The 123,988-nt window shown below is 42.0% G+C and overlaps 1 protein-coding gene across 2 annotated transcripts; it reads left to right on the top strand.

The window, feature by feature from the left end:
* The first annotated feature begins 54,838 nt into the window (after nucleotides 1-54,838).
* On the top strand, nucleotides 54,839-121,497 carry PRICKLE1 (prickle planar cell polarity protein 1). 2 transcript variants are annotated; one of them, XM_050912879.1, is made up of 8 exons: nucleotides 54,839-54,939; nucleotides 112,606-112,785; nucleotides 115,040-115,153; nucleotides 115,994-116,131; nucleotides 116,622-116,825; nucleotides 117,386-117,572; nucleotides 117,712-118,575; nucleotides 120,006-121,497. In XM_050912879.1, exons 2-8 carry the CDS (start codon nucleotides 112,654-112,656, stop codon nucleotides 120,860-120,862), a joined length of 2,496 nt encoding a protein of 831 aa, XP_050768836.1. In that variant the 5' UTR covers nucleotides 54,839-54,939; nucleotides 112,606-112,653; the 3' UTR covers nucleotides 120,863-121,497. The 2 variants fall into 2 exon arrangements, with proteins under 2 accessions (XP_050768836.1, XP_050768843.1); XM_050912886.1 differs by lacking the exon at nucleotides 54,839-54,939 and adding an exon at nucleotides 107,133-107,191.
* Nucleotides 121,498-123,988: the final 2,491 nt, after the last annotated feature.

The raw sequence follows: 123,988 nt of genomic DNA on the forward strand, positions 1-123,988 counted from the left end.
CAACAAAAACATACATGAAGTTTTCTTGAGCTTTAATACACACTGTGCATTTGTGAGGACTGCAGAATCTGGTCATATCAGAAGTAGTAATAATGTCAGAGTTTGTACACATTCCTCAGGTAAGTTACATACCAGAACAATGTACAGGGGCCTGTCATCTGTACTAATACCTTATTAAAATACACATGGCTTGATCAAAGCTATATACTTAATTCATATTTCCTTTTTTTTAATTAAATGACAGATGTGCCCCATATAAACCATGAATGTGTGTGGAGACTGTTAAACTACTCATTATAAATGCAGACATTTCTGCAGTCAGTGAATCACTTGCAAATAAATTCTGATTTCATTCCAATGCATTCTGCGTACTCAAGGATCCACCAAATATTTTCTGTGACAAACTTTCAGCTGATGGGTGCTACTCAACATTCACTGAGCACAGCTACTAACCCACTGTGTAGTCCTCGCCTTGATTGGATGAGAAGGAAGACTTTGTCAACAAGAAAATAAGGAAGAATGATTAATTCACTTCCCATCTGAATTTTAAGGCATTCAGAATCATTCATACTAAAATTCATGAGACTTTGGAGATTTATTCATACCAGGAAATTCATTTCAACTCATTTCTATAGAGACTGACTTAGTGAATCATAGACCAGTGACCAGCTCAATTCTTTCATGAATTTTTTCATTCACCATTTGTTCCTGGATTTTTTTGCTTGTTTGTTTTCTGTATTTGACCAGATCTAAAATATATATTCATATGTATTTATATATATATGTATTTATATATATATATAAATACAGGAAATACCGTGGTGACCACCTCCTTGGAAATCTGGTAAGGGAGGGGATGGTTTTGTGACGAAGGCTGCAGTCTTTTCAGGTACTCTGCCCCCCTGAGCTTTCCTAAATGGAAAGCTGAACTTAGAGGAGAACAAATCAGACCAAACTTTAGCCATCCAAAATGTAGGCACCAGTTAGGCTGGTCAGCTAGATGGTCCTTTGCACCCAGTGCAGAGAGGGCCCTTCCACGGTGCAAGTCACCCCAGTAGTCCCAGAAGGGGTCAAATCACCATCTGGAGATATTTTTCTCCATCTATGGGGAGATGGGACTGTGGGGACAACTTAGTCCAATAGCTTAGTGAGAAACTTAAGTTTTATGTAGTTCAACATAAGTCAGATGAATCTCACCCTTTTGTCTGAACTTGGGAAAATAACCAAGTAAAATAAGGAAGTCATAAGACATTCAGTCTTTTTTTATTACACTCTACCAAGCTTTGTATAAATGCTGGCTAAGGCATTTCTGTATCTAGAATAATAACATGAACTGACATTGCTGGCTGCAATTTTTTCTCCCTTTCATTCTGAGGAGGCTGAACACGGAAAACAAGTCACTGGGAGGGAGGGAAGCGTGAAAAATGTGTCTCTGTCTGCAACTGGAACCTTTCGCTTATTAATTCTCAAAAGACTTAAGGCAGAATCTCGTGGAAGTTTAAAATCTGACAAAGCTTAAGAAAAAAAAGGCAAGTCCTAAAACTTTTAAGGTAATAAATCATAGATTTCAGATTGCCCATTTCTTAGAATGTCAGTTAAGATGAAAGGGCCTGAGAAGGAATAAAATACCTTATCTTCTTTAATTATTCTTCTTCCAAGTCATCATTCCCGTGTTTCTTTTTATTTTACCTACAGAAGATCCATTTCTTTCTGTGTAACTTACAGTTAATTTGCAGGGGGTCAAACCTTTCCATGGCTTTTTGCAAAAAATGTAGAATAATCTCTGCGATGGACTGTCATGAAATAACATCCTAATGTACCATACTGAAAAATTATCTTGACTTTATCTCCTATTAGACGGCAGAAAGATGCATCAGATCACACATCTATTACTCAAATCAGTCAGACTATTACATATCATTCTATTACATATGCCCCTGAAATTGTAGAAAAAGACCATTGAAGTTGCAAAGTACAGTATACAGATGCTAGAAAGTCCCAAAATTAAGGATGTATTAAGTGCAATGTTGCTGGGGCTTCATTACACATCGGTACCAAAGAGCAATTTAATGTTCCCATGCTGTGTGCAGAACTACCTAGATGCAGCCAACAGAAATGCCAGGCATAGCGATGTTTCCTCTGCAGCTTATGCAATTAAGTCAAGACTGCACATAGATATTTTTGTCCACGTGGGATCTAAAATTCGGAGTTTACTCTAGACAGTAGGTACCTACCTGCGCACGGCAGGGGAGGAAGTTTTGTCACCACCACTTATGATGGGAAAACAACTCAACAGGTGAAGCACTTGAGCAGGAGGAAATATGGACCTAATTAACCCTGAAACAGCATTTGAACTGAATGCTGACCAGGAGACTCTGCTGACCACTGAGAGGGTCAGCTGGGGGTGGAGATGCAAAGTCGTACCCTCGTCTTTGGACAGCCCGCTGCATTGCTGAGCATGGAAGTACCATGCCACTAAAAAGACAAGAAGTGAGAAGCGCTGAAGGGCCCAGGTGCTTTGGGCAGGCCTGGCAGACTGGCCTCTTCAGAGAGTAGGTGACATTTAGGGACCTCTCCACTCACCAATCTGGATCATAGTGTGAGAAACCAGACAGTGCACTCATGGACAGGCAGTTGGTCTGTCCAGCCTGCTGCCCTGCCTCCAGCAGTAGGGCAGTAGCCATCATTTGATGCCTGAGGAGGATTTAGAGAAGAGGGCAAGCCATACAGCCATGCTTCCCTGGTACCTGCCCCACCTTGCGGTGTAATTGGTGATGTCTTTGTGTCTGATAGCCCTTGATGGCTTTTCCTTCTGTGGACTCCCTCTCTAACGTCATGAACAAAGCCAATCTCCTGCAGTGACGGGGATATTTGTGCCCCCACAGGGACCTGCAGGTCCAGAGCAAGGGGCCAGCCAGCAGCAGTTGGGGACAGGCTTTCTGAAGGACTCCCCAGCAGCCAGGTGCCTCAGCTCCACTCCAGCCTGCCAGAGGTGCCGAAAATAGCTAGACTCAGTCTGGTCTCAGGAGTTTAATGTTCCCTTTATTGCTGAAGCAATAGCATAAAACATCTGAACAACAGTTCCAGAATGTAATCTAACACATTGTTTTGTTTGCATCTTTTTAAAATAAAATTACTAGGGTATAAAAGGCATTCTGTGAATTATGCTGGCTTTCATGTGTGCAGGAATAGGATGTCTGAAGCCATTCAGAATAAGAGTCTGCTGTGGCAGATACCGTGTTCACACAGTAAATATAGTGCTCTCATCTTATGATCTGAGAGAGGACATTTCCAGAGCAGGTAATCCTTAGCTTTCTTTTTTTAATTAAGCTCCTTAACTCTGTGCTATGGCGTGGATATTACAGATACAGCAGGGATGTTCCTTCAGCCTGCTTTAGACATCCCCGGGGGGGCTCAGGAGAGCCCCTCCTCAGCAGCCACCTTCACAGGTTGCCGGTGCCTGACTTGGTCCCCCTCATCACCCCTCCAGGAGCATAAAGCAGACAGCGCGGCTACCCCCGGGAAAGCTGGGTTTTTCAAAAGACTTCAGCGCCTATGAGCAGGGCTGGGTTTTTAAATCCACCCGGCATCTACCAGCTCCCACGAAAGCTGAGAGCATTTAAAGTTTCATCACTTCATTTAGCTGCCTACGTGGGAACTGGTGGGTGCTGAACTCTTTGGAAACGCCTGCCCTGTGAAACTAGCCTCCAAGCGTTTTACATCACAGCTGACGGTGTCAGTGTCGACTTCTACATGTTGACTAAGTAAGGTCCTGACATAATACACTATAATGACTCCCTGTGCAGCTCTTTAAGGCTTTTATGTAAAGACACACTTAGACGTCTTAATAGCTCAGAGTTGTTACTTTTACTACTCATAGCTGTCTTACACATATGGGTTTATATGTCGATTCATGTCGGTGTAACTGCTAGGCGAACATACTCACTTAAGCCTTGGAATTTTTCTTGGAAAATGCACCAAAGCTTCCCCCCCTCCCCGTAAAACAAATTACATCCATTTGATGGGGTGCTTTCTCTGGTATTCAAAAAGGCCCTTGCTACAAGAGTTAACCAATTATCTGCCAAAAAATCAGTTGTAAAGACATGCCTGTATGTGTACCCACTAAGCTAAGTGTTTTTCAGTCTAGTAAATTAAAAACAAGTCTGCATTTAAGTCTCAGGTTTTTAAATTAATCATTCTTTGTTTTCAACTTTGGAGAGGTTTCTTCATCTAACCGCTGAATTCCTGAAAAAAGGAGTTTATGTCTGGAGCTCTACTGTAACAAGAGAAGCAAGCCTTTAGATTGCATGTATACTTTAGACTACACATGTATTTTACAAACACGCTCCATGTGGCTACGTTTAACAATCTAAAGTATATCGCAATGAATGAACATTTAAAAGTAATCATGTAAAGGATAGGGGAGATCTCTGGATTAATCGCTACAGCTTTTGGGTGGTCCAGGATATGCTTGTAAAATTTTATGCCGAGCAAATTTAATATTATGTAGAAAAATCATCTTTGCAGTATATTTCACCTCTGCATTCCTATGTCTGCCTTTCTCCCTAGCAGAGCCAACACGGGCTCAGGCCCCAACAGGGGCTCAGGCCCTGGGAGTGGAAATGCTGTGCAGACCCTTCACGACTGTAGGACCGACTGTGCAGGTACGTATTTGTTGGTAGATGATGGACTTTTCCATTGGTACTTGCCAGACTGACAAACCAGACCAGCTCCTCTTCTTTCAGATGTATTCCTGATGCTGCCGAGACTTTGAGAAGGCCTGTATATTAATGTGTTGGGCTTTATTTTTGGCAAAGCAGACTGTCTGAACTCAACTCAGGATGAATGCTTTTCTCCCCTTAGCCTCTAGCAATATGTAAATAGGTGAAATAATCTCTTACATTTAAAAAATAATTAAAAAGTTAGAATACTATCTAGCTAAATCCACTTTTTCAGATCTGGCATTTATTGCTTTCTCTGTTTATAAAAACTAGGTCACAGTGTGCGTTCATTTTAAAGAAAAGAATTTAAATACACCTTTCAAGCACAAATTAATGCGTCCCAGTTATAATTTTCTGTTGTGTTCAAAAAAAGTTATTTAAAATAACAAATTTAGCACGGAAGTAATGAAAAAAATTCTATTAAAAGAGAAAGGCTATCATAATTTACTGACTAAAGCTTTAAATTTATCAGTTCCAGTAAGGTTAAAAACAGAGCGATAGGCCTAGTAGCATCACTCAAAGGATAGATTTATTGGTTATGATTGTAATTATTACGTCATTCGCAAACAGTACTGTGTTTTTGTGACAAACATGGAGCTATTAAAGCAATAATAACTAAAAAACTGTCCAGTGAACAAAGAATGAATGAGTGGGAAAAAATAATGCTTTTCTGTAGAAGGATATGTTAGTTGTCCTTGCTACAGATGTGTCTGAAAACTATTCAAGCAAGAGAATAATCCAAAAGGAAAACTTGTCTACCATTGCTATTAAATCTTCCAGGATCTTCTTCAGCTGCAGTGGCAAGAGAGGAAAAGAGCAGAAGAAGCCAAGGTCTTTGGTTCTCTCCAGCGAGCAGGCAGGGGTGCTTCCCAGATGTCAGGAGCTGCAGGTACAGTTCAGCACTCCCCTCAAGCCAGCGCAACACCACTGGGGCAGCAGAAAACACAGTTTCCTCCAGATTATTACTATTTTTCCAGTAATGAGTCAGATCAGAGAAAAACCCTTGGTAGAGAGCAATGAAGAGCTTTGTTTCCCTTACAAAGCCTGATACAGTTTTGGTTTCCCCCAGGGCCTAAGGAAGGGAAGCTGTGCTGATAGCTACCAGCAGAAGCACAATGCAAAGTGCTCGTCGCCTTCAGGAAAATACAAGCTTATTCCCTGTTCAGTTGAGCCCTCTTGGCTGGAAGCAAACAATATGGAGAGTGGCAGCGATAGAACAAAGTGTACGCACACCTCTCTGTTTACTGTGGTCTGTGGCTAGATACGCATCAGCTCTTAGTTAACATTGGAAGTAAGGAGTGACTGAAACAAATGATCAGCTCTGGCATGCCTGCTGGTGGCCCTGCCAGAGTTAGCCTTCACCAAGGTGTGGATCCAAGGCAAAACAGTCCTGTGAGGGCCAAGGCTGTAGGGAGGCTGGAAGGAAAATTGGCCAAGAAACCAAGAGGGAAATTTGCACTGCTGCTGCCCACATTATCCTGACTGCATGGATAAAAAGCCCTTACAAGTACTCTGCAATATATTAAAGCTTCTCTCTCTCTCTCTCTAGCTTCTATCATCTCATTTTTTTATCACACACACAAAAAATACTTCAACTCATTCTTAATGTTAAAACGCTCTTCATTGCTTTGGCTAAGGAAGGTAATGAAAGAGGATAGATGCTGAAAAAACCTGTTGCTAATGTTAGCACAGAAGTAAACAGGTTTTCACACTGGTAGTTCACTTTGAGAAAACTCTCTAGCATTACCATTTTTCAGCTCACATTCAACACGGAGCAGGACTAACGACTCATCCTCTAATCCACTGGCTGCACAGGATACCTCTGCGTGTACATCCGCAGACAACCATGGATTAATATAAGTACAAACAAAGGTGGTGTTCCTGGCCCCTATTGTTTAGAACTGGCAGCAGAAATAAAGCAATAAAACTGTTAATAAATATTTTGAAATACCTACTCAGTCATAGCTAAACCAGACCTAAACCCAATCTTTTCTGGAAAGAGGGAAGAAACAGACACTTCATTTCTATGCCTCAGCTACTCATGAGCACAGCCCTTGTTTGTAAACCTGGCAGGCTCAGGCTTATTGACCTTAAAGTTACAACAGCAGTATGTGCAGAAAGCTGTTTCCATTCCTCCTTAGGAATACCTAATTGTGTATCTTTTTTTTGGCTTGGTCCACAGTAGATACAAAGAGTGCTAACACAAAAATGCAAAATGCCTGGAACATCGATGGAGAGGTGAGAACCCAGAAGTCTTTTTCCCTCTGCCTGGAAGACTTTTTCAGGAAGGTAAATTCTCTGGGAACTGCCAGAATTTAGGACCTAATCCGGCTGTAATTGCAAATTAAAGCATTTTCATCAAGTATGGGGTGAACTGGATCAGCCTTAGCTTAAGATGACCTACGTATATTTACTTGTGGCTTTGCCTCTCCTGAGCAATGGAGTCATCCCTAATAATCGCTCCGCAGAAGACCCAAGCCCCACTGATCAAGGGACTGTACACACAATAAAAAGACTGTCTAAAGGAGTGTAGTCTATCTAATGTACAGACAATCAGAGAATCAGCTGAATGCCAGCTGTATTTACTTAGCTGTTTTTTCTATCCCAAATGTGCACAATATGTGTAATCTCTTTAAAAATCAGTTGCATATTAGTTGAAAATTGACTTAATAAATAAAATTGGTAAAATATATTTAAAATACATTCATTCACTGATTTCTTACACTGGTTATTTAAAATAATAGCATATGATTAAAAATTGTTTTGGCTAAACCAAAATATCAGTTGTCCCAACCATTAAAATGTCCTGGCTGTGCTCCTAGGTGATGACAGTACTATATTTAGTCACTGAGTACCACCAGCTGTCTTGCTAACAGAAGTCTGGCATTTTCCTTAATTGAGAGATGCAGTATGTGTGAAATGATACCACTCACACTCACTCATGATAATACTAGCATGACCTAGTTGAAAGCTTTTGATTTTTTTTGCTTCTTTGTTCAGAAGAATAACAGTTGGTTCAGTACAATGTTAAAAACTGAAACCTATCCAAGGGGTTTATAAGGAATTCTCTGCAGATTATGATCTAGAAACCTCATTTTTCTGAGTCCCCCAGCAGGGAAGGGCAGGTGAGGGGGACGAAATGGAAAATGTAGCCTTCAACATTTGACAACTACCTTCCCAGTCATCCATATCTTGCAAGTTTGGGTGATGTTTTCTTAATTTTTTTTGCCTAAGTCAACACGGGTCCAGAGGTAGCTCAGGGTGTTACATTCTGGTGGACATTACTGCTTTCTATCAGCCTTCTACTTTAAAAGCAATGGTATAACTAGAGTTAAACGATGACCTTTGTTGCTGAATAGTTAGTCTGCTCCAAAATTGTAGTTTTGGATACAACAAAATTATTTGTGAATTCTGGTTTGAATTGCTAGAGCATAAATTTCAGAGGAGCCAATGGTCCCTTTCCCCACTCTCACTCCAAGGCTGTATTGCCCAGTAGGTAGGACAAACATCAGGTTGGAAACATAAGTAAGTGCACCGCTTCCCATGAGAGATCCTTGGCACTGGGGTCTGGGTGATGGGTAATGTAGCTCATTTATTCTCTCGTTAACATGCTTCCACTTATATTCATAAATAAACATTCACTGAAGCAGCAACTAAAAATCTGAAGTTCCCCGTGTCAAATGACACAATCACCAACTTAGAGAGATGTATATTATTTTTTAGCCAATAAATATTTAAGTTTTCATTGTTAAGTGGTCCAGCCATAACAAAAGAGCCATGAGACCCCTGCCTCAGCACACACAGCAGCTTAACACTTGCAATATTTTCTGAGTGGTGCAGTCTGGGGTTAAAATTCCTGCTGTGGACCAGACAAAGAGGGAATTGGACCCGAGGTTTCCCACATATGATGTGAATGTCCAGCACTGGGATCTAGGGCACAGGAGGGAGGAACAGCTTTAATACCAGTTTCTCATGATTACCTCATTCCTCTTGTGAATCTGGCCCTTGTTTGGTTTTTTTTTACAATGGTGTCCCAAAGTGAAACCAAATGATTCAAGGTGAATTAAATGTTGCAAACAGTCCAGAACTGCTTTTTCTTGATTCATTGAAAATGTTGAAAAGCCTTGGCTGGGGAAGCAGTCAACCACAACACAGTCAAAAAAAATGGAAGAATGGTTGTTGAGCAAGAAATGTCCTCGTTCACTGTGCCTGCTCCTGCAGGGCCAGCTGGAGCTGACGTGTGCAGCCAACCATCCTTACTGAGAGTGCGATGGCTTGTGAATGGACAAAATAAATATTTAATAGTATTCACAGGCACTGTGGGCAGGTGAGGAGGCTGAACCTGAGCCTGCAATTCAGAGATGTGAATTCGGTTCCCAGCTGCGCCACAGGATTTCTGTGCAACCTCAGGTGAGTTGTTTACTCCCTAGATGTGCAGATGCAAATTCTTGTAGCTCTGTGAGAGCTTTCTCTGCTTCTGTGGACCGGTTACACCAGCTGGAGATCTGGGCCCTGACACCTCATGCCCCTTGGTGTAACAGGGTGGGTAATGCTTTCCTAGATCTTGAGGACCTTGGACTAATGATAAAGTCACTAATGTCTCATGGGTGCCTATTGTGATGGGCTCATAAAGACCTAAAAAACCAGAATGAGTAAAACAAATAACATGGGAACACCTTAAGCAGCAATTTATTGTATACTGCATAGCAATTTACTGTATCACACTGCCATCATGGACTTTTAAAGTCTTTAAACACAGGATGTTTTCCTGTTCTCACACACTTGATGTTTCCTCCAAATGGGGAACTCCTGGCGCGTACAGCAGATCAGTTGTTCACGTATTCATTGTTCTGTGAAGTCACATTTTTCAGGAGTGAAGCTGTGACTTTTTGCTTCAAAGGTGATTAAGGAGACAGCTGAACCCATACTACTTCACAAAATAATGTAGCTGGTCAGAATTTCTTGCCAGGTATTAACTGTGAAATGTACTTGAAAATTGAGATTTTAATTAAAAATCAGTGTTCTTACCTGACATCACTTGAGGGTCACTGAGCAGCACAAGAATGCAAATGAATTCTGGCCTGCTTCAGTAGTGGTTAACAAGCCAAAGGAGATTATAACATCTCCCAGAAGGCCTAAAGAGCTGAATAGGAAACGTACCATGTTTCCCAGCCTGCCAGTAAGTAAAAAGATCATCAGATCTGTTTTTCTGCTTTTCTGTTCCACACTTGTACCTGCCATGGGGAAAAATCTGGAAGGGATGAGCAGGCTCTCAATCACTGTTTAAGTACCTTGCTTTTCATAAAAGCATGAAGCAGAAGTGTTTTGTTTTCCATTGCATTTCACAGCTTCTGCACATTAAATGCCTTCAGATTCCTGCAGAGAGCTAAATCTGGTGTGCGGGCTGCAGCAGGTAAACAAGGTATATCTTAATGAACTGCCAAGTAATAACACGAGGGAACTTTTTAACACAGCTTTACTTTCATTACTCATACTAAACTCCATGACTGCTCCTATAGCCTCTAAGCCCTGAAAAAAACAGTGTTTGTCCTTATGATTCCTGATGTAACATGGCCAAGAGGCATGGAGGCACAAATCTGACCCTAATTTAGTGCAGCTGAGTCACATGCCTTTACAAAAAGACTGGGTTAATTATTTTTTTAATCATTTTTTATTTTTTTAAGGGAAAAGAGAAAATGTTGAAGATCTACATTTAATTACAGATGATGTTTGGTTTCAAGAATATGCCCAGCAGGGTGGCATTTAATAACAGCACCGTCTCTTCTGGCAGTAGCTTGTCAGACTAGGGGTGCCCAGTTCTACCTGCTGTTCAAACACAATCTGAGAAATAGGCCCTTCCCAGAATATTTTAGGATCTCAAAATAAAATGTGACAAGTTGGTGCAAACAAACAAAGAGGGCTTGAAAGGGAGAAGTAGGGAAAAGGAAGGTCATATGGCAGGACAGCTTGGCTTAGTGCGACTTGGGCACATGCTCTTTTAAGAAGAGAAGCAAGAGATCAGTGGGCACCTTCCATCAGCTAGCAGTTTGGCATGGACATTGTGGTAGTAAGGGGTCTTGAAAACTGACCTGAAGGAAAGGACAGAATCCCACAATCATGGAATGATTGGGGCTGGAAAGGACTTCTGGAGGTCATCTGGTCCAACACCCCCTGCTCAGGCAGGGCCACCTAGAACCAGTTGCCCAGGACCATGTCCAGATGGCTTTTGCATATCTCCAAGGATGGAGACTCCACAACCTCCCTGGGCAACCTGTGCCAGTGCTCAGACACCCTCACAGTGAAAAAGTGTTTTCTGATGTTCAGAGGGAACCTCCTGTGTTTCAGTTTGTGCCCATTGCCTCTGGTCCTGTCACTGGGCAACCAGGAATAAGCAGGATGTTCTCTAGGAAATGGTTTTCACTCATAGATTGCAAGACTCCAGATTTCTGTGTTCACAAAGCATGAGATGGATGACTTGATAAAATTCTTACCAGGTTACTCACAAAGCCCAGCATTTAAGAAACAACAGGTCAGCTCCAGACACTGCAACTTGAAGACCTTGTTTGAAAAACAAACATACAAAAATTGGAGATACTATATGCAATATCTTACTTTGCAATAAACCAGGGGCTGCATGTTCCATTTGAAATTTCTTTACTTCTTAGGATTTCTAGCAGGGTCGCTTGTAATGGCACACTATCACTTCATATGTTTCAACATAATTGTTCTTTCTAAATGAGCCATATATTCCTGCTCCAGAAATCTAAGCTTTCATTTTGAGCATATTAAAATCATTAGCATAATTAACAGTAAAGGAAAATGTCAGGTAGCCAGTATAAGTTCTCTGATGTTGCAAACACCGTGAAAACAACAGCTTTGATATGTGACCTGCGCTTATTTATCTCAATGCAATATTAACAATGGAATATTAATTACGAGCATAATGCTACTTCTTATGTCAACATTTTAATCTATTTCACAGGTCACTTTTGTGAAAATATCACCAGCTGATGGATGCAGTAGCAGACGTTACGGAAAGATGCAACAGGCAGCTTGTTGTCACTGATGCTGTAGATCTCAAGCATTTTTTGCCAAAGTATAAATTACTTACCAGAAGGAGAATATTCTCCAGGTTTTGCACTGAAGGAATCAGCTGCCTTCTGTTCCCAAAAATCACAACCAGGTTACATAGCTCTGTGTCTCTCAACCCACTGGTTCTCCTAAGACCATTTCCACAGGGCATCCACAGTACAAAATTGAGTGATACCAGATTGACCAGCTGACCAACAACTGACTTAGCACTGATTAGATTGTTCCAAGTAATGGAACATAGTTCATTCTTATCCAGCTAATGTCACCTGGCCCTGGCTTATTTGCTGACTCAGATGATCCGTTTCTTAATAGGCAATGTAAATGGTTGCTAGCAATGTATCAGTCAAGTAGACCTACACAGCAGAACATCTGTATTATGCTTTCAACACAGGAGCCAGATGACTAACACTATATACCAGTGGAGAAAAGTGGGGTTGTGTTTTTTTTCCCTTATATGAAGACCTAACTTAAAAGAATAAGCATCTGGTGGAATTTGCAAAAGAGCCTTGTGGAGCTGACGGGCTATTATGGGCACTCCTTAGGCAATGCAAAGCCCACAAGGGTATGTCTGCAGCATCTGAAGTTGCCTAAATGGCTTTAAAGACCTGAAAACCTTTGAAGACCTGAATTTCAACACTGGAAGGTACATTTCTGAAGGGTGTATTTTGTGAGATGATTGTCGTCCAATTCAAAGGGCCACAAACTGCAAAAGATGCAATTTGATGCTCCCAAGCCTTTGGAAGCAGGGAAGGAAGTGATCAGAGGGCTGCAGGGTGAAACAGCACCTAACCAGCTTCTAGGTGTCTTCCAGCTTCAGAAGCCCTACTGTGAAGAGCCTCTGAGTAGGAAATAGGGCAGGAGCAGGAAGACTGGAAGCGAAAGAAAAATTACTGTTTGGCATAGTCCTCCATCATGTCAGAAACTGGACAGCTGATTGCAATGAACGATGCCAGAAATTGCTCTGAGCCTGCATCTTTTCCAAACACAGTGACTGTGCAAAGAGACCAGCCATGTTTCTGTGAGGTGGGGACTTACAGGGACTCAGGTGATATATCTGAATGACCAAGGCTGGCATCTGTGGAAGGGAAGCCAAGGTTGGTCTAGCTTAGAGGCTTTGTGTCAATCTGAGGATGTTAACCCCTCTCTAACCAAAACCTGGTCATGTTGTAGCTTTTACAAGTGGATTTCTCCCCTTTTTCATGTTCTGTCATGAGGGGAAAAAAGGCCAGTTCCAAGCTAAGCATTTTTTCTGGCTTTGCTCTTTCTTGACTAAAATAAGCACAAATGAGTAAGGAGAGCATGATAAATCACATGACGGATTATTCTCAATAACTGAAGCAGAAGCCACAAAAATAAACAAATAAATAAATAAATCTGAAAATGCAGAAGGATCCATTTATAAAAGTGTAAGCCTCATTTGCACTGTTCATTCCTTACTTCCGTATGTAAATTGCAGTGGGATGTTTTCTGTATTTTCCATGCCTATTTATCTTATGATATTTTCACGGATCTAACCTCTTTTTTCCTCTCTGAGACATTTCTAGCACTGTGGCTGGAGAGCCCAGCTGGGATACAGCTGTGTACTGTCCAGCTTTGATGGGCTATAAACGTTTTCCCTCGTGCTAACGTTGTGACATTGCCTACTGCTTTGGTTTCTTGAATGCTGGTGGTTAAAAGGCAGATCTGAAATCCCCAAAACTGCTCTTTTTAGTCAAGCGGTGCTCTCCTTTTGTATCTGTAGTTTCTAATTAAACAGCACCATACTAGAGGACCTAAAGATCATTAAAGGTGCACTCGGGGTGTCCAAGAATAGAAACACAATGCAGGTGTTGTTCCCTCAGTGCCTTTTCAAAACGAACCGGTCAGTCCCCTCATTGATTAGCAATTGCGCTAAATGTCTTATAAAAGTCTGACCCTAACACTGCTAATACCTTCGGTCAGCCAAATAAATTCTTTCAAACTTTCACAGTGGAAAAAGCCTTCTGTTTTATGATTTTATAACCCTGTCATTAGCAATCTTTGAAACAGCATTCCACCCCCAGGTTGCGTTCTGTGGTTATGAACTTCATTTGATCACTGCCTCATCAATTTGACATTAACTGCTACAATTTACAACTGCTCTGGCTTTCTACCTATTATTGTCGTACCTCTGCAAGTGCAAAAAACTGCTGCCCAGGGGAAGTCTGAAAGAATGCAATGTCTTGTTAAAACCTGAAAGGGCAATGGGGGTGGGGACAAGAACGTCCTAGAAGAGAAAACCAAAGGTTTGATAATGAATAATGCTTCATTCTCTGCTGTGAACACGGGTGACCTGGCATGTAGACCACAGCAAAGTAGTGAATAATTCACTGAGAGAGTCATAGACCTCCTGGTAGACCACAGCATTGCTTTGTCTCACAAATATGTTCTCCCACAGAACGGGGCTCAACAGGATGTTTCAGTCTACAAATGTTTAAACAAAAGGCGGGTGTGATGGGGTATGCAAGGGGAGTACCGTGCATGGAGCAGGCCAGCCTGCATGACTATTTTTCCATTAGCAGTTGATTGATAATTCTATAGGCACTGCACATAAGGGCAATGGAGAGAAGAATGGCTTTGATGGAGCTGAGGCAAACAGCTCATGTCCGATTTCTGACCCAGACAAGAAACCAGTTCCACCCTCAGTCAGGGACATTTAAGCAGCATTAATTGTCTGAGCTGAAGCCACAGGAGCATGGACATTTTGAGCAGCAGCTGGAATCCAGGTTAATTTCCTGACCTTTGTGCTCACAAAAGGAAAAGCATCCAAAGGAGCTATTGGGGCTGGAATATGGTCCCAGTTTCCATGTGAGTTGCTTTCTTCGCTTTTGTGGGTTTCTCAGCCTGAGAGACAAATCTGAGGCCAGGTTGTTTCTGTTTTTAGTTTGCAAAAGGAAAAAGGCTCTCAAGTCACTGAGCACTATTCAGGCTCTACCTCCTTCCGTCTCTGAGCCCAGGACTGTGAATATGGGCCTGGGTCCTGAGGGCTGTGCTGGGGACAGGAGAAGAGCAGTGCAAAACCCCCTAAATCCTAGCTCTGATCTGGATTTCAGTTATGTTTGGGAATAAAGCTAGCAGGAACTTTTTGTTAACTTGGATATCAAACTGCTTATAGAAGCTTTTTGCTGTTTCTCTTTTGCTTTTCCATCTTTGTAGTCAGAAATATTTTGAGACTAATCTCATGGTAGATCTGAAGTTTACATTGTTCAGTCTGATGGGGCTTTTGAGTAAGTCACTTCTATATCCAGATCCTCTCATGTTACCTCACTCACACTAAAAAAGATCTTTTGATTTCATTGTGGTTATTTCCAGCATATAAGATGGTTAATGTCTAGCCTATGCTTTTCTTCTCTTATCCAGACGAGCTGAGGTATACTCAGGCTCTGTAAATTGCAGAAGAATCAAGCAACTATTCCTCAGTTCTTCCTCCTGATTATCCTCCCATGTTGCACAACCTTCTGTAGATCTGTTTTTCTAACATACCAGGCAGTGCCTTGTCCTCTCACATGGTGAAGGACATGTCTGATCTGTCAGCTCACGTGCCAGGAGGAGGATGCCCAGATGCTAAGACTTTAGTTTGGGACCATGTCCTTTGGGCATGGGCCAATGAGGCAGAGGACACGAGTTCTGCCCATGACTTGGCGACTGCTGTGTCTGGCTCAGGAGGTCACGAGGCAGAAGAAAGACTGCAGGTTGGCACTGTGCTTCACAAGTGAGCAGGATACCATCCTCAGTGCATGGGAAGGGGAGGCAGGGGCCAAATGCAGGACTCCCATGCTGTGCACAGAGCCTCCAAGGGAAGGAAATCACGTCTTGAGTGAGATGTTGTCTTTCAGTTCCCTTCCCTCTTGGCACTGTTTCCTCAGCACCACTGGTACTGAGTGATGCTCAGTATGACTCAGTTCCACTCAGCATCACACCACAGAGGAAAAGAGACACTGCTGTTGTGATTCTATGTCAAAAAGCTTTTAGGCTTTTCCATTTGCAGATCATGGACTGGTAAGAGTGGGACAATTAATTCTGAAAATGGCCTTTCCAGTCCATGCAGTTCTGCACATGCTTGCAGAAGTCTCTTTACTGAAATGCTCACAGTAACCTAGTTTTACAACTAACCAGAGAATTATTTTAACTGTTTTCCAAATGGATAATGTTCTTGATTTTCACTACCTACTGCAAATTTGTCTAAAAATCTCATTTTTAAAAATGAAGCCATTTTGATGTAAGTGACTGCAGAAAGGTGACTATTCCACCTTTTTTATGGTGCTTTTAGCTCTCAGATCAGACTGGTTCTTGTCCTACTTAGTAAAGCAATAAATGCTTTATAATATCTGATATTTTTATTCCAGATTCTTGGAATGATTTAGTCATAATTTTGACTAGTTAAAGGGGATTTTTGAAGCTACACCTAATATTTACAAGCTTCCACTGTAATCTTATTATTTTTCCATCCATCAAAGTCACATGGTCTCCTGCAAATTGGCTCATGGAACACCACTTTCTCAGTATCTTTTTTATTATTTCCATCTATTACATACTACCCTCAAGCTGAGAGGAAACTTTAAAGGCACACAACTAAAGAATCTTTGTTTATTATTTGAAAAAGCTTGGATGTATTTCCTTTGGCCAGATTTTACTGACTATGACTGGAGAGCTAATTGTCCCTGTTTTTTCTAGTAAATAACCTTTAAAATACAATTTTCTAACCCATAGTAGATAATAGCAGATAACACTGCTATTGGTATCAAATGAGCCCTCATATTTTCCCGGTCAATGGATGCCTGGCAACTTGTACGAGAATTTTATCTGAGAACAGACCTACTTATTGTTCAGCTTCCAACAGCAGGACTCACAGGCGGGATCCTGCCGCTCGCTGTCTCCTGTTTTCCTGCTTTCTGGAGGGGCCTGGTTTGGCTCCCAGCTCCCACTGAAATCCAAGGGAGCCAGGAGCACTCTCAGCCTCTCAGAAGTCACTCAGGGCCTTCACAGGGATGAGTCCATTATTTTCAAGGACTGCTTTGACAACCTGAGTGCACCACAGAGGTAAGAGAGCTGCAATCCCATTTCAGGCAGACATGCTCTGAGAGTCACTGCACAACACCTCCTGCAGATTTTAATAGGTGTCCCACCTCCTTCAAGAGAGACCATTACCAACGCAGTACAACTCCAGTGGTTACTACACTGATATTTAAATCTGCTTCTTTATCAAGGTGTTGCCCCTGCTGCGTGGGCATCACTCTCTATCACTGACCTGTTAATGAGACTTTATCTACTGACAGTACAGATCAGACTCTGTTCCCATGGTGCACACTGAGAAGTGCTTTCCTTCTCCGGTTAGCCCTCGGAAACAAGACTGACAGAATCTAACCCTTTGCCCTATAAAAATTGCATGTTGTTCTGAAAGTCAAAATGCAAATAATTCATGAATTTTGTAAACATCTCTAAGGGAAGAGAAAAATGATAGGCAGAATTGGAGTTTGCTATTTTTACCCATGTGCCTAGTTGATTACATGTCATTCTTCTCACACAGAACTAAATATCTTAAATGCAAATAGCCAGAGGTTGTTGTACGTTTTTTGCCCTTTCCGCAGCTGTTCATTACAGAGCTCAATAGCAGCTGACAGCAGGTGAATATGTGGATGATGGGCCATGGATATATTCTGTTAAATAGAATGAATAAACCATTAAATGATCTTATTTCTTGATATGCCTGAATGCAAGCTGCATCTACAAGCAAAGCAACATTAAATTCTGTATAGCAAATCCCTCTTGTATTTTGCAGCACATCAGTCATGCAAATTTTATGCTATAATCTTTTAAGCAATTATAACCTCTGTTTATTTTTAATGATATCGAGTATCCTTTTGCTTTTAGTTCCAGACAATTGAAATAAGGATGCATGAACCTGGAATATTAGACTCCTTACATCTGGTTCATTTTGTAAACTATATTTGGTGTTTTATATAACTTGTTTGACCTGGGTAGGAATGAGTGACAATGTGTCTTCCCTTTTTGAGAATCAGTATCTTTGAAATTCTCTAATACACTAATTTAGCTGTCTGTATGACATTACTATCATAGGAATTGAGAATGATTTGGAGAGTGCCATTTCAGAGTGAATGCATATTTCATGTATGTAACATATAGGCATGTATACAATATAGACATAAATTGCACATTTTAGGCAAAAGGAATTAAAAGATTAAAGAAATTATAAAATTAGTCCTAAAGCATCATCTCCAAAAAATAACCACGATAATTTGTCCACTTTCCGATTTAGAAATCTGATGCTGGATTTGGAAGTGTCTCTCTTCAATTTAGAAGTTTCTATTTTCTGTAGAAAGTATTACTTCAGATGTAGCTCTGCTCTCCATTTGCTCAAAAAGGGATTTATTTCCCAGTAGCTCCAGGAATGCAGGACCTCCAACTCTTTCCACGGCACACCGTCACACAGGCATGACCCTCTGCCAGCCCAAAGGCTGTTTGACCTGGTCCACGAGAGCGTGGGTTTTTGGAAGGTCAAGCGGATCAGGGCAGCCCTCTGTATGAGGAGGAATTAAGAGGGAGAAGTGTAGGACCAGGCTGGCTTGGCAACTCCACCTGAGGGATGGTATCACTGCACAGCTATTGCTCTACCTCCAAATGTGGGGCTGGGGAAAAAGGTGACCAAAAAGCATTAAAAAGTTAACCATCCCTGCCTTCAGGGGCTCTTGTGCCTCATTGCTTACTCTCCCCATCTTGCTTACACAGCAGAGTTTTTGTCTGGACTCCAAAACCTGGGGAGAAACCTCACCACCTTCACAGAGACCAGCATGGCATTACTCACTCTGGGAACTGCAGGAGAAGACATCCGCCTTGGATTAGTAACACCTGCCTCTTTGAGACTTGCATGAGTATTGTGAAAAACAGGATGAACTGCACAAGTGAGCAATTCCAATAGCACTAAAGGCCAGGTGGAGGAGAGGGCATTTGATATAAATATGAGATTTCACATTCCTTCCTTGTGTGCAAGCAGAAAGCAGTGTGAATATTTTGTCCTTCAATTCAGTAAAGCTCAGATACAGCAAGATTTACTAAAATAAAAAATATAGGGCTTATGAATCACAAGCTCTAGTAAATCTTATCCCACTGGCCCACATGAAAGTTAGACTCCAACTCTCCATAGCCCACTGCTATTATATTTTGTGTGGAATTAGGTTGAGTCGTACAGCTGGCCTAATACTGTTTCTTTGCAGCCAACTGTGGACTAAGAGCAGGAGAGAGATTTAGTTAAGTTTAATCCTTTGTTTTCTGCCAGCTTCTGGAAAGATGTGCGCTCTATATTTGGAGTTTTCTTTCTTTAGAAAATTCTTCTGTTACCAGCTTCCAGGGAGCCCTTTTTTCCAGTCATACTGCTGCAGTTTGGCCACGATTTTGACCTAATGTGCTTTACAAGACAGCTGTGCCATTTCTTTTTAACAACTGAAATCCATGAAAAAGTGCTCTACAGTTATCTGCAGAATTGTCACAGGTTTAAAGGAGTGGGGTTTGCCATTAGCAGAATTAAAGAAGCCTGGAAGCAGAAGCATTTAAAATATGGTAATAAGAAGACCTGAACATAAAGAGCAAAAGGAAAAAGTAACATGTAGGCTACAAAAACATAAACTAGATAAGATTTATATATTAAAATATATTTTAGTAATGTACAGAGAAGTTGCATTATAATGAAACGCAGATACAAAACCATCTAGCTATATACAATACTATAGATTTGTGCATGCAAGGACTATCATAAAAAATGAATACTGAACTAAACCCAGTTGAACAGACCAGAAAACAAAGAGCAGCCCTGTCAGCATACCAAGTTTCAGTAAGATTAATCTGTGTTGCAAGTGTTGTTCCCAATGTATCTCTCTGCACTCATCCATCATCTCCCTCCATGAAGCTAACATGAGTTTGTGGCCTTTTTGCTGCCTAAGGCAAACCGGTGTATGTGCGCTTGTGTGTAAATATAGATTATTTGTCCAGTCCCCAAGCCAACAGTCCTCATGCAGTTAATAGCCAGCAGGACATTTTGCTGTCCCCTCACTGGGAACTTCCAGGCCTTCTCCTGCTCTTGTATTTGCCCCAACTTCAGCTGTTAAAAAAATGGTCTTTTAGAGTCCCACACTAAAATCGGTGGGAAAAACTGGGGACTTCCAAAGGAAGGAAGTACTTTTGACACTTATTTTAAAACTATGGAAGAGTCTATGTTAACTACAGAGCCTAAAGGTCTAGCTCGAGCTAGACACCAATTTGTACATGGTTAACATTAAGTAAGGGAATTTGGTGGTTAGAAAGATGCATCCAAATCCCACTGCACACGTGAGTAGCTGCTACAGTCCACCAGAACCTGTCCATAGCCCAAGTACTCATTGCACCAGCACTTGAAAACCACCATAGGCTCACCAGCAATTTGTTCTCTCTCTCTGGCATACACTGGCTGTGCTTTGAAATTAACTTAAATTAACTTGCTCCCTTCTTTTTCATAAGAATGGTAACTCATAGTGATACTTTTCCAAGCCCTTATATGCAGCATTAGTCTCAGCTCCCCATTCCCCCTGTCTGTGGATAGAGCCCGGAGTATGCCCCACATCCACAGCAGAGACGAGGGAGAAGTGGGAATTCTCAGAGCCCTGTCCCTGTGTGGTGCCATCTTCTTCCTCCCTCCCCAGATTTCCTCTGGTGTCATCTCTGATGCCATTACTAGCACAGAGTGGGGCTAACATATCTCACAGGAATGTTGTGGGCGTTAAATAATAAATGCTCGTAAAATGCTTGGAAACCTTCAAGCTGAAAAATGTATAAAAACTTTCCTATAAATATTGTTCTTATTTTCTGTATCCAGATACTATGTCTCCAGAGGTCTCCGCAATTTTCAAGTAGGTCAAAATTCAGCTCTTAATAAGGTGAGTTGGGAACTCTGAAATCTTCCTCCAGACACAATTCTGTACTGCTTAAATTAAGAAACATGAGGCCTGCTTCCCTGCACCCAAACGCTGCTGCGCAACAGCTGAGGACAGCAATGAAGAGACCAGAAGGTGTGCTCTGCACACCCAGGCAAGGTGCATTTGCAAGCCAACTGTTGACCTCGAAGTGTCAACCCACCCCATGCTAACACATGCCTCGGTTTCATTGGGCTTCTATGGTTTTATCATTTGGCTCCCAAACAAAAGGCATCCATACAATATATCATTTGCATTAAACTCTTCTTTTTGGAGGAGCCATGATAAGCCAAGTGGATGCACACGTTTGATTCACGCCATCTAACCAGGTAGAACATGGGCTGTTAAAATTCTCCATACGTACCAACTGGAATGGCATCAACCCCTAAAAGAAATACATGGCATTATGCTTTTCATTTCCATTTTGTAGGAGCAGACACGGCTGAGAAGTAGGGTGTTTCCTGAGGTTAATGATAACCTGAGGTTAATGGTTTCTGGCTGAACTTTAGGCCCTCAGCTCCCCCTAACCTGTCATTAATCCCCAGGAAATGCCTGAAACCAAGCGTATTATTTAAATCTGGCAGCAATTAATTTATCTCTGGACCTTACAGATGCTCATATTAAATTAAAAAGAGGATGATTTATGGAGAGCGCCAATAATGTCCAGATCTAGGCAAAGATAGATGTTATCCTTAATATTTAAAATTCAGGTTTCCTTTTTTACTGAGTTATTGGCTATCAGCTGTATTAAAGGTTTTTATTTAATTATTCTAGCAAATAGGATCTTTTCCCTAATTATTCCTTTTAAAAAACACTTTATCTTGTATATCCTGCCAGCTGCATCAAGATTTTATCTTTTTTCCTCTTTAGGAGTGTTTCAGGAACATTGTTCACTGTTGCTTCTGAATCAGAAAATAGATGTATTTTTAGCAACTTAGTTTAAAAAGAAGCAATCAGAACAAACGCAGTGGCATGTGTAAGAAATAAGAATTATCTTCTCGCTCAGCAGTAGATCTACAAGTCTCAGACAAAATAACAGCTGTGATTTTATTTCCACATATTAAGAAGATAGGCCAAAAACACAGGATAAAGTTGTCAGTTTCCGGAGAGCCAGAAGGTTAAGCTGTACATTGGTTTCTATTCTCGGTTTATCTCGGGCTTTTAGGCTGAGGCTGCCAACAGCGTGCACACTCTCTATTAAGGCTTCTGAAGCCTTACCAGAGCTCTCAGTGATGTGGTTTGGCAATAGGTACCACTAAATCAGAGACACAGGCATCAGTGAAGTTGGCTCTGTAATTGCAAACAACAGCCATAAATCCACTGAAACTAATCCGTGTACCAACTGAAATAAAATCCTTAATCTCGCCTCCTTTCTGATGTTCAGCTTTCACTTTCAAGTCTTATCACAGCATAGTGCCATTAGCTCTACAGATAAAATGGAGTCTTCCAGACTCCTTAAAATCTGAACTTCTGCTGTAAAAACAGCTTAAGAAAAATATTCTGGACCTTCTGAGTTAAAGGTGAACCGCAACAGGACAAAAATCAGAGCTGTGGATTTTTTCCTTCTTTGCAGAGAATTCATCCAGTAATATTTTTCATTATAAGATGGTTACTGAAAAAACGCACTTTATGCTTTAATATTTCTGTAAACTGATTAAACCATTTGCCTACAGAAAAATTACTGCCTGCATTGCAATATGAGCTCTACTGATACGCAGTATTGCTCCACTCTTAGAGAATAACAGGAACAATCTCACATGTGTATATGTGGTCACACATCTGGCTTTGTGCAGCATTAGCACTCCCTTTCCTGAAATCAATATCTCCTGAATATTTTTTTCCTTAACAGCCTTTTCTCACATGCTGGTTCTGCTGCCCCTCAGCAGTTTCTGGTATAACCCACCCGTGGAGAAGACGACGGGGCAGGCACAGTGGTCGTGCTATTCTGGTAAGGCTCCTCCTCACCAAGGTGGGTCTCAGCCCCAGCGCTGCCTTCTCTGAAGGCGTTTCTACCACTGGTAACACCAGTCTGTACATGTGGGGAATACACGTACACTGCTGTACACGTGTCCATGAATACTGCTATGAAAATCTCATGTGAGAACTGGAAGACAGACTTCAGCCTCCTCCACTGACACATGGCTCCTTCATGCTTGAAGAAAATGATCTTTCTCAAGATTCAGTGCAGAAAGTGTCCAGAAATGCTTTTTTAACCCACTTTTTTTTACAAGCTTAGTTTCATACAGTAGAACTGCAGCAGCTCTTTTTTGTTACAATATTTTGTCTCGTTCATTTTGAAAACATCACTATATGTGTTCCAGCCACAGGTGTTGCCTTGTTTAATAACAACTACTTAAAATACATATTCTGCAAGAAAATGTTCTAATGGCTACAAATGAGATACAGAAATATGGCTATAAAATGCTAGCCAGGGAAGGTAAGGGCAGTGTCTGCCACAGCTGTACCTTCCTCTTTCCTGCACAGTCATGTACAGTGCCCATTTCTTCCAGGATGCAATCGAGCAGCTAATGAGCTTCATCGGTGCACTGGAACCTCTTGTTCCAGCTGATATAAGCGGTTTGGGTTTTTTTTCCCTGGGAGCAGTCAAAATGTTTTAACGATGACTGAATAACTGAAGTGCCCACAAATTTTAATGAGCTAAAGAAAACATATTTCTAGTGTTCCTTTAATCACTTAGGGCCCAATCTGTATCCTACATCATTTAGGAAGGACTTTGCTATGCACTTCACTAATCCTTGGTGTGAAAGATATAGAACGTGCTATCATGCATGTTTTGTGGAGATATCTTTATGGCAAGAGTCAAATTCAATGATGTTTACATGCTGTTTGGTAAATGAATACTATTTCAAGGAAAAAGAAGCCAGCTATCAAGATACGACCACATTTCTTATGGTTTCCTGATTTTCTGCCTTCTGCTATGCCTAAATCCTCTAAATATGAGCTACTGAATCAGCATTTTGTATGCTCAGATGTGATTAAAGCTGTTCAGAGGACAAGGATTCCATTTTGCTGTAAATTTCGAGGTTTCAGAATTTGTTTTCACTATTCAGAGGAATGAAAATAAACCCCTCAAACATTTCTGCAAATGGAAATTGTTATGAAATGTCTGTTTCTGGATAGAAAACCAGATCTTTTCAGCTCAAGTTCTTTCTGCTCTGGCTGTAAGTGACAAGGGAACCCCAGGCAAAAACTTTCTCAAGAAATGTTTGTCAAAACTGATATGTTGATACAACATTTTGGCTTTGATGAAGTGACATATTTCATTTCGCTGAAAATATTCTGACCAGCTCCAGATGTGATTGACTTATTTAAGCTAAGAAAATGATTCATTGTGGGAGTCTGAATAAGCCAATAAAATAATAGAGTAATGCAATGTTCTTCAAATCAACAGCATTGGATCTGAACTCTTGTCTTTATGTATGGGATAAATTCACAAAATATAAACAAATTCACATAGTAGAAAGGATGTTTATTTCCATTCAATATAATCTCCTGGATAATATTGGCCATTTCCTTTAGAATCCTGAAGTCACAGGAAAGTAAGGTCTAAATGCAACTTTCTCCTGTGCTGAAGAACTAATATACATAGAACACAGATGAGAAAATTTTGTGTAACATGTTCTTAAAGTTTTCCAATAGAAGAGAGTCTAAAACTTCCCCAGATAGCTGTTCCTGTACTATCAGGACATGCTGATCATTGAAACTGTTTTCCTACTACCTAACCTACATTCTCTTGATGAAACCGCAGCTAAATAGTTTAAGCCAAGCTTTACTTCAGAGGACAATTGATCATTGCCCTCAATTGTACCAGTTCCAGGTATATTTCAAATATAGTGAAATTTTTCAAGGTCCCCACTCATTATACCTTTTTCTTAACTAATTAAAGCATTTCTTGAAGTGTTTTCCAACTACCTGTGTTTTCTAAACCTGTCTTTTTGAAGAGAAGAGCAAATGAATTAATTTTATGGAATGATTTCTGAATCTTATTCATATTATCTGATTAGTCATTTCAATACTTACATAACCACATACTCTAGTATTGGGGTTGTATTTTCTACATCAGGTTCAGCTACTACACCACCTTTAGTAAGGGGCCTCAACCTCCATTTCAGTAAGAGGAAGGTAGTCAAATCGTCCACCAGTTCTCCACCTCAGACTGTCATAATGATGTCTGGCGTTCAGTGGAGCTCTGGCCACCAGCATATGTCATGCAAGCCTTGACACAGCCACCAGATGCACAAAATGTAGGGTGGCTAACTTCTTGTGAACTTCACACTTATCAGGGATTGGAAATCCCTGCCTGAACTAGAGCTTTGGGTATCGGCTGTGGAATTTCCCGAGCCATCTGACAAAGTGCAGGCGTCACATCAATAGCTCCTGCCAAGCCATAGCAGTGATCCAAACGCCATTTCCTTCTTAGTGTGTCAGGAAGATTGGTGTGTTATCAGCCCAAGCTAGAATTAAACCACAGAGATGGTTTCACTGTGAACAAAGAAGAGGGGACAAATAATCATTCGTTTCGTTTTCAAAACCAGAAAAGACCAAGACTTGCCACATTGATTTTATGTCAAAATCTATAAACAGAAAATGTGGCTGGGCCTTAACAAGGCTCTACTGCAGTCAACCAAAGAAGATAACTTTCATAATTAATTTGGGATGTTTGCCTAATTAATATAATTGCAGTATCCATTTGATCCAGAACTGATGCAATTTGGGTGGGGTTCGAGCACCAACAGGAAACAAAGCCCAATTCCTAGTCATTTCTTTTGGGAACAGACTGTCCAAGCCCACATAGATCAGAAAATCTGATTCTTACTGTTTTCTCTTTAAGAAGACTCCTGGGGCCAATGGAAACATATGAAGTTTCATATCAGGTCATTAAATTGTCATGCTTTGTCCTTTGATTTAATTAAAATCTTCTTAGTTATTCAGACTTCTGTGCTGCAAGCTGAAATGTAAATGAATAATAAGATGAATGGTTTAATATAACATCCACAATTCTATATTTCTTCTTACCTGAGAAGCTAAAATTTGATAATGTATTTCTAACTCCACACAATCATCACTTCTCAGCGTTCAGAATAACTGCTTGTTTTAGAAAACTAGAAAACATAATTTATAGTTTTTATACTACAAATATTCCCTAAAACCCCCCTTTTTCTATCCACCAAATGTTGTTTAAAATGCTATGAAGTTTAAGAGACTGAACAACATTATACAGATCATTTTGATGTTTTCATATTTTGCCTAAATAAGCACAAAAGCCGATTGATATTGTTCATAATTCAATATCCTCCTTTTTTATTCCTTTGGTGAATAGGAAAACACTTAGTCCCATGGCCATAATCTACTTTTTAATATACCACTAATGATTTATTATAGATGTCTCTCAGGAAGAAGAATAAGATTCTTCTGCATTCTTCCTCTGCTGACTTCAGCAATATAATCAGACATTTTATTTTATTTCCACTGATACCACTAAGTTCTAAAATCTAAGAAAAACATGTGTATTCCTTGATATCACTGGAAACTAACATTCAACACAGATGTTTCCATGCTGCACATTTGCATTCTCCATATGTATTCTGTTTTAAAAATCTCTGCTTAGTGTAGATGGCAACCTACTCAATTACTCTCAGAGTATTTTGCTTTTCTAGACATAACATCTGCAATTCAATTAAATGTTTCATCTATTTTCTTCCTATCATTCCAGGATATAAACCTTGATTCTGTTAATCCAGTGTTGATGCTTGTTTCATTGTGAAAAGGACATTTTGAAATTCTTTAAAAAAATTCAATACTTGAGAAGTTAAAAGAAAACAGAGTATTTTGACTTAGGAAAAGCTACTATGGGATCAGATCAGTGATTGCTTCATAATCACAGCTTTTCCCTGGCAGGCAATTAGAGAAGATCATATATGCTGGATTTCTCTGAGGGCACTGAAATGCTTAGTTTCTGTTCCAGTTTTGAGTAAGAAAAAAATTAACAGTTCTACAGCTTACAATTCTGTGAACAGTCTCTGTTTTTCATCTACTTTTTATATCATTTTGTAATAATTTCTGCAAGAACAAGTCATAGCTTTCAAACAGTGGATTTGCAGAAAGAGATCTCACATGAATTGCTGTGGAGTAGTCCAACACTAGACAACCTGCAAAAATAGCCAGTATTTCTACAGATAGGCTAAGAAATGGCTACTTATCCCACATAAATGCTTTTGCAGGCTATTCTGCATTGCACTGGCTTTTATAAGACCTTGTCATTATGGTATCTGAGCATATCCAGACATGAATTAAGTGACAGCATTAATATCCGTTGCATTTTCTTTCATTCTCTGTCATTCCTCCCTTATAAGGACAGCACTGCACACAATGGAGGACATTTCTCTTTCTAGGTCCATTCGCTTAACGTGGGTCCAAGTGCTTGTATGAGTCCAGTTACTCTGGAAAGTCAACCCACCATCTCCAAGGAGGTCTCACTGCTCCAGGCGATGGTACTCATCTGTTGGACCGGGAGGTGCTGGAGAAGTATGGCTGCCACTCACAGTCCTCCCTTGGGACATCCCTTGGGGGTGTCAGCCCCAGGCTGCTGAGTGCACTCAGCGCTCACAGGAGCGAGGCAGCCAGTGCAGGGAAGAGCGGGAGCACAGGCGGCAGCCCTGGGAGCTCTCTCCTGGTGGAGGTTTCCCAGCGCTTCTCTGATCACCAGCTCCATTCTGCTGCTTGCTGCCTTCCCTGGGGACCCTCTCCCTGTCCATTCTTTGAGGTATCTCAAAGGGTGGCTGTAAAACCTGGGCTCTGTCTTATATCAAGAAGATTAAATTTCGGAACTCACTATCTGTACAGCTGCCCAGACCCAGACTCCCTCTCCAAGCTAACCTTGAACGTCGAGTGGTGTAGATACGAGTTCTGCACCCCAAAATTGTGTCTGTCCTTTGTCTGGCGTATGTGTTCCCTTCCCAGTCTTATCTTTTTTCTTCTCCTCGTTTGCATTGTGCTTTTAGCTTGCTCGACCAATGCACTTTATGCTCAGTCTACAAAGGACAAATTATTCAACCAAACAGCACACAGAGGAGACAGCTTGTGACAATAGCATCAAGTGTTGATACCGAGGGATTATTATTTTATAATAGAAGCTAGAACAAATTATTTTTTTGTGAAAGAAAGCCTGCTTTCTCAAATGCATAAAGTTTATATAATAGTCAGAAATTGGCCAGTTCAGCAGATTTTATACACATAAATGTTATATGTAATATTTTATGTATAAATGTTCCAAGTTTACTCCAGTGTAAAGCTTTCCTTTAAAGATTAATTCTCACCCCATAATTCACTTTTATGATTTTCTTAGGGCTTTAAGTGTAAAAGCTCAATCTGGTTCTGTTTTATTCTTTAAAAGGCACAGAGCAAGTTAATTTTTACATTGAATCTGCCAAAGGCATGTTGTCAGATCTGAAGTTAAACATGTCACTTTTGCAAACACATGCACACACACACGTGCACATCCAGATACACAACAGCTTTTTAAGGCTTAATGACAATAGAAATAGTTTCACGCGAGTGGAAGAAGGGAGGCCCCGACTGGAGCCGATGACTGCAGCAGGCTGTGCTCATTCTTGGGCTCCTCTCCAACCCTCCCTCGGGCCCTCCTGTTTCACATCTAGTGTAAAGATGTTTCTCTCCTCCAGATAGTTTCTTACAAATCTGAAACTTGGGCTTTCTGCCAGACACTGGATCTTAGGCTGAGTCCTTTCCCTGACCGCGACCCTTTGCGTGTCCTGTCCCTTCCCTTTGGTCTCAGAGAGCTGCAACAGACAGCAACAGGCAGGTTCTTCGTTTGTTCTTCCTCTCCTGCCCCATACGCACAGAGGAGAGTGCTGACTCCTGCTCAGCCAAACCATGTGCACACATCCTCAGGTGTTTTAATACGACCCCAAAAGGGAGGAGCTGATGAGGCTAACTGAGGAAACTACACGTGTCTGGGCTGGAATGTTATCAGACCACAAGACAAATTTTGAGCCCTCCTTGGATCCATCAAAGCCAAGGACAAGGCTGCTTCTTTAGGAGATCAGTAAGAATGACTAGCAGGGGTGTCTGCTTCTTCGGTCTCCTTCTTTCTTCGATAGCTGCCCAACTTTCAGACATACCATGCAACCAACCCCTTTTTGCCCCCCAATATTCTGTTTTAGACAGAAATTACTCCCAGTATTTTCTAGGATCGAAACTATACCTGCTCCCAGAATTGCAGAACCAAAGCCATACATGGTTTGCATTACCAGAACTGACTCTGCTAGGATCTCAAGTCCTAATACATTTTCTCCCCATGCAGACTGCGCTGTACTTGGGAGCTGCAAGGATTCCTCTTGCATTCCACTTTATATTTTAAAATGTTTTCACTCATGTACGTGCTGCAAAAGGGAAATGCTTTTACCATCAGGATGCCATATGAAAGTGTTTAAATCCCCTGCTCATCCACACAGGGGTTACAGCACAAATAATGGCAGCAGCCACTCCACTGCCACTACCTCCACAGTCACTACCATCTTACTGCTATGACAATTTCATAGTAACGATGCTTAATAAAGTAACACTTCAGGATCAGCCAGTAATGTGGTCCCAAGGTTCATGGCACAGCACAAATACAGAGTAGCTTATAGGATTCCTGCTGCTCTTGAGCAGCTTACAGTTTGTGATGTGAATATTCCTCAGTTATTTTACCATTTTTCTTGACAACCACATTTATAGAGGTGGATCTAGTTGTGTAAAAGTTAGTTTTCTAGGAAAACAGATTTTTTCAGTCAAAGGAGATATGCCCTAATCACCAGAGGCAGTCATTCAGGCTGACTATCAGAAATGAGAAATAAGCATTGGTCTCATGGGATTGCAGAGGATTCCTCAAATCACTTAGATCCACGATTATCCACGCTGCTCATATGTTGGTTCACTTTTCAAGTGAAAAAATTGGTGCTCCCTAAGGCAAAAGCCAGGTGCAGTTCTGGGGATAGTTTACTCCAGGAACTGCTGCTTACTGTGAGAGGCTTGGTTCCCAGCAAGCCACGCAGTACATGCTCACACGTAGGCATACAACTGATACCCTCAGTAACATATAAAAACACCAGTCTGCAACATTGCCTTCACACTTCAGATACCTTACACTGAAAAATCATAAGTAAAAACATGTATTTATGTATACACACATGCACACACACATACACGTCTTATGGTCACAGAGATGCCTCTGGTGCCTCTATGCACTCAGCAGCTCTGCTATAAAGAAACTGCCCCAAAGGAGTGTGAGGGAAATCACTCTATCTATACTGTTTAGGCACTGTTTGGTACCACCCTGCACTATTCTTGCTGTCCTAGAAGAGAGATCTCTCCTTGGAGCATTTCAATTGCTCATTCAGTGATTGCTGCATATCTGCTAAAGGAGGTGCGTCATCATGTAAAGAAAAACATATAAAGGGCACAGCAAAGGAAGTGAGCTAAGGTTGCACAAGCATCTTAATTTTGGCATTTCCTAGCTTATGAGTGACTTCAATGTAGATTTTGTATTTTGTTTTATTGTGAGAATTCTCATCCTCATTGTAAAGATATTTCTCAGCTACAGCTCACAGAAAGTTTGATTTGAAGTGCTCCAAAATGGAAGCACACCTTCCTTACATCTTTAGTTGCTTCTGGATCCAAACCAGAATGACTGGACAGTTTAATGTATCACCATAACAACAGCTGAGCCCTTCAGTTTAAGTATTTTTTCTCTGCTCTCTTGTTCAAAGAACCAGTAGCTGAGTCATAGATTTCACACTCTTATTCTGAAACAGGCTTAATCAGACCAAGACAACCATTTTAGTCTGTTTGTCCTTGGTACACAATAGACCACAGGCCAAACATTTCCTTGGTCCCAAGGGGTAAGTCCATTGAAGAAAATACTTTAAATGCATTATTATTATTGTGTGATCAGCAGAAATGCGTGCTTCTGACAAAATGATGGTAGCTTCTGATTTAGTTACCATTTTTTAAAGATTTCATTTCCATTCCTAGCAAATCTTGAATCAACTTAAATAAATACATCTAAGCAACAGATTTCATATATCCATACTTTCAGAGGGATTTCTTTTTCTGGTGAGCACACCCACATAGATTTTCAAATGAGCTTTTAAATCTTGGTTCCTTTACAAACAATTCCTTTACTGGAATCAAATACTGGAAAATGTTTGATAACAAAACCTTTACCTAAAAAAGCTCATAGTATTTGAAGTAACAGTCAGACACGTTTCATCTCTGAAGGGTTTAAACCAAGCAGGATTCTTAGTTTTAGAAGTATTAAAATTGTACTTAATATCTTTGATAACCAAGACTTATTCATACAAAAAAAAAAAATTAATCATAAAACTCCATCATAAATTCCCTATAGAACCCTCTTTGCATTACTTACATTTTGGGGTTGCAGACAGCAGACACTAAGAAAGACACACGTGGAGACCAAGCTTCTACTTGCTCCCACAATTCAGGTACTGAACTATACAAATAATGTTGAAACACTGTGAAGAAAAAAATCTCAAAGATACATGATGCAATGTAATTTGGAAGAGGTTTCCAGCTTTGTCAGATACAAACATTAGGATTAATTTAATGAAGGAGGCAGTTCTGCCATAGTCTATGAATAGCTGTACGCGTCAGAAGGCTGGGATGCAAGACAAAACATTGGCCAATATCAAACAAAAGCAAATGTGTATCACACCCTTGTTTATCATGCCACTCCTTTTGAGTGGCTGCATAACATGAATAGTTTTTAGTTTTCATGTTAGTGACGACCCTGGTGATATAAAAAGCCAGCATAACATCCTAAGTGCTGGAATCTTAAAGCATTGCTTATGCCTTTGAAAGCTCATTTACATTACCCCAAATATCAGGTGTAGATATCAGTCAGTGAACTTCTTAAAGATGTTCTCCAGCATATTGTGAATGGATAAGATGTAGACCAGCTCAACACAAATCCTCCTTTGGTCTCTCTATGGATGAGAACAGAGCTGAACACCTGTAGAAAAGATTATGTACAGATGTCTTCAAAGATTCAAACAAAGAAGAGCATTAAGGAAAACAAGGTGCTGTGAATTCAGGAAACTATATTTGGATCACTACAGTCACCAGAGCACTGCAAAAGTCAGACTAATTTGTCATCTAGGAAGCCACAAAAGCTAGATCTGTCAAATAAATGTGAACCTCCACCAGCTCCTATCCTGTTTCATGGCTGGAAATAACATTTGATTAAGTAGCTGAGAAGATAAACTAATTAAAAAGTAATAAAATAGCTTGTAAGAATGTAGCAGTGTTCTATCCCAAAACTGACTACATAGATCTAGAAATTATTTACACACATAGGGATCATCCACTGCCGTCTTTCAGAGGTAAGACACAGACTTTTAAACAGCACATGGCAACATATGTATTCACAAGCATTTTCTCAGACGAATTTGCTCAAAATTCTTGATTTTGGAAGAGCAGCTGGATCTCTAGAATACATTATGCTGTTTTGACGCTGGACTTAAACCTGCTTTCAATTCCAGCATTACCTTGTGCCCACACTGCTCAGACATAGGTCCCTAGTTTCTGCCACTAACATTCCATCTCCACACTTTGATATGATTATGTACTGACTCATTGAGAAGAATGCTCACAAGTTATTATTCTGAAATATTTATTGATTTAGTGGCAATTCAATTAAAAATACTTCATCTCAAATGTGGTTGTCTTGTTAAACTAGTTGAAAATATAGGACAAGCTTGTCTGGCTGAGCCAGAGATTAAATCACCAGGAACATATTGAATTATGCTCTACAGATCTTTAGAAATGTTGGTGAGATTTCCATGGAGTTAATACATTTTTGTCTTTTCTAGAACTAAAAAAGATGAGCCAATGCAGAGGAAAAGTGATCCAATTTCAAAGAAGGATGCTCCAGATATTCTTCTGTGACAACCTAACTACCAATTCCTCCTCTGCATCTGATTCCCTATTCATAAAATAGTTTCCCTTATTGCGCAGGACGTTATGAGGCTGTCCACACTGAACACTGTGAGTGACTTCAGTAGTACAATAATGGAGTCATCCAAACTCCTAAAATAAACACAACAAAAAAGATGGAGTCAGTGAACTCCATTCTTCCTCAGGAAACCCTTTTGAGGATGTCATGTGAAGACTTTCCATGGGACACATCAGCAAATCTCTCAAATGTGACTGTAGGAGACCCATCATATGGTCTCAGTTTTTACTGGTTTATGCTAGTAACTTCAACAGGACCAGCCTGAAATGCCTGCACATGATTGTCCATTCTGTTTAGCTGTTAGCAAGCTCCCTGTGATCTCTGTCCATCACAGCTCACACTGTTCTCACCTGGGTGAGAGTCCTTATGAAGGATTGTTCCTAACTGGCAACGTGGGGGGAATCACCCTGTTTTGAGAAGCAAAACACTATGGCTTGAGCTGTGCCATGTTGTTTGCCCTCAGAGTGCCAAGGGCTGCTGCTCAATGCTCTCAGAGGCCATGGTCCACTTTATTCACTAGAATAGCCGTAAACCACAATCCCAGACCAAACACCTTCCATAGCTGCTGAAAGACAAATTCAGCACCTTGGGTTTTATTGGTGATGGTTTTGGTGTTGTTAGTATGCGGAGAAGCACGAGGCATAATAGGGAAATTTTTCCTACCATGCTCTATTCCCATAACCTTCTTCACATTTTCTTTAAATCCCAGGCATGCATTTCTCTTAATTAGGGAAAATGTATGCTTCATTAAAGGCCCAAAACTGAAATGCTGCTTACAGTAATGCTTTCTTGAGCCTTATTAACTTACGAACTCTTGGTGGGTTGCCCAGCACTCAGAGCAGCTTTTCTGTTATTTTCCAGGCTATATCAAAGTGTTTGTCTCAAGGGCCTGAGGGTTTTTTTGTAATCTGCAGCAAGCAAAAGCCTCAAGAATCATTTTCTAATGTTAGTCATGTGTGCTATAACTGCATTTCTCTCTTTATGCTAAGCTTAGCAGTTCCTCTACACATAACTCCAACGCTCGACACAAGTGATGTGCAGGTTATCTGACGTATTATTCCTTCTAGAAAGCTTGGGAAGTCAGAAGAGGGCCTCAGCCATGGAATCTATACCCAAATCTGCTTCTGTTACAATGACTCAGGGTATTACACAAAGACCACAGCAGACTACAGGTGAACTTCAAGGCACTGCAGCAAGTATGACACGAGCTTTTTCTTACAATAGCCCCTATCATTCCCACATACAGTAGAACCACATCCATGAAGAGTATGTATAAATCCAAAGTTTGCTCTGTAGCTGGCAGCATTCACACCTGAAGATGAATAATGAACAATATGGATTAGTCAGGTGCGCACGCTTGGAACAGTGACAGACCTTCCTTCTTTTCCTATAAAGCCAATTTGTACGACCAGCCCTTTTCCCCCTGAACTACAGGAAGCCACAGCTGCAGAGCAAACACATTGCTGACAGGATTTGGAAGGCTTAGAGCAGCATATCTGACAGACTACAACCTTTACTTCGGCACATATTGGACAGTATTTAGGTGATTAGTATCCATACATTACCTGAACCGTGCAGGGCAAAATTCACTTAATAACAGTCACTGGCCTGCGGAGAGATTCATAAGCTTCCCCTGATGCCTGAAGAAGCGGCTGCAGTGTCACTCAGTCAGGGATGCACGAGCACCAGAAAGCCCTTCTGCCCAGATGCGGATGAAGTAGGACCACCGCAGCACACTGCAGAGCAACACAGTTGTCTGTGCTCAGATTCAGCTCTTGCTCACACCCAGAGCTAGCAGCTGGCATATATTTTGCCACTGTATTTTACCTCACCAGTTTCTGGAAAACTTGAGAGCAGGTTAGCAGATTTTAATTCTTTCTACTATTTATCCTTGTCCTGGCTGGAAGCAAAGCTCTTTTTTGTTAACCTTTTCAGATGCATTGCATGGCTACTGATACAGTGAAGACTTCAAGCAGCAGCACATAATGATGCCAGCAGTTCTGAACATTTATTGCCTCAGCAGGAGACTGCAAATCAAACACAGCGAATCAGCAGCTCTCCTTTCAGCAAACAAGTGTCCTGCCTTCACTTCCCAAGGGATCAGAGCTTCTCGGCCTCTGGCCTCTGCTTCTTACAGAAGAAAACTACTTACATCTATAAGCCCCAGAGATCTGTTTGACTAGAAGTGGTCCTTAAAAGCAATCTGGGGTGGACCTAAGTCCACAATGTGATTGCTTTATGTTGCTATATGAGATAAAGGAGTCACAGTGACCTTCTAATGCAACTCTCAGATTAAGGGCAGATTTGTGCTAGCAATAAGCACTACGGACATGGATCTGCAAACACCAGCAAGGCTTGCTCTGTAACACATGCCACAAAACAGATACAGACATACACTTGAGAGGAGTTAGGAGAGAACAATTTTATCATTTGTTGCTTGTTTTTTTTCCTGTGGAGCAAGGGAGTGTGGGGATTAATCAGTATGTGTGCAGTGTGGATGATGAGAAGACATCGGCTCCCATGGAACAGGGAGAGATTACCTGTACCTGGGGCAGCTACATGCCACTGCCCTGTGCTGCCTCAGAGACCGGCACAAGAAAATCCAGAGGTGCCATCCGGTGGGCCTCCCTCATGTACCAGGGGATGTGCTGATGGCAGGAGGAGATGAGGTTAGCTGTTCCTGATTTTCCACCGGGCTGAGCCTCCTGCGCAATGCTCCACAGGCAACACAACACCGAATCAGCCCTCTCAGCACTGACGTTACCCAGATTGGGTGAACTTTGAGTCTCAGGCTGAGCTTTGCAGCTTACAGTCAGCTCTTTTAGTATGTGCTGGGTGATTTTATGCTATGTGTAGTGTATTGTAATCCACTATATATCCCCTTTTGCATTGCAGCTTCAAAGAAACACACTTCTTACTTAAAAGTAATTCATTCACTTGGGACTACAGGCAACCTTAAGTGACCCCAAAGGCAGAAGCAGGTAACAAAGACAAGACCTAATCCTGAAGCACATTAATGCTGAGTTTTGTTGGGAATTTTGTCTGAGCTGGGATGAGAGGATCTGGCCACAAAGAGTTTGGGGAAGCACAACTCTCTCAGAAAATGTAACCTATTGAACTCTTCCCAATTAGTAATCAGGCTCCTTTCATTCTTCTGAATTACAAACACCAGCAAGAGAGGGAGGGAGAAATCCACACGGATGCTTTACATCAATTAATTCCAACAGAACGTCAGAGTTTATGTATTATTAAATCTGCTATATAATTATAGCAAAACCTCTTGCAGTGGTTTGTCAGGTATCTTAAGTAATCACTTTTTTCCTACATCACTGCTTCATTTCTTTCACAATTTTATCTGTCTTTAAATAGTTCTTTTCTTTTTTTTAAATCTCACAGTTCTTTGGTACTGATTAGACACATTTCATCACTAACGTTGCTCTAACATCAGTAGTAATACAGGACCAGATTGTGGTCCCCTTACTCACAATAGCCAAAAGTTGTGTGAACCTCTGCTGACTTCAGTGTATCCCCTTGTGTGAGCATCTGTTCACCAATGGAAGATGTTCACGATCTGGCATGTGGTGTTTTGTTGGTCACTGGCACACTGGCACTTCTGATTTCAGAGAACTTTTGAAAAGATAGTGGCTTATTGCTTATTCTGTCATTGATTTAAGTCTTGACAGTCTTGTAAATAAGCACAGGTAAAAAAAATATTTCTATTAGCCCCATTTTATTGATGAGGAAAGGTGGGCAGAGGGATGATGTACCACTTCTAAGCCTTGCTTCACAGGTATTTTAGGAATAAGATGGAAAGTGACTGCAGCACTCAGTACTGTGGCGCACGGGCCATAAGGCAGATTGTCAGGAGACTACTGTCTGCAGCTCCTGGGTTCATGCCTTCTGAGGCCAGGATGAAATCCAGACCTAAGTTGTTCCTATCTATTATTTGTGTATTTATAGGGTGTCAGTCGCTGAAGTAGTGAAAGGCCAGACTAGCCCGAGGCCACAGACTCAGCATCCAAACGCAGTTCAGATCTCAGGAATTCCTCCGTCCCATTCCCATGCTCCGTCCCCTCCTCTGTGCGACATGAAAATAAAAAAAAAAACCCTCAGGCCACCATTATCTCTAGGACTTTTTGGTTTGATGTAGTAGATACAAGTACACCATCACTGCTGCCACTAAGTATTTACCCATTTTGTCCACATTTCTACAGGAATTTTATGACACAAAAGAGCAGTACTGCAATCATATAAATCAGGAGACTTATTTCAGGATTGCCATGATAAGCTAATTGTATTCCCCTTGCCTGGAGTGGACAAGAAGGAGTAAGAGAAACAGTGGTGACAGAAAATACCTGTTAACATTCAGCCACATCTCCAACTTGCTCAGCAAAGTGCTTGTTTGTTGTCTTAATTCATTCTCATGGTCTTTTTTGTCCTGTTCAAGACAATAAAAAAGGCAGCTTGGGAAAAAAGTGAGGCAGTGGAAGAAGGGAACAGATGGATTTTTTTTGGTAGTCTTTTGTTGCCTTAAGTGATTATCTTTTTCTAATAATAAAAATCAAGTTGTGAGCAGTGAAGGTGACCTTTTATACAAGTCTTGCAAACTACAGGGACTTGGGAACTCAAATCGAAATCTGCTGAGGAATCTAGAAAAGTTAACTCCTTTATTCTCCTCTTGCCTAATCCACAGTTAGAAATGAAGAGGGCTCACCTAATGAAACATATCTGACTGTATCTGAGTTATTTATCAATGTTCCCTTTACCGTTAACAGAAAGAAACAGGTACCGGAGCTAATGAAGGCTGGGTAAATCTTACTCTTATGTTTCTTTCTCTCCAGTAGTTATGTGGGGGGTTTGTTGGCTACCTTAAACATGGTTATCTATACTAAAGTCCTACGAGACAAATCCCAATCTGAGTCACCACAGTTTAATCAGCTTTATCCTTACCGTTTCTGGAGTATGAACAGTTTAACACAAGGCATGAAGTGCATAGCCCTTTATTTTATTTGCTTGAAATAAATATCGTAGTTTATCATTTCCCTGTTCTCTCTGAATGGCTCCACCCTAAGGGCCCAACTCAGTAGGTATCGCTCAGCCACAATTTCTCTTTAATGAGTAAGAAACGAGGGCCAAAGACCTGAAGAGCTCACAGAGCTTCTCTGCCCTCTTGTCTTTTAACTTCTCTCCATATGCTTCTCTCTCACCTAAGCTCTCATCACCATCTACAGCTTTTAGCAGCTGGTGGCCATGATAAAACAGGTCAGCTGCTGAAATTCTTCAGATAACTTTTGACAGTCAATTTGGATCAACAGTCTACAGGAGTAGTGCATTTCTGAAAGCCACGCTCAGTTTATACCCCAGTGCAAATGGCTAATGTTCAAATATGTCAAACAGCTCAGGATTAACTGTACTGGAAAGTATGAATTTAATTTCCTCTGTTTAAGAATTAGAAGAGAAGCTTGTTTTTAAACTTCACAGTTGCAGAATAGTCATTTCATTTTACTTTAGGGTAGTTTTCTGCAGGGTGGGGGGGGTGGTACCACGTACAGCATTAATTCAACAACATGCTTAAGCATACACACAGTTTTAAGCAAGTAAGTAGCCCTAATGAAGTAAAGAAATGAATATTGCACTGTACTTCAGTAGGCAAGACCTGAAAGTCTGAAAAATCATTTCTATTTTTTCCCCACAGAAAAAGCAATAGAAAAACATTTATTTTTTTAAAACCTATTCATGCAGTAACTAATGGCTTGACTTTGGACTGTGGTATTGTCTTGATAAACTTTCTTTCCAAGGTACTGCTTAGTTTACTCCAGACCAGGAAGAAAGCGAGCAAGCAAGAAAGATTGACACAGGGTTGTGTTTGAGGCCAGATTACCCAGAGGCAGAAAGTGGTGGGCAGCCTTCCTTGGGACCCCGTTCCAGTGACATAGTAAGTCTTTTCATTAGAGAAAAACTGCTTTCAAAGACATCATAGCAACTCCTGAAGGACGCTCTGACTTTCAAAATGGGACAGAGAGTTACTGTTTAACACTGAAATACTATTTATTAGATAAACATTACTTTTAAATAGCAAGAAAACACATGAAACCATTGCAAAAGTTAATGTATTTTCTTTGCTGCAGCTTTGTCTTTCATGTCACTTTTCTTGAAGAAAGAGTTTCATGTTGGAGCAAAGGTTCAAAAAGCACCAGTAATATAAACTGCAATTTACTTGCTCAGCAATGCTGTGTATTCTCCACACTGTTCCATCACTGATTTCAATGTTTACTCCTGAATAATTGCTTGCTTTTTCACAACTCAAGGGTCTTGTCATTGGTGCAGGAAGAAAGTAAAAACTTCTCTGTGTGTGACATCAGTCTGCTGCCACAGCAATGCGTGTCATCTTACATGCAACCTTTTGGGCTAAATTCTGCTCTTAATTATACTTGATTCATGCTGTTGGCTTGCATACTTCTGCAGAAATTTAAGAGAGAAGAGAGATCTATTGCAAGACTATTATGGGTACAGCTCTGCTCCCATGCTAACCTTACTTCACTGGTTTCAACCAAGTTGCTCCTGATTTATATTAGTTTACTAGAGATCAGGTTCAAGCATGAAAATTATCAGGAAGTAATAGACATTTATTCAAAATAAAAATATTTTTCCTCATTAATCAGGAAAGGCTATGGAAAAAGTAAAGAAGTGACTTTACCTTTGCTGATATGTGGGAACATTTGCTCAAGTACTAAGTCCCCCTTTAAAGAAAAATAACATGTGCTAAAGCTTTAAAAGGAGTCCAAACAGAGGATTAATTGAGGAGATTGATTTCAGTTCTCCCCACCCTAGTTTAATAGGCTTTTTCCCAACTGGGTTTTGGGGAGTTTGGTCTTTTAAACCACTTGTTCTTAACAGCAGTAAGGAAGAAATCTGGGAATTGATTTATCGTGAGGATTTTCCATTGTACTCAATGGACATTCTGTACTGCCTTTTTTTGCATACTTTCTAGCTAATATGGATCTGTTAGAGTTTATACTTTGCATCTACTAGTATCATATATCTTACTTAGACATTAAACACAAAAGACCTGGAGCCTGTATTAAAAAAAAAGAACACTTCATGCCGATATTTTACTGCAACATACAGCTCTTATTGTCAGGTTGCTTGGGACCGTAAACTTGCTGATACACTACTGTGCTTTAGAACTGCCGCATATTAGCTGAGGAGCATAGAGTTAGATCGAATCTGAGAACTAAAAATCTTCCATAACAAATGTAGCATTTGACCAAAGACCAAACCCTGGTTTGGTTTTGGGTCATAAAGGTGCAAGTCCCTCATCAATCAAGCTCTTTTTGAACTGATCTAATTCCAGGACATTAACTCTTAAGAGCCCCAGGAGCCAAAACAGAGAGGAAATTACTCCTTTTAACAGAGGATGCTCTTGTAACTGCAGCACCGTGACCCACCGACAAAGACAGCTGTGTCCCACGCTGCAGGAGCAGGAGCTCAGGGCAACTCTGCCCAGGGAGCTACATCTACTCTTGGTCATGTCACAGGTGGGGACAAGCAGTCGGAGGCAGCTATTTCTCCACGTTGCTCTAACCTCCTGCTATTTAAAGCTCTGGCACAGAGCAGTCTGATCTGGCTTTACTGCAGCTCTGCTAGCGGATTTGGTCCTGTGCTGCATAAGCTGGTGTAACTCGGACCAGAGTCAGACACGCCAGGCCAGATCCTTGGCTGCGTTTGCAGACCACACACCCAGCAGGCTTAGCCTTACATCAGCTAGTAACAGCTAGAGCTGGTCAAAAACCAAAAGGGGAATACTCCTGGTTTTTTAACAGCGTAATTTTTAATTGTGAAAATGTTCTTCCAGGTTTATTTAAGCCACAAGAGATCAGAACAGCAGGCAGGGGATCAGCTCCCCAGAAGAGTATCCCAGGCACACCCCTTTCTCTCTAGGAACAGATATGCCCACACTATGGCCAGAAACTGCTGGCTCTGTGATGCGAAGCACATGATCTGGCCCCTATACTACATTTTCTGTCAAAGCTGTACCTAGAATTTATGAAACTCTGGTGATTTTTTTTCCCTCTGTTCTGTTTTAGATCAGGCTGAGAATTCATCTGAGCATTCAGAGATTTTTAATATCGTCTTTTTCTGGCTAAACAGACATAACGTTTTATTATTTTCCCACATTGCAGGCTTTCCAAAATGTACTGCTTTTATAAGTATAAATGTAAGAAGAGGGAGAGAAAATGGGTAATTATATGTCCTATCCTTTCTTATCAAAGTTGTGTGTTGGAAAAGAGGGAGAAATTGAGAAAAAATTGAGAATAAAATTTATTGTAGACATTATTTCTCATCTCAGCTGAATGTCTTCCAACTAAGCTTCCTCTCCCAAACCTTGTGATTTCAAAGACTGTGTATGATACATCTTATATGCAAGGATTTTAAATTTTTTTTGCAATGCAAGAAAATAATGTTTCCAGTCTAACTCAAATACCAGGAAAAAAAGTGTGTTCAGTGATATCTCCCAGAACTACAGCTGCATTATGATTGTACAGAGAATTTAAAATGCCTGGCTTGCCTATAGAAACCGGCTGAGGAAAAAAAAAAGAAAAAACCCTATTCCTGCAGGAACCTGAAGGAAAGCACAATTAGTGGATGTTCTTACCCTCCAAAAGCTATAGCATGTGCTCCTTTCCCCAGGACATATATTAGTGATCTCAAAGGAGCATTTGCCTGTCACATTACACCCTGGAGCTTTGAATCAATATTTGCCTACTCCTGTCAACCTCAAGCACTTAAAAGCCATGACTCCTACCCCAGGCCAGTATGTGATGAGCTCCCAAATCCTTAGATGCTTTTTTCTGGCTCTTTCATTTTTTGTTAGAAAGTTTAGATCATATTTTTAGATCATATCTTCCCATGCCAGATATCCATACGGTATTTACAGTGCTGCCAGATCCAAAATATTGAGAGTATTGGGAAATACTTTTGGAAGCTCTTTACAAGACCTCCACTTGGGAGCCCCACCTGTGGTCAGCTCACAATGGCGTTGTTTGGGCGTTATGTGTCCCTCAGTTTCACATCAATTCAGTGACGTTCATCCCCACATCTACAACTTAACTTTGCGAGCAGCTCAGCCCAGAGAGCGAAAGCAAGCACATGCTCTCCAGCTATAGATCAGTTCAGCCCCGAGCCTCACATCTGTTTCTTGACCTAGCATCACCCCTGCTGCTTCTGCAGCATTGGAGGCTCCACGTCTGACGGGGTCAGTCCAGGGAGGGTTCAGCCCACTCCCCTCCTCCTTGTCCTGAAAAGGGATGGAGGCTCCGGCAGATGCCTTCTTCTGAGACAGCAAGATGAGAAGAGCAGGGATGGGGCAGCAAGGCCCACAGTCCTTCTGAACAGCTGGGTCTTTTCCTGATCCCCTCTTCTTCTTCCCTCCTGTGGGGTTAATATGGGGTTCTCCCTCTTCCACATTCCTACAGAAAATGTTGCCAGCTCATGCACGAGAGGGAAGGAGTCCTGTGGGCTGCTCCCAGCAGCCCTGCTGGATTCCCCGTGGCTGCTGGGGACGTGGCAGAGGGAGCTAGCCAGGACTGCAAAGCATGCAAGGGCTGCGACCTCTTGCCCCACTGGGACCTCGGTGTCTGTTGGACATGCTCTTACTACCAAGAAGTCTTAAAATGGGGCGACACTATTTCTTCCCACCTGTCCTGGGTAGTCCCAGTCAGGCTGGTCATATTCAATCACCCTAGCAGGAGACACATTGTGTCTAGAGCTGCTTTCCAGTGACTTCTTTTATCTCTTCAACTTGAAATTCCCTGGCACTTCCTTTCATAAAATATCCGCTTTGTCACTGCTTCCCATTACTTTTAGTGACTAAGCCGTACTTAAACATGCAGCTATCAGTTACACTCACAGTTCAATACGCAAGTAGTAAAATCGGCTAATCAGTCATTCACACGACAGGCAAGCTTCAAGTTTGGCCTCCGTTTCTGAGGCAGATTATTGTAGTTCTTTGTATAAACTGTGATTATCCTATTTAGTTATAACCAGCTACTGGAGTTACCCCAGCACCAGTGAGAAAATGAGGAAATCTAAATGAAAACAATGCATTTTTCACCCCTGCATTTAGGCCTAGAGCATGGATCAAATCCCTTGAATGAAAATTGTACAGGATGACATGAGTGTTATGAGTTAAGACAAACCCAGAGGTTCATATGAAAGACCGTGTACCTCATGGAAATTCAGTTTTGAGGTGAATGTGTGCTTTGGGTTTGAACTTAACATGGGGTAGACTTTTCACATTTTCCAGTGCACCCAGCTCCTCTACGTCTATTTTGTGGTAATCTATTGGCTTTCTGATACTATAGTATTGCATAGATAAGAAAGAGGAAGAATGGTTACTTGTTTATGAGTATAAACTCTACCTAGCCAATGTTATGAAGCACAATGAATACTTCCACACGACAGTATCTTTAAAACTAGGTCCAGCCTATTGAGTAAGGCTGAAGAGGGAATAGCTGGGGAAGAGTGTTGCTGCATCCCAAATTGCAATGGTCTGTCCTATACTATAGTATCTGGGAAATTATGAAGAACTTCGAAGCAGTGGAGGTCCCCATAAGATTCAGAGCAAAGAATATGGAAGTCCTACATGAAATCAGGATTAAACACTCAGGAGAGTTAGGAAACCTAGCAATCTAGAGACAGCTGCCTGAAAAATGGCAGGGAGAGAAAATGGAGAAACAGGTTGTCTATCAAATAGGAGTAACAGTTAAGAAGTTTGCTGCTGCTGAGTGGAGCAGCAATAGGACAAGATAGGATGATGGTGAGAAACTCAGTAGGCTCTGGTTACCCTTTTTATCTTGGAGGTTATTCTTTATATATTTTCTTCAAGCACTTGGTCCTAGGGACTGGATTAGCAGCCTTACATCTTTCATTATTACTGTACTTGTCAAAGAAATTGTACTTAAGTTATTTACATCTGTCGTGGTTCCCAGCCGAAACCAGGAAAACATCTTTTCATCTCTGGAAGTCCTGTTGAAGGACTTCTCTGTGACTTGGATCTTGCATGCAGGGCATGAAGACTCACATGCATCTCAGAGATTCGGGGGCAGTCACAGAGAGCAGAGAGCTTTCCACCACGCTGATGTATAACCGGGAATCAGTCAAAGGAATCGAGTGAAGTGCAATACCTCCAACAATATCCCACAATGGGATTGATTTTGATGACTGTTTCAAGATTTATCTCAACTGTTTCATCTCCCCCTCCTTGAATGTATTTACCGGCACACTGTCTTCTCGCCCTCCACCACACCTTCTGCAAGCCTGCTGCATCGAAGAAGGGTCATTTTGCACACTGATAGTAACTCAGCATCTCAAAGGTACCTGTGCACAAAGTCAATTTTTTCCATTTGAATTGGGGGGGTGGGGGGGTGGGGCGGTAAAGAAAGCAAAGCCAGCAAATTTCTAGCAGTGAAGAGAGTACCATAGTTTCTACTAGATTCTGTTTTCCAGGCAAAATTCTGCTTCTAGAGTAACACAGCCAATTCTCACTGACCTCAGCAGGAGTCACGGGTCAGTATCTGAGGGCAGAGTTTGTCTCCTTGATTTTTTTGTGAATCAAGGAGACAGAAACTGGTTTTTCCAGGATTGCCAGGTCCAAACTAATGCACCAAACATACCCACTACTTCATATACATTTTGGACATACTCACATATTACCTTGCACCTCGTATTTCACTTTTGTTTGTGAAACAAAAAAAAAGGAGCATGTTTCTCTTCCATTCCATTTCTGTGAACAGTAAATCAGACTTCAGAGAGCTCATAATTTTTGCTCATAGGACTCAGATTGATAAAAACCGTTCTGGACACAGTGCTGCGCCCCTCATTTTTGGATGCCCTCTTCCTGGAATGGAATCTGTTAAACAAGCCCCCTGGTCCCAGCGGGCACCTCCTGACAGTGACACACACAGCAGCAGAGGTGCTGAGCAAGCAGGTGGTACGGGGATGGTATGTCAGGGGAGGGAACTTAATAGCAAATGTCATAGAACGAGGTAAAAATGAGATCCCACCTCTCTTCTAATCAGCTCCCAGACACATGCCTAAGCAATTTAATGAACGACAACCTGAAACCTCATCTGGATTTAGACACTTAAGTTATCCCTTTGGCTCTCAGTGGCTCACTCCTCATTATTTTAAAGATGTCTTGCAGTGATTATCCATTATTTACTTAATACCTTCTTGTTTAAAGCACTTGGCTAAGTGACAGGCCTAGGACGAAGTAATTTCCCTGAGTAGAGTAACAGCAAGGGAATAAGGGAGAGCAAAACTCTTCACTGCTGCTGTCAAAGCTGCATCACCATCCAGGAAGGAGAGTGAGACTCGTGATGCTGAGGAGAGCGAACAAAGCTACAGTGCGACTGTGCTGCCCAGGGGCACGGGCAGCTCGCAGCCAAGGGTAAGGCTTTGATCCGCATCTCAGACTTCAGGATGCTCATACAGCAGGAGTTAAAGTCACTAGTAAAATAAGAAACAGTGCTGGGAAGGCAGATAATGCCACGTGTCCAGCTGTGTTTTCTTATACCTATATTTCCTCACTCCTCCTTGATCCCGCTCCCTCTTACACCCTCCCTGGTCAGATGAATGGTTACTTTCCTGCCCAGCACCCTGTGCTCTGTTTCTCCAGCACAGTTTTCAGGTCATTCCTCTGCAAGGTAGGAGATAGGAATTTTAGCCCTTAAGCTGTGGATGGAAGAGAAACAAGGTAGCCAAGCCTCAGGTTAGTGTTCTGGTGACCAGGCTGGCGTACGAAAGATGGGAATCACGCTCTCCGCCATCAGCTATGTGGATCTGGGCCTGAACTTCTTCCAGTTGGCATGCATCCCATTGATTTTCCAAGCCAAGATCACCTTTCGGAAGTACCAATGCAGATACAAATTTTCTAAAGACAGTGCTCTCCTCCCTGTGTTGGTATTGTCTGCAATGTCTTTGACCATGTCTTAGCTTCGAAACTATATCGATTAGAAAAGAAAATGCTTTCACTTCATGAATGCCATTTCTGCCCTCTTTTCCGCCTTTTAAAATCTGTTTTCATTTTGTGTGTGTGTTAGCTACATTTGATAAATCATGAGCTAGGGGTCAGTGAGATATTGCCATGGTTTGACATAGATTTGACAAGTACTGACTAATCCTGACAAATTTCCCACTGATTACATTTCAAGATACAGTTTTGCCACTGGATGAAAGAATAGGGACTTTGTAAGATATCTTCGTGGGTGAGCAAATTTCTCAGATTCGTACAATGAGAAGAATGAAAAGGATCCCAATTAACACACTCACAAGAAAACACTGTTTTCTAAGTATGAAGGAAATGTGCTGAAAGATTTTACAAAAGGTTGTGATTCTGTAATTTTTGTACCCAATTTTAAGTGCATTGGCTCAGGTGCTTTCCTTTGATGCGATTAAAAAATGTACAGAATAAAATCATATTGTATTATAGAGAATCTCAAAACAATCTGAAGAGTACAGTCAGTCCTGAGAAATTTTCTTCCCAATTAGCTTAAACTGGCCAAATAATGCAGTGTGAGTTTGCCAAATCCTGCTTCGCTGACTCCAGTGTTTTGACTTTCTGGAGTTTCCATTATATCAGGTTTAACTACATAAAATGCAAGCAAAGAAATATGAGGCATATTTAGCTGACAAATCAGGCGACTTGACATATTTTCACATGTCAACCTTGACAGACAGATAGGCAGTGCCTGAGAAAATGACACCTCCAAAGGAACAAGGATGCCTTTTTACATCCAGTACCTCAGCTTACTTAATTGTTGACACTTCACAGAGGCAATTAATATACAATGAACCTTACAGGATGGAGAATGAAAAAGTACGAGAATTTGGCAACAGTCCCCTCTAACTAGACCTAGAACGAGACTTAGTGCTAAAAGGAGCTGTCAGGGCTATAGCAAGTTGTGTTGTGACACTCCATGGAAGAGAAGAAACCTGAAAAATAGATCAGTGCTTAATTATCAACTGTTTGGGTTGCATCTTCAGTGAAGATATTTGATATCTGAATCTGGCAAGTACTGGGGGAAAAAAGAACAATCATTCAAATTCTGTAAACATTTCTGATTTTCAGAAATGCTGCCCACTCGTTATCCCCTTTTCCTTCTGTTGGATTTCTGGCTCTTTACCATTTCCAAAAAGCATCCTTTGATTTATTTACTCGCGGCTTTTATGTTTTCGTGAACTCCCATGTTACCAAGTTTTACAACTCAAATGTTTTCTGAAAACGCATTTCAAAGTCATTTCAAACTGCTAACGGAAGCAGAATCTTAAATTTGTCTATACACACACTAGCAGCATAGTGCCTTTGCCCAATAAGAAAATAGAAACAACGTCATGCAGCCTAATACATGGGAACACAAATAATTTGAATAATGAACATCAAATACTGAAAACATGATATGCATTTAAAACACAGAAAGCAAATTTATTGCATGCTTTCAATAACATAAATCTGAATATTTTTCACTTTGGTTTGGGTCTGTTTTTTTCACATTTATTTTCCAAAATTACTTTCAACAAATATTGAAGATTATTCATTCATTGATAGTTAATATAAAGACCCAGTAAAATGTATTTTGTCTAGCAGAGAGGAGAGAGAAAAGAAATACTTCTGATGACATTACCATTTCTGCCTCACTTTAGAGGTCTAGCTAAAATGCTATTTAAATCTGATTGAATTCTGCTCCCCCTTTTCATTTTTCAAAACAACGGCTATTTAGGCAATGGAATACATTTTTCCATGTGCGTGTATGTCACTTTGCCTTCATGGCTTCTGAACTGATTGTTACAATGCACGTCATTGAGGCAAAAAGACCTAAAAAACTGTGAGACAACTCATATCTACATCATAGTCCTAATCATAACTGAAAGCATATTCCCAGTACATGAATTTCAAATCTACCTAAATATTTGTACTCTGTGTATTACCATACTCATCCTATCAGCATCAAAAAAATGTCATGTGAGGTTGTTATTTGCAACTAACAGCTGCATTCAGTTATATAGCTTGAATAGTGATTACTTCTGGAGAACAGTTCATCCCTGGTGTTAAAAAATCCCCTAACTTTATCAATCCTTCTGAAATATTTTTTGAATTTGAAAAAGAAACATGATTTGCTACATTACTGACCTTCCAGTTTACTTCTTCAGGTGGAAGACCATTTCATTCCTTTCATTTTTCGTGTGATTGATAGTCAAAAACTGCTGAATATTTCAAGACAGCATTCACACATGTTGCAGACTGCTGTCAAGATCAGACTTCACTTTTACCTGACTCCAATTGACTGAGACATTATTTAATTATTAACAGTGGTTTTGATGAACACTAATGCTGATGTTTTTATTATTTCCTAGAGATACTTTTTCTAGGTATGTTATATGACTAAAGACAAAAGGAGATTTTCCATTGATTTAAATGTCCAGCAGGTCAGGCCCTGTATTCATGGAAATAATAAATCAATTAGTAAAGTCAAAACTCCATAAGATTTACAAACCCAAATTCTTACAGCAATGTAAATTTATCCATGTTCATTGTGAATCTAGATTCTGGGTGTCACTTAGTATGAAAAAACACAAATTAGGCTAAAGACAAATCTAGCACGGGAATTAAATGTTTAATTTGTTTTTAAGAATGTGCTTTATTTTTTGTAACTGGTGCATCGGTCACATAATAATGGAGGAGACTAAAATCTATAATCATAACAGCATCCTTGCATTACACAGAAGTAATGCATGGAGGAAAATAGAAAATATTTCAGGCAGCAAATGTCATCTGTGTCCCCATACGTGAATACGCTCTAGCAGATTACACTTTTGTACAATCATTACTCAGTGCCTCAATCAGGCTACTCACATTTTAATTTCAATTTGATTTAATTGCAAGAATTGTAATTTCAAAAGAAATTATCAGTACAGAATCCATAGTGTTTTATCTTAATTACAGCTTATTCTTCATGTCATCTATTCTTCTCTGAGGATGATGAATAATTGATTACATGATTTGCCACAATTATTTGATGAATAATCAATGGTATTCAATCAATTTGTTTAGCGATTGTACTTTGCAATTTACATTTAAGTAAAAGATTAAGATCTTCTGCACAGTTAAATAACAAACTATGTTTAAATAATGTTAAAACCGTAACACAGTGAAACAAAAGCTAATCAAGTTAGGGTTGTGATTTACACTTGTGCCATTATAGAGAAGGAAAAGGACAAATGGTATGGCGTATTATCCTTAACTTTTAACACTCTGGCTTCTCAAAGTGTAATTTTTAAGTAAACTGAATTTAATAAGAACAAAAGATTCATAAAATCATCGTGGATATTTATCCAAAATAATATTTATTGCCTTCTATCAAGTTTTTTTCTGTGTAGTACTTATAAATCTGGGTTGATCTTATGAAATGGCTAATCATCAAGTGTCTCAGTGGATGTGGGATCAGACATATGCTCTCAAAGCTGTTTCATCTCTCAAAGCAGGGACAACAGAAGTTTGTTCAATCTCGGTGTCTCCTGTTCAAACAGAAACACCTCCAGGCAATGAAATGGCCACACTCTTGGGGAAAATGCTGCGAAAAATCCATGGTAACCTCACAGGCATGCAGGTAGGAGTCCAATGCCTGGTGGGACTGGGAAACAGATATGCAAAGGACCACCGGGTTTCTGAGTATTCATCTGGAACCAGAGAAACGCAGGGAGTTTTGCCATTATTTCTTGACTACAACTAGATTCATCTGAGACCACTCAGAAGGCAGAGTACAATCATCCACGTCTGGAATAGCTACAGAAACGTTGGGATGTTTTCCCAGAGCTGCTCCAAACGTCACTGCAACTAGCAGGACCGACTCCAGCTCTGGCAGGAGGGAGCAAAAGGCACAGCAGCGGATCTCAGAAACAGGACCGGGATTACTTACATGTATTGTAAACTAAATGTCGTTCTTTCCATCTCAATCAAGTCGCCCATTTTATCCTAATCCATAGGAGATAACCAGGCTAGAAGAACCAATGGAGAAGTCTGCGATCAAAGGCAGGGCATGAAGCCTTCGTATAAGGATAACATTTTAGCCCAGGAAGAGAGGACAGAGAGAGTTAAATAGCTAGGGAAGATGCCTGGGAATGAAACCCATAAGGAACTTTTTTTAGCTGGCCATGCAAGGATTCAGCTGACTTTTAAACAGAGATTAGGAAGGACCATATAGCTGAAAAAGTTATGGAGCCGTACGATAAGGCCAAAAGAAACAAAACAGACAAAAATCAGCAGGAGAGCTCTTATACAAAAATGAAGGACTATTGCAAAAATAAATCAGAAAAGGAGACCCTGTAGCCTGGAACAATACTTGAACTGGAAAACCTGAGAAGCCATCCCCTCTCCCAAATGCAAGCATGCATTCCAGCTTTGTCCTGACTCCGTATCAGGATGCAATTCCCTCCCTCCATGCATGCTACACCCAGGTTTACATGGGAAAAGAAATCAAACCTGGATGCTGAGATGGAGTCATAGTACTCCTCAGTCTATCCCTGATTTGAATGACTGGTGACCAGGTTTCCAACTACCCTGCAACACCCAGCACTCGGAGTAGGTCTGATGTAGATTGTTGAGACTCCTGAGGATACAGAGGAGGAAAGCGGTACACCTGCTAAGGTAGTGGGGAAAGCAACCCTCTTAACCAATGACATTTTGAAAACTCGCTATTAAGACGTGGTTTTTTAAGCCACATCTATACAACTGATAAAGAACATATTGTTGGGTACATGCCAAAGAAAAGAGTTGGGTTTATAAGAATCAGCATTTGAAAATTCATGCCTAATTGCTTCCGCCAGTCCGCATGACTTGATTCCAGTTGAAGTGGCCCAGGAACACCCAATGTACACCTAGAACAAGGTGCTCTTGTTGATATTAACCATTGATGTGCTTCTATACAGCTTTTTGTCTGAAAAGCTCAAGTGCTGCACAAAGATTAACTAAGCCTTACAAGACCCATGTGGTGTGAGACAGTTTCATTCTCTGCATGGAAACAGGGAAACTGAGGCATTCCTACTGCTACTTAGAAGTACAAATAGGAAAAGAATGGCCGTTGTACCCATTGTGGGCTCCCTTCCTGAAGAAAGACTAAGAAATAAAAGGAGAAAGTATAAACCCAATGTACAGTGTTGTAGAAAGTGAGCAGCAGAAATTAAAGCATTGTTCCTCCCCCAAAATCCCCAAATGAAGCTGGCCTATGCTTCACACCACAGAGAAAATCTAAACCAAAACAAAACAGTACAATCTGACCTTGCAAAAAATCAAATACTTGCCCCTAATCTAACACAAATTTTGTTTTAAATAATACACAGTAAAACTACCAAGTAGACACCTGTGGGGTGTCCTAATGTGAGTATAAAGACCGCTATGCTTCACTCAAACTCTCCATCTCCAGGCATGGCCTTTTTCCATTCCCCAATACTTAAACTGCTTTAGTAATTAGACAGCATAGTCTGACCCATATCTGCTGTACTGGCTGAATCCAACAGCTCTAGATCATAGGATCAGGGTCGGAAGGGACCTCTGGGAGCCATCTGGTCCAGCCATCTCTTCCAAGCCGGGCTAGCCTCAAAGCTACATCAGTGCTAGATTATATTTTTGCTACCTAGCTAAGGAGCTGTTTTTGTTCACCTACCTGCAGTTGCAGTTGCAACTCTGTATGTAAGGTTTCAATATGAAAACGTGGGATACTTTAAAGATAATAAGAAATATTTAAAGTATTTACTGGAAAAGGTAGGATTGGAAAAGAAGGTCTGATGGATTGCTCTAGGCATTTCCTTCCAGGGTACCTGTGTGAACCTCTACGGATGCTTTTCCCCCTACTTCAAAATCACACAAAAACGTTTCATACTTCACATTTTTAAATTTTAAGCTCCTGCAACATACACCAAAAATTGCATTCCTCACATGAAATTCATGATAACTGTCAGCACTAATTTCTAGAGAAAAATCCTAAATATAGAACGTATTTTAGAATACATTTTTCATACAATAGGTAACAGTCCCATGGAAGTTGGGGTTTTTACTATGTTAAGGTAACAAAGCTGGGACTCAAGTCCCTTTTAAACTTGTTTATCAGTAGTTGATATGTTTTTTCTTGCATAAATATTTTTAAAATATTTAATGAAAGTTTAAGATATACAAATAGATATTGTAACTCTGGGCCTTTTTTATGTGCAAGTTTTCCTTACAGACTCTCTCAACCCACTCAGGTGACAGAGTAGACCCCGTCCTCAAATTATCCAGACTTCAAATGAATGAAAAGTGCATGCAACTAAAAACTGCGAACAGTATCCAAGGACAGAATGCAACAAAATCACAGGAGAGCCAAGTAGCTCCCATGGAAAGTGCAAAAAAATTGATGGAGAATATTACAGCCCCTTCCCCAGTACTTGCATTTGCAGCTTGTATTTTTTTTATCTTATTTCCTACTGTTTGCAGGGTTATGGGTGTATTTTCTCCCTGACACAAAGTCCCGTAGGTCCAAAGACAAAACTGGCTGTGCTGTTTCATCAGGACTGCAGTTGGTAACTTGGACATGCTTTATTTCTGTCCACGTTGTGAAAAATAGAGCAGGTTGTAACACTATTAAAGCAGTTGTGCTGGATTTGCATTGCAGACATGGCTGTAGAACGGGTAAATTACATTACTGTAGCAAACTTCCCAGGCTACCCATATGGTTAAGTAGAAACTAAGAGTTTATAGCTTAATTAGAGGCATTTGTAAGTGAGGATCAGATAAACAGATATACAACTTAAAAGAGTGCATTGGCCATAAATTCTTTCATTCCAGATTCAGATCTGCTAATATATGACTGTAAACACCTTTGACAAGGTTATTTAAAAGCCAAGCAATCTTATTTCCTATGCCTTTGGAACCTCAAGTGGGAAGAAGTAAATGACGGAAATCATGCAATGCTGCCAGCACAGTCTAAACGTATTTAGATCTTAGTGATAAACGCTACAGAAATGCTTGAATAGGTGGCAAGGAAGAACACAGGACAAGGGACAAACAGCTCTATAGCAGCAGATGGCTACAAGCAGCCCTTTTGCCATCTTTGTCATCCTTTTTTTCATATTCCCTTTCGAATGTATTCATTTTTTCACACTTCTACTTCATCCTTTGTGTTTTTTCTTAAATTATACGAGAAATCCAAATTCATTCTGATGGAAAGAGTGACAGAGGCTGCCTCTTCTGACGTTTCACCTGTCTGTACAAGTGTCTTTGCTTTCTCTCTGAAAAATTCCATGCAGATGCAATCTGGAAGTGTTTATTTTCAGACTTGGTTAAGATTTAAAAGGAAGTGTTCGGCAACGCGATGGTGATACTACACCCAGGGAGCAAGGAAACAGCAGAGCAGGGCACCCAGGGTTAGAATTGCAGCTGAAACTTTTAAGGTGATAAGTAGGTTTAACACTCTTGCCTGTAATAAAGTTGTAGCCTAGGGTTGTAGTCTAAAGTTGTTTCCTGTGAGTTACATTTTTCTTTTTTCAGATACAGAGATTATTTTGACCAGATTGGATTCCAGATAACAAACTTATTCTGCTAACACAGGAAAACCAAATGTGCTTCAGAACATGAAGGGAAAATTGCCTTCTCCTAACCTCAAATAATTCCTTTTTTAGAGAATCAAGAGAGACACTGCCAGACAACAGACCAAATTTCAGCTTTATATTAGCTTTCGCGGTTCCAAACACATTTGTTTCACCAAGTGGGGAGAGTTTGTGATTGCTTAGAAGTCACTCCGGTAAAATTATCTCACCTTCCAATTTACATCTATGGAAAAAAAATATTAAGTTAAACGTCTTCATTGTTACTCATCCTTCTCTGATTTTTTCATAGAGGATTTAAACACTGTGAGACCACTGGAGATCCAGAAGCTCAATTCACGTTGCCTAAAGGGTGTGAGGTGCGAGCAACTGAAACAAGGGCTGCAAACTCCCATAGCTTGAACAGATGCCAAAAGTACCAATAACAACATAAGGGAAGGGATTTAAATGTGTACCTGGCTACCTCAGCGTCCCTTTAATGCCTACTGCATTCGTTTTGCCATCTTATTTACGTTAACACCAGCGCTGCTTTGCTTTTGGAAGTGCCCACCCCTGCCAACCCTGTCAGGGAGCTTTTCTAAGCCTGGCGGCTGCTGGCTCCACGCACCCGGGAAGGATGAGGGCCGAGGGCGACGGCCCCGCGCCCCGTTCTCTCCGGCAGTGCCCCGGGTGCAATCGGTGGGTGTGCGCAGCCCACCGACAATACCGTGGCCCGCAAATGCAAGCCGGAGTGGGCTCCATCACCCACCTCTGCACAGATCAGCGGGAAAAGTTTTTAATTAACTTTCCCTCTCCTGCTCCCTCTGCGAGAGCCGGCGGCGAGGAGCCAGCAATTGGCCTCGGAGCTCCGTCTGACCGGGGGAAACGGAAGGGGGGGGGGGGGGGAGCCTGCCCGTGCTCCGCCTGCTCCCCGGCCTTCCCAAATTGGGGGGAAAAGGGGTTTTCACAAGTTTTGCCGTGCCCCCGTGAGCGTCAAACGGCACCACACCTCCCCCGGCGCCGCCGACGGGCGCACGGGCGGCACCGCGCCGGGCTGGGCGGGGCCGGGCCCCCGCCCCTCGCGCCGCGCCCCGCCCCGCCGCGCCCCGCCCCGCCGGGTTTTCCGAGCCGCCGGCCGCCCCGGCCCGACGGCGATTGGCGGGCGGCAGCCAATGGGCGCGGCGGAACGCGCATGTCGCCGTCCCGGGCGCGGGGCGGCGGAGCCCCATTAGGGCGGGGAGCGGGCGCGGGGCTCGGCCACTCGCGGCGGGGCGGCGGAGGCTGCCGGCGGCAGAGGAGGCTTCGGGCGGGCGGACGGTCGGTCCCCTCCGCGGCGCTGCCGGAGATGCGCGTCTCCCGCCGGCGCTGACTCCGCGGGGCAGAGCCGGGTACCCGCCTTCCCCGCTGTCGATGTGACGGACCCCGCCGCCGCTAGCCGCCCGGGAATACGTCGCCGTGGTTCGGCCGCGCTGCGGGGAGGGTAAGTGGCGGCTCCCCAGGGGGGGCGAGGACTGACGGGCAGCCTGCAGCGGGTATGGCGGGGCGCCGTCCGCAGCCCGGACCGTGTCACTGGCGGCGGCGGAGCCCTTCCCGGGGCATCCCGCTCTGCGGCGGGGGTCCTGCGCCCTGCCCGGAGTTTGCATCGCCAAGGCGTGCCCGTAAGGAGCCAGCCGAACGCAGAGCCGGCACTTGTCAGCGCCGCTGGAGTAGCGCCGTCCTGCACGGAGTTGTTGGACGGGGGCTGCGGGCTCGGGAGAGCGGGGAGGGGGGGTCCCGCCGAGCCCCGCGGCGGCTGTCGGGGCGGGGAGGCGGGGTGGGATGGCGCGGCGCCGGCTCGGTGCGCCCGGCGGAGCCGGGTCCGCCGGTCTGAACGAGGGTCCAGATGCGGGAGCTCAGCTGTTGCCTGTCAGTGGGGTGACAACTGGCCTCTTCCAGGCAGCCTCCGCCTTCTCCCTTCTCCTCAGCGAAGTGTCCGCCTCTGGGCGCCCTCCTGCCCCGAGCGGGGGGACCCGTGCCGGGGGCGACCTCGGTCTGCCACCCAGGCGGCATCTTTCGGGCTCTCTGCTGCGAGCGCGTTGTATTACTGGGGGGTAAACACCCCCCCCCCCCCCAAAAAAAAAAACCCAAAAAACAGCGCCTGAGATGCAGCACGGACCTAGGCGAAGTATGTATTTATTTTTTCCTTCCTCAATGAAGAGCGCTCTGGAAGGGCGATGGACGCTCCCTGAGCCCCTTCTCCCAGAATATTTATTCCCACCGCGGGATTTCAGACTCCAGCAGCCACCGTTTATCATCCGGCTGGGCTGGGCCGAGTCCTGGGCGCCTTCGTTGTGGTCCGAGCCTGGGGCGGCCGGGTCTGGCCTTGGATAGGAATCTGTCATTGTACCCCAGCGGGGTGGCCGAGGAAAGCAAAATAAAGCACCCGCCGGTACCTGTGTTTCTAAATGCCATCAACTGGAGAGCCAGGAAACGCAGCGGGGGATATTTTACAAGCTCTCTGAGAAATGTTTATACAGAGGATTTAAAGGTTAACAATGCATATTCCCTACATGCAAACACCTAAAAGGTGGCAAAAATAAATGGCTAGCGTTACTGCCGGGCAAGTTCCCTGTTTTCGTTGTTCAGCTGGTAACTGAGGTCTGAAAACTGCATGTTCTGCATGGCAAACTCAGATTGACTAGTGAGATTTTCTAGCGGGATGTATTTTTCCCCCTTCAGCTCTAGTTATTATTATTTCTAGGAGGAATTATTGTTATTTGTATTACTTCTCTACAGCACAGGTATATCACAGTGGCCAGGTTTTCATCCCAAAATGTCAGCAGGTCAGAGTGGGCTTGGAAAGGGAATGAAGGGGAGAGGAGAGAAGGAGAGCAGTTACTCTGACTGCAGTGACAGATTCTTTCATTTCTCACTGCAGAGCCCCGGATGAGCCGGGCTGGTGCAGTTCTGCCAACAACACAGTTAATTGTGTCCTGTAAATCAAGGTCCACGGAGCTGCTCTCTTTCTGTATAACAAAAGGTTTTGTAATGAGTAAGCCCAGATCAGTCATATAAAAATTTTAACATCAACCGGGCAAGGTGTGTGTGTGTGTGGGGACCTTACAGGGTTAATAGCTAAACTATTAAGATTGGAGTCAGATGTGGGTAAAAGCAACAGGAGAGTCTGGTTTTTCCTAATATCCTGTAGTATGATAACTCTGAAGAAGGTAATTGTTTAAAAAAAGAAAAATCTGTTTCGATTTAAGATTTATTAAGCAAGAAGAACCTTACGTAAACATCAGAATCCTTTTCTTGTTTGGAAAGGCAAGAAATGGCTAGAAATGTCATCTGAACTTAAAAGTGAAGGACTACAAACTATGTGTGGATTTTCATGCATATGTGCAAGAATGTTATTAATCTCACTTTCAACTAGCTTATTCTATGTCTTAGGTGGACCGGGGTGTTTAACTCGGGCTTTTGGCAAAACAGCTTCTGTGCTTTTTTTTTTTCCCCTAGCAAACGAGTTCTTTCTAACATTTAATAAGACGTTTAGAATACAGCAGTAGGAGATAGCAAGTGTCTTCCAAAGAAGGAGAAATGGAGGGGGCAGGAGGGGGGAGCCAGGTTTTACTTACATATATAAGTTGGGTATGTAAATCTGTGTATAAGGAGGAGATCTGAAGAATTACTTGGCATGCTAATGACCTGGCTTTTCAGAACTTCAAGAGTTTGGTCTGTCTCCCCCTATGGTTATAATAAGATTAAATGCATTTGGCATATTTAATTAATTAGTATATGAAAATCAGATGGCTTTTATTTTGTCATTGTTTTCCTGTGAAACTTTTCTATGCTAATGAACATCTACATTTACAGAGTAATTTAAATGGCTTTGGTTCATATTATGTCTTTGCAGATTGCTTTGACCCTTTCTAATGCTGCAGCCTTTGTATCCTATCCCGAAAGTCCTTTCCCTTTGTAATATGGATCTTGCGTAATATATTGTCAACGGCTGCTATACACAGCTTCTAACAGAGCAGACTGAGAGTTGCACTTAAATTTAAAGCCTCTGTTTGCTTGGATGCTGTGTCTTGTGCATTCCAGAGTTAATTGTATGTGCAGTGGTGAAGTCCATTTAAAACAAACAAGCTGGGTTTTGTTTCTGTTTTCTACCACTACCTTCTCCTAAAGTAAAGAGATCCCTGCTGTTGGGGTATAAAAACATGCTGTGAAACATCACCTTTTTTTTATAATTACAAAGCATCATTTGTGTTTCTGGGAAAATTGTTGTATGATATAATATTGCATTAAGGATACTTGATTATGAGATGGGTGCATAATGACCAAGTGGCTTATATCAATATTCCGTTTACCCCCTTGAATTAAGGCTTAAGCTGCAGCTTGGCCGGCACTGTTTTCTGCTTACGCTGTTTAAACAGAGGTAAACTTGAGGTTAGCTCTAGTCATTAGTATATGCTTGGTGTAAGCCATGCATGCTTAGGTCCTGCTCCTGGAAATGTTTACAGAAATGAGTAGCTCTTACTTGTGTGCTCATATTGTTTGGATTAGGAGTTGTATAATGGGAAGAACCAGCTTGGAAGGATACAGCGCAGCTATCGCTCATCTTTCCCCCTCCCACCTTATGGCTGAAGAATGATGGGAAGAAACATGTTTTGCAAGTAATAACACACTGAAGTCGTGGCATTTCTGGCAGAAATTCCCAGATAGACTATCAGATCACAATTTGCCAAAATTACACGTTTTTTACAGAAACAGCTCTTTGGCTGCCGGTTCATTGTCAAAGGACATTTCCAGTTACTGAAGAAAATTTCACAAGTGGTCTGCTAAAACTCTTCCTCTTGGTATTTTGCTTGTTTATATTGTGCACTAAATACATTATACTTTTTTTGGCAAAACTAAATGAGCAAATGACTTCTCAGCACAAACTGACAATATTTCTCAAGCATGTTCTTGTGCAAGGAGGCTTTTTTAAATGTGCAAAATGAGTGAAGTGCTCAGATACAAGAGGTATGAGCCAATACAAACATTTTTAGTATTTTTAAAAGATCTGTAAATGACAGCTTTTAGTTTACCTTTTCTTGGAACTCTGCCTGGAAGGCTAACTCCTTAAAAGTTCTTAAATATAACCACAAGATTGGTGAGTTGCTCTTCAAGATCATTTTGAACCGATCAAGCTCAGAGTGTTTTGCTAGCTAGTAAACCTGGGGTAGACAGTCTCTCAGGCAGGCCTTTCATTTCCAGTGGATTACACATCAACAAAAGCTGGAACTGTGTTATTTCAGTTGTTCTGTACTAAAGTCATGTACTCCTGTCTAAGGTTTGTGTTTGAAACATTGATTTATAGCACCTGATAGCTCTTGCTGTTCTGCCCTGTGTGCTTCTCTCCCTCATTTTCCTTCTCTTCTCCCCCCCCACTTTCTAGTTCTACTGAGTTGGTAATAAAGTGATAAGAGTACTATGGTGTGTGCTTGTAGGTTTATATCGATAACAGTTTTGTTCAGTTGCCCCTCTTTTATCTAAGCACAGATCCCACAGCTTGCAATTATGGTCTTTGACTTTAGTAACAATTCTGGTTTTTTGAAATGTTTCCAGTTACATACAATATTAGCTTCGTGGAGCAGCTGCATGCCAAAAAAGCATTTCCAACTACCATCCAAATATTGAAATATGATTGCTTTGCTTTTATTTAAAATAAATTTTGTTTCCTGTGATGTTGTTACAACCACCTTTTTGAGCTTGTTGCCTTCTAATCTTGCATCAAGTAGCCTCAGTCTTAATATTACATGATTCCAGAACTAGGCTTCTCTGACGGCAGTGTGCCAAATCCATGTCTAATGTTTGTGTTAATGTGGTGTATATGAAAACTGACTTCTCAGTGGATTTGATCACTGATTTATGTAATTGCAACCAGCATGATTAAAAATCTGCATATCACTATCATGATGCTTATAATAAATCTTCCAGATTTTTAAGCAGGGTGATGTTAGTCCCTTAAATTTTCTTAAAGGGAGTCTTCATTGTCTAAACATCTTCATTTCTGAAGGTGTTTGAGTGTTTTAAAAAGAAAATAAGAACACAGACGCAGTTATGAATATAGCAACATAGGCTTCAGATAATGCTGCATGGTAGGACTCTTGCATCCTCTTGTTCTGTAGGAAAGCTGTCTTCTCTCACCAGTCTCAAAAAGACTGAAATGAAAAACTTACTTATTAAGAATTGTGCAATTGAATATTTAAACATATCTAGACAGATACTGCTATACTGCTCCTCAAAGCACACATCTCTTCCATATTTCCATGTTCCGCATTGGAGCAATGTAAACCACCTCTGACACAAGTGCTGTAATTGTTCAGCTTTACCTGTTTTACCCTCCCCTAATCTCTGTCACAGGAGTACTTTGTTAATGAAGAGATAGTGCTAGCTCAGCAAGAGGCTCCGCCGGGGCACCCAGGCACTCTTGCTCAACCCATTGAGCCGATGGGCTAGTCGGACACTGCCCTCCCCCATGGCTCCTTTCTATAGCAACACAAATGCACAATAACCATGGCACAAATTGAAAGCCACCTTGCACTTTCAAGTGTGGATCAACTTGTCTAACCGCAGTAAAAGCTGACTTGTTTTCAAGTATGTTAAAAATTAGTGCATGATTAGTGACGGTGTTTTTTAAAGATCTCTTTGTAATCAAGTGCTATAGTTAATCACCCAGAAGTTCAAAAGTGTTTATGTAAAGAAATTGCATGTGTTTGTGTGCATACATTAAGACTAATATATTTTTACTTTATTTCAACCTCCTTGCAGGAATTGGTATTTTCATGGAAAAATAAAAGCTTCACATGCTGAGATGACTATTCAAAGTTGTGAATATTTATGTACTTTAAAATGAATTTTAGGAAGGCATTGAAGAAATGTCTGAACCTAGTGTATTTGCATCTATATATACAGACTGCTAAATGAATTATGCTAGGTCTAGAACCTCACTGGTGAATTGCAGATGTCTTTTGTAAAACTATACATATGGCTTTCTGAGAGCTTTGAACTGTTTTCTCATGCTTTGCTCATCAGAAAGATCATATGGATAATTTCATTGTGAGAGGTTTTTTTTCAGTCTTGTTTGCAAAGCATGGTGGATCTGTGTGATAAATATTGAGTTCCCATTCATCCTAGGACTGAAATGAGTTCGTTCTGTGCATATGGAATATGAGAATAAGATACACAGAGGATATGTTTATATTTTACAAAATTAATAGTATAAAGCGAGTGCGAAGGAATTTATAAGCCTAAACAGCTTGGCAGGCCGATAGCCAACGAATATCTTAGAGTACTGCCAAACATGTAGAAAGCAGACCAGGCTCTCATCTGTACTGAGGTACCGGAAAAGTATGTAACTTCCAGCCTGGTAAGGATGTTGTTACCCAGGGTGCAGCTTTGTTCTGTCCTCTCAGCAGCTCAGCGTAGGTTTGGATTTCAACAGGTATCTACTAGGAGGTACCACTACTATTCAGGAGAAATGTGAGCTGCCTAAAAAAGCAAGCAGTTGTGTTACAGCAGCTCTTCTCTGCAGCCAGATCCCAGAGTGCGGGTCCCCTTTTGTGGGGCATTGGCCTCCCCTTAGGAGGCTCTGGGGAAGGGAGCCGTGTACTAGGGTGAGGCTGGAGAGAGTATCCGCCTGGTAAGAGGGAGCCCTACGTACTGCTTTTGTGCTCAAGTATGAGCTGCCAAAAAGCTGTGGAAGCGCTTGCAGTGAAGGATGCTGCCGAGTAGGTTAGTGAGCTGAATGGTTGATTTAGCTGTTTGTGAATCCAGTAAACGTCAAGCTTTACCCCCTGACCTTTCTGCTTGGACAATCTTTGCAGGGGATTTCAGGTGGTGTGAAGCTGTAGTTCAGTGGTCCAGGCTGATAGCCCATTTCTTTCTCAATATATGATTTTCAAGTTACATAAAACTCTTGATTTCATGCAAGAACAGCTCTTATGGTTTTAGAGTAGCTGTTAATATATTGAACTTGAGCAATGCAGGTATTTGATTGAACTGAAGTGACCACAGTGACAAGCAGGCATCTCTCTCATTGCTGCAGATTTATTGCTTTTCAGATTTCTTTGCAAAATCTCCCCTGACACTCAGAGCTGTATTGTCGAGTTCTGAATCTGCCACCTTTTAGGCTGTAATTTTGGTAAGTTAGTTTTTAATGTCTCCCTGTCTCTCATATTGTACTGTAGCTGTTTATAAACCTTTTTGACCTATTAGTTGATGTCTTATTAGCCTGGAGCTGATGCTGTAAAAGAGGTACTGATATGATGAGGACTCTTTGACTGTGGTATAGTAGCACAAAGGTATAGTTGGTGGCCTTATTTTAGGAATTGAGGTGATACCAGGCTCCTGCTCATTTAAGGCTTTTTTTTTTTTACTTTGATATGTAAGTCAGTGTTCAACATCTAAATACTAACTACAAAACACTCAAAAGTTGCATATTCAAGGGCATATGTGTTTTGTTCTTGGGTCTCGTTCCACCTTCGCCTGGCCTCTGGAAGGAGACTAATGCTTTGAAAGAACAGGTCTCACGAAAATCAGCAGGTATATCTTGAACTATGCAACATTTTTTCCGCAGGTAGAAGTCATCCTCCTTCATGCAATTCTGTGCATTTACCTTCCTGCTTTGTCGCGTACTGAATGAGTCAATATTTAATGCAATTGCAAGAAGAGAATCTAGACTTGTTTTTAAAAGGAAACTGCTGGCATGTCTTCCTTCTGGAGTGCAGGGGAAAACTTAAAGACCAGTATGTGAGCTGCGACACCGGTTGTGCACACGAGTGAAAGTGGGGGGAAAAGCATTTCCAAACAGGCAGTTACAGTAATATTCTGTCAGTATTGGACTCGGAATGAGCATGAATGACTTCAATCTTGCATGACTATGGTATATAAACGTGATAAAACAATGAAATAAGTCTGTATTCCCAGATACAATACTCAAGCTATTTCCCTTACACTGTCGCTTAGTTGTGCTGGCACAGCTTGAGCAGGGATGTAGAGATGATTTGAAAACGTTTGTGGGTTTGGGGGTTTTCTTGCTTTTTGTTTTAAGTGAGCTTTCCAAATCAGTACAGACCGGTACAATGATTGTGTTAGTGCACATTGTTGCTCACCAGGGTCGTGAAAGAGGAGCTTCCTAGCCATGTGCTGCTACCCAAAAAAATAGGCCATAAAGCTGTAGCTTCTGTTGTGCCATAGGTCCAAACCATGAAGTGGTTTTGTCACCTATAAATCATCTAGTACTTTGTCTGACTTGAGTTCCAGTCGGAAGTGTTGCTCTTTCTAACTACTGTGATATTAGTTGTCTGGATGATCCTGAAGGCTTTTGGAAGATCATCTATTTGAGTTTGGGTGTGAGTGATGGTTAGGCACCATTTCTGGTGATGCAAATAGTTCAGACCTCCCCCCACTTCCCAGTTTCTGAGAATGGAAAGTCTGTGTCCTTCACAAAGAAAATGGCCTGCTCCTCATTTCATAGAGTAACTGTAGGAAAATATAAATCAGTGATGTCAGAAAGAAAGTGCAATATTTATTTCTAAAATTTTATTTTAAAGCCAGTTTAATGACTGGGCTTCTGACTTCTTAATACCAATCCCAAGTCTTCAAAAAAAAAAAAAAAAAACCCCAAAAACCCTGGATAAGCTGCAAGTTCCCCACCACCACCCCCCAGCTAGAGCCTCTTTGCCTGCCTTTGCTTGTGTACTCTATCGGTTTCACAGTTCATATACTTGTGTTTTTTTTAAATCTCCCCCTGCACTCTGGTGGGAAACATGTCTGCTGTTTCCTTTCAAACACACAAGGCTTGATTCTCCTCTCACAATGGCATAAATTGTGAAGAACTCCACTTGAAATCAATGGAAGTAAAGACATGTAAAATGGGGTGAGAGAAGAGCCCAGCCTCTGGTTTCTATTTTTAAGTGAGTCTGGTTAACCTGAAATTGTTCAATGTGCCACTGTGACTTTAGTTTGTAGGTATCAGTTGCTATGCTTGTTTCTCTTCGTACATAATGTTTCATTTTCATATATAATACATTACAGCTAGTACCCCTAATCATGATGCATGTTTCTTTGATTTAATACCTCAGTACTACTACATCAGTTTTGGTAGTTAATAAGCAACATGCATGGTAAAGTACTTACCTTACTAGGGTCAGATCCTACAAAAAGTCTGGGGTGTAGCTGTATTCCTGTGTAAGTCCTGAAGGCAAGAAGGCTGGATTGGCTCTATCCGTACAACTTAAACTTTCTTTATGGTTTTCTATTGCTTTAGTAGTACTAATCTGTGAATCTTGTTCCTCATTATCCAGATTCAAGACACTAATTCTACATAAACAAAAATTTCTCAGTTATTGTTGTTTTTCCTGTGCTTGTAAAGTGTTTGGCTCCATTATGATGTTTTGTACGTACTTAAGAACTTTTTTTAACTTCAAATTCTCTCTGAACAGCTAAGTATTGGGCAGTAAACCTGGAATATCCACACACAATTTCTGCCATTGCCTAAGTTTTGGTGGTTGCTCACATTTGTTTATTTTTTGGCAATGGATTATGGTCCTTAATTACCATCAGTAGTCAAATAACTGAATGAGATTATACAGCAGTGCTGTAAAAACTGTTCATGCTGGCTATGATCTGTGCATGTGTGGATATCTTTGAAAACAGTCACCTCATTCATTAACCAGTGCAACAGACTCCAACTTTACCACTATTTAGTTTTTGAAATTAATGCAGCATTCTCTACTGAACTGAAATGTTGCTTTGACTGCCTCTTTTTATAGCTTAAAAAAATAACATGAAATAGTTGACTCTTGTCATATATTCTAACTTGGAGTAGATCTATTGGCTTATTTGAATTTTTGTTTTCCGCTTGAGTAGCGAATCGCAGGTGTCCACAAGGGAGTCTCTTTAAACTTGAAGAGCGTGATAGGCTTAGTATGTCACTTAAATTTTATCTCTAACTTGATTATGATGAGAGTGAAAACCCTGTGGTGTTTAGCCTCTTGTGCTGTTGAGTCCTTGAGCTTTCCCCTTCAACTTTAATCCCATGTGCCCCGCCCCCCCCCCCCCAAAAAAAAGTCAGGAGGTTGCTTAGCTAGTATGTGGTGGCCTTATGTATCAGTGAAGTATCAGGGACAGAAGATGCCACAGAAGCTTGCTGTGCTGCACAGGGTTGTAGTGTTGCAGACCTCCATCTTCAGTGGGGCTTCCCAGCCACAGAGGTGATGCACAACCAGCTTCCGACCTCTGGACTACAGCTATTAATTCCAATAGCGAGTTCTGCCTTGTCCGTGCTAGGTTTTGCATTACCTACCATGGGAAAAATCAAGCATTTTAGATAGTTAATTTATCATAGTGAATTGATTGTAGCTTTAACTGTGGCTCTTTTGAAGTATAGTTGTCCAACGGTGAGGTAGCATGATGATGGAGACTAAACCCAGGTGTGGTGTTCACTGCTGCTGTGAACTGCTGTGATTGTGTGCAGTAGTGCTTGCCTATAGCTGATGTGAGGAGTGGTGGGGGCAGAGAAGGGTGTATGATAGGGATACATATGCTTGTCAATCAAATAAGCTCTTCTCAGCTGGAGGCTGGGTGCTTCTCAGCTTTGTTCTGGTATAGCAGTCCTTGTTGTGGAGTAGGGCACTGACAGCCTTCTGAATGCAGAGATGTGCAGGCGGTCTTCCTGGTGGCAAGTTTTACTCATTTTTAATCTGATGGCTTTGAGACTCATTCTGTCATACCATTTTTGGAGCATTTTTAAGCTCTTCTGAGTTATTATTGTGGAGGCTGCAATGCATGTCTGGAAGAGAAACTACTTTTGGTAGTATTTTCAAAGCCTAAGGTCTGGTGTGCAAAATTTGTCTTTGGATACAAGAGAAGCAAAAGGGTGCTGTGGCTAGAGTATAAGAATCTCTGGGAAAATTAGTCTCTAATGCAAATTGGTATATGCAGCAAGCTTGAAGAAAGACTGAAATCTTTGCCAAGCAGTATGAAGCACCTTATCAGTTTCATGGACGGAGCAGCTTCCATTGAAAAAGCTATGGGAATAGAAGAGCATGCTTCTGGATCTTTATTAGTTGTGGTGGTTGACAACTAATCAAAGACAATATCATGTAATAAGGTTGGTGACTAGAGTCTCTGAAGAGACTTAAGTAATTTTCTGCCTGTTGTGAAACTGGTGACGTAAGACTTGACCTCAGGAAATGGAGATGTATTTGGAGATCCAGAGCTTGAATTTGTTTATAGATAGTTTTGAGGAGTTGTCACCACAAAATACAGACCTGATGGTGCAACACTTCTGCAAGACACAAATCTGTTCTGGAAGTAGCAGTAAACCCAAGGTAAATTTTAGGAAGCAGTCCTTTTAGTACATAATACCAGAGCTATTTGCTTGCAGTCTTGATTTATATGTAGGTATCCTAAAAACTATGACTACTGAATAGGTCACTATGTACCTATTCCAGGTGTCTTTAAAAGCTAGTTTTTTCTCACACAAATGCTTTCTGACAAGAGGCCTCTGATAGATGCTTGGCACCCATGTCTTCTGTGGCAGTAAGCAAAAATGTATGGGATTAGGAGTGTGAATGGATTACTCTTGAGTAATCCTTCTCTTCAGTTACAGGTCCATGTCACGGTGTACACTGTAAGAAAGTGTTTAAAATTCTTTAAGAATAGGTATGTGTTAAGGACAAAAGGGAGGGGAAGTAAAGCAACATTTTAAATAATGCCAACAGGCTCTAAGTTTTTATCTGACTGTGTCCTGTTTAAGGAAGGTAAAAATGATCAAAAATTGGTATACTGTGGAAGGGTGCATAGAAAAGATATATTTCTTGACATCCTTCCAAAATTACTATTTAAAGACAATTTAGTAACATTGATGTCTAACAGCATTCTGATAGCCTCAGTTTTCTTTCCTGTGGAACAGTTCCAGCACTCACCTACAAATTAGTTTGTTCTGCAATACTTTATGAAATAAAGTATCAGGAGGACACACTGCAAAACAACTATCTCTAAATTTCTGACCAAAGTATGCACACAGCTTGGTACGGCTATGAATTTGGCTCTTAAGAAAAACATATGGGAAGACACGTGAGCCTGTGTGCGTACGCTGCACCTGTAACACAATAGATGCACACCAAGCACACTTCTGTAAGAAAGCCCAGGATCCACATCTCCAAAACTGAAGTGTTTCTGTAGCTGTTGGGCCAGCAGTGGTGCATTACCAGCATGGAGGGGCAGAACGTACCTGCCTGAGAAGGTGTAAGTGGACCTCAAGTGAGTGCCATGCCAGCTGTCTGCAGGAGAAATTCTTGAGAATAGTCCCCTTGAAAGTGCATAGATGAAAAATATGCAGAATTAATGACAGTCCTGGACGCTTTCACTTAAATACTGAAATATGGGGCTTCAGCTCTAACTACGTTTCTGGTTTTGCAAAGAAAACCAGACTAGTGTGATTGTGCCTGCTTGGGCTCTCTTGCAGCTGGTGACTCCAGGGAAGGGCTGAGGGGCAGGGTGTTGCAACGGGGAGGGTAGCAGCCAGGTCTGGTCAGGCAAACACCACGTACAGACTCCCAAGATGGCTGAAGATGTACTAGCTGACTGGTGGGGTGTGGAAAGCTCATAGCCTGTGGTGTTAGGGCTCTGGCCGCTATTAATTTCCAGCGGGGGCCTCACGGTCCTGGTGGAAAAACGCTATGTGCTCTTCCCGCCTCACCCGGGAGAGGTGCGGCGGAGTTGCAGCCGCGGAGTCGGTGTGACTTGTGATGGCGGCGTAACTTACAGCTGAAGGAAAGGTCCGTGAATGATAGAGCGCGCGTTTCCCCGGTCACCTCAGCCTGGGAGGAAACAGGGGCGGTACGCTACCTGCGGTACCGCTCCGGGCAGGAGGGGCGGCTCGCTCCGCCTCACCGGTGGCTCGGGGCACCGGAGGCAGACACCAGCGGCTGCGGCGGGAGCAGCGCGCGGAGGCCCCGCCCCGCCCCCGCTAGATGGCGCCCGTACGCTGGCGGTGAGCCCGGCTGCCGCCGCCGCCGCCGCTCTGCCGGGAGCCGTCGGAACGCCGCAGGGCCCTGGGTCAGCCTCTCGGCAGGCGCTGTGGAAAGCTGCTCCTGCGGTCTTGCAGGAGAAGATGTTGGAAGCAATGCTGGATGCGAGGAAATGAGGCCGCTCGTGCTTTTTCAGCGCACGTTGTGGCACTCGAAGCACTTCTGCCTGACTCTGTGTCAAGACTGAAGTTTAGGATTCATTTAAAAGACGTGTTCGCTGTGACACTGAGAGCAAAATAAAACGTGTACTTTTTCATTTCCCTCACATTATTATAATTCTACTTGAAATGAGTGAAATAAACGGGTTTGAATGACAGATGGCAGCCTGCCAATGCAAAAAAACCAGCGGACTCGCTACTTTTTCCGTTCCTCTGCTTGCTGTGTCTCTGTTAATTTGCCACTGTCCAAAATTGTACTGAAACCCAAAGGAAAAGGGAACAAGCTTGAAGGTCCCAGCCCATATGCTCCAAGATATGTTTAGCTGTACATCTTTTGGGGTGACATCTCCGGCATTTTCTGTCCGGAGGAGATGGACGTGACTTTGTGGGTAGAACTGGAGAATGTGAAGTGAAACAAAGCCTTCGGCCTCGGGTTGCCCCAGCTGACCAGAGGGGTATGGCAGGAGCCTGGCACACTGTGGCGCTCCGTGCCTGGAGAGCGAGCTCTTCCTCACCAGGCTTTCGCTCCCCAGAAGACCCTCTGGCAGGACGAGGACGTGTGTTTGCCTGTTGTCGCGGTGGCGGCTCCATGAGGGTGTAAGTGGTCTGAGTGCATAGATGGAGGCAGAAGCCTCATAACAGCCGCTCCACAAACAGAGGAGACAACAGAAGAAAACCAGGCACTTTGATGTCTTTCTCTAGGCCCCTGGTAAGCTGCCCAAACTAGTTTAACCAGGCCCGGAGACAGCAGAGGGAGGAAGAAATGGGCTCTGCTGAATAGCCAAAGGAGCGCTTCCTTATCGCCCTCATTCCTGGGGAGCTTTTGCGCTGAAGTGAGCCTGTCCTGAAGGTATAGGAGTGAGATAGGCCTGCCTGAGACTGCAGGAGAAATGCATTTTGTTAATAATCATGAGGAAGCTGTTTGGGGTCAGTAACTGTTGGTCCTCCTTTTGAAGGAAGGATGGGCAGGTGCTAAATTCAGGTGTGCAGAGTAATCCTACTTGGGATGCAGGCTGTGGCTGCCACAGGTTCCCGCTAATGGCCTTGGAAGGAGAAGGGGCACCTCAGGAGGTCACTGAGACTTCAGGTGGGTTGTGCCTTCCAAGGACAGTGTCTGTCTCTTTCCACGGATGCAGGGTGGCCATCAAATAAGGGAGGGATGTGACTCACCTGGCAAACAAGAGAAAGGGTGACAGCCTGTGCAGCCTGGGGCCAGAAGATGTGTGGATCTAAAGCTGTCGAGTGCTGAACCCTGAGCTGCGTGCATGGTGAACTCCTCCACCTGGATTAAACTAGTCTAACTGCAGAAGAATTACACTCAGGTGAAATATTAAGTATTCAGAAAATCTTCTGCAGAAGAGAAATGGGGAGGAATTGCTGGCACTGCAGAACTCAAGCATCTGGCCAACTTGACCAAGATATCGTTTAAAAATAAAATGTTGGTTTTCTCAGAATTTTAGGCATATGGTTTGAGAGTATTTAGCTAAATCCTTGTAAGCATTATCCTATTAATGTGAAAAGTGTTACTAGCTTTATAGACTTTCTGATGGGGCTGTGAGACAGAGGTGCTAACAGTGAATCACCTGAGTAGCAGGTGTTGAAGCCATTCTCAAATAGACCAGAAGGCATTTTTTTTTATCTTCTACAAATACTGGTTAGTGCTACACCAAACAAGACCTGTCTCCTTTTGTACCCTTCTTCCCACAAGAGAAAGAAAACATTCTTTCAGGGGTGTTTTTTTGTTCCTTGAATTCAATCTTGGGAAAGGAAACCCTCAGTGGTAAATAATTAGGTTAGGAACTAGCAGGATGGGCTTAAATGAAAGTGCCTCCTTCAGCGATTCGTCTCCGTTCTTAATTGTACAATGGACTTTCTCAATGCTGCTTCCTGGTATTCATCCAAGTCCTCCTGCCCTGAGTACCTGTAAACAATTAACATTCTCCCACATGGCACACAAACCCTTGGTCAGTGTTTAACAGGGTATTTGTGTGTGGCAGCAGTTTAACCTCCTCGAGGAATCCTTCTGTCCTCCTTCTGCCTTTCTCTTCCATGTCCTTTCCTCCCAGTTGTTCATTGCTGATGTATTCAATTTATATGCAGACTCTAAGTACAGCTATTTCTATGTGATGCTACTGTCTCCTCTGTCCTAAGAAGTGATAATTGCACAAAAATGTCAGTTTTTAATTGTGTATCTCTAGTAGTCCCTATCTAATGTTGTTCACACCTGCTTATTGGTTTGTTATAGGAATAAGCTGGTGATGGGAACATGCTGTTCCACTCTCATATTAGAAAAAATGAAGCGATTCCTGGGCCTCCTGTAAGGTTTCTTTTATTGCTGTTGTCATCCTGTTCTGGGTTTGAACAGAAGATGTTGCTAGTTGCCTCTTGACTCGGCAAAAGCACAATATAGGGATGTGGAAGCAAGAGCTACTATGAAACGTACGTTACTTAGTATGTAGCTTGGCCGTTGGGTGACAGGGAGTTAGACCTGTGGTGCTGAGCATCTTACAAGGTGTTAAAATGGATTGAAACTCAACATGTAATGAGAGACTCTCAAAAGTATGTTTCCGAATCGCAGGACTTACTGGTGTGGAATATGTACAAATGAGCATAGTCTGGAAAGTACTTATTAGCCAGCGGCAAAGGGTAGGTAAGTAAAAACCACACCAGCCCTGACTGAAGAGTAAAAATGGTCAACTCCAAGGCACTTCTAGGAAATGGGAGGTCTCTTAAGTGACAGCTTTCTTTGAGTGAAGCATTGCTCAGCCCTGGTGCTAGTTTTATTGTGCGATCATGAGGCATCAAAATTGCCATAGAGAAGTGCTCAGTGCTGCAGTACTGCTTTTAAAAAGGAAACCAAGCCCCACATTTTTGGATATTATTCCATTAGCATTCAGTTTTCATCAGATGATGCACAGCTTCAAATACACCTGAATGATAAGTTTAAAAAAAAAAAAAGACCTTTCTTAAATGTGAGGAGGTAATAAAAACAATGTAGTTGCATCTGAGATGCCAGTCCTTTTGAACATCAGCAGCAGTTGGAGCACTTCAGGATTCAGTATGTAATGATAAAGTGTGTAATGCCTGTGATCGTCTTGGTCTCAAGCAACCTGCTCAAGAAACTGACTTCAAGGATCAAAGTTGCCCATATTTTACACCAAAAGAGTGTGAATAACAAATAGCTAGAAATAATTTTGCGCAGTAATGGGTATGACTGACAAATAGACAGAGACCTTCAGAACAAGGGAGGAATGGAACTGGCCCTTACTTTTTAAACAGTTTTTTTTCTTAATGACTAAGGTTTCTTAACAAATATGCTTTGCATTTAAAAATACAGATACTGTTATGTGGAACTTAGAATACATAAGTCTTACTGGAAGTACTAACTGAATGTTTTGTCTGACCATTTCTTATTAATTACAAAGCTAGAAGTAGATTGGATTGATAAGGCATAACCCTGAAGCTGCTTCCTGTACATGATCTTTAGTGTTTTTAAAATTCTTTTCTTATCACATTCTAATCATGTCTGGCAGCATGACACCTTTGCCTTCAGGGGATGACAGACTGTGGTCATGTGGGATTTTTTTTTTTAAGTCTTCTAGCGTAAATTTTAGGAAGCTTATATTGATTAGGTAACACTTCTTTTGCCTCCGAGTGGATAGCATGCTGTCTGTACCCCAACGTGTAAAGAATAGTACAGGAATACGAAAAACTGACAATACAGGCAACAGTCTGCAGTTGGTATTCCATAGTTCAATGTTTGTGCTGTGACCAGAGCAAGCTAAGATTTGGCAGGATTGTTGGCTCAAGGAAAGCCTAGTGATGTAAATAAAATTATTCTCATCTCAGTGTTGCTTCAATCTTAAAATGTCTCTTTAAAAGGTAGACAGCTCTCCCCCTTCACTGAAGCTTGTAGTAAATGTCAAAGATGTTTCTTGAAGTAAGACAAAATGCATTGAAAAACAAGGACAGGGTATTTTTGTTTCTTCTGGAAGCTCAAGTAAGTTCACTGGAGGGCTGACATTACATGAATGACTACTGCTGATTGCTGTCTCCACACAGCACCTCTTTGCTTCATAAAACCATTTTTTAATGAAAATGTAAAATATCTCCTGTCCCTTTCTGTAGAATGTATAGCTCTGGTGCCACTGGCTGTCTTTTTTTTTTTTTTTTTTTTTTCAGTAGGACTGAATTCATTTGATGGACCTAGTATGTGAGCTGCTTCTGTAAAGCCACCATATGGTGCATCAGGGCAGCATCTGGACAAAATGCTTCACAGAAGTATGTAGTACTGCTGGGGAACCTAGCTCATAAAACAAAACAAAGATCTAAAACACTGAAAAAGGCCATCTTCTGTAGCATGTCCAGCTCTGAAGTTCTTAACTCTTCTAAGCTGATGTTTCATGAAGGCAACTCTTGGGCAAATTCACCTTATATAAAAACAACCAGACTTAACAACTTTGGGCTACTACTGGCAATGTCTTTGGAAGCTTCTCCCTTAAGACCAAATCCATCTTTAATCAAACATCTGTACCCTAACAAAGGCAAAAAATGTCACTTTAAAAAAATCCATTGTTTTTCTTGAAGTGTTCGTACTCAATTTATAGATTATGCTTAAGCTGCATCTGTTCATCTGACTTGCCTTTGGCTTGTTTCATAAAATGTTACTGCACTATTGCTATGGAATGCCTTAAGTTATTGATATCCAGTGAATTGAATGCCAGTGACATCTGGCAAGTATTGATTACTTTGGCAGATTTACACAAGATTGTGTTTATTCCACCAAAAGCACATTTTCCCATCTGTACTTTAAAAAAAAAAAAAAAGCATCCATTAAAGAATTGAAGAATTTCAAGTGTGAATGTGCTTTCCCCTCCCCCCCCCCGTCCTTTTTTTTCCTCTCTAAATGTCAGGAGGACACTTAGAAAATTAAACTTATTACATAACTAGTCTCACTTCCATCTAAAGTATTGCATATGTTCTTTCCTGCTGCTGGTTAACTTGGTCCACACTTGCGTCTACTCTTCTCCCACTCAAGGTCTTGAGTCCTTGATGATTACAGTGGTGACTACAGAAGGAAAATGGTACTCATGGGAACACAGTAAAGATGCAAGAGGTAAAGCTCAACTAATTGAGAATCTGGAGAGACAGAGAAGGGAAAGTAATTACCTTATCTACTTTTCAAACAGTTCCTCCTTTCATTTGAATAGAAACAAGCTTATAGTGACCCAAAGCAGCTGGTAATGAAATGGCAGTATAGCTCTGACCTGAGTGGGAGTTGTACACTTCAAAGGGTAGCATAACTAGGGTGTTGTACTCATCAGGAAACAAAGTTAATGTATGAGCAGTGCTGGTACATCTGTACCACCTATAGTTTGCTTAAAAAAGCAAACAGAATGGACATCATGCTCAAAATGTTACAAATTCATTTTAATGGAGGACAACAGTTCTGTAGCGCTTCAAGCGTGTTCTCACCAAACTGAAGCAGCCACCATGCTCGATGGGGAGTTTGATCACAATTGTAAAACATCAGTCTTCACACCCATGGATCACTGGAAAACTTAGTTTTGGACCGTTAGACTTATTTTATCATTCACACTTATATGTGTCAGGTCAAACCCAATACAAATCCTGTGTGAGAGCTGGCATAGTTACTCACTGTGTTCCCCACAGGAGAAAGTACAGGTGCTTTTGTAGAATTGTTCTGGTTGGAAACAACCTCAGGAGGTCATTTGATCTAACCTTCTCTCAAAGCAGGGTTGACTGAATTCAGATCACCCTGCATCAACGCAGCATTTGGATTTCTGCAGCATGCAGCAGGTCTCTTAGTAAATAAACGAGTGTTTCTATGAAGTGTATCTTCATAAATTAGAATGTCTTTAGTAAATCATGTGTTCCCACTGGAAGAATGGGGATAATAGAAAAATCCAACTTTCCTTCCCTTGTGTGTACAGTTATTCTTCAAGGGTGCAGTACTGCATCGTGATCGGTTACAAAGAGTATGTTGACCTGTTTGTATGGCTTCCTTCATTCTTGGATGCTGGCTGCATGGTTGTCTAAGTGGCACTTGAGTAACAATATCTTCCAGCGCTGTTAGGAGGTAATTAAAATTCAGTTAGGCTCTAAGCTGGTTTTCTTTTGAAAATAGCTTCTACGATATTAATTTAGAAGCCATATTCATGAAATGTAGGCTTCGTGTTGCCGTTTAGAGATGTTCCATAAGCGATGGACAATTGAGCTCTGTCATGCTAAGGCAACTTGGCCGTTATGTGGGACAGCAGACCCTACTCATGTTCATGGCCCATGAATGGTCAGGGATGTGTTCTCAAAATGTTTACAAGAACAGGAAAGTCTTCAGAAACAACAGCTTATGAGTGCCAGTCTAGAGTATTTCCAGAGGAAAATATAAATAAAAGGCAATAAAGATTGTCATCTCCTAAATCTACATGGTATGAAATAAGGTTGAGAAACTGGTCATTCTGAATTAGTAGAAATCTTGCAGCTCAACTCATAGCTCTGAGTTTGTTTTGGTTTTATATTCAGCACATCTGCGTCATGCTCCCTTGCAAGCAGCTGAAGTTGCACGTTTGTACCCTTTCAGACAAAATTTTTATGAGTGTGGATTCCTTCCAGGTAATTTGGCAGTAAAGGGGAAGTTTGATAAGTCATAGCTACGCTTTAAAGAACAAGAACAACTCTGAAATTTCGGATGCCCAAAGATAGCTACAGCAATTTAGTGAAAATTGGATTTGGGTGGGGATTATCATGAAGGCTGACCTTTGATTCCTGTGGCTCTTCTGGGCATCTGAGGATGGTTAGAGAACTGTTCAAGGTATCTGAGCATAACAGGCCTATTGCCAGTGAGTGCTGGTGGTGCTGGTAGGTAAGTTGGCCATGCAGGGAAAACATGTCCTTTCGAACAATTCCACTGTTCCGCACTGATGCTCAAATCTAAGCTCTGAACAAAACTCGTTCTTTTTTTTGTGTTACCATCTAGCATGTGAGTCTATTACTGTTCAGTCAGTGTACATTGTTCCACATAAATAGGTAAAACTTTTTTATTCTTTCTGTAAGTTGTTAATCACTGCTTAATTCTGTTTGTATAGAGCGAGTATTCAGATACTTTGGCCATCGAAGTTTATATATTATGCTTTAAAACTCTAGTACTCTCTACTAATACAAACAGCTAATTCCTACCTACAGTAAATTTGTCTTTGTTTCTTCCTCCTCCCCTACCCCAATTTGCAAATGCAAAAGGAGAGGAAGATTCAGGGTGTCGCTCTGAATGTGAAAGTGGAATCACTTGGCATGGATACAGTGATAATGGTTTGAGAACAGCAAAGGGCAAAGTGCTCACAGAGGGCCCGGTTCTACTGGCTTAGAGCACTATTTAGATAAGTGCTGCTGTGGTCTGTCTTTCCCCTTGCAGTGGCATTACTGCTTGTCTGACCTCATGATGAACTGGTTTAAGGAATCAAATCAACAGGAAATTTCACTTTTTTCTCTTTTTGTTTTGGCAGAGTTAGCTTTCTGCTTGTTTAAATTCCTGCACGGTTCCACCATGCGATCAGCTGAGTGCCAGTGCTGGCACAAGGAGGCAGTGTGTGGTCAGCACAGAGGAAGAAGGCAGAGTCCCTGCAGCAGCCCAAATATAAATGGGTTTAAGTTGTGTCTTAGAAGTCCCCAGTTATCCAGTTCTCATGTGTTTTGCTTTGTCTTGTTCTGCAGGTATACCCTACTTCTCTCTCTCTGCTCTTTTTACTTGGCTCACTTCTATGACTTTCCTAATAGTGAAATGGTCCTCGGAGATGTTGGCATGCGCTAAAATAGTTGGGGACGCTACTACCTGTGGTAACTGCTCTTGGTGGTGCAAAGATTATTAGGGGTTGGAACGTTTTGCCTGCCTTGTCTGCATCAGCACAGCTCTCGCCCCTGGCCTCTTCGCCAAAACTTACTGCCCCTCCCCAGTGGAGAGGGTGGAGTGTAGGGTGGGTTGGGTAGGTCTCAGCCGCTTCAGGGGAGGTTTCAGTCTAAACCATGGATAAAGATGGGTCTAAACCCAAGGGGTAGGTAAAGAGTACATGCCCTGGGGAAAAAAGGCGTATCCTCAGCTCTTTTAGGTCTAGGATGGGGGAAGTAATTACTAAAGCTGAAGTCTCCTACATGACAGACTTTTTTTTTAGGTTTTTCCTGTCGATAAAATCTGAGAACTTTTGTCCCTAGTGTCTTTCTTTAATGTGTGATAGGCAGTGAGATGGAATTAATTCCAATTAAAAAAACAAAAAAACGCCCCAAAAAACCCAAAAACCCACCAAAATATTTTGTACATAGTCAATGGTGTGTTTGGTTCTTCGTTTGCCATCCAATCTTCTGAGTCTTTTTCTAGGGTACTATAACTTATTTTGATTTGTGGGTTTTTGGTTGGGTTTTGGTGTTTATTCCTTTTTTTTTTTTTTTTTTTTTTTTTTTTTTTTTTTTTTTTAGAAAGTGCTGGGAAAAGACTCCAGCACTTGAGTTTACATTTTCCAAAGGAAGAGAGTTTGGCTTTGTGTGTCTCGTTTCTGTCATATTGATCTTGATGCACATAAGGACAGTGGCAAGAGATTTAGGAATGCTTTACAATAATCATCAACCTCTAAAAATTGCTGGAACTTGGGAGATCTTGAATGCTAAAATTAGTCGCTCTTCAGTGTGATTATGCCCTATGCTTTTGTAATCATCTCCTGTGTGTTCTGTCCTTAGTTTGATCGCTTGATCTGTATTGTACCCACAAATGCAAACTCAGGTCTGGTGTTTATAAACAGCTTCTTGTATACATCAGGTGTACAAAAGTAGAAAAACAAGAAGCATTCATACTGTGTGTCCGCTACTGTGCTCTTAATGAGGATTTCAGAGGTCCCACATCTGAGGGCTTGTAGAGAAGTGCAGTGCCAAATTGTGTGTTGCTTCCTCATTCAGCTTTACTAAGTACTGGGTTTTGGTATTGACAGAGACGAGTTCCTCGAGGAAGGGAAGTGTTATAGAGTATTAAAAGTTAACTGACTTATTTAAAGGATGGTGCTCTGACATGAATTTATGTTTTTATAGATATCTACATAAAACATTTTGTTAGTAGTTCAGCTTTGTGATCTAATGGTTATCAAAAAATCATACAGTAACTTCAATGTGTTTTTAAATACTGTGAACGTGACTACATTTTTAAAATATTAGTCTGTTCTTTCAGAGAGCAAAATTCTTGATTGCAGTACGTTATTGTGAGTCCCAAAAACTGGTGATAACAAACTTGAACTAAACAGAGATTAAACTTGATCTAGGCAAGTTGTGGCTAGGAAATACTTGCCAAAAATTGTTACTTCATTATATCCTGCTCCTAGGGAAGGGAGATCCTGATTGCAGCTGTGTAATAAGTAGGCCACACCATGCTTTAGCAAAGAAGCCAAGAATATAATAGGTGTAGAAATCAGTTCATTTGAGGTGATACCTGTAGTTAAGTGATGATGAGCTGATGTAGAAATTCTGTATTGCCAGCGATCTGTGCTGTTCTTACTGTGTTTAAATTTTCCTGTGACTCTTGCAAATATAAATCTTAAGAAGAAGAAAAAAAAAAAGCACCAGATTTACTCATGCAATTAAAAAATGTGAAACGGACCATGCATCTTCACATGGCTGGTTGAACTGTTACATGATCTCTTCTAGTGTTATACTGTGTGCAGGAAGTCTGAATGTTTTTTAAAAAAAAGATTACACAAATACAGAGCAGGCAAGGACTTGAAAATAAAGTTGTCAGATTCTCCAGCTGCAGTAAAAAGCAGACTCAAACTCTAGTTGCTGAGGTTTCTACAGCGCTTGGCTAGTAATGCATTATCTTGCTGTATTCTTGACTTTGAGCAGCTATTGTGCTAAAGTGTGGGTCCCGGCTGTCGAAGTCTTTCCCACTTTCTGTGTGCAGGAATGGCTGGAGCTCTGAGAGAACAGATTGTCTGGCTCTTTCTTTTTTTTTAGCCAACCTTGTTTCCAATCTGGTCTGAATGCAATCAGTTATCTGTAGATAGCAAGCAGTGACTGGCTATGAATAATGTCTGTGTTACTTAAAAGTGACATCTGTGACTTGCCAGACTGCCTACGTGAAATGCTTCCAATGATCTAGCTGTTGCTCGTGCACCCGTGTAGGAGGGGACGGCAGCCTTAGTGCAGGACCAAAGTGCCCTGCTTTACTTGTTGACCTCGGTCACGCACGGCTCTGGCCTGAGATCCCTAAATCCTGGTATATGTGACCCGCTTTGAAATGGCGCCCAGGCTGGTGCAGGGCCACAAGCCACTCTGTTGCTAACGGCTGTGCCTGCTCCTGCCGTCGTACGAATGGTGGTACACAGGAAAACCAAGGCTTTGGAAACCCTGTGTTTTAACATTTCTTCAGAACGTTTCCTTTGCTGAAAGAGCTTATGTATCGAGGTCAACTCATCAGGATTTCACAGAGAAAGCTGAATTTTCACTTCAAGGGTCAAAACCACAAATCTTTTGAAAGTGGTGGTATGGACAGTAGATCACCCCGGTGGTGGCTGAAGAGTGTATTTTAAGAGGCTTCTGAGCCTCATAGGCCTCTAAGAAGGGAACAGAAGAATAGTTGCTCAGCTGTAGTTAAAACTAGGATCTAAAAGCCTCTAGTCCCTCTGAGGTGAGGGCTTACATAGTGCAATATAAAATAAAGTCTGATTCAAAGGGCTGCACTTGCTTACTGCTTGCACTGACAATCTGGAGAAAATAGTGATGACAGATCGCTCTCACTGCTATGGCAAGTTCTTTATTCCCCTATATTTCATGATGCTGCTAGGCTTCAGCCTAGCAATTGTGGCATCTTTCCCTACCTGTGCCAATATGTGTGTAGTGTTTGTACTGTTTATGTTTACAGGTGGGTCAATGTTTGCAACCATTCAGAAGAGACAGCAATACCTTTTTTTAGGAGGGAGGAGAACTAACAAAGACCGTTAATTGAACAAAATCCACTTATTTATCTGTAACCTCTCACATCTGTTAGCTGTCCTGAGTGTTGGTTTAACAAGGAGTCTAGAGATATGCTCAAGTACTGAAGAAGGTTTGTTTGCCATGCTCATGTCTTTCTTCCGAGTTGGTAGAAACAGGAAAATGACTCTTGCATATGGGTTGTAGATATGTTGTGCAGAGAAGTGTTTTTAGAAAGAGTTCTAATAGTGACTTCTGTCTAAGAAGCAATAGTTGCAGCTTTGAAACCTACTGAAGCAAAAGACTGAATGCTAAGGATACTATTATTTCTATGATTTTTTAAAAGCAAATCCACAACATGAGATATTTAGAAACTTAAATAGGGTTAAACTCATCATGTTAACTTAATCATATAGCCTGAACAAGATCCCCAAAACATAGCTATTACTTGTTTTTACCAATTGATCGTGAAAAGTCAAGGTAACTGAGTTTAATTATCCCTGTGTTATGCCTAAGGAAATCAGACAGGGTTGTGGGGTGGGATGCCTCATAGTACAGACCAGGTTTGCGCGTGATTTGTCTCCTGGACCCTGGATGTTCTTCTGGGACTTCTGTTAAGGACAAATGGATAAAGCTTTACTGCTGTGTCAGTGTTTCTCAAGCCAGCAGGAGAGGTTTAGGGCTTGGGGTTTTTACTCCAGAGTTGCTGTTAACTTCATGTCTATACTCTCCAAAAACCTAGTAGTAAACAGGATGGGTCATTCTCCATCATCCATGTAGTTACTAATTGATTATTTTGAGGAACTGTAGTATGCAGATATGAAGACTATCCTTTGAAACCAACCCTTGAATCTGCACAAAGAATTTCTCTTGCGATGAACAAATAGCTTGTTCACAGACATTAAGGTGTATATTTACAGAAGTTCTGTTTACTGCCTAGCCAGGAGATGGCTCTGTCTAGCCATTCCCAAAGGACATCAACATTTCTGAAGCTAGATAGTTGGTATTCCTTGGAAGAAGTGTGTTTAAAACTGGTATTTTTATGCATGTTTCATGAATTTCAGGATACCTGTAGGGAAAAGCTTGAACGGGAAGGAATTCTGAACAGAATTACAGTAAGAAAAATGAATGCATATGGACATGCTTGCCTGTAATTGGAGATCTGTTTGTGGAAGGCCAAGATAAGGCCTTACAGTAACCAGAACCTGGCTACAAAAGCCAGGTAAGCACTCATGGGGTTGTCTTGCTGCTGGAAACACGGCCTTTGGGCTGAAGCATAAGGAGCTGCGAAGCATGATTTTCTTATTTCTCTCCAAGTGTTACATCTAGTAGCTACTTCCACTGATCGTAAAATAAAATAATAATGGTATATGCTGAGTGGCCTCACGCTGTTAAGCCACTGATATTTCAGTCTGTGTCACTCACAGGAAGAGAGAAAGGAGGGCTACTGATCCACTTTTTGGTACTTAGTGGTCCAGTACAAGACTGGGGACCCAAGAGGCAGGCTGTTTTACTAAATTGAAGCAGCAAGATGAATACTTGGGAAGACCCATCTTCAAAGAGCAGTTGTTGACCACTGTCTGTTTAGTATGCTGCAAAAAGTGAGGAGAGCACGTCGAGAGTCTTATGTGCTGCACAGTGAACTATGACATGAAAGAAGTGTTAGGTATACGTAGATTTTATAGTTAAAGGACTCAGCTGAAAGAACAGATACAACCTGACCATGAATTGTAATTTTGAAGTATTAATACAGATGCTGATGATCACAATTCTTACACCACCATACTCTTGTATCATCACAAGTGAATCCTTGCTGATTAGGTCAGGTGAAGTAACTACTGGGTATCTTGTCTACAGTCGTAGCTTCTTAGGTCAAAGAAAACTGTAGTGTTTTTCTGATGGGCAGTAGGTTATTAACTGTTACATTTTTCTAAAATCAAATTAAAACCAGGTAATTGGCTAGTATAAAACTTCTTGCTGTTCTTGTGTGGTCTTCTCTGTTGCACTGCAGATGACTTGCTTAATTTAGGCCCACACGGATAGATTTTTAGAGTATTCAGCAAATACGGGTCTCTCTAAGTAGAAGATTTCTGTCTAGTCGTACTCTTTACTGGTAACAAATGTTGCTAAGACTTTGCATAAGCAAATGTTACTGAAAAAGAAGGAAACTGCAATTTCTAGCCCCTAAGGCTTCAAGTGAAGTCTTTGTCAGGATTCTTAAGTTCCAGGCACAAAAATACCACATGATGTATTTGAAAGTATTGTTGTAAGATTCTCTTAAAATGGCCAATAATTTTTTTTTTTTCAGTTCTTAATATTTGGTGAAATTTTCATCAGTGTTTAATGCTGAGAGATCAGTCTTCAATTTGTAAATGAAAACCTGTACATTTAAACTCAGGCAGATTTCTACTGAAAAGAGAAAAGCAAAATATAAGCATTTTAAATTTGCAATAAATATGGCAATGTGATGCGTAGCATCTGTTCTCTGGGGATAGGACTCAATTTAGAACTTCTGGAAGTTGCTCGGTTTTCTGCTTGTCTTTATTTGCTGCTTCCTTCATAGAGAAGATGATTTACATTTTTCTTGATACTGAGATGCCTATGTGATCTTGAGATAAGAATCTCAAATTATTCAACACTTCTGGGAAACCCTGGCTAGTAAATATGAGTAAGTTTGGCATTATTATTGTCCCAGCTTCTGAAAGGCTAAACTTCTCTGTGAGGTTTCAGTGTGATTAGTTTTGTTTTGGTTGGGAGACATGTAAATTTAGTTGGGTTCTTTTTTCCCCAAGGGTTTCGTGGAACTGAGTAGCTTTTGGGCACAGAAGGCTGACTTGTTTGGATGCTTCCCCCCATCCACACCCCCCACACCCCTGAGACTTGATACTTAAATATTTATATAATAACACTCAAGTATTTCTGACCTCTTATAAAATCTGTATTGCTGAACAGTCTTCTATAAATGTTTTGCAATGTGACAAAGTATGAAGGTCTAATCAGCAGAGGGAGCTGTGTGGAAGACCAATGTTTTCTTCCTTTCTATGGTCCAAGTTCTGTGAGGCAAGACAAGACTATTTAAAAAACTTTTGAGAACTGGCTGACTCGCTGTAAAATACCACTGGCTGTTTACTTGAGGCACTGGTGTAAACTAATCTAAATGCTTTAGGGAAGTGCATTCCTATACAAATAGGTATAACTGCAATTATCCTTTTTCAGATATTCATGAAGCCATAGGCTGATCATAGGAAAGTTAATTTTGAAATGCAGATCCCAACTTGGGCTGTACATATTTTGAGCAACAAGTTGCAAAAGAAAATGAAAAGCACCCATTTTAAAATCCCTTTAATATCCATAAGGCTCCTCAGTATGGGGCAAATCCTTGTCTTAAATTTTCAGAGCTCACTTACAACTGTACAAACACTTATCCACTAAGAAAAATGATTGTACTTTATTTTTTCCCCACCTTCTTTAATCCTTGTACTTCTTATAGCTCTGAAGTAGGACGGTTTAACAGCTGCCTCATGAGCAGCTGAGACATCCTTATTACCACTCATCTTAGAGGATGGTGGGACAGGCAGGTGGGGAGGGAACATCTACAATCATGTAAAGATAAGTTATTCTGAACTCCTGGCACATCTAAGCACAAGAGGATCTAGAAAGCAGACTTAAGCTTTTTGTGAATCTTTGATTTACTTGTTCTGAGTCTTCTAACTCTATGAGAATTAGTAAGTGTGCCCTTTAGCGCAGCACTGTGATATAGAAGGTTTGCATTAGTAAGCTCTTCACTTGAGATGCACAACAGCTGGTTGTTGAACATGTAATTTTGCCAAAGTTAAAATAAGAGATTTAAGAAAGAAGCTTTTTCTTGTAACTTGTGCATGCATATAATTAGTAGGTTTAAACTTTTCCATCTGCATGATTGTTCTTTTGCATTACATAAGTCTTCAAGAACAGGTTTAATTACCTAATTAAGGCTATGGTTATTATTTCCTGTGGAACATTGTAATTACAAATAAAATCTGAGGTGAAGTATCTAATGTTGAAGGAGAAGGTTTGTTCTGAGATTTTACAGCCATTTATGCTGGTGTAACTTAGTAAATGTTTCCATATGAAACCCTGAGGAGCAGGAACTCTTATTTACATATATCCACCCACAGGAACAATTCCTCTAAAGGTAGCCTGCAGAAGACATTTTTGAAGTTGCTCTCAAGCCACCTTTGCTTCATACCTCGAAGTAGGAGGCCTAAAAATGGTTGCAGTTAAGTGGTATATATTCTTTAAATAATTGTTTCTTGCCTTAGGTACAAAGGGTGTTGGATTAGTTACCTAGATCTTGATGGACTGGTGGTCAGGTTCTCCACAGCCTGTGTTTTTGAAGGCTTACCAAGGTACAGGACAAGAAATGGAATTTCTTCAAAATTTACATCACTGAAGTATTAAAAGGTATTAATTAGTTCTTTAATGACTAACTAAAAAGAAATTATCTTTTTAATACATTAGGTTTTTCTTCATGATGAGAAGACATTAGAGTAAGTACATACTTCTACTTTGTCCAGGTTCTGGATTCTCAGGAAAGAGGTTGATCTTTCAAATGAAATGCTGAAACCTGGAAGCAGTTTGGCTGAACTGCTTTTCTGGTTCTTCAGAATTTAGACTTTTCAAGAGAGCAGTGACATTTTATGTGGGAAGATGCTTTCTTCTCCATCCCTCAACCCTCAAGAAAATCCAAGTCAAAACCTGATTTTTTTCCAGCTGTTTTGTCGACAACAACAAAAAGCAGATAATCCTGTGTTTACGACAATGGCACAAGAACTAATGCTTGTGCAATCACCTGAGCTTTCTGTTAGACAAGACCTGAAGCTTTAGTGTGAAAATTATTTGAAAATAAGAAAAGCTTACTCAGAAAAGGACACTGTAAACGTCGAGACTGCTTTTGTGGAGGAAGCCACATTCTCCTTTTTACAGTAAAGAAAGTGAAACAGATGGACCAAGTGGTTTGGCAGAAGCAGAAAGTTTTATTGTTGGAAAGGATTAGAGTTAAGGAATTTCGGTTTAGTGGCTTGCACACACCCTTCTGACTATTTACTTATTAATTTTTTTAATAAGGATGTGGTTTGAGATGCAGGATTTCTTGAGGGGTTTTTTGGAGAGGTAGGGGAGGTAGCCTTGCTTGACAATTTAATTCATATGTGCTTAATGCTATGCACTGGAAATGCAGCACAGACAAAGCTCCAAAGATGAGCTGTCTTGCTGGGGAGAGGAATATCCATGATTTGTTTGCCCTGGTGAAGCAAAATGTGGTCACAGATACGTGCTTGCATTCAGGCTTTCCAGTGACTGGAAGAGTTGTGGTGGAAACAAAACAGATCTTCGTGCCACTCGCCAGCACAAGCGTGAGTCTGCACACTCAGTAAAGCCTGTTTCAGGGCTGGCAATGAGAGGTTAACCTTTTTCTTCTTCGTTGGTGAAGCTTTTATGAAATGTAGGTTCTGTGGATGGTTCTTGGTCCAAGTGGTAGAGGATTTGCTTCTCCTTCAACAGTCCACGTCTGGGTCAGAGCTCTGAGTACAGCAAATCAGGCAGCTGGAAGACCTGTGTCACCTGGCTACTGGGTTAGCGCTTTAAGAAAAGCAGCCATGGCTTTATGCAAACTACAACTATAGCTATTCAGGCTCTAGCCATAGAATAAAATAAAGAAAAAAACACAACAATTTAAGGCTTGTTAAGCTTGGTGGGGATTTCAAGTTAACTTTAATTATTTGTGTGGGTACAAGATGAGTTTGACCTGAAATAAGTTATCTGAAGCCTGTTTGCATGAATTATTCCGGAAACAAATTTTACTGAATACAAAATGAATTATTCCACCATAAAATAGATGGAGGTACTTTTTAGAATAAACTACTTTGCATCTTTTAGCTGTCAGCTTGCTCTTTTAAATTGTGTTATTACTTACTTGTCTCAGCCTGTCTACTGTTGTGTCCTTAAGTGCTCTGGAATAATCTTGCCTGCATATAGTCTTGCCTATGTGTGTGTGTATACATACATACACACATGTAGTGTATATCTTGTATGTATGTATAGCGAGAGCATGCAGCCAAGCCTGTCTTTGTTGTAGCTCACGGTCTGTGTGCTGTGCTTCCCTGTTCTCCTGGCTCAAGATCTTTCCCTCCCTGCACTTCTGAGTCCTGTCCTGAGAATAGTAACCAAAGTGTTGAGATTACTTCATTTTACATCTTTGCAAATGAAAGGAAGGGAGTGTGTTCGGATCAGTATTGCAGTGAAGTTGTAAAAATCGAGATGGCCTTGGGAAGAGAAAACGTAAGGCCTATATGTGTCACTTTGAATAGTAAGACTGATGATGGGGCAGGTCCTCCTTTTGCCAGGCAGGCTGCCAGCGATATTGTTGCCGTCACAAAGTAGTTGAGAGCTGAAACCCCATGAGGTCTTAAGCAGAAAGAAATCTGATGCAAAACCCAGTGGTGGTGCTGGGCATCCCTAATTCATGGCCAGAGGAGCGAGTGGGAGGTACTAGGCTGCGTGTAAAGCAGAGTACGTTCTCCATTGAGCAGCCCGTCCTCTCTAACCATGGCGTAGCACGGCTTTCTGGCTTGCTGTTGTGAAAGCTCTGCCTTTTGGGGGAAGGTGGCTCTGCCCCAGCGGTGTCTCCAGTGCAAGGGCAGCCTCTGGAAGTTCAGATGCTGTTACTGAGCCCGCTCCTGCTGTCCCTCTCCCCTGCCCTGGGATCTCCCAGTACTGCTGGAGCCTGGGGGACCAGGGTCCTCCAGACCAGCACAGCGGGGTATGGAGAGCAGAAGTGGGAGGACAAGCATGGTGGTGTTTCTCTGCCTCCTGCCCTCTGTGCTCAAAAGGAAAGCACTTCAAGTGGGCAAAACAAAGAAAATGTGGTTGTATTACTTCAATATTAACTCTTTAATATGAAAGAGGAGCGAAGGGAAGGGAAGGGAAGGCAGTCTCAAACAGCTTCCAGTGCGTGGTCAGACCTCTCTTCCCAGTACTTTTCACTCCCTGTAAGTAGTTCCAGTGATTTACGTGGCTTGATGGAAGTTGTCTTCTGTTGCCTTCCTGTTCCCTTCCCTGCTCTGTGCAGCAGTGCCTTGTGTTTTGGCCTAGGGCTACGGGCCTCCCTGAGAAGCTTTCCTCCCAATTTCTGAGTCCCAGCTCAGTCTGCTGTGTTGGTGTTGGCTTTTTCCCAACACTGCCAGCGCTGACTGTGCTGCTTATTTATCCCATTGGACATAATTAAAATAAAGCTTCAGTATAATTTTTAGGCTATTCGGTAGATCAGTGCTGTTTGCAGCTAAAACTGTCATAGTCTCACCGATATTCAAAGGTTTAACTGAAAGCAACAGTCCTTTCTGAGTTTACTCTGATTTTTGTCAAGGACTGAAGTCCTATTTGAAATTCACCCTTAAACAGCTTTGCACTTCTGACGTTTTCTTTTTTCTTTGGTGAGCATCTGTTTCCAGATCCAGACTGTCTGCATTAGCTCTCCTGTTCACCTGAATCCCCACTTCTGCTTGTTAGGGTGGGGGATGGGGAAGGAGGTTGGTTGTTAAATCTCTTCCGTCCTTTAGCTGGCAGGAAGAGGATGATTCATCCTGTCAGCTTTGACTTGGAGCATTTCTAGACCCCAGGTGTGTGTTCCCAGTGTTCCCAGATTGGCTGCACTTCCTTGGAAGCACAAGCTGGGGGGGAATGCAATAGAGACGTCCAAGTTTAGCAGCACAAGAGCTATGTAAATGCAGCTATATCATTGCTGGCCCAAGCTGAATATCCAGCTGCACTGCATCATGTGGATTTATGAGCCTGAGTCTCCACTAGCTCATGAATCTCTGCTTCTGATCTGTTGCTTGGTGTAGGCACGCACGTCTTTGCAGATGCACACGCTCAGGGGTCTGGTCTGAGACAGTTGTAACTCTTTGTATCTTACCATTTCAAGTACTGGTTCTTGAGCTATGACTGGCAAGGAGCCCAGCAGCCATATGGCAAAGGGCATGTTGCCTAATGCCTTATTGTCTTCACTGGCTCCATTTGGAGTCATAGCTAAGTTTTGAACCCTCCAAACTTTTGGATGAACTAGCCTGATCTTCCGCTTTGAAGCACTCTGCCAGGAAACAAGCGGGCAACTGTGAACCTTAAACTGCAAAGGAGGATGTAAAACTGTCTTCGTACTACACCATGAAACAAACTCTCCAGCAAGACTTTTCTTAGGGAGACGTGCTTAGAAGGTGATGAGCAACATGAGAAAACCCAAATGGGTGATGATGGAGTAACTTTAAGATAATGACATTAATGAAGCGATCAGCTCTTCTAGATCAATAGTAAGTATTTTAGAAAACCTAATCCATCAGTTTCTGATAAACCTTTACATACCGAATCTTGCTTTGTTCGGTTCCCAGGGCTATCCTGGCTTGCTTGTATGTTACACTATAAAGTTAGGCATGTGGTATTTTTAATAAATACTTATTCCTGTATCTTGGTCCAATAAAGAGATGTTTCAGGATAAGTTGAACATTGCGAAATCTTATTTCAGTGTTTTGTTTCTTTTTCCTCAAGTAAAGTTACAAAATGACAGGTTGCACTGCAGTTAAAGCAGTGTTGTCCCAGAGAGCCATCTAGATATTAACTGATGAGATCTTAACTAAGCTTTTCATGATGGAGCTGTTTTGTCAGTCAAGTCCCTGCTTACGTATGCGTTGGAAGAGTGGCGTTAAATTAACTGTTCTCCTTGAGTTAAAAATTACACATGCATCTTAGCCTGATGTCCCATAGTTTTCTACTATAAAACTTGCCAAAACTAGTGCACAATGGCATGATGATTAAATGCCCTGTAAATGACTTGTTTTAAACAGACGTGTGCAATAGAGTTGGAAACTCATGGCTCTGGAGTGCATGTACTACTTACTAAACTTGAGGTCTTAACACTAGCTTTTTTCTTCCTGTAAAGCCTACTAAAAATTGTTAGATCCCTGAGGATCAGGGATCATTTTTCAGTAATACTGGCTTAGAATTTCTTCTAAAGGGAGAAATTAATAAGTTGCATCTAATTGCTAATGGAGGGAGATTGCTGGATGGTCCCTGGCAACCGCTGGAGTGATAAACCCTTCCTTTGGCACAGGTTTAGAGCATCCTCTGGCAGAGCACTGTAGTGGGTGGCTGGGCAAGTACAGCTGATGGGGCCAAGGTACATGGCTGGGTATTGAAATGCTTTCTATTTCAAAGTGTGTACACCTAAAACAATGTGTTTAGAGGCACAAAGATTTATCTGTACAGGCTGCCTCTGACACTCAAGTGTTGAGGGCTAAAGAAACTGGGCAGCTCTAGAGGAGGGACTGCTGGTGTACATACTGGTTGTGTAAAGCATACCAGTACTCCCCTGGTAGACTTACGCACAACTGCTTGCCTTTAAGCTTTGAGAGAGTCCTTTCTGAATATATTTGATGGAAACAAGACCAGTGTTTTTATTAGGGGTTGCTAGCATAAATATTTAAAACATCTCCTACCTAATTCCTCCAATTTTGTCGTCTTTATTCTTCTTCTCTGAAAAGCAGGTTCTTTCTGGAAAGATTGCTCCTCCTAGAGAGAAGGCAAGTACTAATGTTTGTAGATAAAAGATCATCTAAGAGATCAAAGAACTGTGTGTTTTGCTGTACTCGTGTGACTAATTGAAAGATAATGCAGTAGAAGGGAGGTGGGAGGGAGAGGACAAAAGAGAGGAAGAGACACTGTGTGTGTGCAAGTCACAACCACAAGCTGTACTACTTTGCTGCCAGGGGCATGGAAGGAGAGGGTATATAAACGTACGTTAGCCGAGATGGAATAAAGCCCTAAGACAAAACTGTTTATAACTTGCATGTTATGTCCACATCAGCCTGTCAACAGTGGAGATTAGGCGTTTGTTTTGCCCTGGTCAATTTTATTAAAGCTACAATGTGCCTTGTGTTAACGGGCGCGCACTGGGGAATACTTGTGTTGCTGCCTGTTGGCTAAGGTGAGGGAACTGCAGCCTCTGCGAGGTGTCATGCGTTCACGTAAACTGCTCTTACAGCTTTGTTGCTGGGGCAGGTGGAAAGTATGTGGGGCTCTGCTGGTATGGTGTAACTTGCTGGGATGCAATAATATAATAGCTTTTGTTTGCATCCCATGCCCTTCTTAACCATGCTTGCATAAACCAAGCATGGGAGGTCCAAGTGAAAGTTTCCTTTTCCCTTCTGAAGGGAACTAGAGTAACTAGAAAAAGGGTAATTCCTTCAGTGAAGATTGCATCTAACCCCTATCTGAGTTTAAACTGCTTTCTAGAATTAAAACTTAATTTAATCATAGTCTGTTTGTGCTTTCAACAGGCATGTTTTAGAGTAGATGGCCTTGGTTTGCTGTGGGTCACATGTTTACTCCTATGTGTAAACTATGGCCTGTTGATCAGACAGGAAATGTTTTGGGTTGAAAAGCTTCCTGTCACGTCCTCATTCATGTGAAAATGAAGCTTCTTGGTGTTGCAATCTTTTCTGGCACATCGTGTTACCAGTGTCCCAAGGGTTACAAGCTAACAGGTGGAGGGAACTGCATTGCAGACTTTCGAAAGAGATTGCAGAGCTCTTTCCAGAGGATGCTGCTCCATCCAAGCAGATGGATGGCCTGAAAAAACAAGGCTGGGACTCTGGGACATTGCTCCAAAGAAAGTGGGGAGAGAGCTAAGTGAAAAGGAATTTTAAAAGATGAATGGCGTGCAAACTTCTTGCTCTCAGGGCAGGAGAGTTTTACTTAAAACACATGGTTTATGTGCGAGGAAAGGTCACAGATCAAATGCTGGGAAAGGTCTGAGGCTAGTCATCTAAGATCGAGATAAAGGTACATGCATCCAGTGCTGATGCAGACTGGCAGATGTTGGATGACCGTGTATGCACCTTAACATGTGTGATCTATATCACGTGATCCTGTGATAACTGGAGAGTGACCAGTCGGTCCATGCTGACTGTGCCCACTCTCCTCACCTTCATTCCATATAGCAAGATAACGAACAAACCCTGTGTCTCTTTAATCATATGAGGGAGTGCTGGCTCTCCTGCCTACGCAGCCAGCTTAAAATGAATCCAGGCTGGTGTGTCAGACAAGCAGCTAATTAATAGATCTGCTCTTCCAAATGTCCACTCCTGCAAGTTCTGCTCAGTAATACTACCATCCACGTGTTTTCTCCTGTGGGAAAGAGGGTTGCAGGTTTGTGGGATATATGCAAGTCCTACTGGCCCTGGCTCCCTGCTACAGTAGGTTAGTTGAACTTTATACTATGGTAGCCCCATTTCTCTCTTGGTCAGGTACGGGCTTCTCTGTACCTAGGAAAATGTGGGGACCTGCTTTGGGAGTAGAGGCACGTGGTGGATTTGCTGCATTTCACACAACTTACTACCTGCTTTTCATTTGCCTAGTGAAGACTCTGACCTCTGCATGAAAAAGTCTGGATAGTGATGGCATAGAGAACTTGGCAAAATCAAAGCATTTACAACATCTATATCTTTGAAGTGCCTGTTTAATAGTGCCATTGTCATGCCAGTTGGAGGCAACACTTCTCTTTGCAATTGAAAGGCTCAGCAGAGCAAGCTGATAAGAGCTAGTGCCCTGCTGGGAAATTGACCCTTTGAACTGGGAAGAATCCCTCCAGATAAGCAAGTAATGGAATTTTTATCAGGTCTTGCTTTTTATTGTAGCATGTTTAGAGTTGTCAGTCTTTCTATGCAGCAAAAGTGTTTTCTCTCTAGCCTAGTAGGTGCGTGGGTAATGTAATATTCACACTTTAAAGATGCTGCTTCCAGACTTGGAAGGAATAGCCATGCCGTGCTCTCACAGAACAGAAAGGAAGCAATGACAATATAACTTAAATAACAAACGTATGTTGATTTAAGAGCCAAACTTGCTGAGCATCCTAACTCCCAAGGGAAAGGAGAGGAGTTGTGAGGATATTCTTAGCATCTTCATAGGGCAGATATAAAGTTTTTTTTCACTGTTACCTTTTTTAGAAAAAAGAAAGTCAAGAAATATATTTAACGAACTTTTGTTTTCATTTCAGTATAGAAATAAATGCTCTCTTCTACATTAAACCTCATAGATACATTTGTCTCTAAAGTATAACATTTGTCTCAACAACATAACAATGTTTGCAAGCAAAGCACTGTTAAGCACTAGGCTTCTTCTGTGCGGGTGAGAATCTGCTTTCATTTAAAACAGGGATCAAACTTTTCAAGGCTTTTCATTCTAAGCCATAAAACTGAACCATTAGACTTCTTGTCTCAAATCTCAGTATGAAAAAAGCAAAGAGAAGGAAACTAAAATTCAGACTTGACCTGATTTTCAGCCTTGTTGTGTCCCTGTCCTGGACTATTGATATTTCCAGTATGACCATCCCAGGAAACCACAGCATGGGTCCTGTGGAAAGGCTGCTGTCGTCTGTGGGAGTGTTTGAGTCGGCTTTGCGTGTTCTGGACCGGCACGTTGCATATTCAGCCTGCGCAATCTGTTTGATGGTTTGAGTTGCGAAGTTTGAGACAATAACAGAGAAGATACAGCTCTATTAAATATATCGATCTGAACAGATCTATCTCGTGGACGACCTATAGAACAAAAGCAACTGTAAGGAAGGGTATTGCGAAGCCATGTGGGAAGCTGCTGCCATTGCAGTGGGGGACGGGACACGTTGCTCTTGAGTACAAATTAATCAAGTTCAGGCTGACATTCCTTCGTGTCAGGTTTCCCCTTTGGTCTCCCTAAGACATTGCTGCAGTGGAAAACCTTTCTCTCCAAGTAGTTTTATCCGACTTAATTGCTCTTTAAAATGTGCTTTATTCCTTGCTAACAATATAGCACCACTGTGTTATATTAATGAATTTGTAATTTAAAGAAGGGGGGCAGGGGCTGACATATGGCAAATACATGCTTTAGTTCTGGTAAGCACATGATTTTGAAGATAAACAAAGCTGTTTCCTTATCCTCAGCATGTACTTATTTTGTTTTGCTGATAATGAGAAAAAATTAACACTGTTAAACATGATTGAAAACAGCAGTATCTTCTGAAATTAATGTCTGTGTGAATGACATTGAAAGTCTCTTTGCTTCTTTGCATTTACTCTAAACTAGGGTTCATTTATGAGTGTAAGATGCATTCAAAAAATAATCTTAACTCCAAAAAGTAGTTTAAAATCTCTCTATTTTTGTGTTCTTTTCAGTCTTGTAACAATGATCTTTGTGCATTTGCTTTTCAAATGTGTATAGCTAAAAGCTATTTTTATTAAAAATTGGATTCTACCAAAAAGTTTCCAAATGATGGACGAGTTTCTAAAAGGATTTTATAACATAAATGTTTTGCATTGAAGTTTGTGACTACTTCCAGCACTCAGGTTGGAGTAAATCATAGTTCCAAAACTTTGTTTTATAAGGAAATTTATGTAAGCCTAAAAATTGAGGGAAGGCAGCAGTTATTCTGCTATTCCACATTTCAAATGTGTTTAATAAAGTCAGTGGAAGACTTCTCAGAAGCCCAAGACTGCCTCTGTCTGGGCAGTGTTTCGTTTAGCAGTAACTGGTCCCCTCACCCTGAGACCAGATGCCAGTCTGCCCAAATCCATGTTGCGTAGCCCTTGCCCATAGTTGCACTGTGCTGTGCGCCCCAGCACACACGTGCCCTTCGCAGAGACATTGCTCTTTGGTGGATTGTCTTTTTTTGCATTCAGCGTGTCTGAAATACTCATCAGGGAGCTGAGAGCATGTGTTGCATGCGTTGGGGTACTACATGAAAGCGTGGCCTGAGTGGTTCAAAGCCTCTTTGAGCTAGCGCTGGAGGACTGTGGAGGGAGGGTGAAGAAACCCAAGCCCAACTCTTTTTCTGGCCCACCTGGTAGGAACGGTCCATGGCCTTACCTGTATCCCACACACTGTGTCCAGCAACGCTAGCTACTCAAAACCACACCGTGGAGCATACCACCAGTGAAATGGTGTAGGTGACTGCAGGCTAGTGCTTGAGCTTGCGCCGTGGCCCTGTTTAATTTACTAGTGCAGAGACGGCTGGAGTGTCCTTCCCGTTAAAGGACGGCTGAGGTACTCTAAGTGCCTCTTGGCTGTAGCGGCTGGCTGTATTTGGCACTGCGCAGGCTGCAGCTGTGTGGAAAGCTCATGTCTCGTGTCTCGCTAGTCCTCCCAACCCATGCTCCAACGTGAGTGCTCTCCAGTGCCCCCTGGGCTGGGGGCTGAAGGCTCTCAGCACTGTCCTCTAGCAAAAGGGCTCAGTGTGACCTGCACGCTACAGATGTCCACCCAGTCTGCTCCTGGGGGCTTCCTTTCTGGTGACTGCCTGTCTCCAAGGGGACAGCGGGCCAGGAGTCCCCAGAACACCATTCTGCAACCACAACGTAAATACGCAGTTAGATTATTTTGCATATGCAGTACGTGAGGAGTTAATCTAGGTGTCCTGGTTTCGGCTGGGATAGAGTTAGTTTTCTTTCTAGTAGCTGGTACAGTGCTGTGTTTTGGATTTAGTGTGAGAATAATGTCGATAACACTCTGATGTTTTATTTGTTGCTAAGTAGCGGTTATCCTAAGTTAAGGATTTTTCAGTTTCCCATGCTCTGCCAACAAGCAGGTGTACAAGAAGTTGGGAGGGAGCAGAGCCAGGACAGCTGACCCAAACTAGCCAAAGGCATATTCCATACCATGGAACGTCATGCCCAGTATATAAACAGGGGGGAGCTGGCCGGGAGGGGCAGATCACGGCCCTGGCATCGGTCAGCTGGTGGTGAGCAATTGCATTGTGCATCACTTGTCTTTTCTTGGGTTTTATTTCTCTCTTTTTTTTGTTATATTCCTTTTCATTACAATTATTATATTATTTTTAGTTAGTATTATGTTTTATTTTACTTTAGTTATTAAACTCCTCTTATCTCAACCCACAAGTTTTACTTTTTTTCCCAATCCTCCTCCCCATCCACTGGGAGGGGAGAGGGGTGAGCAGCTGCGTGGTGCTTACTTGCTGGCTGGGGTCAAACCATGACACTAGGGTATAAAAAGAAGAGCCGGGATGAGGAGGTGCTATGATGGGTAACCCTTTCTGAGACTGAACTGAGATCAGTGGTCTGTCCAGAAGACGAGTTGGGCACCGCTGCCTTACAATACTGTTGCAGAGGTAGCATCATCTCTGACTCTTAACTGAAGCATTCTAGCAGAGAGTCTCACTGAGGTCATTGGGAGGGAGGCTGATGCTATCAAAACCAGGAACCTAGTCTATAAAGATCTCTGGCATAACCTAGGCCTGTTCTCACTTTAAAAGACAAGACCCCTTTTAATACAAAACCCAGCCTCTGAAGTGGCTTCTCTCCACCAAATCTGAAAACTGTCTTTGTGCCCTGGAGTTGTGGGAGGAGAAAAAGAAGAGAGCATGCAATTTGGAGACCTTTTGTGATTTTTTTTTTTCCTTTATCTTTTAAAATAGAGAGGTGATGTATCCCTTTTTAGCTGTGTCCATGGACTGAGCTGTAGATGTAAAATTTTTTGGCCCCTTGTTGTTGATGCTATGATGTTCTCCTACAAAGTGACCGTATTGTGAACAGCACAGAAAAAAGCAGCAGGTTGTTTCATGCTTCATCATCACCCTTCTGATTAATGATCTCTAATTTCTTCTAACTCCTCTCATACAAGGGTTCTAGCTCTGCACCTTGAAACAGATGTACAACTATGACGGTAATTAGATCAACTCCAGTGACCAAACTTGGCCCGCTCTCCCCAGAGGGATTCTCCTGTTTTGCTTACATCAGTGCCTAGGAGTAAGAGAGAGCTGTGCAGAGCAAAACATGTTATTTAGCTGGAAAAGTGGGTTCTGTTGCTGCATTGGTCTTCTAGAGAAAAGATGTGCATGCTGAAACCTTTACTAATCAAGTTCAGTCATTCAGAACAAACTAAGCTAATTGTTGTCAGTATTTCGTGGCTGCTGCTTTGCAGATGAGTTGAGGCAGCAGTGCTTTCGGCATTCTTGCATTGTTGCCCCTTATCATGAAACATGTTTTCTTGTAAAATAACTAGAGTTTCTCCATAAATATGAACGATGTGACATTAATTTGTCCACTGTTGTGAAAAGCTTTTTTTCGCTTCCATTTAATAGTGTCAAAATAGTGAAATGTTGATAGTACAATGATGCACTATTTTACAGTATTGTCAAAGTAGCGTTCAAATAAGTAATGAATCTTTGCAAGACAAGGTGGTGTCAACCCATCCTTCAGATGAGGAAAGCTGACAAAGAATGTAAAGGTTCTGCTGGAGATCTCTTAGTAGTCACAGGAAGGTGATACTAAACCTTGATCTGTATTTGAGGAGTTGAGTTTGTATCGTGCACTCTGTTTTCATAGCTGCTGTGTCTGTCTTTATGTATTCTGTATCGGTCTAATGATACAGAAGCTTCGTTCTGTCCCATAGATCAGAATTGCAAGAGTAATGTACAAGTGTCTTGCTGGAAAATATGACTAGATTTGGTTGTTTAGCAGTGAGTATGCTTGGTACTGCTTAGAATAACTAAGAAAATGTACAGCTCTGCCTCAGGTAGTCAGTGTTGTCCCAAAAAACAAATGCCCACTGTTTGAGGGATTCAGTCTTTCCCAAGACAGACCATGTGCTTAATTATTGCCTTGGTGTTCAGAGCAGAGATTGGCTTTTTAAACGATGGGATTTGCTTTGGGTTCTCATTAAATGTTTTATGCCATAGCGTGACACACGATATGCCCTGCAGTGTGTCATGTGCTATGATGCTAATCAACATTCAATACCAAAGGAGGAGAGCAGCTGCTCCACAGTCAGCATGTCTGAACAGTCCTGCACCCAGCAGGATATCGCTTAATTCACGCTAACGGATAAAGAACTGGCCTCATAACGCTTATGTAAATGAGGCTAATGATCAGGGAAAAAATGCAAACTAGTTTTCATTTATTCATAGAGGTAGATGTAATTAGAGGTAATAGCTGGATCCAAAAACTTGCTCTCCAGCATTTATGTGTCGATAGTACAAAATGTGAATGGCTTGCTCCACTGTTTGTCTCTTGTGAAGTTATTAACTTCACACAGAAGTTGAAGTATGTATGCTCTTAAATTTTCATTGAGAGAATTACAAGGCTTAATGGGAAAAAGCTACAGATAATTGCACCTCCTAAACTTACCTCAGTCATTTTCGCTGTGTGGTAGCAGATCTCTGTTGAAAATGCACTGCTGGGAGGATCAACGTATTGATTCAGTTTTTTGACCTTTTTACATTAGCTCCACTATCTTCTGTAGATTAGAGAAATCGAGAGGAGGCAACCTGTCCATTGCAGTTGTGGCAGCTAAGTAATAAGATTGTAATTAGGTATGAAGGTCTTATTTTAGCATCTAAGCTGTAGAGTACCAGCCGCCCTCTTCCGTTTCCCTGGCATTCTTCCTCTTCCTCATTCGTGAAGTCTGTTGGTCCTCTGGCAGGTGTGTCATCCCAGTGGCACAGCTGATGCCACTTGATCATTCATGTCTTGAAGAATCAATCAGTTACTGTGGTGTAGTCTAATGGTATCAAGCAGGAATTGATCTAGCTTCAATTTTAACAATTCATCATCTACTTGGGTACTTTAGGCAGTGCCAAGTGCATGCTTCTGACCCTGCACTACAAGCTGGTTTTGGCTATGCAGATTTCTCCAAGAGTAGTCTTCCCGGTGTGATGCATAGCGAAGAAGTAAATCCAGCCTTAATCTCATTTACAAGAGGAAGCTGAGTAACACTTGAGGCTCTGTGGTCCCAACACAGAGCCAGTCTGGGTTGGTATGGGCATTCCTTATTTTCTGTAGTTTAATGTGGTGCGAACTAGCTACATAAAGTTCTGCGAGAGCTGGTTTCGCCCCCGCTGAGTGGGCATCTCTCTGGACCTTTGCATGGTAACTAAGTATTGCCCAATTTTAGATATTATCTGATCAGCACACCAAGAATTGATTGAGGAAGGACTTTCTAATCCAACTGCATAATGGCACCACGTTGGTTGAGAAAGCAGTGGCAGTGCTCAAAACAAGGTCAGGAGTCTCCATTCTGTAACTGAAGTCTTCTTAATGAAATTGTAGCTAATGTACCTAGATTGTCTTTTTAAACCTTTTATCTTTTTTTTTCTTTTCCTTAATGTGCCCATTAGTAATCTGTTGAGGTCCTCTTTCTGTGAATGAAGCTTACACCAGCCTGGAGCTGTGTGTGGGATATCTGCTGATGAAAGCCAATCGTCCAAACCTAAAAAGTGATTCTTGCCCAAATCCTCACCCTGCTCTTTGTTGGAAAAAGTGTTTCTTGCTTTAAAACTTGTGCGGTGCAAGGTTTACAGTACCTTCAGAAGACTCAGATTCTTTTTATGATGTGGAAGTAAAGTCCAGGCCAGCTGTCAATCGATTGCATTTACAAAAACAATGTAATTATCACTGACTCATTACTTTTACGTATCAGGGAAGGAGAATTATGAAGGAGTACCACTGAAGAGAAAGTAGATGATGACTGAGGAGGGAGGGATGTCTGTGTAACACAAAAATCCAAAGATTACATCAAGCTGGAGAGTCATGTGTATGTGGCTGTTGTGAAACATTTATTCTCATCTTTCCTCTGCTTACTAATTGTCTGAGAGCTAATCTTGTCTCAGCAATAATTGTTGTAGACAAGAAAGCAAGTCAGGAAAATATGCAAGTTTAAAGGTACTAAATCGTCAAAAACTTAAACTAACACTAAACATACATGAATATTCTCGGGACTTTTTATAGACTCTGTATGTGACAATTGCCATTTCTCAGACCTGTAAAAATGCCATGTCTTGACAAATCACCTGTCAGACATATCTGAAGTCATATCAAGCAGCTCTGATATTCACAGGTTTTACTTAAAACCTGATTTGTCGAAATTTAGGGTTTTGCCTTGAGTTCACATTGCTATCTCAAATACTTGCTTTCAAAACCTGTTTAAAAGATACTGAAGCATTATGTAGTGGAAAGGTTGGATGTTTTTCTGCTGTCTCATCCTGAAAATGATTGATCTTTTTCCTTAGAAGTGGCAGAATTGTGGAAATTAATCTTGAACTATCTTTGTGAAAGTAGCCTGACACTTGAGCAGATTCCCTCAACCTCTGATGTTGGAACTCATAGCAACAGTGAAATGCTTCACTTCATAGTGTCTGAATGTAAATATGTTCTTAAAAATGGGGGTGGAGGTTGTCTATTCTAGAAGCATGCGTTGTCTATGGTCCTAGATTGCATTAGCACTTGTTCACTTCCATTAAATTCTGGTACTCTTTCAAAGCTAGGCATTATTACTTCAAGGCTACGCATCTGAAGGAATCCATCCTCCTGAGCAAGCTGGTAAGAAAAGCTGGGACATGCTGGCAAGCCCAGGTGGGTGTAGCTTAAAGCTCAGAGGCTGCCAGCAAAGTATCAGGTGTCAGGTATTGTCAAGCAGTTGCTGTTTCAGCAGCTGACAGTACCGTAAGGACATAAATGGATGCTTGTACAAAGGGCACTCATGTCAAGGGCACCAGTTGAGTGTTCTTAAAACAATCTTCATTTATACTGTGTGCTTCATACATTAGATTATTCATAGTAATGAAAATCCTTAAATCTTTTACTCTGAAAACATGCTTATATATTCTTAAGAGTCTGCAAACATTTCTATAAATACAGTTAAGGAAATACATATGTATTGGAGGCTCCAGACTTCTCTGTAGTAATGTCATGTTGGTGATGAGGTGAAGCTTGGTATTTAGGGGACTTAAAGTGATTTTCCCTGTTGTAGTTACAATTAAGTATCTTGCCAGTTGGTGTGGAAAGGGTAATGACTGCTAGCTAAGAAACATAATTAATTGGATTTCTATTTGAATATTTAACTGAGATCTTCACTATTATCCTACTGAAAACCAGGCATAACTCGCATCTTGAACAGACACTGCCTGCCCACTGGGCCTTGAACTTCAAGTGCAGTGGAGATGAAGAGAAGGAAAGGAGCACTTTTATGTCTCCAATCACCCGATCCTAAGCATCTAGCTCTGTGGTGAAGGGGATACTTGGAGGATAAATTTGATTCTTTGAAATGCCTTTGGATCGTGACTCCACTAGGTCTGGGGTTTTTACTGATCTAGCACTTCTTGCCTAATCTTTCTCCTCAGTTCATACCTGTGTGTCCATAATCCCAAGGGCACTTGGCAGGCAACCGAGAGAAGTGGTTTCTTCACTGCCTTTTGATGTGGTTTTGATGTAGCAGTGTAGTTATAATAGTTAGCTACTGACCAGGAGTGGGACTGTCCCCCTGGGCTTTCCTCCCATGCCCTCCCTAATACTGACAATTGCGCTCCACTCATCCTGCAATAAACCAGTTCTGGGAGCTAAACCAGCAGAGAAGAACTAATCCTACTTAAAGGGGAGGGGGAAAAAAAAAAAGTGAAGCAAAAGGAAAAAAAAAAAAGAAAGGATGTAACCTCCCAAATCAGCATTCCTCACTCTGTTAAGCGGAAAGCCTGTTTGGGTTTCCCAGAAAACGTGCTGAATCATAACCCTCCTAGGAAAAGGGACAGCAAGCTTAAACCTTGCATGTTTACCCCACATCTTATTTGATCATACACAGTTAGATTAATGTTACTAAGATGAAGTTTGTACTAAGGGCAAAACCCCCTTAATATTGATTTTTATTTGCCCAGGTATGTAAATGGGGGCTGGTTTGGTGCCCATTTGGCGGTAATGGGTTACATTACAGCACTTCCATTGGGAAACAAGACAGTGGGAATTTTTTTAGCAAGAGGCCATCTTATGGAGATTTGTAACGCATTCAAGAAAGACATGGGAGTGAGGGGGAGACCTTCATGGCTCTCATAGAAGGAACTTCAGTTAGGTGGAGGACTTTCTCTTATTCCTCTCTTTTTTTTCCTTCCCCCCCCCCCCAGGGTAGGAGAGAATAAGAAGGGGAAGGAGGAGATTTGAGTATCATTTCTGTTTTAAGGCAGTGACAAAGCATGGAAACTCATTGTAAAACTATGCATTAGTGTCTGGAGTCAGAGTGTCATTTGGGTGCTGCCTAGCCCATGACAAGCCTTCTTAAGCATGAAGAAAAAGAAACCTTATAAAAATCAAGAAACCTACAGTAACAGTAGTGGCAGAGAGCATGAGCTGGCTGGATAGAAGGGCGATGAACCTCTGTTGAGGTGGAAGCCTGCCCACCTTTGAGACAGGGTTTTTTGTTTGCTGAGCAAGAAGTGAGAGGACTGTTCACAGGCTTACCTGGCTGGGATAATTATTTCGCCATTGATCTTTCTATGCAAAAGACTGAAACACTTATCTTTTTTTGGTGATGTCTTTTGGTAGAGTTTCATGGCCTTCAGTCTTGACAGCTCGTCAATCTGGTAGTCTCTCTTTCTCTCTTGCAACTGCTGTACTAAAGAAAGCTAATAAAGGTGTAATGCATCTCATTACCCACCTGACATTTTTTACATCCTCCTTGCATCACTGTCTGCCTTGAGGATGGCCTGTGAGATTAATTTGGTAAAATAAACTAATAATTAATCTAAGCATTGTTCTCTCCTCTGTATTTGTAGTGTGCTGTGGATATGGCTTCTGGAAAACAGCAACGTAGCACTCTGCTGGGTACCTGCTTCAGTGACTGCTAGATTTCCCTCCCCCTGCAGATTTTAAGCAAGAGGAAGCTACCACAAACTTTTGCAAATCTCATCTTTGGCTTAAAACTGACTTTTGTTTTCTCTGGATATAATGCTGTAGCAGCAGTAGTAATCCTCCATGTCAAACTTTGCCTTCACTTAAACTCAATCAGTTGGGTTTTTTTCCTAAGTTTAGGCTGTTGAAAGGCATCGCCAGTGACAGGGCAGACTGAGTGTAACCAGAGCATTACTCATGCAACAAAACTGTACTCACAAAGGGTTTGAAATTTGTATTTAAATACTAGTATAAATATTTGTTTAAATACTAGTTTAAATATTAGTTTCTTTACATGGGTGCCCCGCTCATGGGGTGAGTCTCCCTTTGTGTGTGTGTATGTGTGTTGACCATAGTAGAAGAGCCACGCAGTTTGCACCATTTTCTTTTTTAATCTAAATCAATTTCCAAACCGATTTAGATAAATTGCGAGGAGTTCTTCAGAGGCAAGGCCTGAGAATGGAGCTTGACACAGATAAGAGTGACATCATTCATCATCCGCACAGGCTTTGGCACAATACTTGGCTGAAAAGTCCCTCAATAAGCAAACAGTGCATTAGCATCGGCTCTGCAACACCTTCCCGGTTGCATAATGGTGTTTGCGCTGGGGTGTTATTAAAAACCCAGGCAGTGATTCCACCCTGCGTCAGCCTCTGCTACCAGCAAAGCGTTGCAGGCACATGTTGTTGCAACGCACTTTGTTGTGCCTTGTGCAGCTTGGGAAACGGGGCGCTCATTAACCGAGGGTGTCGATGTGGGTAGGAGAGCCCTGCTCGCACCCATCAGCCGGTGGTTGCGGCGCTATCGTGGGCACCCGGGTGGTTACCTCTGTCCTGTGTGACTGTGGGCTGCGCGGAGCCAATTATGATAAAATCAAGATTACTGTCTTCAGAAAAGCCTGTGGGGTTACAAGTTTCCAGATACAGCAACAGACCTGTTGGTTCAGGAGCAAGTCTTAGCCCGATCCAACAAGGAAGGGCATTTTAATGAAACTTTAATTCTTTGCTACTGAAGCAAAGTAGGATCATGGTTTTAAAAGGTGTGTTGGTCTTCAACTCTGAAAGCATTAAGAAAAGGAAATAAAGTAAACCTCTCTTGGACATGCATTCCCAACATGCAGTAGGCTGATGCCGGCCAGTCCTCAGACCAGTGGTAGCTGGTGTAGCTCTCCATAGCAAGCTGTTCAGGCACTGTTTTCCTCGTTGATGCCTGGTTGCTGGATGCCGCGGCAGCTCCCTGTGCCATTGTTTGGTGGGTGAGAATAAAAATGAGCATTTTTTAAATTATTATTTATTTGTCTAGTACTACTTGATTGTGTCCTGATTTGTTATCTGATGTTAATATTTCCATTGGATGTTTTAACTTACTTCCTAAAGTTCTTTGGGGCATTGTCCCCGCTCTGTTGACACTGAGGCAGGCAGAGGGCAGACTGTTAGGATCACAGGGAATGCAGCAAAGAGGAGAGTGGAAACCGAGCACCCTGACTCAGTCACAAACCTGTGCTGGGCTAAAGTCATCCTTATTTTTTTAACTTGTTGCATTTCACACACATGCTTCCTTTTAATCCCCGTATCTCTCCATCTCTGTCGCATATCATCTCGTGTCTTTTACCTGCATGTCTCCTATAGAGCTGGTTTTCTCTGTATTTTTAAATGTTATTTTTAAATTGGCAAAGATTGAGACTTTGGAGCCATCAGAACTCATGAGGTCCTGCCTCCGTGCCCTTTCTTTGCAGCCTCAAAAAAGAAGATACAGGAAGACACCAGTGAGCGACACAGTCGAGAGGCCCCGATACATCAGTAACAGCACTGGTCTGCCTCTGCTCCCAGCAGTGTGTGGTGATCTGCTGTTGGTGCCAGACTCCCCCGTTTGGGTGGGCAGGAGGAAGCGATCTTGAATGGGGAGAGCACAAGGAGGTTTGACCTATGGCTGTAGGTGCTGAGTGGCACAAAGAGGGGTGGCCTTGCTCTTGTGGCTCATTAGGGTCCTTCAAGGGCATCCAGTGTGTCAGGTGTCTCCTAGTGATCATATATAGTGGTAAAATTATGCAAACTGCTCCCACTTATGAAGGCGTACTTCCACACTGATGTTCTCAACCTGTGAGAGGAGGCCTAGGGCCAGGCTTGACAAGACGTTCAAGTATCTAGAGACGCAGGTGGATGTCCACAGGGGTTTCTGAACGCACCGAAGTGAACATAGTTAAATTTCACTTGTATTTGAGCGTTATGTAAAGTGGTCTTGGAGGTCAGGCCGTTTATGCATCGGCTGGAGCAAGATCCCCTTGCCCTTGTGTTTGCAAGGCCCACGACTCCCAGTTTGCCCAGAAGAGGGAGGGAGTGAAGCTGACAACTGAGCCTGCAGCTCCACAACAGTCCGGCCTTGTAGGAGTTGGTCCTGGTTTTTCCTTGTGCTAACGCTGGCAGGTCCAAGGAGCTAAACCTGCATTTTTTCACTGGGTTGGGTTTTTCAGTAGATCAGCTCAGACCGTGGTGAAACTGCATCCCTTACTCTGGCCTCTTCACTCCCTCAGGGCATAGACCTGGGACCACTGAAGGTGGAAAGGACCTTGGTGCCATAAACACGTCCTAGAGCTCCCTGTGCTGTAGCCTGCAGGCAGGACCGTACATGGTCGAGATGCCGTCCCTAAAATTCCTGAAGGGCATACCTGCCTGCGTCAGGCTTGGGCTTTGATTTGTGCATAAACCCTTGGGGAGCAGTTGTAATTCCTGCTCCGTGGACTCCTCCTGTGCTCTCAGAAACACGCAAAACCTTTCTTGGTTTGTTTTGTTTCAAAACACGAAACCTGGTTTATTTTGAATAGTTTTCTGATTGACTTCTCTGAAAGAATTATTATTCACAGATTTTTTTTTTGTTCCAGCTTCCATTCACCTTACTGCATACTTTCACCTTTCATAGCTGACTCGTGACTTTTTATTTTAAATGAACAGGTGAGATGATGCTTAATTAAAACTCTTGGAGTGGAGGTGGTGATCATTAAAGGGTGATGATGTAGAGGGTGAACTCCTCTGTTTATCCACAGAACTAATCAGGCTTGAGAGGTGGGTGTTATGCCACTGTCCTACCCCGAGAAGCCGCCTCTGAAATACAAGAAGAGGTTAATTCGTTCTCTGCTCCTTGGTCTCTCTTCTGTGACTGGCAACAAAGGTAGCAATTACCAGTGTTATCTCAGGGGATGTTCCCTGATATGGATAATTGTGAACTGGGAAACCACACTGATACCCTTAGCGAATTTCTTACAGGCCAGAGAACACCCCTGGCCTGGTCAGTAGTACAAGAAAGGTGTTACCTAGACTAAATCTGTGCTAATACCTTAGGGTAAAAGGTTCCATATCCATTACAGGTCCCTTGAAGCATCTGATTGTTTGAAGGATCAGCTCTACCCAGCCGCAGTCAAGAATTTGTAACATGCCTTAAAGGGCAAGTTGGTTTGTGCCTGTCTTTTTCTAGCTTTTTTTTTTTTTAGGCAACTTCTGTAGCATAGTTTATGCTTCAGATAACAAGTATGTATGCTGTCGTATTTGTTGTGTAAAAATAAAAAAAAAAAAAGCATAGCAACCCATTTGTTCTTGTGGAAGCAGCCTGAATCAAAAGAGATAGTTAAGGAATGACTTTCACAATTTGCAAATGCCTAGGGGGAGTTATGATAGCTGGTTCTTTAGCCTAACGTTCAAGGGTATGGTACGATCCAGCATTGGAGCACCGAAACACAGCAATCTGAGATTTAAAAAAGAGGTTTGAAATAATTGACTACTTGAAACAATTTAACAAGGGCTGCAGTGGATTTAACAGGAGTTGTAGCAGGTTTTTCATTGCTGGTACTTTTAAATCAAAATCAAATGTTTTGTTCATGCAGACAGTAATTTTAGCAAAATCTTATGACCACGTGAGTTCACGCTAGAAGATCGCAATGGTTGTTTTTGGCCTGATAATCTTTAAGTGCATTGCCCAGAACAATATAGTACTTTGTGTGCTCAAGCCAGAAAAGTCCGGGGAAAAAAAGAGCAGTGCAGCCAACTATCTCTGTATGCCCTGAAACACTTCAGTGTCAGGGAAAGTGTTAGCAAGATCGGGGACAGTTTGACTGCCCAGTAAAGTAAGTGAATGTCTTCTTCTTTCGCTTCAGTAGGCTCCAGGTCAGGAAACTTTGCAAACTTATCTGCAGCCATTGAGTTGGTTGCGTTGCAGAAGTCCCCAAATGAGATTCTCCTTTTTGCAATGTGCTGTGCAGACGCGGTGAGCCCTCGCTGCAGGCAACTACTAAGGAAAGGTCAGGCACCCCTGGAAAAGGAGTAGACAATATATGCAAATTGTTGGTATTTAATTCAGTCGTGTAGTGGGGAAGAATAAACATTATTCCTGACATTTCCATTTTTGATTAATGATGAATGGAGTTGGCAGATGTTCAGCTGGCCACCAGATGGGGTCTGCTCCGTCCAACAAACAGAACAGAAACAGCCTGGGTCTCGTAAAGCCAGCACTGACAAAAGCTCTGACAAAATCTCTAGTTCATCCAAGTGATACGCCAACTTTGACCTCAAAACAACTTAGCAGTTTAAGAATGGAGGTAGTACAACCAGCGAAACTGCTTATGGAAGTGAAATGGGGTGTGGAAGGATTGGAGCTGGTTAATTTGCTGGAGTTTAAGCAGTTTTTTTCTGCTGCAGGAGCCACAGACTGCGGCTTTGATTTCATGGGGTTGGATCCGTGCGGGACCTCGTTCACTCACCTACGGTTGCAAGCATAACTGTAAGGTCTCTGGGCATAGCTCATGGCTCCGTCGGTTTGTGATGGGGATCGGCTGTTTTTGACGTCGTTAACCCGGGATAGGCTTTGCGACTTGAGATCAGATAGCCCGGTGTTGGTCCTGATCCATCAGCCTGCCTTTCTGTCTGGCTGCGTCTGGCGATGGTTAATCAGCACACGGGAGGGGAGGGGTGACGGCTCTTCCCGGCCCGCCGTGAAACTCGCGTGTGCCCGGCTCAGCGCCGGGGCGCAGCCCGCAGGGACGGGACGGGGACGGGGACGGGGACGTGGGGGGACCGGGATGCTTCTCTGAGCACCTCTGCCCGCGGCGGCCGCCGCGCCTTTTACCCGTCAGGGCCGGCTCCCCTTAGCACCCTGCGGGCAAAGTCATTCAAATTTAGAAGAGTGAATTTAAATTCATGCAAATTCAGTTCCTGGGGGAAGCGATAAGAGTCTGCGAAGTGCCCCGTCGCCGTCCCGCACGGCGGGCCCGGGCAGATAAGGTGCCCCCGGCCGCGGGACCTCGGGGCGGGGGGGGGCTGGGTCGCTGCTGCCCGCTGCCCCTCGCGGGGGGGGTGGGGCGGGGTGGTGTTGCCGCTTTGACCCCGCGATGCAGCGCGAATAAATTCCCTTTGATAATGACTTCCCAAGGGAGACAAAGAGCGGGAGGGAAGAGGAAAGAGGAAATTTGACCGCGGTGTTCACAGTTACACTCACGGTGCCGGAGGGGAAGCTGCCCGCCAGCCTTTGAAGCCAAACAGCCCGCCTCTCGGGGCTTTTTATGCCCACGCTGCGGGGGGCAGTAAAAGTGAGGGCTGGTAATTGTTTGCCCAGGGGCATTTAGAAAATGCCCCAGTAGCCCGGCTGTTACTTCTCCGTGCATCAGCTGGGGCTCGGACGCCTCTTTCTCACTTGCGATATGCCAAGGGAGGCAGTGATGGACATCTGCTCGCTGTGGTCCTCAGCTTCGGATTGATTTTATTTTCATTATTTTTATTTATACACAACGATCTAGAACAAATGTTTTGCCGTCCTTATCCGAGTCCTTAATTTCTCCGTGGGCTTGGATGCGCGGGGCGGCAGGACCGCGCTGGCCGGGCCGGGCAGGGTCAGCCCGGGGCGGCCCGGAGCACGGCGGAGGGTGGGGTGGGAAATCTATTTCGGGCGTAAACACGAACAAAAGCGCTGTCGCTAAACCACATGTCCGTCGTGTCCTGAGCGCAGAAATTTATTGCTTCTGCAAAAGCTTGGTTCCCCGGGTTGGGCAGGCGGCGGGGCCGGCGACCCTTCCTGCCTCGGGGTCGGTGGCGGGAGCGGCTCCCCCCTTCTCTTCCTCCCTCCCTCCCGCCCCCCCGCCTTGGGCAGCGCTCTGAAGGGAAGATCGCTGGTGGGAGAAATTCCTCCCGCTGCCTGACGGAGGAGCGGTGAGGGGCGCACGGCGTCGGGGCCGCACTCCTGCCCGCGGCGGGGGATGGCGGGGGTCGGGGGGAGCCCCCCGAGGTGGGGTGGGAGGCGCTGCCGGTGCCCGTCCGGGGTGCGTTTGGGGAGGAGCGCTCGGGAGGCTGCTCCCTCCCCGGCTTGCAGCCCCGGGGGAGGGGAGGGGAGGGGAGGGGAGGGGGGGAGGGGAGGCGGGGGGGCGGCGCAGGTAGCTCTCCCGCCGCGCTCCCAGCAGGCGGGACGAGGAGGGGAAGCGGCGGCGCCGGCCGGCAGGCACAGGGCAGGAGGAGCCCCCCCCCCTTCTCCTCCTCCTCCTCTTCTTCTTCTTCTTCCTCTTCGGCGGGGCTGTGCCTGGCGCTGGCCGCTCCTCCGGACCTGCCTAGGGAGGGGAGCCGCGCTCCGGCCCGAGGGGAGCAGCGTGCCCGTCCCGGAGCCGGGGAGCTGCGGACGCCTCGCCGGGTCTGTTGGTCTCTACAGCCCCGGGGACAGCGGGGAAAGGGGCTCGGTTTAAAACGGCGAGTGCAGCGAGGGGGCGCGGGGTCGGGTCTGCAGCGGGCATCGCCGCTCCTGCGCCTCCTCTCCCGGCTCCGCCAGCAGCCTTGCCACTATTTCGGTGCTGTGAAGAGGTAATTTGCGGTTACTTGTATCCGCTCTCCCTCGCGGCTCGTCCGCCGGAGAGGCTGGGTGGGTGCCGGTGCCTTCGCGCAGCCGGTGGGAGGCCGGAGCCGGCCCCGGAGCGGGGGGACCCGGGGGGCTGAGGGCGCCTCTGACCCGCCGTAACGTCCTTGAAACTTGGGCAGGACGGGAGAAATCCCACCTGTCCTTCAGAGAGCTCTGCCTGCTGAAGAAGGCATCGTCCCGGCTCCTCTGAGATGAACACGTATGGCTCAGCGTGTCTGTCAGAATAAACTGGGCTGTGCGCGTTTTTTTTTGTTTTTTTTTTTTTTTTACAACTCCAGTCTTGTGACTTATTGAACACTTTCTTGAAGTGTTTTCTCTGGAAACTTGTCTCAAATGAGGGCTGTGAGCCCTAACAAAGAACGGTGTTGTTCGGGAGCCAACAGGTGACGGGGTGAAACCTGAGTATATGTGTACATTGGAGTAAAGTCTGGCTGCTGTTTAAAATAGAATTAAAAAAATCAATGGGAGACTGTAAAAGGCAAGATTTCTTTCTTTCTAAATCTGTACACCCTCTTAGGGAGAGAGGGGGGAAGCATCCGTGAGAATGCCGCTTCCTCGGCTAGAGGTTTGGTTCTTGCCTAACTGCAGCGTGCGCTTGTATTTCCATCAGCGCTACACAGCGCCAAGCATAATACATCCAAATCAGATGTGTTGGCGTGGGGCGATGCTTTGTCACGGTGCTTCCTCCTTTTGTTAATGCAGGTAGCCTGTCTTTGCAGCATGGCTCGTCAAAAGAGAATACCCTGAGAAGGATCTTCAGACTTCCAGTTGGAAAAGTGATCTTTGTGCTAGGATGCTAGAGGAGGAAAGCGGTTAACTCTTCTGTCGGTCCTTGTATGCTGGCTAATGAAAGGGAAAAAAGTTCTTACTTCTAAGGTCCATCTGAAGGTCTGTTGAATGAAGAAGTATGCAGCTTCATTCCTTCCCCCACGCTGGATAGTTCATTACTCAAAGGACCCAACAGCTGAAGAAGTCGCTGTGTGCTGGTGCTGATACAAATTCTGCTCATCAACTCTGAATCCAGATTCCCCAAGTACAGAGCTGTAGAGCTGTCTATAAATACGTTACTTGTACTGTAGCTAGGGAGTGGGACTTTCTGCTCGTTTGCGTAATACATATTGGAAATAGTCTTTAAATTATTAATAGTTATTTTATGGTGGTTTATTGCTGCTGTATTACACCCTTCCTCTTCTAATGTAGTTATGCACCAGGGATTAAATAAGCAGGTGAATGGGCTGGCCATGCTAATCTTAACTCATTGAGCCTTCATTGTGAATGGATGCATGTGATATGCATCTTGTATCCCCTATAGCCTTGTTAACAAGCCTTCTAACAAAAAAGTTGTTAAACAATTTGCCCTGCAGGACAGAGTAAAACAGCAGGGGATGGGCAAGGAGATGTTTGTCTAACTGTGCTCACAAATCATGACCTCTTCTATCTGGTCAGGGGTGAACATAATCAGTGAGCTGGAAATCCTAGCACGGGGATAACCTTCATATGGGGTTCAGCAATAGCTTTGCTCTACGTTTGATATCCTAATATTTTGTGTACCAGCAGGTTTGTAATTAGGAGTGTAGTCTGTCTTTGCTTCTAAGAACTTTGTCATAATACGGTTGTTTTAATACATCAGTGGAAAAAATGTATTAATTGCTTTTCTTTTTAAATCAAATTTAGTTGTTTAATTCAATTATGTTATTCATAGTTGTCAAGCTGCCAGTGAAATGTCTCCTTGTAGGCTATGAAGCTTTTTTTGAGAGGTAGTATTTGAACAGAGCCAAAACCTCAAAATGTTCCAGAGACTTTAAGAAAGCAAAACAAAACATCCTTGCTGTGTTTTGTAGATGTCATGGCAGCAGTAGAAAGACCACCTTTCTACTCATCCCTCGGAAAGCATTTATTTTTTCAGCTGTTGTTTATGTTCATTTGAATCCTCCTTAGGATGTAATCATTTTAAACAGATCACTTTGAAGGATGAGTGCGGTTGGGGGGCGGGGAGGAAGAATCCTGTAGTTTTAAAATGCAAACCAAATTACACTTGAGCAGGAGAGGAAGGAGAACTCCTAAACAAGCAATTGCTAAAATAGTTCTGCAGATAGCCTGCTGTTAAGCTGGGCTGGTTTAGAAACCTCACTCTCAGCAACACCACAATGTTTGTGACATGGCCGTATTGATATATGGTGTACTGTCAGTCATTTTATAGCTGGCTTAACATTAGCTCTGTGGTAGCGTTTTTCTTTTAAAGTGAATGCTGCCCTTGGACTAATCTTGGTTCATTGAGATTTATGAACCTCGCTTTAAACATTTCCAATCACCTTACCTGGGGAGGAGCACCCTGACTGTAAAGTTGCGTTTAACAGTTGGAGGTGAGGTGTATTTTTCCTTTATTCTCTACCAGCCATACTTTCAGCCTGCCCTGTATCACCGGGAAATGGGCCTGTGGGTCTGTGGTTTTTTCTTGGTGGAGCTGGAGCACATGCTGTCTGAAATGGATAGGTCAAAGGTGACCCAGGCAGGATCAGCCTCCGTGGAAAAGCAGCGTGGTCTTTCTCGTACCAATGCCTTGTCTTCCTTTGGAATTAGGCAGTGCTCCTGCACTTACGTACCTTTGCTATACTTGAATTCCCAACATTATCCAGCGCTGCTTTTTGCCACGTAGAAGTAGCATGTAGCCTTAGTGTTCAAAAATCCTCAGAAAAGTTAACGAGTCGTCATGCATTCAGATTTTGGTTTGTTTCTTGTCTTTCAAGAGAAGAAAGTAAGTCAGAGAAGTTAATCTTTGATCTTACGGAGAGAGGTTTTTGAACAATCAGTAGGAACCAATTACTCAATTACCTGTGTGCCTGTGAGTGTTGGGTGTCATATGAGCGAGCCAGGGGTACACCCTGCTCGAGTGCCTGGGGACTGGCAGAGCTGAAGCTGTCTCTTTGCCTAAATGACATTTCAGATCTGCTTCCTGTGGTGTGGTTGAGGTCAGGCTGCCTAATGAAATATTGGCAAAGATGTTTCACCTAGTGACTCCTTTTATTCCTGGGTTATTGGGCAGGAGTCAGTTCTTGAAAAGTAACACTTTGAGCAACGCAAGTTCTTGTGTTGCAATGCTGTAAGAATTGGAAATACCAGCTTAGGCACAAGTGGCACATCATTGTAAACCAGATATGTACCTCTTTCTGAAGGGAAATTGTAAAACAATTCATCTGCTGCTAAGATCATCTTGGAAGGACTTGGGCTTCTCAATGACACTCACAGGGATTTTATACTTCAGAATTATTTGGGTGTGATGATGCGGGACACAAGCTGCCAACCTGAGCATCCCCATCCATCCGCAACAGTGAGCGCTGTTGCCTTTTTTTGCTACAGTGATTTCTTAACTGCATCACAGTGTTCCTCTGTCCTCCAGTTTTATACAAGCAATAACAAAAACATACCTGATGCTTGACTTCATTTCCAATAGTGTGTGGAGAGGGAAAACAGTTTTCTATCACTTGTCTTATCATTTGTTTCTGATGGAAACTAATTCAGGGGATCTAGTATGTACTGGGATGTCTGTCTTTCCATTTTAAATATATAGGATTGAGCTTTTAGGATTGAGTTTGGTTTTACTCACCTTCCTTGACAGAGATTGTAATATGGTGATGCTAAGCTCGGAAGCTGTTTTGCTAACCTTCAGTTTTTCAGCTAGAGTAAGATTTCAGAAATTTGCCTGACACCTCACAAGCTTTGTAGAAATAGCCTGCTCTCAAAGGGGAGGTTGGCAGGTTTGCTTGCCCCATCAAATATTAAATGAATCTTTTATTATAGTGCAGCTATGCAGTGTAGTAGAAGTGTGTTGGCATCTTAGCAGTGCACCAAAAATAGTGCATATGTTTTTGAACCAGAATTTTTTGGAGTAGAGTTAACAAGTGAATTTTTTTGAGCACTAGCCCAGTGGAAGAGTTAAGTAATCCCATCTCTTTTTATTGGGTGTGGGAATGTATAGACGTATTGAAAACGGGGGTAGATAGACTGTGTAATACTGAATATCGTAATTTCTCCGAGTTTGTAGCTTTGGATGCATGTGGCCACTTTTTATGGAGCAGGTTTGGGTTTACATACTGAATCAACAGAGCCTGGCACTAACCAGTGCCTCACGCTTGAAGGAGGAGAAACTACTGTTGAGTAACTAGCAGAATACTTGGGTACGCGGTCTTAAATCTTCCTTCCACCTGTGATCTAGCAGCAATTTATTTTCTCTAATATGGTGGTGATGAAATTGGAAATGTAACGTGGGACCCACCAGAAGTTTTTAGATTGCTCTCCCCTTTAGACCCCCCAGTAAGGTTATATGTCAAGGAGATTAAAATTTTCTACAGCTCAGATCTAGCACTGACAAAATTGCATCTGTGTTCAGATGAATAGGTGAAAGAATTGCCTAAAATGGGGAAGGCATAGCTCGTGTAATGTTATACTGTAAAAGCAAGCTTGTTTCTAACCCCAGTGGTTAGGAAGTCTGTCATGGTAGGATATATCCTCTCTGCTTTTGGTTATCTGTATTTCACTGAAATTTCTGGTCTGAATTTCCTAAGAACTTCTGCTAGAATTAATGTAAAATATTTATCTTAATAAGCTTTTTACTGCAGAATGCTACGGATGTTGGCGAGAGCCTTCTTTGCCAGTTGTGAGTCAAAATGATCCCACAGATATTAAGCTTTGCAGGCTTCATGAATCAACAGAAGCATCTCCCTGTAGGGTTTTAAATTAACAGAACAATCATCATGTATTTTACAGAGCCTAATCTGGCATAATTGGATTTCAGATATTTAACTGGACCGACGCCCTTCCGCTCCGATACAGCTAAAACAAAGTTCTCAGAGGAATCCAGCAGACGCTCACTGCTCTGTGCCTACCTTGTGAAAAACAGGATGCTACTTGCACAACCGTCTTTCCCCACCAATTTCTTTAGTTTTTGACAAGCGGTTGTCATGTCCTCTGTGTTACTACATTGGTGGTATTAATGACTTCAGGAAGAGCTTGTGTCGTTCCTTTTGTTAATATCTGCTCAATGAGTCTTTACTAGATATACCTACATATAACCTGTGATGTGAAACAAGCAGAAGTGTAAAAGATGACAGGTGTTAATACTGAAGTACATTGTGGATGCCAAACATGGTATTGTGTGTCTAGTTTTCTTTTTCTTGAGTAGTTTTATTTTTATAACTCTTCTAAGCACTTTTGAATTGCTTGTAGCAAGTTGTAATGATGCTTCAATCATTTATTGTTCTGGGCAACACAAGGCATACTAAACTGTTGTAAGATCATTTACAGTGATAATTAGTTGTTGCATGTTCAGATTTATTAAAGCTCTGTTAATCTCCTCCTCCAGATCAATTGCTTGATGAGCTGCAGCTGAAATATTTAACGCTTCACACTTATGCCATTGGAGATGGAGCCCAAAGCCAACAATCTCGTTTTCGGGTGTCAGCGAAGCTCAACATCTGACGATGACTCTGGCTGTGCCTTGGAAGAATATGCCTGGGTCCCCCCAGGCCTCAGGCCAGAGCAGGTACCAACTGTGCTTCTGCATTTTTAGAATAAGCCTTGTAAGGACTGTCTAAGGGAGTGATACGCTGCCTCTACAAGTCTAATTAAATTCTTATAATGTATAAAACTTAAATTCATCTAGAACTCTTCTTGTTTTGTTTCCTATTCCCATGAGGCTGTGTTTAGGGAGCTTATAATCCTTAATGCTGAGGAGTTTTATGTTCCAAAAAAAAGTTCCCAGTTAATATTTTTCAATAAATATGTGCAGCAGAGGTATGTATTGTCAAGTCTAAGAGAAATTTGCTTGCTCTTTGAAATAAGTTATTAGGTTAAATTAAAGCTCATGGCATACCTCGTGGCATTGTGCTACTTGGCCAGTACTTCACTGCACTTGTACAACTCTTTAAATAATTAGGCATTTGACATCTAGAACAGGTATGTTACTACAGTGCACATAAACGAAAGCGTTCTGTCACTGTGACAAGTAGTAATGTATTTTACGCTTGTTTAAATAGTTGTATGCCTGCCATTTGTTCATGCCAGGATTTCTCTTGTACGGTCTCTGGAGCTGACACTCGTGGGTTGGCTGGGCTGTTCCTTCCCCTCTCCCCTTTCTTCTTTATCTTTTATAACATCACGGTAATGGAAATAAAAGTGAAATTATTGATGAGCAAGTTGCTATGGGAGATCAAAATGAACTCTCATGGTATTCTTTTACTTTATGGTATTGTAACTGTGCTGAAGCTGTGTACTCGGTAATATCCAGAACTCAGACTTCAGTGTTAAATGGACAGAGTGGCTTTGTAGCGTCTGCTAACGGAGGCAGAGCAACCCTCCTTCAGCTGGCAAGCTAATACAGTCTATAGTTATAAAGGTGCAGAAGATGTCTCCTTTTTGCTATGCAGAGATTTTTTTAATCATGAATAAAGTAACAAGTCAGTAGGGATGGCAAATAATGGGCTATTTTTAGGGAAACTCTTTTTATCACTTAAGCATATATAAGAATCGTGATGAATCAGACGTTAAGGCAAACAGCAAGCTAACTTTCTACCAGAACAATTAAATGCCCTAAAATATGCTCATAATCCAGCTAGCTCAAACTCACTAAAGACTTTTTCCGAGAAGAATGACTTACTTTCAGGACAGTGCAATAAACTTGAGAAAAGGGCATAAAGTATCTTTAAAGCTTCAACTCTTACTGCATGTTTACCTTTTCCTGAAGCTTCTTGAAATACAGTCAGTGGGCTTACAGTAGACTTCTGATGTTTAAATTTTGGTTAAATGAAGACCAAGTCATGTTTCGTACAACTTTTCCCATATAATTTTGATTGCTTCCTGAGCCAAGTGACTGATTACTGCTTCTTTTTCATCTGTCTTGCACAGTAATAAGCTGTTGACCTGAGCGTTATTTAAATCTGGATGGCAAGTAATATTTTTGCCAATAGCCAGCTCTTATTTACAGCCCCAGGCCTCGTGACAAGCTGGAAGCTGCATAGGAAAAACAATAAATCTGTAGCTGTTCCACAAAAATATTTTTTGCCATTGGGCTTTGTCATAGTGTTCATTACAGCTTTCCTGTCATAATTTTCTTCTGGGGGGGGGGGGGAAAAAAGTGAAGATTGATAGGTGTGTACGCCTAATATTGATTTCTTTATCAAAAACATGCAGCCTCTGAAAATTTCATAGTTAATTTGCATCTGATTGAAATGTGGCTGGATTCAGCCTCCTCCCAAGGGAAGGATGTTTCCACCTTCTTACCAAAGCCCACATGGAAGCAATGAAAGCTGATGCTTTGGGTGAACCTGATCAGCAGGAGACTACAAAACAGCTTTTGTCTCAACAATGTGTAAAATGCAGAGAGCAAATTAAATTTGTTTATATAGTGGCTGTTTTCTGGAAAGCTTCATGCCTTGTGTGGTAAATTGCAGAGGGAAACTTGGAATTTCCACGGGGTTGTTGACCAGCCCTGAAGGGGGTGGGAATAATGAGAACATTAAATGTGCATAATTTATGATACCCCCCTAATTGTCACTGCAAATTGCATTCCAGAAAAGCAATTCAGCAGCTGGGTGCTAGTTTTATCAGAGACAATTCAGGTTTGCTGAGCTGGTTCATCTGGGTCTCGTATTTTCAGCACAAACCCTGTCACAGGTCTAATGTAGCGTAACCTTCTTCCTTCGTAAATGAGACCTGAGATAAAACAGTAGCTGAAGGACGCTTGCAGTGCTTGGGTGATGTGTCCCCCTCGGTCTGAACTCTGCGTTCCTCCTGGTCAGGTCCAGCTGTATTTCGCCTGCTTGCCAGAGGAGAAGGTTCCTTATGTTAACAGCCCTGGAGAGAAACACCGGATTAAACAACTTCTCTATCAGCTGCCACCCCACGATAATGAGGTAAATACCGAATTTAGGATGCACCATCAGGGCTTAGGTCTCCCTGGCAGCTTTTACGTGGAGAATTACCTACCTGTGTATTTATTACAAGCCTAAACCGCGGCCTGCAGTGGCATCTGACCTATAAAGCAGCACGGTGTGTACACTGAGTCCATTGTTTAGCTGTCCGGTTGGATTGTGTGCAGATAAGAGCTGTCTGGAAGGACACTGCCTTTGCTTGTTAGGGAGGCTGGTGTCACTGCAATAAACTTAACACAAGTTGGTTTTATAGTGTTTGCAGCCACCCACCAATTACCAGGAACCTACAAATTCCTGGAATTGCATTGTAGCACACAAAAAGGATGCTTTGTGATAGTAAAAGGTTTGCATCTCAGATATGCAGTGTAATTTGGAGCAGAAGTGGAAATAACAAACAAGCTCTTTGTAAGGAAAGGGGGCGGGGGTGTCAATACTTAAGATCTTGTGTATACTGCAATACTTAGTTGTGGGCACTTAACCATAAATCTAAAGGACAATGTTATGGCTGATTTAGGTTCATTCCATTATTTTAGGATAGCAGCAGGTTTTGGTTTGGCTTTTTAAAATCTTATTTCTTGCCTAGACAACTTCTTAGTTTAGTATGGTGGTTTTTTCCCCTGTAATGCAAAATCTCGCTGTGTACTACTTTTGTATTATGCCATATTAGCTAAATATTAAGATGGTAGAGAAGACGAGTTGGAAAAGTTTAATGATGATTGCCAGCACACCTGATGAATTTCTTGCATATATGCACTTACTTATTAATCTGTTACTTTAAAAGCTCAGTATCTAAAATAAGTTCTCTTGTGTTTTCACTGGAAGGTGAGATACTGCCAGTCTTTAAGTGAAGAAGAAAAGAAGGAACTGCAGATGTTCAGTTCTCAGCGCAAGAAGGAGGCACTCGGCCGAGGCACTATTAAGCTACTCTCAAGAGCAGTGATGCATGCGGTTTGTGAACAGGTAATACTACTGGTGCCACAAGCCAGCTAGCGGGCTGAATAATGTAAAACTACAGTATCTCAATATTACGTGTAAGCTTATCTCTGTCTATGTCGGAACACCAAAAAAAAAAAAGAGTATTTTTGAAACTGTAAATAGAAAGAAGGTAGTGCTTGCTTAAGTAAAACACAACCTTTGCTACTGGGAATGAACTGAATCCTTGATATATTTCTACTCCAAAAAACCTGTTGCTGACTCATACTAAAGTAATGACAAATGAAAAACAGGCATATGCTTAAAAATGTTATTATGTATAAGATAAACTTCTGTTCGCAAAAGTTTTGTTGATGCATGGAATTTGTCTAGACCAAAATTGAGAATATTTTTTTGCCTCTTGTCAGAATTTTGGAATAAAATCTGCATATTGGGTTTGGTGTTTTAACTTAGTTTAAATGCTAGAAGCTAGTAGTTTGGGACAGGAAGTGTGTTCACTTTCTGGTTTTGTTCCTAGTGTGGTACAAAAGTAAACGGCGGTGAAGTTGCAGTTTTTGCCTCGAGAGCCGGGCCTGGCGTGTGCTGGCATCCCTCGTGTTTTGTGTGCTTCACATGTAACGAGCTTCTCGTTGACCTTATCTACTTCTACCAAGATGGAAAAATTCACTGTGGCAGACACCACGCTGAACTTCTCAAACCTCGATGTTCAGCCTGCGATGAGGTAAATAATTCACATTTTACAGCCAATCTACACTCCTGTTGTTCAGTTAACAAACTGCATCACTTGGGCAATTACTAACTTCAGATGCATTCGTTTAAGGAGTCAGGACTCTGCTGCATAGATGTGTTTGAAGGCTGGAGGGTGTTTCATTTCTTGTCAAATTGGCAATATTACGAGCAGTATGATGGTATTTGGAAAGCACATGCCTGTTTGTATTTAGAATTGAATCTTGTAGATTGAATTAGAAAAAGGATCTGTACAAATATTCCAGAATATCATCCTGATAGCAGCTTCTTTAATGGTTGAGTTCTTATGTTCTCATTTATTTTTTTTTACTTTAAAAAGTACAGGGTTTTTTTTGTTTTGTTTTCTTATAGAAAAGGTCAGAATGCCACAGTTGCTATTGGACATTGTTGTTTCTGTCTTTGTATTCAAAAGGCAGCTAAATAAAAATAAATTTAGTGTGTGAACTGCACAATTAGGATATTTTGCATGCTCTAACTCCCAAGGTGACGTTTTGGCCACTTAACTAAAAGTTTACTTTTTTTATCTCTGAAAAGATCATTTTTGCTGATGAGTGTACAGAAGCTGAGGGTCGCCACTGGCACATGAAGCACTTCTGTTGCCTCGAGTGTGAAACAATCCTGGGTGGACAGAGATACATCATGAAAGATGGGCGACCATTCTGCTGTAACTGTTTTGAATCTCTCTATGCGGAATACTGTGAGACCTGCGGGGAACACATTGGTAAGTATGTCCTTTTTAAGCATTAAACTTACAAATTAAGGGAAAGCCAATTTATGAAATTATTTCACATTCCAGAAGTGTGGATTATGCAAGTACTTTTTTAGAGAAACCCAAAGCATTGCTTTTTCTCCCTTTCCAGGTGTTGACCATGCTCAGATGACCTATGATGGACAGCACTGGCATGCCACAGAGACTTGCTTTTCTTGTGCTCAGTGCAAGACCTCTTTGCTTGGTTGTCCTTTCCTTCCGAAGCAAGAGCAGATTTACTGTTCAAAAACCTGCAGCTTGGGAGAGGATGTTCATGCCTCCGACTCTTCTGATTCTGCATTTCAGTCTGCTCGATCCAGAGATTCCAGGAGGAGCGTTCGCATGGGAAAAAGCAGCCGGTCAGCCGACCAGTGCCGCCAGTCTCTCCTCCTCTCACCAGCCCTCAATTACAAATTTCCTGGCCTTTCAGGCAATGCTGATGATACTCTTTCTCGTAAGCTGGATGACTTAAGCCTTTCAAGGGAAGAGGCAAGCTTTGTTAATGAAGACTTCTGGAAAGGAAGAGTAGAGCAAGAAATGCCTGAAGACCCTGAAGAATGGGCTGAACACGAAGACTACATGACTCAACTTCTTCTGAAGTTTGGTGATAAAAGCCTCTTCCAGCAGCCCGCTGAAGTAGACATTAGATCAAGCGAACACTGGATTTCTGATAGCATGGTCAAGAGCAAGCTGGACTTGAAAAAAAATAATCCAAGCCTAGCAAGTAAGAAGTATCAGTCAGACATGTACTGGGCCCAGTCACAAGATGGTTTGGGTGACTCTGCCTATGGCAGCCACCCAGGCCCTGCCAGCAGCAGGAAAATCCAGGAGCTAGACATGGAACACGGGGCGTCAGGATACAAACATGACCAAACACCGTGGTATGGAGGTTCACTTGAATGTTTGTCTGATCTGAAACAGCAAGAACAAAGTGTTCGAGACTCAATGGATTCTTTGGCTTTGTCTAACATAACAGGTAATGGGGGCAAAAATAACTGGTTTTGATGGAGAGGTCAACCAAAGCATGCATGTTGGAGTATTTTGAACTTCTCGTATCTGTGATTTCTAAAAAGCTTTAGTAGCAAGAGATGCATGTAAAGTAGGCAATAGCTTTTATCAAGCACATATTCTTCCACAAGATACATTTTTGCTACTTAAATTCTATTTAAATTCTTCTCCTTTCCTTTTGAATTCTCTTTCCTTTGCTTATAACAAAAAAATCCATAATGTTAAACAAAGTAAGAATGGTCTTGAACTATGCATTTGTTTATACAAACCACGGCGTTAAGCAAATGAAGATACACTTTTTTTTTTTCCATACCTTAAGTACAAGAAGTTGCATTATATACTAGGATGATGTTAAAGATAATCTGCAAAACACTTTAGGTAATTTCCTGATTTGCTTGTAAAAATATGTAGAAAATGTGAAAGGATGGTAACCTTCTTAGCCTTAGGAATTGAGGTTTATAAGATTAACTTTCTCCATTGACTAAAGAGAAACTGATGATCCACTTTTGTGAACCTCCTTGTCAAACATGATTGAAATTAGCCAAAGGAATAAAAGTCAGATATGCAAGTGTCTGTGTGTGTGTGCGCGTGTGTGTGCATGTGTGTGTGTTAACCTTCCTTTCCTATTTCCCTACAAAAAAAACCAAACCTGAGAGTAAGGTATGAGAGACCCATTTTAAAAGTTGTCCTGTCCTCTCCTCCATTCCTTTCCATTTGTAAGCTGAATTATTGTAGCTACTTGTGTAGCTCAGGCCCGACCACATGCTGCATTGCCCGAACAGTAACGAAGGAACTGATGAGGGGAGCTAGGTTCAGGGAGGAGGAGGAACTAGAGATATTGCACCTGGGAAGGTCACAGGGCAGATGATGCTGCTGTTGTGGGAACGAAGGATCGTTGGACACAAACCTGGAGTAAACCAGGCCAGCTTACTGCTGATGATTTTTGGAGGGTAAGGATCCTTCTTTGCGAGGCAGTAAGCCTGGCTTTCCTGTAGCAACAGCTGGAATATTGATTTTTAGCAATATCAGAAACATGAAACATTTTAGCCTTAAAAATGGCAAGCGTGGACTGTAGAATAACTTTAAGTAATTCTTTTTTTCTTAGAGGCTTAGGTGTATGCGTGTTAGAGGTGTTTAAAAATTTTAAACTCATTAAACTTCTTCCGCTCTTGATGCCCTAATGTTAGCTAATTCTTTGGTAATCAGAGCTAATACTTAAATATTTTAGGTCAAAACAAAGCTTATTCTTCTGTGAAGCTAGTCCTTTTGGTAATAGTTCCAAAAAACACTAATAAGGTCTGCTTTACTGAAAAGAAACGTTTAATATTTTGTTACAATACTTATCTCTTTTGATAGTCCTCTCATTTTCTTTTCCTCCTTTCTCCATTCCCACCACAGGGGCTTCAATGGATGGAGAAGGCAAGCCACGGCCATCTCTCTACTCTTTGCAAACTTTCCAAGAACTGGAGGTGGAGGACTGTGAGAAAATGAGCAACATGGGAACTCTGAATTCTTCCATGCTCCACCGGAGCACAGAGTCCTTGAAGAGTCTGAGCTCAGAGTTGTGTCAGGAAAAGGTCTTGCCAGAGGAAAAGCCAGTGCATATGCCTGTACTGAGAAGATCTAAATCCCAGTCTAGACCACAGCAAGTGAAGTTTTCAGATGATGTTATTGATAATGGAAGTTACGAGAATGTTGAAATACGTCAGCCTCCAATGAGTGAAAGGACTCGTAGGCGTGTTTACCATTTTGAAGAGCGTGGAAATCGGCCTTCTCATCATCGTAGAAGAAGCAGGAAGTCTCGTTCAGATAATGCACTTAACTTGGCCACAGAAAGAAGATGCTCTCCAAGAGAGAGATTTCGTTATTACTCCCCTCAGGATCATGAAAAATTTATTCAAAATAGAAGCTCACGTGAGATTCGAGCATATATTCAAAATGCAGAGCTGTATGGACAATACGCCCATACTAGGTCTGATTATGCACTGCGGAATCAGGTGGTTGATAAATTTTTTGGATTGTATGGTGAGGAAGATGACTCCTGGTGTTCAACTTCATCCTCATCGTCCGATTCCGAAGAGGAAGGATATTTTCTAGGACAGCCAATTCCACAGCCACGATCACTGAGATATCCATACTACACAGATGACCTTTCTGGTCCAACTACTGCGTTATCTAGTTCTCAGTTTGGACAAAGGACAACCAAATCAAAGAAGAAGAGGGGACACAAAGGAAAAAATTGCATCATTTCTTAATTTGTTTTTAGCAGTTGGGAAGACCAGTCAACTCTGTAGCTACAGTTTGAACCACATCTTTTTATATTAATAATTGTACTTAGGCAAGTTGCTAAGGTTCTTAATGCTTTGCCAGTGTAAATGATAACCCTGCCAGAGTTTACATTGTACAAGTAACGTTCAGAAATGTCACCATGCCAAATCATGATCTGCTCAGATGTTGCTAGGTTTACGTAGTATGTTTCAGCTGTCAAAATACTGTTACTGCAGTTCTTGCTACAGACTTTTTGTAGACATTTTATGTTACGCTCGCTATTCACCTGTGTTGAATTATCTGAGAGAGGGATTCAACAAAGATGAATACATAAAATTGTCAGTCCTGTGCTGTAGCTATACCCACACAGGGTGATCTTTGACTTTTTCCTCTTACCACCAAGAAAAAGAAGGCTCAATACTGTGCCCATTCTTCATCGATCAAGATCACTCTTCCTCTGTCAAGTTTCCTTACAAAAACTGGAATTTTTTTTTATTTGGGAAAATGCTCCTTTTCCAAAGAGTCCACTGTTAAGGAGGCAGAAATCACGATGTGGGAGCTGAAATGCTTGAGGCCTTGGTGTATCCTAAAGCAGCAGTAAATGGTTGATACGTTTAACTTCCATGTTTTTCCCTCCGCAATTTTTTAAGAGTTCCATTCCTCTGTAAGGGGCTTTTTTGTGCCTGTTTGAAGGAAGATATTAATTCAGCTGCTGGAATTGGACTTAGCTGCCAATGAGTGATGATGTTTTTTATGCCGTGCCCCCCACCCCCCAGCAGTGAGAGAGAGGTACAACTGCTGGAGTCCTTTGCTCAGGCATGTAACCCCATTTAAGTCAATGAATCTACTTACGTAACAAATACTTTCATAAGGGCTTAAAGGATTAGGCTCCAGAATTGTGTCTTTTCAAATGCATTATCCAGGTTTTAAAATGTATTAGCTGCAATTCTAAATCAAAAAACATTGATATTTATAATGTAGTATTTCATAGGCTAAAATGTATTCATAATTTAACAGTGCAAATACTAATGTACATATTGTACAGTTAAAATTTTAAAAGCTGAATATTTTTATATCCCTGAATTTGAAGAAGTTTGTTACAATATCAGGCTAGATTTGTTAGGGGTTTAACAGCAGCATTATGGATGAAATATTGCTTGTATTTTAGTCAGGGGTTTTAAGTTGAAAAATATTGAAAAATGTTTAGTGCAAAACAGCTTAATTTTGTCTGCTAGGTATTAAAAGCTCTATATGCATGGTGGGGCTATGTAAATACTCTCTAAACTATGGCCCTCTTAATCTTGCAAGTGTTATTTATGGGTCAAGCAAAGTGTAAACTATATAAATGTAAAAACCACACAAGCCTGGAATATATCAGTATAACAAATACGCAACTCCTGTGGTTGTGGATTTTTTTTTTTATTATTGTTCCACTCCTTGCCCAAAAATAGTTTCTGAAGTTCACCTACGTAAAGGAAGAGAAATGCTGGGTGGTTCTAGAAGGCAAGCTGGCAAAAACCTATAAAGTGGTAGGTTATCTCAGAAGTTGCCTTGAACTCATATGTGGAGCAGGAGCTATTTTAAGTTATAATAAACTTCTTCCAATTTTTTAGATAAAGGGCAGAAATTTGTTACTTGAATTAACAGTGACATCCACCAACTAAGACAGTAAATGCTAAAGCCATTGGCTTTCTGACCACCTGAAGAAAGGTAATTAATGAAATAACAGATGCTGCTTACCAAAAAGGCCTGGCAAATTGAACTACGCTTGCCCTTCTTGATTACATAGAAGTTTGGAAATAAAAGCAGCTAGAAGTAAGGGAGGGAATGGACACATGAGTATTGGCTTGCTTACACCAAAGAAAATGAAGCTGTTGCTAAGGCTAAATCAAACTAGCAGTTACTTGCTTGTGTTTTTCAGGGTAAAATAAGCAAAAGATCCTTTACTCCCAGAGGTGGTATTCACCATATAAGTCACTTTTCTAGTACAAACAAGTCTTGTGTACATGAAAGCTGATCAAAGTAATATCACGCTACATCGCGTGGGCCCATGGGCGGCTCGTGGGATGCTTCCAGCTGGTGGGCTGCTGTGGTGGCTCAGGCAGCATTTGCTTTCCTAGCAGCCAAATGCCCGTTGTGCTGAAGTATATTACAACAGCCTGGCTGCCGGGACTTACAGGACTTGAGGAGAGATGCTGACTTGTTAATACTTTACCCAGGATGCTCAAACAATGATTGGGACCTTCCATTCTTACCTGCATTTCCAAATACGGGGAACCAGGATCCTCAGAAATGAAATGCTCTGTCTGCTTCCTGCTGCTGTGTCCTTTTTGGAGGAAGTAACTGTCTCATGGAGAAATGTCTCCACCAGCAGTTCTTCTGGTCTTACACCATCTCCTGAGATACAGCATATGTACTCTCCCAAAGTGCAATGTCTTACGGAGTATTAGATGATAAAAGTTCTCCATAGATTGTTAGTTGCTTCTTAATACTTTCTTCTTTAAAAGAAAAAAAACAACTATTCAACATAGATCTCTAAAGTGTGTCATTTACAAACTATCTGTCTTCAGAGTTCACTTTCATGTCACCTCCCTCTAAACCTCAAAATAAATGAGCTGAAAGATGTATCTCTTCCCTGTGCCCTTATACAAAACCCAAGGATAACTTAGGGCTAAAGGTGTCACTGCTGGGGCACTGTGCACTCTCTGCTCCTGGCAAGGGCTCTGGGTACTTCAAACTGAGTGATGTAAATCATGACACTGCCCCCACCACCACTGTTCATATTGTTATTTTTCAGCTGGAAGCTTTGGCAGTGGACAGAGGCCTTCCCTTGTCCTCAGTTTTACTCGGAAAAAATGTACAGGCACGTTTCTCTGTGGAAGCGGGTAATAAGCCTCCTGTACGTAGTGCTGCTCTCCTGCTGAACAGCAGCAATTCTTCCAGCCCAAGGCGGGCGCTCTGACCTGTTTTGCCTCAAGAGCAGACTCAGCCAAGGAAGGTACGGCTGGACAGCACGAGGCCCAGGGGAGCAGTGCTCCAGTGTTGTTGCCTTCCAGTGGTTAAGCAGCTTGTTCAGAGCTAGTTTAGATACCTCTGCTCTGAGGCACACGTAC

This window comes from Gymnogyps californianus, chromosome 1 (genome assembly GCF_018139145.2).
Source record: "Gymnogyps californianus isolate 813 chromosome 1, ASM1813914v2, whole genome shotgun sequence".
NCBI classification, from domain to species: domain Eukaryota; kingdom Metazoa; phylum Chordata; class Aves; order Accipitriformes; family Cathartidae; genus Gymnogyps; species Gymnogyps californianus.

Bases quoted from the DNA above. Each gene is read 5' to 3' on its own strand.
- PRICKLE1 (XM_050912879.1), top strand. From the start codon at position 112,654: ATGCCATTGGAGATGGAGCCCAAAGCCAACAATCTCGTTTTCGGGTGT. The intron at 115,154-115,993 runs GTAAATACCGAA...TTTCACTGGAAG, and splicing joins TGCCACCCCACGATAATGAG to GTGAGATACTGCCAGTCTTT. The intron at 117,573-117,711 runs GTAAGTATGTCC...CTCCCTTTCCAG, and splicing joins GACCTGCGGGGAACACATTG to GTGTTGACCATGCTCAGATG.